The 144179-nt window shown below is 35.4% G+C and overlaps 1 protein-coding gene across 1 annotated transcript; it reads left to right on the top strand.

Annotated features, from left to right (window-relative positions):
• Positions 1 to 63671: 63671 nt before the first annotated feature.
• Positions 63672 to 64901, top strand: LOC131065585 (myb-related protein 330-like). The gene is made up of 3 exons (XM_058000147.2): positions 63672 to 63873; positions 63995 to 64124; positions 64247 to 64901. Exons 1-3 carry the CDS (start codon positions 63741 to 63743, stop codon positions 64899 to 64901), a joined length of 918 nt encoding a protein of 305 aa, XP_057856130.2. The 5' UTR covers positions 63672 to 63740.
• The last annotated feature ends 79278 nt before the right edge of the window (positions 64902 to 144179 follow it).

The raw sequence follows: 144179 nt of genomic DNA, 5'->3' as shown, positions 1-144179 counted from the left end.
CATACAATAATTATTATTAGAAATAGAATGTACCCTTACAAGGAGATGCTAAATATTAACTGAAATGCTTGAATGGAAATGTTGAAGTGAAATGATTATACCTTTGATTGATGATGTAGTTAGATCTTAAGATAATTCCCTTAAGTGTTTATGCAATAACATGATAAATCATCATAAAATCCATCATCAAAACACAATTGAAGAAAACTTGTTGTAACCTAATGCTCCTTGAACTTAGATCTTCTAATGAAGAATAATAATTTGTCTTCAATTGTAAAGACATGTTGATGAAATGAATTAGGAATGATGTCTTATATGGGATTCTCAAGGTATTTTCACTTTTATATAATCTTACTATGGTAATATCCAAACTTTAAGGACAAATATAGAAATATCAAGGCCAACACTTATTCTCCTAAAGTTTCAACCAAAAAGTGCCAAACTATAGCAACAGTTGTCATTGTCCTAACAAAATAGGCATAAATTTTAAAAGAAGTGAGATAATAGGTCCCTAATAGTGGACCTGAAATTTATATTATGATTGATGACATTTAACTAGAAGAAAATTTCATTAAAATGTAAAATGAGATAAAACCCAAATAGACTTAAAATTGTATCGAAGAAAGCATATAGTTAAAGTGAGAGCTCACATAGGAACATTTTGAAGTTTTAAAATATGATGGGACTCATATATTGAATTAAGGATTAATTCAAGGCATGAAATGCTCCAAAAAAGCTTAAAGGAACTAGAACGAAAATGAGTATTATGATAGTGTGAAATTGGTCTCAATAATTAAAGGAGTACAGCTTATGACACTAAAACTAGTAGGGATTACTCTACGATGTTGAATGCTTTATGGCTACTAATTCATTTGAAATATGGTTTACATCAAGTAGAATTTATTGTTAAATTAGGATTGATATGAATTTCAAATTGAAGCATATGGTTATTGTGTATAATCAAAATAATGAGGTTCTCTATTTAGAGGTGGATTTGGTTGTCTATTTCAAAAAACTTTATAGAAGCTAATCAAGTAACTAATAAAATATCATTGGACCATATTAATGATAATCTATTAAGAAATATTAGTGAGATTCCTTATATATATATATATATATATATATATATATATATATATATATATATATATATATATATATATATATATATATATATAATATATATATATATATATATATTTGTAGAGTATTTGAAAAATCTAGTTTATACAATAAGATTATAGTGCTTTAAGGATTTTGATAATTTATCTTGTAATTTATGAAATTATACTAGTTGAATCTTACAAAAAGTGTGATTTTGGAGGATGTTGTAATATCAAATTGCTAGCATATAATACATGAATAGATAATCACTTTGAAGTTTTACCTACTATAAAGTTAGTTTGGTCTACCAATAGGGTAGCAACATGTAGAAGTAGGAAGGGAATGTAACAAATGATAGTAGTGGACAGAAGGTTGTCAAGGGGTAATTTAAAGAGGTTGGTGAGACTAGCATACACTTTAAGGTATAAGACACTAACAGAGGTGAGGGTGATAGGAGAAAATACATTATAAATATGTTTTAACTTACCTTTTTGAGATCTAAAACTAATTAATGTGGAGTTAAAATAAAATTGAGAAATTTTAATATATGTAAATAAATATGAAATTTGTATATGCCCATAGAATATGTATTGATTAAATCCATGGAAAGGGAAACTTAGGGAATTAATGTTGATGGTTTTCAGTGTATTTAATAAAATATTAGAGTACCCTTGAGCTTATATAAAATGCACAAATAGGATAAGAATACACTAACATACACTTGAGACCCAACATTTCACTAGCAACCAAAGATAGGAGACCATCCTTAAATCTCCTTAGGCTAATATAATGGATGTTACCATATTATCTAGAATTAGGGTACAAAAGAGAAGTTTGTAAAGAAAAAATAATAATATTACCATAAAATAGATCTTAAATTTATATTAATAATATTTTATTGAATGAAAACCTAACATATACAATGAAATACGAGAAAAAAGTTTAGAAAAATAAGGGAGTGCTAACATTGGCTCTATGAAATACATCACCCTAGATAGAAGGTACAAAATATTTCACTCACAACTATTTCCAATGCTTAATCATCTTAGGCACGAGGTTAAAATTAATTTTCCCTTCTAAATCTTTTATTCCCAATCCCAATCTGTTGTTATGTCTAAGTCAAAGGATGTACTTCCCCTTCACTAGGGGCTTATTCTTAGGCTATATAATTTCCATTTGTCTCTGTCCTCTTATAAAGGCCCTAATATTAACCCTACTGATCTCATCTCAACCCCTACTATCACCATGGAGTTGACCAATGCCTTAAAAGATTGAAAAGGTTCCTCTAGCTCTCCTATGCTCACCTCTCCTCCCAAATAATGGGCTACCTAGGTCAATCCACAACATACCACCAAGATGAAAAATATTGAAACCTATGCCCAACCCTAAAAAGAAAAAAATTTCATATAGGAGTTCATCTCTGAGGATTCCTCTTCCTCCTAGACTACTAGTTCAGAAATGACTCCTAATAATTCCATCCCTAATGTTACTATGTTAGCCCCTAACCCTACCACACTTAATCTAGGCTCCCCTCCCCTCTCCCCTATTTTTTCCCTTAGTTCTTAGGATTTATCAGAGGTTGCAGGTAAAGTTAGTGAACTTCACATTGCATATAATTAAGAGATAAAATGACATCATCTGATGGATTTTATCCCAGCTCCACACTATAAAAAGAAAAATTAATAGACTAGAGGCTTTAGCTAAGGTGAAGGAAATGGCTTTTTGAGTTGTTGGGAAAGGAAAAGGACGATAGAGTTTGGATAGCTAATAATGACCTAATGTAGAGGCTTATGACATGGGAAAATTTGGATGAAGAGGTTAAAGCTCTTAATGTGAAGGTGGCTTCAGAGGAAGAAAAAGAGGAAATGATTAGGGTTATTAGTAACATCTATTGCAATAAGGAAATATTGAAAATAAAATTGGAATAAATTGTGGCCTATAGTAGGGAGATGTCTGACTAAAAATTTGACTTCTGTGTAGGTTATCTAGAAAGAGCTCAAGTGTAGGCATGCTAAGAAAAACAGATCCTTGGAGATGGCAATTGGTATTGCTATAGAGTTGAATCATGCCATTGTCAATACTAAAGTTGCATCCTCTATTATTACTCCTACCAAAGAAATGATAAAAAGGCTCTCCTTACATGAGAAAGTTAAAGAGATTAGCTAGGCTTGGCAATCTATTAAAAAACCTACTCTATAGACCACCAGTTCATGTCTTCGAGGGGTGGTTTCTTAGTGTTGTTTACGGATTTTTTTGTTTGTTTGTGTCTTTAGTTTTTGTTCTTCATCTTATTCTATTACCTTGCAATTTTTGTTGGTCTTAATGTTGGGTGTTCTCACAACTCATGAGATCCCTTTCATGTGTCGCCTGGCTATTATGTAAGGCTTTGGGCCCTCTCCTGCTTTATCAAATTAAAACTTTGGCTCTATGAGTATCACATGAGGATAATTGAAGCAGTCATCAGTTAGGAGGGACTTCAAAGAGATCAATACAACCTGGTTAGCAAGACTAAACACAACGAAAATGCAAGGACATGATGGAGGAAATGCATAAAAAATTGAATTATATCACGAAAAATGATTACAACCAATCGGTAACAACCGGGTTACAGAAACCGGCTCACAGGACTGCTAAAACATTCTCAAAATATAGAACAAGTCATAACCGGGACCTCAAATCTTAAGATCTATCTTCTATGTTGTGTCTAACTTCTTCGATTACATTTTAATGCTCTAATACAATGTTTTATATGATCCAAGGGGATCTAGATGGCCCAAAAGGGATCGAAACCTGAAGAACAAGACCTAACGTTTAAAACCAACAAGGTTGGCCTCCTCCAAATAAATTCTTCTAGAAAATCCAAAGGATGAAGTGTAGATCATGGGGAAATGTCAGCCACACACCAAGGAACATCAGAATCAACACTTAGGGATCTACAAGCTACGGAAAGGATCCAATAGATCACCAATGAAAATAGGTCCATGCAACTGGTAACAAAAAACTGTCTCAGAAACCGGTAGAGATAACTTGCCAGAAAATGCTCCAAATGCTCCATGGTTTGGGAATAAGGAAAATGATCAAGTCTTCAAGCAAAATCCAACTCCACGGGTTCTAGTGAGCCAAACCCAAGACACACAAAAATAAATCTTGAAACTGCAAACATAAAGCAAAACAAAAAGGAAATATTTTTGGTTAATGCAAGATTGCTATGAACTAGAGATGCTCCCACATCAGACATCTGGGGTTGTTGAAAAAATGAATGTCTCACTTTGCTAGGGTCAGATAAAAACCAAGGTGGTCTACCTCTACCTGATAAATCCAAGATGAATCTTCAACTAGTTTGTCCTTCCACATCACAAGACACTCCTTATACTAACTGATCTGGGTACTACGCTTAATCCTACTATCCAAAATGTCTTCAATCTGAACTAGTTCCTTCCAGGGTAAATTTTTCTCCAAGTCTACAATATTATCCTCACTGAATTTTGGGTCATGATACTAATGAATATTTGAAATGTTAAAAACGGATGAAATGCTCAAACTATCTGGTAACTCCACTTTGTATGCATTTCCAGAACTGAACTTTCTCAAAATCTTGCAAGGTCCAAACTTTCTCATCTGCAACTTGTTATAAGTTCCAATCAAGAATCTTTCTTTTCTCAGATACACCATCACTTCATCACCAACATCAAATTTATTATGTCTCCTCTTCTCATCTTCTTTCTCCTTATACTTTCTTTTCATGTCCTCTACATGTTTCTTAACTCGAATATGTAAGTGCTTCATGTGATCTACAAGTTCTTCTGCTTCTGAACTTCTCCGGTCTTCACTGCTAATATCTATTAGTACTGATATACCTCTAGGGTGTGCTCCAGCAACAATCTCAAAAGGTGTTCTTCCGATACTCCTATTTACTGAATTTTTGTAGGAAAAATCTTCTTGTGCAAGAATCAATTCCCAACTTTTGGTTTTGTCTCCAACTAAACATCTCAACAAATTTACCAAGCTTCGATTAACTACTTATGTATGTCCACCAGTTTGTGGGTGAAAAGTAGAATTGAAGTATAGATCTATCTTCATCTTCTTCCAAAGTGCTCTCCAAAAATAGCCAACAAACATAGTGTCTCTATCTGAAATTATTCTCTTAAGTAGTCCATGCAATTCACTACTTCCTTGAAAAATAGCTCTGCTACATGTAATGCATATGCTGTCTTCTTACAAGGTAGTAACTGAGCTATCTTCAAGAATCTACCCACTACCACAACTATAGAATCATTCCCTCTCTGTGTTTTAGGCAATCCAAGCATGAAATCCATGCTTATATCCTCCCAAGGTCTTACCGGTACTGTCAAAGTTTAATACAATCCCACATCCTGACCACTACCCTTTGCAACTTGACAAACTCTACAAATTTGCACATATTTCTTAACATCCTTTTGAATCTGGGGCCAAAAGTAATGCCCACTCACCAATGCTACTATTTTGTCAACACCAAAATATCCGGCCAATCCTCAACTATGTTTCTCCTTTATCATATTCTCCCTCATAGAACTCTTAGGTATGCACAATTGTATTTCTCTGAATAACATCCCATCCTAAATGAAGTAATCCAACCACTTGCTTCTATCTATTGTAACTGATTCTCCATATGCATCCCAAGGTTCTATAAAATCCAAGTCATTGTCATACACGGTCTTCAATTCATGAAATCCTAACACTATCACTCTCATCTCTATCAACAAATTCTTTCTCCTACTCAGTGCATCAACAACTTTGTTTGATTTCCCACTTCTATTCTTTAACACAAAGGTGTAACTCTACAAAAATTATACCCATCTCATATGTCTCTGGTTCAACTTACTATGACTGTTCAAATACTGTAAAGCTTGATGATCCATATATAACACAAACTCCTTAGGCAAAAGGTAATGTCTCCACTTCTTCAAGGCTTGAACTATGGCATAAAATTCTTGATCATACAATAAATATCTCCTCCAGTCATCATTCAATTTCTCACTGAAATAAGCTACTACTCTCCCTTCCTAACTCAAGACTCCTCCTATTGATGTTCCACTTGCATCACAATCCACTTGAAATACTTAATTGAAATCCGATAAAGCTAACACAAGCTGCTCAGTCACTTTCCATTTCAACAGTTCAAAAATTTGGTTTGCTCCAGTGGTCCACTTGAATTCCTTTCGATCTCCCCTCATTGTCTCAGTCATAGGGTTACAAATTGAACTGAAATTTTTGATGAACTTTCTGTAGAAACAAGCCAATCCATGAAATTATATTACCTCTCCAATGCTTTCCAGTGTAGGCCACTCAACAATTGCTTTTAATTTCTTAGGGTCCATCTTCAAACCATCCTCAAATATCACAAATCCTAAATAGACTAATTATTGCTCCATGAAAGTACACTTGTTAAGATTTATCAACAACTTTTCTTCCCTCAACCTCTACAAAACTTGTCTCAAATGCTAAAAATGCTCCTCTTTTTTCTTACTGAAAATTAGAATGTCATCCAAATATATAATAACAAACTTACCCAATAATTTCTTCAATATATCATTCATCAACCTCATGAATGTACTCGGTGCATTAGTTAACCCAAAAGGCATCACCAACCATTCATATAGTCCTTCATTTGTCTTGAATGTTGTCTTCTACTTATCTCCTTCTTTGATTTTGATCTGATGATATGCACTCTTCAAGTCTATCTTTGTAAAGTACTTCACTTTGCTCAAACAATCCATTATGTCATCCATCCTAGGCAAAGGAAACCAATATTTCACTATGATCTTGTTTATTGCTCTGGAATTGGTATACATCCTCCATTCTCCATTCTTCTTAGGTGATAATACTACTGGTACTACACAAGGGCTCATACTTTCTCTGATCAAACCTTTCTTCAACAACTCCTATACATGTCTATTCAACTCTTCATTCTCTGTTGATGTCATCTGGTGTGCAACCTTGTTAGGTAAACTAGCTTCGGGAACTAGGTCCATGCAATGACTAATACTTCTCACAGGTGGAAATCCATCAAGCACATTATCTGAAATGATGTCTTCATATTTTATCATCAAACGTTTTATCTCTTCCAGTTGTTTTTCTTCATGCTCCATATTCTCAGTCTTCTTAGGAACTAAGGAAAAACACATATTTTCATGTCGCAATCCATCTAAGAATTTCCTTCCATCCACCAAACACATTATAGCTTTCGTACAGACTTCACTCTTTAAAGGTTCCTCCAAGGGCAACAAGGTTTGCTTCATCCCATTGGCCACAATAGTGTATGTATTTTTCCTCCCATCATGTATTGCATGTCTATCAAACTGCCAAGGTCTACCCAACAAAAGGTGACAAATATCCATAGGCATAATATCACACAAGACTTCATCATGATAATTCCCTATTTTCAATTTCACCAAAAATTTCTCACTTACTAACAACTTATGTTCATCCTGAATCCATGCTATCTGATAAGGCCTAGGGTATTTCAATCTTTTCAAATTCAACTTGTTCACCATCTCTTCTGAAACAAGATTATTTGAACTACCACTATCAATAACAGCTTTACAACACTTACCAGATACCTTACATTTGGTCTTGAACAAATTATTCCTCTGCAAGGGCTCTTCATCTCTCCCGGTATGACACAAAACTCTCCTCATCATCAATAGTTCTCCATCTTCTAGTTTATTATCTAATCCAGTGGGCTTTCTTCCACCACTGTTGTTCTTCCAGTATTCTCTCTCTTCTTACACTCAAAAGAATGATGTCCTTTTCCTCCACACTTATAGCAAGTTCCTTGAAACACTCTCTTGTCTTGTCTTCAGTCATCTCTTCCAAAATTCTCATTCTAGTAGGCATTTAGTTCTCTCCTCTGGTACAAATTTCTATCATCTTTCTGGTATGAATTACCTTCTTTGCTCACTTCTTTGTTTGTTTTATGATCTGTACAGGTTCCTCTACCTCCAGTATATCCTCTTCCTCCTTGAAATATTCCTCTGGAAAACCTTCCACCTCTACCTCTCTGCCTCTGCTCATGTCTTTTGTTTAGCTTCTCTTCTGCTTTCAGGGCATACTGGTAAGCTTCTTGAACACTTTGTAATTTGATCAAACTGAGTTCATCTTGTATAGACACTTGCAATCCATTCAAATATCTTGCAACTTGTTCAACTTCATCATCAACATGTCTGGATCTGATGTTCAACTTGTAAAATGCTTCGGTGTACTCCTTCACACTAGGTTCTGTCTCAAATTCTGCAACTTTTGGAACAGATTCACTTGATAATCAGTCGGCATAAATTTTGATTTCAACTTAGCAACCATCCGATTCCATGTGTTGATCTTCTCTTTACCTCTTCTCTATCTATCATCCTTCAAATGCTCCCACCAAAGAGATGCATGACCTTTCAACGAGATACAAGCATATTTCAGCTTCCTTTCTTTTGCAGTGTTTTCAAAATTAAAATATTTCTCCATCTCCGAGATCCAGTCCATCAATTCATCTGAATCCAACTTTTCATCATATTCTGATGGGGTAAAATGAGGTTTAGTATTCACCCTACTTAAAACCAGGCTCAAAAACCTTTCCTCATTCGGATCAACCATCGATGGGTTTACTTTTTCTGTCGGGGCTTCTTCTCCTTCATCTTCACTTATATCTTCAATGTGTCAGCCTCTTCTCTGAGATTTCTCCGCGGCTTCCAACTAGGCTGCTATTCCTCGCAACATTTCCATCACAACAAGTTCTGCATTCCCATGAAGTCCACCACTCCCAGTTCCTCTTTGCACCATCTTTATGCCAGTCCTCTGTAGTTGTAGGTTGGATCCACAATCCACCACCCTACAACAACATTCTCAGGACAACGCAATCTCTAGAATGAAATCTCGCTCTGATACTGCTTGAAGCAGTCACCAGCTAGGAAGGACCTCAAAGAGATCAATCTAGACCAATCAGCAAGAGTAACCACAATGGAAATACAAGGACATGATGGAGGCAATACACAATAGATTAAATTATATCATGAAAATCCATTACATCCAATCGGTAATAACCCAGTTATAGAAATTGACTCACAAGCGTACTAAAACATGCTCAAAATACATAACATGGCACAATTGGGACCTCAAATCTTAAGATCTATCTTCTATGTTCTTTCTAACTTCTTTGATTACATTCTAATGCTCTATTACAATGATTTATATGATCCAAGGAGATCCAATCAACCCAAAAGGGATCAAAACCTGAATAACAAGACCTAACATGTAAAACCAACAAGGTCAGCCTCCGCCAATTAAATTCCTCTAGAAAATCCAAAGGATGAAGTGTAGATCATGGGGGAAGGTCGGACACATGCCAAGGAACATCAAAATCAATGCTCAGGGCTCTGCAAGCTACAGAAAGGACCCGGTAGATCACCAATACAAATAGGTCCAGGCAACCAGTAACAAAAAACTGTCGCGGAAACTAGTAGCGATAACTTGCTAGAAAATGATCCAAATGCTCCACTATTTGGGAATAAGGAATATGATCAAGTCTTCAAGAAAAATCAAACTCCACAGGTTTCGGTGAGCCAAATCCGGGACACATAGAAAGAAATGCTAAAACTGCAAACAGAAAGCAAAACATAAAGGAAATATTTTTGGTTGATGCAAGATTGCTATGAACCGGGTATGCTCTTGCATCAATAATATAACTTAGATTTAGGATAGCTTAAGTGTGTCAACCACAAAAGAAAAGAGATGAATATGGAACAAGGATAAAATAAGCATACACAAGGATAACCAATATATGCATACATTAGAGAAAATGGAAACCAACACAATATGAGGCACATTGTATAATATAGAAAAATTATAGAAATTAAAAAATTTAGATATAAAAATATATTTTAAAGGTTTATACAACTACAAGGAACCCTGTAAATGTTTATTTGGTCATTCTCTATATAACAATATTATGACATACTACCATAAGAAAACTAAAACTCCCTTCTTAGCCTTCTAAAATTCAACCTTAATGATTTAGAATTTTTTTTATTATATAAATTGGGAGAGGATTCAAAACCATATACAAAATGACCATTAATGCAATAGAGAGGAGTCTCACAGGGGGTGACACATTAGGAAAACTAAAATCCAAAACACAATAGAAAGACTAGCAACAACAATAAACATAGGGGGGACATGATTTATATTTTTCTCATCCTTGAAGTAATATTTCATTTTTTATCAATTATAATATACAATATCAAATACATGCATGTAAGAAAATTCTACCCAATAATAAAGAAAAAGTATCAAACCACTAATGAGAGTAAGAAAAATCATCCAATATATAAAATATGAGATTATTAATCACATCAATATATTGTTGGCAAATGCACACTCCAATGAGATATTGTAGGTGATTGAAGGTATTGTCATTGATGGCAACCTTACAATCATGTGATACCGACAGGAAGACACCGGCACTAGAACCGATAGACTCTACAACAGCACACAAAACACTGACATCGAAAAGGAAGAATATCGACACCTTGGCCAACAACAATTTTGTATTGATGTATTTTGTAATTAATTGTAAAATCTTTTGTAAGCCGACATGGTGGATTGTAATATGATTCATATATGTATGAGATCATTGTAGATCATTTAATTGTGAAAAAGGTATGATGCAAAATATGAATAGAAGGTAGCAGACCTAATATGCGAATTATTGGATACGGGTTTATGTATGTAGCAGAGCTTAAACCAGTACTAAATCTGGTATAGCAGATGCTAGTCTGAAGTAGTACAAGACATTGGATTTATATAATCCATTTTTGTAAGTCAGTGTGACTTCTTTTGTATTTGAGCAGTGAGCTCTAGGCACTTGGCCTTCCTACATGTGCAGGCCCCTATTGTAGCACTAATATTCTCTTATTGGCCAGTAAGTGAATATTGTGGGTCACAAATCCCATTGACGTTTTTCCCACACCGGTTTTCCTTGTTAAAATATTGTGTTATGGTGTTCTTTTCATGTTGTGGTTCTTGTTCTTATTTGCTACAATATTTTTGCTTTATTGGTACATAGTTTTAATATGTTTTTCATGTTATAAGATAAGAAAATTAATATACCGGTCAAATACTGATTCACGCCCCCCTCTCAGTATCTTTGGGAATCCTAACAATCGGTATCAAAGCTTGGTCCTCTATTTTCAAAAGCCTAACAACTTGAGGAAGATCTTGACACCGATAGAGATGGAAAACTTGAGAAAGCAATTGGAAACAACTGTTTCAGACTATGATGCAGAAAAGGTGAAGAATATCAAACTTGAGGATGATTTGAAGGTTGCTCAGGATGATTTGAGGACTTCAAGAAAATTACACTATAGCAAGGAATAAGAGAAGAGAACTTTGTGAGAAGATGAAGAAAGAGGAAGATGAAAAGGAAACTCTTAATGATCTGGTGAACCAACTGAGACAAGATAACTGTACAATGAAAAATGAGATGCAAGATATGACTATGATATTTTGTAAAGAAATTGAAGACAGAAAGAAGAATGAAGATGACTTGACTAGAAGACTAAATGATGCCAAAAATGAAAACACAAGACTTAGTCATGAAAATGATATGTTGAAGATAGATTTGATGCACACACAAAATGATAGAACTGAACTCATGAGACAGAAAGGAATCTTGGAGAATGAACTGACTGCTGCAAATCAACACAAAGAGAAATTCAAGAAAAGTTCAGAAGAACTTGTTGGTATGTTGAAGAATTAGAAACCTAATGGTGATACAAATGGCCTTGGCTTTGAAACTGGTGAAAGCTCTGGTACTGCAAACAATCATGATCATAGCAAATAGGCAAGACAACCTAATGCTTACAAATTCAATGGGAATTTCTTTAACTGTAACAAGTATGGTCATAGAGAAAATCAGTGTACATCTAGAAATTATTAGAACACTATTACACCCACCGGTCAATGTTCTAAATGCAACAAAGTTGGTCATAACTCAGAAAATTGTAGAATGAATGTAAGATGTTATGTTTGTGGAAGATTTGGACATCTATCTAATCAATGCAGAACACATACCAGCATAGGATATGGGAAAGCTATTCAGAAAAACAATGTGACTTGTTATGCTTGTAACAAAATTGGACATATTGCAAAATTCTGTAGAAGCAAGTCCCCACTAGGAGATTACAAAGGTCCTATTTTGAAAGGTAAAGAAAAGGTTGAAGAGGTAAAGAAAGAATTCTCAAAACAATGGATTAGAAAGTTAGATCAGAATGTTGATGGAAATACTCCTCCACCAGTAGAACAGAGTATCACTCCACTGGCAAGAGACTCTTCATCTAACTGAAGGAAAATCCTTGAGGGTTTAGCAACAAAATGAAACACATGCTATTATTCCCTCGGTTGATGGTGAGAAGCTGAAATTACTTCTATACCGGTAGATGAGTTAAGTTGTGACTTAACCGATGAGCAATAAATGTGGTAGTTGAAGAAAATGACATTATAAAGAAGGTGTTTTGGCTCCTTTTTCATTCACCAAGCATTTAAATCTTTGAGAGCGTGAAAATTGTTGAGCGAAGGTATCCTTAGCGAAAAAGTGAAGCAATTCATCAAAGCATTCATCCTTAAGGCAGATTGAGGTATTTATAACTATGGCTTCTTCATCCACTCCTGAATTTATTGCAAGCCCTACTATGATTGAGGTTGTTAAGCACCCTAGACTCGTTTTCAAACTGGTTCCTGAAATTGTGAAGAAAGATGATAGCATAGGTGCATTTTCTCAAATTCCTAAGGGAGTAGTATATGCTGAAGACCCTGGGATGTATATACATTTTCATATAGAGGAATTAGGTAATGATGAGATCAAAAATATGTATAGGACTGTGATTTGTGATGAATCTAGAAATATCAAGCCAAAACATAAGATAGTGGAAACCCTAGGTTTTACTGAAATCCTTAGTGTCCTAGATTTTCCCAAGGATACTATAAGGATTGTGCTAAGCAGAGTTCATGGTGAATTCAATTCATAAAATCACAAAGGAAGCCGTTAAGGCAGTAATAGGGTTACCTTCCACTAATAGCAGACCTGACACACAATGATAAACCTAACCGGTGCAACATTAGACAAAAGGTCCCTAAGGGTAAACGATGTAAAAGACATCAATGTTAGATTTATCAACATGATCTTAGGCTACAAAGCTACACATGCAAATAGGTTGAACTTAGTTTCTAGCCTATGTATTAAAAGTGCTTATGACATGGTTAATGATAATGCAAGAGTAGATGTATGTGAATGACTCAAAGATGAATTGATAGACAATCTAGGGAAGATTAAAGGAGATAAGAAAGGAACATTCATATTTGGAAATTTGCTTGTTTGTCTAATTTTGTACATAACTAAACAAGTACCCAGTATTGGTGCAAGAGATTTTGGCTTTGACATTCCGGTAGGAAAGAAACTATTGGATCTACTAAGTAACATGGGAGAAAACTGAGAGAAAAACTTAAATGAATATTTTCAAGCATTGAAGGATCGAATGAAAACTAGAATAAGACTATCATAGGCTATTGTGGACAAATATCAGAAAAAAATTTGTTTTGCAATCAAAAAAGATGAAATCTGGATGGAGGCAGTTGTCCCTAGAACTATCTGGGTAACTAAAATGGGCTATGAAACAGATGACAATATTATTGAAACTTATGCAAAAGCCTTCCTTGAAGGACCAAAGGAACCCACTGAGAAAGTTTTTGGAAATGCTGAAATAATTAAAAGTGGAATTCAGTCTAGAAAAAGGGTTAAGAAGGTGGAAGAAATGGTAAGGAAAGGAACCCGACAGGCAAAAGCAATTAAGGAAGATGTTTTGAAACAAACTGGTATAAAGGAAAGTGAGTTGGAAGGACTTCAACTGAAAGCTCATCTTTCATCGGTTGGAACCTCCTTTGAGAGTGATATGCCAACAGTATTTAAAAGGGTAGAAAGGAAAAGAAAACCCTCACCGGTACCCTCACCTACACCCAAGAAAACAAGGCAAAAGAAACAGGCAGTGCGGCCTCCAGTGAAAAAGAAGTTGACTCCTAAGAAGAAAAGGAAGGTAAAACAAGATATTGCTTCACTAGATAAACTCTTAAGTGAAATAACTGAAGATGGAAAATTGAAAAACATCAACAAAATATACAACACACTATCTGCAGATGACAAGGAAATCATAGAGAACAATGTAATCTTACACTTGGATATATATAAGAAATTTTTGATGGAAATTGTTGATGAAATACCAAATGATCTGTATAGGAGATTAGAAGCTAGAAGGTTAGCCATTGTTGAGATGGACAAGAAAATAAAGATTGAGAAATTACCTCCAGTACATCTAGTCAACTCAACTGATGAAATAGATAAACTAATAAGTGAAGCAAACCGGACAGTATTCTCCACTGCTTACCGACACGTAGCACTAATGACAGGTAGAGTGAATGAAGCCTCTAAGGAAACAATAGATGCATGGGATATATTCTTTGTAGAAAAAGAGAAACAGGAAGAGTTACTAAGACCTAAAACTATCAGAATATACCAAAAGGAGAAGGATAAGGGGAAAGGTAAGGTAGGTGGACCTCCAAGCCTGAAAATAACTGATAACTTAACCCCACCTCCTTTGGATACTCCACTAGTAGATACTACAGACAGTCAACCGGCTATTGAGAGTATGGAGACTCCATTAGAGGATACAAATCTTGAGTCTGAAGTTTTGTACACTGTAAATATAGATACATAAGAAGTAAATGTTGTGGTTGACAGAGAAACCACTGAGGATAAGAAGATAGATGTGACTACTGAGTCACCAGCTATAGATGCTGAGGTTGAGGTAAATGAAACTGTAAATATAAACATAGAAAAACCTACTCAGACAAAGAAATCGACAGAGGATACCACTGGTAAACCATTAGAGAAACCGGTAGATACAACAGAAAAACAATCAGGAGAACTGGCAATGGACAGTGCAGAGGTACAAAAACCAAAAGTGCATACAGAGACACAGATTGAGAAACCGGTTGTTGAGAGCTTAGAGAAACCTTCTAAGATACAGATTGAAAAACCGGAACAAAAGCAAGCTGAGACACAAGTTCAGACAGAGACAGTGCCACTGGCTAAAACTGAAAACCCCAAACCTTTGTTTGTAGAAATGCAAACACAGACTGACCTACTAGAGGTTGAACCAAGCAAGGTGATTACTACAACTGGTAGTATGGATATTGTAAGAACAATTGGACAGACATCTAGTACTTCCAAAGTAGAATTCTGACCTACAAATGTAACAGAGGTCTTATTGGATTCAATAAAGAAGATCACAGAGTGCAATGCACAAGCCTATAAGGCTATAGATGATACAATCCCTATTCGTAAATGGGTAGCACCTAAATGCATAGTGGATAATAAAGATTTTTTAGGTCAACTAGACACATTGTCTAAGTTTATCACCGGAAACATTTTGACAGTTGATCAAATAAATGAGTATACATTTAAAGAGAGATTGACTAAGGAAAAAAGAGAAATTCTTTGAGGAAATTGTGAAGAGAACAAGGAGAAAATGGACACCTTGTTACTGGATCTAGGAAAAACAATTTTGGATTTTAAGAAAATGTATAGGGAGACTTGTAAACAGACATCTTGACACAAGATATAGATTCTGAGATCAGCACAACTCAAACTGAAATAAACAATGTTGCTGACAATTTGATAGGAACATCCAATTCATTTTTGGAGATAGAAAAGAAAATTGGAGATCTAGAAGAGAAAATTGAGAAGTTAGAGAAGGACAAAGAAAAAGTTAAGGATAAGGCAAAGAGCTTGAAATGTAAACTTGGTCGAAAACTAGACTACCTCATTTCTTTGAGAAAAGAAATTTCTGAGGATCTGGTTTCTGGACTTAAGACACCAGAAGAGAAAATGTACATACTCACTGGTACAGTTCAGAGAACCCAAGAGGCATTACAAGAAAGCACAAGATTCAGTGACAGCCTAAAACTAATTTTGATAGATATATTCCAGATTGTAAACCACCGGTTACAAGAATCTAGGTAGGACTCCACTGACAGTGAATAACAACCTTTGTCATTGATGTCAAAGGGGGAGTAGTAGAGATGAGAAAAATAAAAAAGTAGAGATCATCTGCTTAGGGGGAGCACACATCTGGTACAATTTCTGGTATAGTTTTTGGCAAGAGTTTTGGACTTCAATTTTTGGATACATTCTTGAATTTTTCTCATGAGTGTTGCCTTCAATGCCAAAGGGGGAGATTGTTGGCAAATGCACACTCCAATGAGATATTGTAGGTGATTGAAGGTATTTTCATTGATGGAAACCTTACAATCATGTGATACTGACAGGAAGACACCGACACTGGCACCGACAGACTCTACACCGGCATACAGAACACCGACATCGAAAAGGAAGAATACCGGCACCCTGGCCGACAACAATTTTGTATTAATATATTTTGTAATTAATTGTAAAATATTTTGTAATCCAACATGGAGGATTGTAATATGACTCATATATGTATGAGATCATTGTAGATCATTTAAGTGTGAAAAAGGTATGATGCAAAATATGAATAGAAGGTAGCAGACCTAAAATGTGAATTATTGGATAAGGGTTTATGTATGTAGCAGAGCTTAAATCGGTACTTAATCTGACATAGTAGATGCTAATCTGAAGCAGTACAAGACATTGGATTTGTATAATCCATTTTTGTAAGTCAGTGTAACTTTTTTTGTATTTGAGCAGTGAGCTCTAGGCACTAGGCCTTCCTGCATGTGCAGGCCCCTATTGTAGCAGTAATATTCTCTTATTGGCGAGTAAGTGAATATTGTGGATCACAAATCCCATCGAGGTTTTTCCCACACTGGGTTTCCTCGTTAAAATATTGTGTTATGCTGTGCTTTTCATGTTGTGGTTCTTGTTCTTATTTGCTGCATTATTTTTGCTTTACCGGTACACAGTTTTAATATGTTTTTCATGTTATAAGATAAGAAAATTAATATTCCGGTGAGATGCTGATTCACCCCCCCCCCTCTTAGTATCTTTGGGAATCCTAACATATACATATTTTGAAAATATACAATCCTCACCGATGAATCTAACACTATAATACTAGTTGTCACCTAGTTTGAATTAACATAGAAAGAAATTTCTTGAAAATTATATGCTATGGAAAAATTTATGTAATGATAATTTTGATCTACACAAGAAACTAAACATTCATTCACTTATAATTAAAATTCTCATTTAGTGGTATTTTTAAATTATGGGCTTCATCACTCATGTTATTAATAGTATTAAAATATTATAATGTTATATCTTCTATAGCTATTTGTTCCCACAATACAAATGAGTCATTATCTTTGGAGTAAAAAATGTTATTTTCATCAAAGGTGAAGGCTTTGATTAACTTATAATTATAACAATATTTGGTATATTTGGTCAACAAAATATCTTATCATCACAATTATTGATGCAATCATCTATAACATCCATGATTCTAGTTTGCATCCACATTATCAACATAAGATATATGATTCTCATAGCACAATCATCATGTGAAAGAGTGCATTTCCTACACTAAAGATATATGATTTTATATGTAGTGACATGTCACCAATTTTATATTAATCAAGGAAAATTTCTTAGAATCAATAGCCAAATTTGTCTACACCACTACTCCTATTATATCATATGTACTTGGAATTAGGAAGCCTATAAGCTACATGCTAAATTCTATGATATCAGTTTGTTCAAGAAGATAATATATGAATTATAGATATCTTAACCATGTTTTGATTCATTAAAATAGTTGTAGATAATTCATTAAATAAATGATGGTCATAAAATATAATAACTTAAGATAGTCTATCAAATAATTATTCATAAGTTTGTTTTCTAGCTCGATTGTTGGAATGTACATGATAAATAATTTCAATATTTGACGTAGTTGGATATGAATGACCTATGCTGACAAAAATACCATGATATGTACTATTGCATACGCTATCTTGCTCAAATAATTCACTAATTTTACTACATTTATGAGTATCTTCCTCACAATAAATATCTTAAAGCTAATTAATTTCAACCTTGAATACACTAGAATAAATATTTGAGGGTGTTATTTCATCCAGATATCATTTTATGCTTCAATTTAAAACTTATCCCATCCATATATGTATTTAATATTTATTGGATTCATCTCCTTTGATATTAAACTTAACAAATCTCAAGAGATTCACAAAACATGCAAATACATGGAAGTATATAAAGCCTACTTTCATTAGGGATAATAGAAATAGAAGTATCTTCCTTTTTATTTAAATATAAAGTAGAGTCTTCCTTATTCATATTAATGATAAAAAAATATTAAGTAAGAAGAGATAGATCTGTTGGTATTTTGGTATGGTTTTGTCATTGATGTCAACACCTACTAAAACACTAGCACTTTGGAGATCCAACAACATTCACCGACAAGCAAGAAACTATTGCACAGTTACTGGTATTTGATACACCAGCAAGATATAATGATCACCAACACTTAGAATGGCATGGAAAACACTTGGTAATGTTGAAGACATCGTCTGGACATCTTGTCTTAGAGTTTTGTTCAATGGTATATTCATAGTTGCATATTTGTTATTACCAACAAATAGGTCTAGGGTTACACCAGCAGGTTTATCATTTCCACATCAACATGGCATGCTATGGAGATGATTAAATATTGTTGTAAATGCATTAAACCGACATGTTCAATCGGTTATTGCATCGGATATTATATTGTTTGCAAAATGTTTTTATTGTAATATCTTGTAGAGCCGACCTACTAAAATTGGTCTTAGGTTATGGTATAAATGTAAGATCTTATTTGTAAGATCAAATGTGGAATGTGAAAAAGGATTGTGTGAAGGTATATGCAAGATTAAGCAGAGCTATACACACAGACATCATCTAAAGATTGAAGGAGGGTTTTTGTGGAAGCATATCAGCATTACACCGGTACTGAATCCAGCATATGAAGATGCTATTTTGTGCAGTACATTCTTATTGGATTTAACCATCCAACTGTAGTTAGTGTGACTCCCATTTTATAATTGAGTAGTGAGCTCTAGGCTGTTGGCCTTTCTGCATGTGCAGACCCCATTTATGTACACTTACTATCTACAGTAGTATCATTTGATTGTAAGTAAGGTTTTCTACCATGGTTTTTCCCCTTACAGGGTTTCCACGTACAAATATTGGTGTTATGTGTTGTGGATGACTTTGTGTTAATGTTTCATGCACTAATCCTTTCCGGCATAGCAATTAACTGTTATAACTATCTACCAGCATACTTAACTGGTTTAACGGTATTAAGCATTAAGTTGGTTAAATTGTTTATGGTTTAAATTTATTTGACAACTGAGTCACCCCCCCCCCTCTCAGTTGTCTCCAGGACCTAACAATTGGTATCAGAGCCTAGTCCTCTTTTGCAGAAGTTTAATAGCTTGAGGAGATCCAATGTCTGCTAATTATTTCAGGAAGGAGAGTCATAAACATGATGGAACCAACTATGGCATATGGAAGATCAGAATGGAGACACATCTAAATTGCATTGGAAAAGACATCTGGGAAGTTACAAAGAATGGTTATACTGCTACTATACTAGGTCAGCCCAGTCCAACTAACTTGACAAAGATGAGAAAAATAATTGCAAAGCAAGAGAAGCACTTTTGAGCGCATTATCAGATCAACAAATTATGGGACTATCAGATAGGTCTACTGCTAAAGCTATTTTGGGATCATTTGGAAACATTGAATGAAGGAGATTCCATAGTCAAAATTGCAAAACTTGAAAGCTTTCGAGTCAGGTATGAACATTTGAAAATGGAAGAAGATGAAAGGATTTCTACTTTTATGGAAAGAGTAAATGAAATTATTTTGGGTATTAAATGTTGTGGAGGAACCTTAAGTGAGGATTAAATTGTTTCAAAAGGTCTAAGAGGATTGCCATCGTCATATAAAATGAAAGTCACTGCTATAAATGAGTTAAGAATAATGCCTAATACATCAGTTACTAGGGATACATTGATTGGGAAACTTTCAGCTTTTGAAATTGAAGAATTTGGTCATGTTGCTACTATAAAGACAGATTTGGCCTTTAAAGCATCAACATCATCTTCTCCATCATTTGACAAATCTGATTGGAAAGCCTTTTATGCAAGAGAACTTGAATAAAGTAGGAATGAAAATGAAGAACTTGAAGAACTTGAAGCACTATTTGCAAGGAAAATGCCTAAAGGTCCAGTTGGAAGTAAGTATGAAGGTAAAACACCCTTTAAATGTTTTAACTGCAATAAGATTGGTCATATGGCTTCAAGATGCCCTGATAGACATGCTAGACTAAGAGAAGAAGCTAGAAGAAAATACAAGCCTAACCCTGAATATCAGAGATACAGATTTAAGAAGAATAAAGACAAATCTTGTTACATTGCTGATGAAGGTGTGACTGATGATTCTGATGAGGATCCAATAGACAATGGATGGGTTTTTGTTGCTATAACAGAAGATCAACCGGTAGTAGAGGCCCTGACAGCTAAAGTTGAAGTAAAGGATGAATGGATCATTGATTCAGGATGCTCACATCATATGATAGGAGACAAAGGTAAATTCTTGAACTTTCAAGAATACAATGGAGGCTTAGTGAGATTTGGAGATGACAAAGCTTGTTCAATCAAAGGTAAGGGTTCAATATCTCTTGATGGTAGGCATAACACTGACAATGTCTACTATGTTGAAGGATTAAAGCATAATCTTTTGAGTGTTGGTCAATTAGTTGAGAAAGGATTTTAGTTACAATTTAAAAATGGAAAATGCAAAATCATGAACAGAACTGGTTTGGAAATTGCAACCAGTAATAAGACTAGAGGTAATATCTTTCATTTGAATAACAATGAAAAGACATGCTTAATTGCACATATAGATGAAAGTTGGTTATGGCATAAGAGACTCTGTCATGTAAACTTTGATTGCATGGTAAAGATTAGTACTACTAACACAGTTAGAGATTTACCTAAAATTATCAAACCTCATAATATAGTATGTAAGAAATGTCAATTTGGAAAACAAGTTAGAGCTAGTTTCAAAAGTATTCTAGAAAAATCAAATAATGCTCTTAATTTGATTCACACTGATTTATATGGTCCAGCTAGAACTAAAAGCTTACAAGGTGATAGATATTTCATGATAATCATCGATGAATATTCTAGAATGTGTTGGGTTACTTTTCTTAGAGAAAAATCAGAAGCACTTGGAAAGTTCAAACTATTCAAAGCATTGGTTGAAAATGAAACCAGTAAGAAAATCAAATGTTTAAGATTAGATCAAGGAGGTGAATTTACATCTAAGGAATTTAATACATTCTGTGAAGTGAATGGAATCAAAAGACAACTATCAGCACCTCAGACACCACAGTAGAATGGAGTTGTTGAAAGGAAAAATAGAACTATCTTGGATGCAGCAAAAAGTATGTTATCAGAAGCAAACCTACCACATGTGTATTGGAGAGAAGCAGTCAACACAGTGGTCTATACATTTAACAAAGTTCACATCAAAGGTGAAACCGGTAGGACCCCTCATGAACTATGGTTTGGTAATACTCCCACTCTTAAGTATTTCAGAATTTTTGGAAGTAAATGTTATATCAGAAGAGATGAGTATATTGGCAAATTTGATCCTAGAAGTGATGAAGGAATATTTCTTGGTTATTCATCTAAGAGAAAAGCATATAGATGTTTTAACAAGAGATTGCAGAAAATTGTTGGGAGTACAAATGTAAAGATTGATGAACAATTCAGAGGAACTTCAAGGTATATAGACTCTGAACCGGCAACATAAATTTTGACAAATGAACCTACTCTAAATCCACCGGTACAGAATGAAGATCTAGTTACCCTAGTATCATCTGAGGATTCCACAGTAATTGAGGAACAACAACAAACTAAGACACCCCGGTATGTAAGATTGAATCATTCTGAAGATCAGATAATTGGAAACAAGTTTAAAGGAGTTATGAGAAGAGGAAGATTGGCAAATGAAGAGGTATGTATTATTTCTAAAATTGAACCATCATCTATTAATGAGGCATGTGAAGATAAATTTTGGATTAAAGCTATGGAAGAAGAATTAGAAGAAATTGAGAAAAACAACACTTGGACATTAGTTCCTTGGCCTAAAGATAAAAATGTAATTGGAACCAAATGTGTATTTAGAAACAAACTTAATGAAGATGGTAAGGTTGTTAGAAATAAAGCAAGACTAGTGTGTAAGGGATATTCTCAGAAAGAAGGAGTTGATTAAAATGAAACCTTTGCACCGGTAGCTAGAATTGAGGTAGTCAGATTATTTTTGGCTTTTGCAGCACACAAGAACTACAAAGTTTATCAAATGGATATTAAATGTGCATTTTTGAATGGAGATCTTGAAGAGGAAGTATACATTGAACAACTTGATGGATTTTCTTTGATAGATGACAATGATATGGTTTGCAGGTTAAGAAAAGCTCTGTATGGACTAAAACAAGCTCCAAGAGCTTGGTATGCAAGAATGGATAAGTATCTTTTAAAGATTGGTTTTACTAAAGGAAATGCAGACAATAATTTATATTATAAAGTAACTAATGATGACATCTTGATTATAGAAGTATTTGTTGATGATATAATCTTTGGAGGAGAAGATGGATTATGTAAGGAATTTTCTATTAAAATGCAACAAGAATTTGAAATGTCTATGATTGGAGAAATAAAATTCTTTTTAGGATTGCAGATTTCATAGACTAATAAAGGTATATTCTTGAGTCAATCAAAATACTTAAAAGAGTTACTAAAGAAATTTGGGATGGAGAACTCTAAACCGGTAAGCACACCTATGACAACAAATGACAAATTATCACAAAGGAATGAATCTACACCTGTTAATCCAACTAGATACAAATCTATGATAGGAGGTTTACTGTATTTGACACAAACCAGACCTGATATTATGAATGCAATATGTATTGTTTCAATATTTCAAAGTAATCCTTGAGAAAATCATGAATCAGCAGTAAAAAGGATTTTTCGGTACTTACAAGGCACTATAAATCTTGGATTATGGTATCCTAGAGATGAAAACTTTGAATTATGTGCATACACAGATGCAAATTGGGCAGGAGATGTGGATGATAGAAAAAGCACCACCGGTGGAGCATTCTTTCTTGGAAACAGACTAGTTTCTTGGTTGAGTAAGAAACAAAGTTGTGCATCTTTATCAACAGCAAAATCAGAATATGTTGCAGCAGCAACTAACTGTACACAGGTACTATGGCTTAAGCAAATGTTGAAATACATAAAAGTAAAATGCAAGGAACCTATTACTATCTATTGTGATAACACTGCAGCAATTGATATATTTAAGAATCCGGTATTACATTCTAAAACCAAACATGTTTCTATCAAACTGAATTTTCTAAGGGAAAAAGTTGAAGCAAAGGAGATAAAACTGGTTTATGTGAATACTAAAGAGCAGATTGCAGATATTTTCACTAAACCTTTGCCTAAGGAGACTTTTGAATATCTCACAGATCAGCTTGGAGTCATACCACCACCGGTAGAGACTTAGACAGTTGATGATTGTGATCAACTGACAGAATTAACAGAGAAAGCTTTTATTCCGGTCTTTGATGAGGAAGCTACTTCTTAGGGGGAGTAGTTGGTATATTGAATTGATTGGTATTTTGTATATGAACTTGGTTTTATTGTAACTTTGGCATTTGATGTCAAAGGGGGAGAGATATACATGGAAAAACACATTATCTTTATTATGTTTTGGGGAGAGATTGGTATTGAAAAACTTTGGAAAACACATGTTGCTCCTAGGGGGAGAGATTGTTGTTTAGGAGAGATTATTACTTTCTGGTTTTAATCTTTTTGGAGATTGTTGGTTTTTGGTACTTGGCATTTTTATTTTGGCACTTTGATGGTTTTTCCATCTTGCGTTGCCATCAATGCCAAAGGGGGAGATTGTTGGTATTTTGGTATGGTTTTGTCATTGATGTCTACACCTACTAAAACACTAGCACTTTGGAGATCCAGTAGCATTCATCGACAAGCAAGTAACTATTGCATAGTTACTGGTATCTGATACACCTGCAAGATATAATGATCACCGACACTTGGTAATGTCGAAGACATCGTCTTAACATCTTGTCTTGGAGTTTTGTTCATTGGTATATTCATAGTTGCATATTTGTTGTTACCGGCAAATAGGTCTAGGGTTACACTGGCAGGTTTATCTTTTCCAAATCAACATGGCACACTATGGAGATGATTAATTATTGTTGTAAATGCATTAAGTTGACATGTTCAATCGGTTATTGCATCGGATATTATATTGTTTGTAAAATGTTTTTATTGTAATATCTTGTAGAGCCGACCTACTAAAATTGGTCTTAGGTTATGGTATAAATGTAAGATCTTATTTGTAAGATCAAACGTGGAATGCGAAAAAGGATTGTGTGAAGGTATATGCGAGATTAAGCAGAGCTATACATGCAGACATCATCTGAAGATTGAAGGAGGGTTCTTGTGGAAGCATATCAGCATTACACTGGTACTGAATCTAGCATATGAAGATGCTATTTTGTGCAATAAATTCTTATTGGATTTAACCATCCAACTATAGTCAGTGTGACTCCCATTTTGTGATTGAGCAGTGAGCTCTAGGCTGTTGGCCTTTTTGCATGTGCAGACCCCATTTATGTACACTTACTATCTGCAGCAGTATCATTTGATTGTGGGTAAGGTTTCCCATTGTGGTTTTTCCCCTTACAAGGTTTCCATGTACAAATATTGGTGTTATGTGTTGTGGATGACTTTGTGTTTATGTTTCATGTACTAATCCTTACCGGTATAGCAATTAACTGTTATAACTATCTATCGGCATACTTAACTAGTTTATCGGTATTAAGCATTAAGTTGGTTAAATTGTTTTTGGTTTAAATTTATTTGACAACTGATTCACCCACCCCCCCCCCTCTCAGTTGTCTCCGGGACCTAACAAGATCATTGCATGCATATTCTTTACTTAAATATAGTACATGACTCTCCTAAAAAGAAAAATGATTATAAGGAAAACTACCAAGCCATTCTCTTGCTCCTTCATATAATGACATGGGAAATAGTAGCATCCATAAGAATTAGAAAATTATTGCACATGTGCATACCTGTGAGATAAGTATTTCCAACCAAATCTCGACATTTGATTGTAGACTTCTCTTTTTATGGGATTCATAATATAAGTTAGCTAAGATATATATAATTGATTTTTAATGCTTAGAAGTTGGGTATGGAGAGGTATTCCTTTCTATTTATTATTTCTATAGTTTTGAACTTAAAATAAAGATTTAAATAGCTCCTTTGTACATAATGTTGAAGTTCATTGTGGTGGGTTATAATTTCACTGAAATCTAACTTGAGTATGCCATTTTTTAAATGATTAGATGGAGATAATATATAAGTAAGAGGATAACTAGGTAAGGATTTTCAATAGTAATGTTATTCTTCATCATTATCATTAGTGTTTATATGGTACATATGGAGAAATAGACCTAAGGTATTCATAATATCATAGAAGCATGCTATAAATTCATAAAATGTACTATTGAAATTTACTCTAATATAATTATAATTTCCATTTCATAAAATAAATTCTATTTCATTAAGAAAGGATAAGGGAGAAAGTTTACCTTGAACTTCCTATTAGATCAATTTTAAGTATTCTTTTAACACTAGATTAGGTTTCAAACTACTATAAAATTTATCTTTTAATAATTGATTGAAAACTTCTAAAGACAAATATCTTAAAGTAAGATTCATATACAAGGTAGAAAATTGTTAGGTCTTCTTTCACCAGTATAGTCTTCAATAGAATCAATCCATGATATGGATAAACTAGAGAAATACAATTTCTATTTTTAGGGTTTCAAAGTTATAACTCATCTCCTTTATATTTAAAAAATAAAATAAAAACAATTCAACGATACAGAGTGATGTGCGAGAGAAGGAGTGGGAATGGAGTGAGGGTTTTGGCTAAGGAGGCACAAGATTCTGCAGATGATGAAGGCGATGGGGAGGATGATCTCTTCCCCTTATGGGTTGGTTTCCTTCTTTGATGCTCTTCGGAGTGCTGCCTTGTTGCGGTCCTGGATGGCCTTGCCTGCTGCCGAGGAGATGTGACGGATCCTCTGTGTGGGGTTCTCTTTCCCCTTATCGATCCTAGCTTTTGGAATGTTGTGTCCCTTGTTCTTGCAGATGGAGCTTCCTGTGGCTGGCTTCCAGAGACTTCTTTCTACATGGAAGGCCTTCGGAGGGGGTCTGGCCCTTGCGGCTCATTTGTTGTTCTGTAGGCTCTTGGTCCTCTGTTTCACTATCAACAAAGTCTTTTTCTACTGATGCTTGCCTTTTTTCCTCCTTGTGTTGGTGCTAGTGGAAGTGCAAGGTGGTGCTTCACGTCCTTTGGTGATTCAGGAAGGTCTCCATTGTTTCTATGATGGGTGTTGTGTCTTTCTATACTCTATTCATTGGGGGTAAGGTTTTTGTTGATGCCTCTATTTCTTCCCCTTGGGGTGCGGTGGTGGTTCCTCTTATCTGGGACCTTGGCAGTATATCTCAGGTTTTCCCTTTAGGATGTCTTGTGCCTTGAGTTTTGGATCTAGCTCTTCTAAAGGGGATTTTATGCCTTGTTGTGGGTCTTTCTCCATCTGTCCCCTTGGTTTGGCTTTTGTCTCTCATATCTCACCCTGTTGGGTTGTTTTCTTCCATTCCTATTGAGGTGTCCACGTGTTTTATTGAGGTTGCGATGGTGGGGTTTGGTAACAATAGTTATCCTATTGAGGTGGATTTAGTGGTTGTGATGTCTGTTGGCAGGAGTAAGGGGAAGCTTATGGATTACCTTGGTTGTTGGTGGTCTATTTCTGGGTTTGACAGTTGGATGCCTTTCAGGTCTGTTGCTGGTGGTCTTGGAAGTTCATTTTCTGGTTGTTGAATCCTTGCTTTCAAGTTCTTTTTTGTCTTTCCCTATTAAGGTGGGGATTTTGGGGATGCTTGTTGGCTTGGATGTTGTTATGCTTTGGCCTCCATTTTAGCTTAATGTGGTTAAGGGAGCCACTTCAAAACCTTTTTTGTGGTTCTGGGAGCCTTTTCAAAACCTAGGCATGAGGTTAGGGAAGCCTTCCAAAATCCACTTTTAAGGTTGAGGGAGCCTGGAAAAACCCCACTCATTGTTTTTTTTTCTTCAGGGCTAGGTTCGATGCTGGTAATTTTCAAGGGCCTAGTCTAGCCAGTCTTTGTGTTTGGTTAGGATATGGTTTTGCTGAAGATGTCTTGATGATTTTGCTTCAAGTTAAGGGTGCGTGGGAAAACCTTGCTTGTTGGTTGAGAGTGCCAGACAAACCCTTGTTTTCTATCTTCATGATCTACTAGGTGTTTTAGATCCGTTGGATCTGTCAACTTGGTAATCTTGTTGGCTTATGTTTAGTGTTGGTTGTTGGGTGTCTTTGATATATTTACTTGTAGTGTCCTGTTGTTGGGTCCAGATCCCTGTGTTATCCAGAGGTTTTAGGTCCCTTCAAATCTATTGTATGGGATTTTTGGTCCTCTCAAAACTTGTTTATCCTCATAAAAAACTAATCATGACTAAGATAGGATAAATGAAATATATTATATAAAGATAATGAAAAAGTCAAGTACAAATTATTTTCTTTTCCTAATTTATAAAATATAAGATGTTTATCCTTTTTAGTATTTCATATGATAATTAAGGAGATTAAAAAAAATGCCTAACTAATTATAAACCTCACAATTTTACTTTATTAAAAATTTGTGTATATTTTCAATTGAATCCCCTTCTGACTTATACACACACATTTATGTCTCACATTAATTTCTAGATTCTTAGGTGGCTGATACACCATATAATATTTAGTATAGTTGATGACGCCAAGTCATGAATAAAGGGAAGATAAAAACTAAAAGCTACAAATAAAAGAAATTATGTACTTGAATATTTTAAGGTGGTGGTGTGAGTACAAATAGTATTATAGTGGTGTTGAACACTATATTTGATATAAAAAAAAAATATATATTTCCATAGGCGTGAAGACTAAAAGATTTTTCGGCCAATAAATTTTATCGAGCATTTCAAAAGAAGCTTCATCGAAAGAATGCTTTCATCGAAATAAAGTATGATGTGTAAAGCACTAAGGAAAAGTGTTTCGGCAAAAAGTCACCTTCGATAAATACAGCAAACCGCTCATCGATACTCCAAGTTTCATCGAAAAGTGAAAACAAAAAGCAAAAGGCAAAAAGTGATTTCGAAGAAATATAACTACCGAAGAAACTCATAAAGCATTCATCGAAATGCAAATCTCATCGATAACATAATGTCGAACAAGAACAGAGGTGTTTTATCGATAAAAAAGGATATCGAAGGAAAGAGACTTTCGAAGAGCTTGCATAAACTTTCACCGAAGAATGAAACTCATCGAAATATGGTTTCGATGAAACTTGTGCATGACTCATCGAAAGAAAGTTTATCGATGAAAAGATGGTTTCGATAAGTTTTGAAAACGGTTTTTCGACATGGGCTACTCACCGAAAAAGTAATATCGAGGGAAATGAGCTTTCGATGAAAGATCAAAATGCTCGGTTGAAGACAGGGGTTTCATCAAAAACTTGACTTATGATCATTTTGATCGAACTGTACTTCCCACGAAAGAGTTAAAGGCTCAAGTGAAGAGTGTCACATCTACAATTAAGTTTAAACATTTGAATAGCCGTTGTAGACGCAGAGACATTAACTGTGCACAATTTGCCCATGCGATTACAGCTGAATTAATCGAATCTTCATAAGAGCCAGATCGATGCCAAGAAACTGAAAATTGTGAGGAGCTTGCAAAATTCGTGAATGACAATCAGAAGAGCTAGACATTTCTCCAAGTAAGTGTAACTTCTCGTATTTTCTGAAATTATGGAAGCGTCTTCTTCTTCTTCTAAAAAGAGTAGGAAAGGAAAAGAATTAAACCCTGAAGAGAAGCCCAAAAGGCAGAAGAAGGAAGGGAGAGCTCTGACTCAGGATTTGCTAGACCAATGTCCCACATCTAGTGTAAGGTCTAAAAAGATCAAAAGTGAAGAAGAAGGATTGGACGATAGATTTGAAAATTTGGGAGACATATGGACCGAAATCAGGGGACATGAATTGTTCCTATTCAGTTACAAAAGAAGGGATGCTCCTGAACCCATTAGTAATCTGTGGAAGAGAAGCTTAGGGAAATTAGTAGTCCCGAATGTATTTGTGGATGTTGAACTGATGAAAGCTTTGGTAGATTGTTATAATCCGAGAACCAAAACCATATATGACTACCGAGGCAATCCCTTGGTGGTGATTAACAAACAAACTATTGATATGGTATTTGATTTAGACTGGGAAGTAGAAGAGAGAATCGATATGCAGAAACTGTCACAAGAATTCTTCAGCCTAGAAAACATTTACAGGACATGGAGATTACCTATTCACCAGCCGAAAGTGGGTGGGTCCTTTGTTCCATTCAGCAAAGATGACAAGGTGCCGTTTGATGTCAATCACTTCCATCCATATTTTAAGTATACATATTATGCTGCAGCCCAAGTATTAGGCTTAGAGGCTCATCCTCTCATGGATATAGGGGTCATGGTTCTGTGTGCTGACTTACAATCAAAAGACCCGAGATCATTTGATTATGCCACTTATGTTGCAGAAGCCTTAAATCACGGGTTGGAGAAGTTAAAAGGGGATCTTGTGAATGTCCATTTTTCATTGTACTCTTTGTTAATGCATATTATTCTTTATTGTGGACAAGAAATCAATTTCTGGTCAAATGATTTCTGCATCAGAGCTTATGATAAGAATGGTTTGAAGAAACCAGTTCAGTTGTGGGTTTCCGCATGGGATCAGAGATTCATGAACAGCCAGTACTGGCACTTTCAGGAATATTTTGTGAAACCCCTCAGTGCGGCCTTTGGGCAACATAGGGATTATACTCTGTCCCCTGAAATTAAAAGATTCCTCAGGCCAAAAGACTTCTCTCCAGAGTCCCAGATTGAGCACAATTGGGGTGATTGGTATTGTCACGATAATCATACAGAAATCAGGGTATTTGGGTATGAAGGAAAACCACACATGCTTCCAATTACAGTACCAAACAGGGTGGCTAGCTTGGAGATTGTAAGACAATTATCTATTGTCAGTGCCAAACATCTTACAGATTTCGGTAAACAGTCCATCGTTCCAGGTTTATTGGTTTTTTCTGATTTTATTGTTAAAAGTTCAAAAAGCTATCATTTACTTCAGAATAAGTTAGACTACTATGGCATGACTCTGGGTGAACCTAGAGAGAACTTTGATCCTGAAGGGTATATAAGAGCTGCCAGGGCGTCACAAAAACTCAAAGCTGGAATACATGTGGCCAAAATGCCAGATGACTTGATTAAAAATCTTGAAAGAGAGGAGGCCAGGGTTTTGAGAGAAAAGAGTGAATTGACTTGGGAGGCATTCAAATGGAAAAGGGCAAGGGGGATGGTGGATGGAGATTTACTTGGAAACCTCCAAGATCCTCTGGAAGTAGCTAAAAGGCTACTTCAACATGAAGTAGAGATCATGCATAGAGTGCCCCCACAATTCCTTCATTTTATCAACACTGAGAAGGATAGTCAACCATTGGCTCACATGTCACCAAAATCAACTGCTAGTAGTATCCCTGCTGATTCTCCTAGAGAAGATTATCCTCCTGGTTTTGAAGCAGAGGTGAATGTGGACACTGGTGAAATTAACATTAAAGATGTCGTCGATACAAGGATGACTGAACATGAAGATTTTGTTGCTGATGATGGATTCGCCTCTTCAAGGGAATTCCTTTCATTTTTATACCAGTATAAAGGGGCACATGTGAAACGAAGCATGGCTAGAAGGCCTGAAGAAGAATAGATGAAGAGACTACAGGATGAAATCGATATCCTCATGAAAGATATGACCCCTGAGAAAGGGAGAAAATTATTAAAAGAGGCCGGTGTGATCATCTTTTCTGGTTGGGATATAAATTCAGCACTTCTGTTTGATGGATTCTTGAAAAAGCAAGACCTGAATCAATAGGTATTGCCTCAAGAAATAGACAAATTATTCCTAGGCTCCGGATATGATCCTGATAAGAAGGCTCTCCTACAATGGGCGTTATATCCAAAGGGAAAGAGGCCTATTATTGTAGATATTGAAGAAACCTTTGGACATCTCATGGTTCATCAGGTTGGAAAGACTGACCCTAGGGTCACTGCCAAATTAAACTTGGATGTTGCTAGATTGAATTTGGACCAAACAGAATTTTTGGTCAGAGAGAACATCACCTATAAGGGGTTGTACGAAAAATCTAAAGAGGAGAATCAAAAGTTGCAAGCAAAAATATTGCAACTTGAGACAGGGACTCCCATAAGCGAATACACCTCATACCCCACAGGACGTAGCTTGGATGATGTTTCTGATGCCCTGTACTGGAAGTATCAAGCAGATAAGGCTACCAAACGGGCAAATAGTATCCAGCAAAAGATGGATAAAATGGTCAATGATATCATCGGACATCAATTCAACACCATGCTTTCGCATGTTGAACCATATTGGAAGGTGTACAATGGAACTATAAAAGCATTAAGGGAGCATGAGAGATTAAAAGCACGATTGCATGAAGTACTGAATAGTGCTGATACAATGACGCCAGAGGAGAAAACTAAAGGGATAGCGTACATGGAGAATCATGTTAAACTTGAAGATACGTTGAGAAAGGATCTTAAGGATTTGGATGATGGGAGACCTATTGGAATGCCCTCGGTCTATAAAGAAGGAGAAGTAATATCCCTGGAGGATTTGCGGAATGAGCTCATCAGCGTCAAAGATTGGGCTTTGTCAGAAATGGATCGAAGTAAAGACATGGCACCTACCATCAACCAGATGATATTCAAATACCTGTCGCAGGGAGAAGAATTGAAGAAACAGAGTGCTAAAATCAAAACCTTCAAAGATGATGATTATATTCATCATTTAGGAATTCTTAATCTCTTTTTGCTTAAATTTGTTAGAAACATTCAAACTAATGATTAGTAATTCGAAAAGACATGTCTTTTCATAAATAGCTTTCGTTCTCATATATATATGAGAATGGTCTTTGTAATATGTAACAAGATGAAATAGATAAGAGCAAGATAGCAATGTATGATAGCCTGTAAGTCTTCTGTTATACAAACCATAATGGAATACATGTTATGATCAATTGTTTTTTCTTTGCGTATGTGCTATGAATTATTTCACTTTGTTTTGGCAATCGTCTGTGATATTATCTAAGAGATAAGGTTATTCATATTCTCGAAATTAAAGTTATGCTTTATGTTATAATGTTGAAGTGAAAGTTTTGCTCACGAATTGTAATTGTTCCTCGCAAAACTTAATTGACCGGTCCCTTAAAGTTAGGGTTAAATTCATTCAATCAACATACGATATAAGCATTTGACTGGTTTCAACAGAAATAATAACTGACAGGTCCATAAAGGGATGGATTAAAAAACTGTCTCACAGGCTCGCACCATAAGTCCTAAAGAAAGTACAATGACTCTGTAGCCCAAACAGCAAAGAAGGCACTGGTTAATTATAGATTACACTCAGCATTATATTCATCATTTATTATTTTAAAGCAATAGAAGTAATTAGGAAACATAGATCGAATAGCTTCTACAACAACAATCTTGAACTCATCTGCTATATATCTCCACTCTAGGAACCTATGCCATTTTAAGATCAGGAGATATCAGATTAAGACAATAAATTTGCTATAAAAAGCACTGGTTATTGGAAACAGCTGGTGAATAGGCATACCCGCCTAGGTCTTGCAGAGCCTGAAATGAGAGAGTTAAAATCCGAATTGGTTTGCTCTATAAGTTGGCCAAGTCAATTGGAGGGTTTGATCATAGGAGTTGGCATTTCCTTAGAACCTATCCAATCTGTTGATTTGAGACCCAACAAGTGGTTTATTGATCTCTTTAGGAAACTAGGGGAAGAGCACCAGTAGCCGTCATAGCTAACTTTGCGTACCCACAAATCCTAAATGGTACATCGGATTTTGATTTTTTTTTTTAGTTGTCTTCGTATGCGACTTCACTGCTTATAGCTATTCATCTGGCTTCTGAGTAGTAACGATGCATGTTGTGGAATCAGTTATGTGCACAAAGGTCAAATAGTACACATTTCAAAGTGTCGCCCGATACCTAACTAAAGATGTTCCAGTAACCGTCAACTCAAAATCGCTAGTACTTGTTGACAAATGTCCCAATAGTGGTGCACAAATGTTCCAATAGTGGTACACAAATAGGACAAATGTTCCAATAGTTGTGCACAAATGGGTCAATTAATTACAAAAAATGATCGGCTATTGGTACAAAACAAATTTATTAATGGTAGTTTCACTATGACAGCTATTGGGAAGTCAAAATGACAATAAGATGACGGATATTGGAACTATGTTATCTATTGGTGCTCTTCCCCTAACTCAATATTAGATCTCATCAATCTTGAAAGACTTAATATATCTTTGTTTGTGCCTGCGATTTGTTTGTGCGTACAAATAATATTATAGCTGTAATAGAGCCACACCTTTCTTTGTGCCTGCCATTTGTTTTGCTGCCCTAAAGTCTATATAGTGGCGTGAGAAGATATCGGAGCGGCCATGAAAACTTCTGCCTGTGCACCTAGAACAGTTTCTGGATGCTGAAGTTTGCAGCCGGCGTGAAGATGCAGTGAAGACAATAAGTTATTTGCAAATGGCGGCATGTCTCTCTCTAATTGTAGTATAAAGGCATGTCTCTCTCGAATTGTAGTATAAAAGTCATTAAGGATGGCGTGAAGCAGAATGTGCAGGGATTGTTGGAACCATTAATTAGTAATGGGATTTCAATGGGACATGTGGGATTCATTGTGAGATACATACACCAGAAGCGTAATTTAAGTATATCTGCTAAATACAAACACTAAGGGGATTAGAGGAGAAGCGTAAGGTAGTCCAACATTGATCAAGTCCAAACGCTAAAGGAGAATAGTGTGGTGAAAGAAAATCGTTACGCATCCATACCATTGCTGAGCGTTCTTCATTGCTGGGCGTTCAATCTGCCAGTCATTCAACACAGTGGAGGGTTCATAAACAGTGCTTCATAAAAATGGGTTTTTCCTTAGCGCAGAAGGAGGCATTTATTTGAGTTTTTCAACAAGGAGAAACATGCAACAGATACATGTACCTCTTTCATGTACAAACATGAATTGGCAAGCTTCAAGGCGGCAGTTATTTGCAATTAAGACTTGAATAATTTTGGGTATTGTTTTATTATTCTACCAATCCTTACACGTCTTAATGCAATTTATTTTTCAAAAGATGAAAAAGAAAGGACTTGTCAGATGTTCTTTTGGGTTTTCCAAGTTTAAATACGGGTTGAGATACATAATTTAGTGTAAAGCCACAAGTTCTCAAATTGCCTTTTGAATTTTATTTTTATTTTTGTCATAGAAGCTTCATATTTTATCAAATACATTCTTTAAAACCATTTTTTTTTCAAAAAAAAATTCCTCACTAAATGAAGAAGGGAATGAATTGTCGATCAGAAGAATATGGGATATGGTAATAAAATTACATTAGTTTGTTTCTATTTGGGCCAAATGTTGAAACAAGCCTATTGCATAGAATGTTTGGTTGTAAGAGATTCTGACAATAAAAATGATAGATGAGGGTGCTAGTGTTCTATTGTTCCAAATCTATGATATCATGGAAATCTTAATTTCTCTGATTGCAACTTTTACAATGGGATATTTATGCAATCTATCATGATAGTTGAATATGAAAGAAAATTATATATGATGCCCCATGTTAATTATCACATTTCAATTTATTGATTGTACCTATTACTCCTCTACAAGAGATATTATAGTACTTCCTCTAAGGCTACTTTTGGAGGTTAAGGACTAACAAGGTCATTCTAGAGGTTGGTGGCACTAGAGGATAGATGAATTTCCATTATCTCAAGTTATCTTTTCACTTTGAGATTCTCTCTTGCTTGAGAAGCATTTTTGGTGTTTTGGTCTTGTTTTTCTCTTTTAGCTTTCTTATCTCATGCTGACAAATTTGAACAATGCAAATATTGTGAATATTAATTTTGGAGTCAGGTTTAGGATTTGGTGTTGAGCTCAATATGGATTTTTGTCTAGTGAGCTTCTACTATTATGATCAAGAATTGTCACCTTACATGGTCATCATATAATGATGGAGCACTATCATAGCTCAATAGGGATTGTTGTTGAGTAACTCAAGACTTTGTGATTCAAGAGTTTCAAGACTACAACTCATGAATTTAGCTTGTAGCTACACCCTTTTGAGGGTCAAGAGGGAAATTGATGGAGCTCAAGTTGATTCAAGATTTTTTTTCAAGAAAAGATCTAAAACATGTGTGTTCATATTATGGAATCAACAAGTTTTGTGATTTAGCCTTAAGGGGACGTCCCTTGGCAAGATGGAGTTTTTGTTTCAAGTGATACATTTTTAGGAATAATATGATGAGGGGTGAATATTTTCTTAACTATCTGTTAGTCCCCCCGCAATTTTTTTCCTTTTGAATGTTCATACTCGCGAGTTGCCTTTTGTGCCTTTTCTTTCGTCGGGTTGTTTGTTTTCCTTCGTACTTGAACAGTTGAACTCTTTCTAAAAAGTTCAATAGGTTCAAGGTTCAAAGCATGTTTATGCAGAAAGTAATTTGTGGTCTTTGTCGTCATGTGAGCAAGTGCGCTTTTGTTTTTCGTCTTGAAGTTTTGAACCCGTTGAACTTTTTGTTAAATGGTTCAAGCCTCAAAATGCCTTTTGAGAGTCGTGGCAATGTATCATTGTATAATGAGCGTGGGTCCATATGTTTTAAGTTGATTTGCAATCATGAACCTTGAACCAAATCTCAAGTGGTTCAAAAGGTTCAAGGTTCAAGTTTAATAGTCATTGTTGTTGCTCATTCTCGGTGTTGTTGTGTGCCACTCACTCACTGTTATATTTCTTAAATGAACTTGAACCGTTGAAATTTTTGTTAAATGGTTCAAAGTTCATGAGTTCATTTCAAAACTAACTCTAAGGCTTTTGGATGAAAATGAAAGCGACACGACAAGAAGGAATATTCCCTTTTCAGTAGTTTAAAATTCTAAATATGGAAAGTAATCATGAGTGCATCAGACTATTTGTGCGGAAGTGATAGATAATTAAGAAGGTGTCAGATTTTGGTCATTTCATTGTTAATTCACACGCTTGGGTAAATCGTGATGAAGTGTGTGTGGCTTTATAGATATTTTCCCATCTGATTAAAGGAAATGTATGAATTTATTTCCATAGTTGAGAAGGTTGCAGCTGCTATACTTGAGAAAATTGGAGGAGACGAAGGTAAAACTAGCTCTGATTTCCTGAGGAATTTTCAGTTTTCATGGTGGTAATGGGTAAGTTTAGATGATTCTTCCTAAGCTGTGTTTCTTTAAGTTCTAAAGATTTATCAGTATAGAAAGAAAAATCTCTAAATTCTTGGTGTAAGATTCTGCCTTGTTTTAGAATTTCTTGGTTATAAGTATAGATAGGCAGTATGAGGCCAATACTGTCGAAGCTTGGTCAGACCTCATGTCTAGTGAGTATTTTACCAGAGCTAGAAGACACCTCCTTGGTTCACAAATATTTAGGGGATTTCCTAGAAAGAGCTAAGAACCCCCAAACCGGTTCATTAATGGAGAAAATAGTGAAAAGCAGTCTTGTGGAAGTTGTTGTGTTCCCGCTTGTCGCACCGTGTCTGGATTTAGTGATGGCTTGCATGAACTAATATGACACAGAGAAAAGATGCATCAGAACTAGTATTGGTGAGTTGTTGGTCAATATCAACAGAGAAATAGTAATGGAGATAATGGGAATTTCAGACAGGGACGAATATGAGGACTGGACTATTGGGAACTTGTATGCCTACTTCTCAGAAAAGAAGAATAAGTACAGGAGTGTGGTTTCAAGGAATTGGCTCCTAAAAGTTCAAAAAGGAGGGTCATGGCTGCCAAAACCCCTAACTAGAGAGCACTTCATCACAAAAGTGCGAGATATTGTGATACTTCTGAACAGGGCGAAGGGAAACTCACATTCTTTCTATTGGGAAGATTGGATGTACTTTTTCAACCAAGTGGTGTTATCTGGTGACAGGTATCTCGATTGGTCTCAGGTAATTGCAGAGAGACTTCATGAAGGGTTGAGTAATTTTGTGAGAATGACAGGTTTTTATATGTCCTCTTATCTTTTCTACATACTAGCTTGTACAAGGCATTGGCCTGGTCTGCCTAATGAACCTTGGGTAGATGGGATAAGGGTGTATAATTTTTATCCCCTATTACAACAGAGACACATTGAGAAAGTTGATAGATGGAATGGAGTCTTTGCGAGAAGACTTGTTTCTAAGCTTCAAGGGAATGTGAACAAGAGGATGTTTGTTGAAGCAATGGAATTCATGAGAATTTATGGTAGCTTCTTTATTCAATTTCCCAGGTTTCCTTATCTACGGGTAGCAGGTTTTGAGGGCAAACCATTCAAGCTGCCTATGTATGCTTTTGACAGTTATGTACTAATAGTGGTAAGCAAGCAACTAGCTTACATTGATAAAATATTGGGAACAAAGGGCGAGTCTAGAGTTGTATTCCCTATTGAACTCAGATACTATAGCTACAAATCTATATCAGATGTCCTGAACTTGGAATTAGAATTCAAAAGGATGAACCTGAAGCCATATGTGGCAAGGTGAAAGTTCGATAGTAGGGGTTATGCAATGGAACACCTAAATGTAGATAGTCATTTTTATCGTGAACCTCATTTAGAGGATTACTAGGAGAACTATAGTGACGAGTATGAGGTAAGGAAGAGACTGTGGTCCAGGTTCACTTTGGAGCAAATAACTAACTCGAGGCTTCCAATTAATATATCGAGAGTATCAGAAGATACAGGGGAGGATCTTTTAGATCTTGAGTTTGACAAAGAGTTTCAAGGAAAATTGATTCCAAAAATTGATTGGAACAAAAAGGAGGATGACAATATCCAAGCTAGAACCTTCAACATTGTGAGGAGAACAAAAAGATGGTTGAGGAACCAAAAGTTTAAGGAGGGACCTCACATGTCCTCACATGAACTAAGAATCGATTCACACATTGTGACTCAATCTCCCATTTCTTCCACTAACGAAATTGCTAATGTTGCTGGTGTTCCAAGACTTATTGTTGAGAAAATTCAACCTAGGAGATCAAAGAGGTCACCATCTGTTCTCACGGTTGCTCAAGTAAATCGGTCCAAGAGTAAGAAGAAGAGTAAGGAGCCCTTATCGAAACAGATTGTTGTGGACCTAGACCCAAGTGAAGAAGTTGAGCAAACAATGGATTCACAGAATTTGGATGAACCTGAAATGCAAGAAATGGACACAAGCAAGAAAGAAGAAAGCCAACAGGACCCAATGAACACAATGGTTATTGTCACTTCACCAGACGTATAGACAACTCCACCACCTAAGGAACCTGGAAACGCACCAAGATGGTGGTAAGCTAATGTTGGTAAGAAATGAAGTGTGGTGCCGGTTACAATCCCAATGGAGGACATGGTTAGCAGATGTTTAGGAAACGCATCAAAGCCAAAGAAAATCAAAACACAGGCAATGCTTGATATAGATGAAGCAACAGGTCATTGGACGACTAAAAAAGCCAAACCAATCACAAGAAAGGATGCAGACAAAGATACTAAGGAGGATTTTACAGCTGAGAAGATAGATCTAGCAGTTGCTTCACGTGCTGTGGATGTTAGGCATTTGGAATCATCCACGAAGAGGATAATTTAAAGGAGGTGGAAGGATGAAAAAGAAAAAAGAGAATTGAAACAAGCTATTACTCTGATGGCTGAGTATATCAATGCCATCCATAGTCCAAATCCCCAACCTTTGTCATATATACCAATATCATTTGACCCCAAATCTTTGGCCAACCAGAAAATGCTAGACCAGGTTCAAAGGAACAAGGTAGTTACAAAAATGTTCAATGAATGGTTGGACCTGATAATACAATAGGGATCAGATTATATCGTTAATCTGGTGAAAGTTAATAAAGATGCAAAAACAGTGAGCAAGGAGCTAGAACTAGAAACAGTGGCTTGGGAGAAGGAAAGGATCAAATGGGTAGGAGTCCTTGCACAAATGAATGACATACAGAAATATGGGGTGATGAAATTCTTGGCTGAAAAAATGGTAGAGAACCTGGATGAAAATGTATTGTATGTGTCAAGGAAGAATGTGGAGTGGTGCAACTTAATCATCAAGCAAGGTCACAAAGAATCTACTAAATTTCTAAGAGGATTGATAGACTTGATTGATATGATCCAGAAGGATCTCAAATGTATTGACATCTAGCTCATAAAGGATGGCGCCAAGATAATTGAGGAAATTGTGGACATGAACAAGGTCTTTTAGGAGAGGATTTAGTTCATTCAGATGACAAAATATTTGACCACAGATGACTTCTCAAAGGTGGCAAGAATTGAATCAATGCTCATAGTCTGTTCTGACCATTTGGAGGTTCACAAGGCAGAAGTAGCACAGGTAAACATGGACAAAGATGTGTGGAAGCAAAGAATCCAACACATTGGTCTTCCTTACTTTCAGGTAATCCTTAACTTCTCGGTGGCGCACCTAGAATGGCGTGGTTTTGCGGCAAAGCAAGACAGATTTGTAACCTCCTCTGCCACAGTGGAAGCATAGTTGATCCGAAGATGAAGTGTCAGCCTCCCAGTGGTTGTTGATTTAGTTTTCTTCCTTGTTGTTTTAAATGGTTTCTTTCACTTTGATCAAAAGTAAATGTAATTTGATTATGTAAAAACTATGAGCTTGGAGGCTATTTAAGCTAAAAAGAATGTCTTTGTAAGGGTTCCGAAAACTGTGATTTTTAGGAGCAGTAGATAATATTTTGGTTCACATATGAATTGTTTGAAAATACAATTAGCTGATTATCGATGAAATGCTATGTTATGCAATCTTTGAATCTGTGTGTTTAAAGATTAGTAATCTTTCTTAAGAAAGCTGTTATGGGCATGATATAATCTTGTGATCAATTATCTCTTTATTTTTCTTCAGTTCATGGTTATCATTAGTTGTTAGAAGACTCACATGTATTGATTTTCTTGATCACCCTTGCCCTGTGAGGTATGAGAGAGTATCGATCAACCATCAGTATTGTTGAGGCTCTGTTGTATTTTGAAATCATACAGTGAGCATGTTTGTAAATAAGAGTCTATGAACTCTCTTTAAATATTCTTTCATAAAATTTTCTATGTTTACAGTTTTGAAGGCATTTATTTGTGTTGATGAATGAATGCTGAAGCCTTTCGATGCTTTCTGGTAAAAATTATTGGCATATCATTTGTATAGTCAATTCATTGCAAATCATACGAGGAGCTGCCCTCTAATGTAGAGGTTGAATTTTATTAATTCATCCAACTATTGGTAGTTTGTCTCCTTTTATAAAGGGCGAAACAGAGTTATATTTTTGCTTAAGGAAGATAATTGTTAATATTTCAAAATGGGGCAAATCTGCTAGGGAGACGGATCATAAGACCGGTCGCCTAGTTGCAAGACTGGACTTAAAGAGATATACTAGGTCCCAAAGAAGGGAGGGGATAGTTGACTCTATTTTTCAAGAGTTACAAAACCTAAATTTTCAACCCACTTTCTCACCTCAAAGAAGGGAAAGAATTAGGCCTCCTTTCCCATCACCATCATCTCCTGTGTCCTCAGTTTGTCAAGCTCTGACCTTGCATGGTATTGCTTTACCAAATATAATCAACCCAACTCCACTCAATATCATACTTCCAATGACAGTAAATAATCCTTGGGGGTCTGCTGTAGGTCCATTGAACTTAGGTTTGAATCTCAATCCCTTACCCAAACATGCTAGAGATCACTTGCCAAAATTTAGTGGAGATGGAAAAATAACTGTTGATAAGCATCTAAATGCATTCAATGTGGCTTGTGGGATAATAGCGGTTCAACACGAAGATGTTGTTGTGAGATTGTTTGTCCAGACACTAACTCGAGTAGTAGCAAATTGGTTTTATCACTTACCAAATAGTGTGATAACCACCTGCCAAGATCTGAAAACAAGGTTTGAGGCAAGGTTCAAAGTGCTTGAAGATGAACATTCTCTTCTCTCTCAATTGGCCCAGTTAAAGAAAGAAATTCCAGAATCTATGAGGGACTTTGTAGCGAAATTTGATAAGATTGTGCACAAAATTCCAGCTAATCTAAAGCCCTCGGATGATAACTTAAGTGTTTCTTTATCAATTTTATGCCTTCGGAAATATGTTTCCTAATTCGTAGGCAAAGAGCTGCAGATTTAAATGCTGCCAAAACACTTGTAGTTGAGTTGGAAGATGATTTGATCATGGTGGGTAAATGGAAAAGAGAAGTGCAGGCACCCATTGCCCAACCTTCAACTTCCTCTGACACTATAATCTAGTGACTAATGAATGATTTAATTACCCTTAAAAGACAATTGCCTAAAGCCAACACCTCATACCAATCTCCCTATCCAGATATACCTAGGAGGAATACCAACTAGTCTTTGGGCTATGGGAACAAGACTCTGCAATTATCACCTGCTCAACAAAGATTAGCAATCGAAGCACCTCCACCTAAAGGGAATATGTGTGTTTTTCATCTCACCGATGAACATGATGGTAGTTCCTATCCTGAGATGGTGCGTTACGCAAAATTGATGAATTCTAAAGATACCTCAAATGAGTGGGGTGAAGCAGAATCTTTAAAGCAACCTGGCAACTCTAAAATCCATTTCCTTGAATAAGAGTCTGATTCGGAAAGAGGAGGTGATATTTTGGTTACTTTAGAAGATTCTTCATGCATAGTGCTCATAAGAAATCAAAAAAATGTAAAACTTGAGGGTGTTTCTTCATCATCTGTTGTGGCTTTCAAAGGTAAGGGGATTGACTCAAAATTTTATAATAATGATCAAAAGTTGCAAGAACCCTCATTTTTAAGGCCTGTTGAAAAAGAAAGTTCGTTTGATATTATAGAATTTTGCAAATCTTCCCAAATTCAAATGACACCTGCCGAGTACCTTAAGCTAAATCCTAAAGAACTAGACAAGCTTGTACAGTTTGTAAAAGGGAATATTTTGAAATGGGCCAATGGAACACAACAGTCAGTAAATGCCATATTTCCCTCACATAGAAATGAATTGGTTCATCCTTCGGTTTGTGAAAAGTTACCTAAAATAATTTCTCTTCAAATAGATGATTCTATACCTTCCCTTGAGTCAAAACTAGAACCCTTTTACATATCATTATTTATTAATGGTCATAGGTTGAATAATTGTATTATAGATTTAGGTGCATCAGACAATATAATGCCCTCTACAGTAGCCAAAGCATTAGGGCTATCCTTGACCAAAACCTTTGGTAGATGCTATTCTATGGATTCAAAACAAATTCCTTTGCTAGGCCAAATTAAGGATGCTCAAGTAGTTCTTGCTTCTTACCCGAATAAAAGAATCAAGCTGACTATTCTGATAGCTGATATCCTGGCTAGTTATGGCATGCTGCTAAGTCGTACTTTTTGTAGGGATTTAGGTGGTGATATTAAAATGGATTGGTCTCAAGCTACAATCCCTATTGGAAAACAACGAGTCATTCTGCATCCTGAACCAAAGTCTAAGTTCACTATTTTCCCTTTTGATGGCCCAAGAGCTCAAATTGTGTACCATGATTGTTAATTTGGAAACAACATGATTTTGTCAGATAATGAGGTAGTGGGAGATCCATCACAACCCGAGGGAGAAGAAAACCTGTGGCTAATGGAGTTTGATGGTAGTTGTGTAGCATCAGGTTTAGGTGCAGGGGTAGTGTTAATCCCACCTTCTAGCAATCACATTCCTTTCTCTTTTAAATTAAAATTCAAGAATACCAACAATACGGCTGAGTATGAAGCGTTGTTGTTAGGTTTAGATGAAGCTAAGAGATTGGGGGTGAAACTCCTACGAGTTAAAGGAGATATTAAACTAATTGTAAAACAGGTTAGAGGGTTGTTTAATGTTAAAAATGAAAGATTGAAACACTATCGGAATAAGGTTTGGGATGAAATCAAAGATTTTGATGCCTTTTCCATTGAAGCAATACCCAAGGAATTGAATTCAAAAGAAGATTCATTAGCAGTCTCAGCTTCATTGCTTGTCCCACATCATGAATTTGTTGATGATATTTATAGGGTAGAGTTGATATATCAGCCTAGTGTCCTAGACAACTCTGATTTTTGGCAAGTGTTTGAGGGTGATAAACAAATCAATAATTTTATGCAAAGTGTGGACATGTTTTCTGCCATGTATTTTGAGGGTTCAGATGCAGAGTGCAAAGAATTTTTGCCAGAAGGAGCTAAGGAGTTGCCTGATGAAATCATGCAGTTGAAAGGAAACAAGACCCCTAAAGGGTTGGTTTCATTGGAGTGTCTGTTTGATCGTCATGACACCTACAAGAAGAATAAAGGTGACAAATCCCTGGAGGTTTAGGATATTGGAGGTTACGAAAAGATCAATATCGGTACTGAGAATGAACCTAAATATATCAATCTAGGAAAGTGTTGTACGCCTACAAAAAAGGAAAGGTTCATTAGTCTCATTTTGGAGTTCAAGGACGTGTTTATTTGGTGCTATGATGATCTTAAAAATTTCAAAGAGGGAAAATTCTAGCATCAGAGTCCTCTGAAACCTGGAGTAAGCCCTTTCTGGCAAAAGCTTAGAAGCTTAAATCCAAAAGTAGCTGAGGCTATATTTCAAGAAGTGGACAAGATGTTAAAAGCCAGAATTATTTATCCCATCCATCATTATAAATGGATAGCTAATATCATACCTATTAGAAAAAAAATGGAGAAATAAGGATCTGTGCAGATTTTAGGAATCTAAATCAGGCCAGCTTAAAAGATAACTATCCATTACCAGCCATGGACCACATTCTACAAATAGTTTTAGGATCAGAGATGATGTCCATGCTTGATGGATTTTTGGGATATAACTAGATTAGTGTTTAGGATGATGATCAACACAAAATGACCTTTATTACTCCCTGGGGTACATTTGCCTATAACCGAATGCCTTTCAGTTTGATTAATGTAGGAGCAATGTTTCAGCGTGCTATAGATTTATCCTTTGGTCACTTAAAGGATAATATTATTGTTCTATATCTAGATGACTTAATTCTATTCTCAAAATGAAGAAAACATCACCTGCGGGACCTGAGACAAGTGTTATAGAGGTGTCGTGTGCATGGGGTATCCTTGAACCTGAAGAAGTTAGTATTTGGAGTCACAGAGGGTAAGTTGCTCAGTCATATTGTTTCTAAGGAAGGGGTAAAAATAGATCCTGAGAGGGTAAGAGAAATTCAATAGCTAACTCTACCATCAAGTAGGAATGTCATTAGATCCTTCTTCGGATAGGTAAATTTTCTAAGGAGGTTCATCCTAGATTTTGAAGAGACTACCAAATAAATTGTTAATTTGATGAGTGAGAAATGGGTTTTTAAATGGAATGAGGAGGGGAAGAAGGTGTTTGAATCAATTAAGAGTGCTATTGGTCATGCGGCTGTTTTGATTAATCCTGATTTTAGCAAAGATTTTGTTATCTACTATTATGCTTTAGAGCATACTATGTTAGGAATTTTATTACAGAAGAATGAGGATAATTATGAAGTCCTGATATCATTCATGAGTGTACCACTGAAAAAGTATGAATTGAAGTATTCAATAATGGAAAAGAAAGCATATGTGGTTGTGAAGGCTATAAAGCAACTCAGGTATTATATTCTCCATTCCCATGCAATCATTTTTGTACCTCATTTAGCAATCAAGAGTATATTAACACAGCAAGACATAGGATTGAACAATAGAGCCTCTTGGGTGTCAAAAATTTAGGAGTTCAATTTAGACATTAGGCCCACATAGTTGGTAAGGGGACAGGGTTTGTGCAAGCTGATTACTGAGAGTAAGGAGGAAGTGATAGAGGAATTGCCTTTAGTCCTTTTTGTTGGTCTTCAAGATTCTTGGTTCGCAGACGTAGCTTATTATTTGACATATGGAGATTGCCCAGAACATCTTTCTACAAAAGAGAAGAGGAACTTGAGGCTAAAAGCTGCTAAGTATGTCATTTTTAATGATGTATTATATAAGAGGGGATTGGATGGGACCTTCTTGCGTTGTGTTGATAAATCGCTCCAAGAGTCCCTTTTGAAAACATTTCATGACGAAGCCTGTGGCGGTCATTTCTCTTCAACAGTGACTGCCTACAAGATCTTAAGGAGCTATTATTATTGGTTGGGAATGTTCAGGGACACATATGCATGGGTGGCCAAGAGTGAAAAATGTAAGTTGTTCACAAGAAAACCGCAGCTTGCAGCATTACCACTCCAACCTGTGGTTGTGGATGAACCCTTCAAGCAATGGGATCTGGATTTCATTGTTCCCTTGACACCTACCTCTAGTGCAAGACACACCCATATATTGATAGCTACAAACTTTTTCACTAAATGGGTTGAGGCCATTCCGATACAAAAGACATCCTCGGAGGTTGTTTGTAATTTTCAAAAAGAGAACATCCTAGTTTGATTTGGGTTTCCATTAAAAATTTTGGCTGACAATGCTACTAATTTCTCTTCTACCAAAATTTCTTTATTTTGCTATGATCATGGAATCTCCCTTGCTCACTCATCTGATTATTATCCTTAGGGAAACAGTCAGGCTGAGTCCAGTAATAAAAACATCATTAATATCATGAAAAAATTAGTGAGTGAAAACTATAAAGATTGGCATAAAAAACTGTATGAAGACCTTTGGGCTGACCGTACATCACCAAAGAGGGCAATTGGGATGTCTCCGTTTGAACTGGTCTATGGTACAGGTGCTCAGGTAGCACTTCCTTTGGAGCTGACAGTTACTAAGCTACAAACTATCATTGAAGATGCTTATTTTCAGAACTCTCTAGAAAAGCGTATTATGCACTTGATGAGAATTGATGAAGAAAGGGATAAACTAGTGGACCAAAAAATAGAGCACCAGATGAGGGTGAAGAAGATATTTGACAAGAGAGAAAGGCCATGGAAGTTCATGCTAGGTGATCAGGTACTGCTCTAGGATAGAAGAAGAGAGCCCAAAGGAGCGCATGCCAAGTTTGAATCACTCTGGAAAGGACCATTCTTGATTCATGAGGTAAAAAGACCAAATTCTTTCAAACTTTCATATTTGGATGGTATTGTTCTTCCTCTAACCTATAATGGTCAAGATTTGAAATTATATCAACTGTAAATGAGAGTCCCTAGTGGTTTTGTATATAGTGTTTGGTTGATTTGTAGTTGTGTGTCTTTTCTGTTTAGTTTATGTTTGAGTCTTTAACTAAAGTCTGCTTCCGAAACTAGAGATTCTGGAGTTCATTTCTAGTTCCTTCACAGTTTTAGTCCCCATTCAGAGCCAATGTTAGTCCCCCTGCAATTTTTTTCCTTTTGAATGTTCATACTCGTGGGTTGCCTTTTGTGCCTTTTCTTTCATCGGGTCATTTGTTTTCCTTCGTACTTGAACCGTTGAACTCTTTCTAAAAAGTTCAATAGGTTCAAGGTTCAAAGCGCGTTTATGTAGAAAGTAATATGTGGTCTTTGTCATCATGTGAGCAAGTGCACTTTTGTTTTTCGTCATGAAGTTTTGAACCCGTTGAACTTTTTGTTAAATGGTTCAAGGTTCAAAATGCCTTTTGAGAGTTGCGGCAATGTATCGTTGTTTAAGGAGCGTAGGTCCATATGTTTTAAGTTGATTTGCGGTCTTGAACCTTGAACCAAATCTCAAGCGGTTCAAAAGGTTCAAGGTTCACGTTTAATTGTCATTGTTGTCACTCGTTCCCGGTGTTGTTGTGTGCCTCTCACTCACTGTTATATTTCTTAAATGAACTTGAACCGTTGAACTTTTTGTTAAATGGTTCAAAGTTCATGAGTTCATTTCAAAACTAACTCTAAGGCTTTTGGATGAAAATGAAAGCGGCGTGACAAGAAGGAATATTCCCTTTTCAGTAGTTTAAAATTCTAAATATGGAAAGTAATCATGAGTGCATCGAACTATTTGTGTGGAAGTGATGGATAATTAAGAAGGTGTTAGATTTTGGTCATTTCACTATTAATTCACACAGTTGGGTAAATCATGATGAAGTGTGTGTGGCTTTATAGATATTTTCCCATCTGATTAAAGGAAATGTATGAATTTATTTCCATAGTTGAGAAGGTTGCAGCTGCTATACTTGAGCAAATTGGAAACGATGAAGGTAAAACCAGCTCTGATTTCCTGAGGAATTTCTAGTTTTCATGGTGGTAATGGGTAAGTTCAGATAATTCTTCCTAAGCTGTGTTTCTTTAAGTTCTAAATATTTATCAGTATAGAAAGAAAAATCTCTAAATTGTTGTAGTAGGATTCTGCCTTGTTTTAGAATTTCTTGGTTAGAAGTATAGATAGGCAGTATGAGGCCAATACTGCCAAAGCTTGGTCTGACCTCATGTCTAGTGAGTATTTTACCAGAGCTAGAAGACACCTCCTTGGTTCATGAAGATTTAGGGGATTTCCTAGAAAGAGCCAAGAACACCCAAACCGGTTCATTGATGGAGAAAATACTGAAAAGCGGTCTTGTGGAAGCTGCTACATTTCCACTTGTCACAGTGTGTCTCGATTTAGTGATGGCTTGCATGAACCGGTATAACACAGAGAACATATGCATCAAAACTAGTAATGGTGAGTTGTTGGTCAATATCAATAGAGAAATAGTAATGGCGACAATGGGAATTCCACATAAGGATGAATATGAGGACTGGACTATTGGAAACTCGTATGCCTACTTCTTGGAAAAGAAGAATAAGTACAGAGTGTGGTTGCAAGGAATTGTCTCCTAAAAGTTCAAAAAGGAGGGTCACGACTGCCAAAACCCTTCACTAGAGAGCACCTCATCAAAAAAGTGTGAGATATTATGATACTACTGAACAGGGTGAAGGGAAACTCAAATTCTTTCTGTTGGGGAAGATTGGATGTACTTTTTCATCCAAGTGGTGTTATCTGGTGATGGGTATCTCGATTGGTCTCAGGTAATTGCAGAGGGATTTCATGAAGGGTTGAGTAATTTTGTGGGAATGGCAGGTTTTTATATGTCTTCTTATCTTTTCTACATACTAGCTTATACAAGGGACTGGCCTGGTTTGCCTAATGAACCTTGGGTAGATGGGATGAGAGTGTATAATTTTTATCCCCTGTTACAATAGCAGAGACATGTTGAGCACATTGATAGATGGAATGGAGTCTTCGTGGGAAGACTTGTTTCTGAGCTTCAGGGGAATGTGAACAAGAGGATGTCTATTGAAGCAATGGAATTCATGAGCATATATTGTAGCTTCTTTATTCAATTTCCTAGGTTTTCTTATCTATAGGTAGGCAGTTTTGAGGGCCAACCATTCAAGCTACCTAGGTATGCTTTTGACAGTTATGTACTAATAGAGTTAAGCAGGCAGCTAGCTTACATTGATAAAAGATTGGGAACAAAGGGTGAGTCTGGAGTTGTATTCCCTATTGAACTCAGATACTATATCTGCAAATTTGTATCAGACGCCCTGAACTTGGAACTAGAATTCAAAAGGATGAACGTGCAACCATATGTGGCAAGGCGAAAGTTTGACAATAGGGATTATGAAATGGAACACCTGAATGTAGATAGTCATTTTTGTCATGAACCTCAGTTAGACGATTACTGGGAGAACTATAGTGATGTGTATGAGGTAAGGAAGAGATTGTGGTCTAGGTTCATTTTGCAGCAAATAACTACCTTGAGGCTTCCAGTTAATATATCTGGAGTACAGAAGATATAGGGGAGGATGTTTTAGATCCTGAGTTTGACACAAAAGTTCAAGGAAAATTGATTCCAGAAATTGATTGGAACAAAAAGGAGGATGACAGTATCCAAGCTAGAACCTTCAACATTGTGAGGAAAACAAAAAGATGGTTGAGGAACCAAAAGTTTAAGGAGGGACCTAAAATGTCCTCACATGAACTAAGAATTGATTCGAACATTGTGACTCAATCTCCCATTTATTCCACTAACAAAATTGCTAATGTTGCAGGTGTTCCAAGACCTATTGTTGAGAATTCAACCTAGGAGATCAAAGAGGTCACCATCCGGTCTCACGGTTGCTCGAGTAACTTGGTCTAGGAGTAAGAAAAAGAGTAAGGAGACCATATTGAAATAGATTGTTGTGGACCTAGACCCAAGTCAAGAAGTTGAGGAGACAATAGATTCATAGAATATGGATGAACCTAAAATGCAGGAAATAGACACGAGCAAGAAAGAAGAAAGCCAATAGGACCCCATGAACACCATGGTTATTGTCATTTCACCAGACGTATAGACAACTCCACCACCTAAGGAACCTGCAAATGCGCCAAGATGGTTGGAAGCTGTTGTTGGAAAGAAATGGAGTGTGGTGCCGGTTACAATCCCAATGGAGGACATGGTTAGTAGATGTTTTGGAAAGGCATCAAAGCCAAAGAAACTCAAAACACAGGCAATTCTTGATGTATATGAAGCAATAGGTCACTGGATGGTCGAAATACTATAGCCAAACCAATCCCAAGAAAGGATGCAGACAAAGCTACTAAGGAGGATTTTACAGTTGTGAAGATAGATCTGGGAGTTGCTTTACGTGTTGTGGATGTTAGGCATTTTGGAATCATCCACGAAGAGGATAATTTCAAGGATGTGGAAGGATGAAAAAGACAAAAGAGATTTGAAACAAGTTGTTACTCTGATGGTCGAGTATATCAATGCCATCCATAGTCCAAATCCCCAACCTTTGTCATAGATACTAGTATCATTAGACCCCAAATCTTCGGCCAACCAGAAAATGCTAGATCAGGTTCAAAGGAACAGGGTAGTTAAAGAAATGTTCAATAAATGGTTGGACTTGATAATACGACAGGGATCAAATTATATCGTTAATTTGGTGAAAGTTTATAAAGATGCAGAAATAGTGAGCAAGGAGCTAGAACTAGAAACGGTGGCTTGGGAAAAAGAAAGGATCAAATGGGTAGCAGTCTTTGCACAAATAAATGACATACAAAAATATGGGGTGATGAAATTGTTGGCTAAAAAATCGGTAGAGAACGTGGATGATAATTTATTGTATGTTTCAAGGAAGAATGTGGAGTGGCACAACTCAATCATCAAGAAAGGTCACAAAGAATCCATTAAATTGATACGATGCAAAGGATCTCAAATGTATTGACATCCAGCTCATAAAGGATGGCGCCAAGACAATTGAGGAAGTTGTGGACATGACCAAGGTCTTTTAGGCTAGGATTCAATTCATTCAAATGACTAAATCTTTGACCACAGATGTCTTCTCAAAGGTGGCAAGAATTGAATCAATGCTCATAGTCTATTCTGACCATTTGGATGTTCACAAGGAAAAAGTAGCACAAGTAAACATGGACAAAGAGGTGTGGAAGTAGAGAATCCAACACATCGGTCTTCCTTATTTTCAGGTCATCCAGAACTTCTCGGTGGTGCACCTGGACTGACGTGGTTCTGCGGCAAAGTAGGACAGGTCTGTAACCTCCTCTTCCATAGTGGAAGCATAGTTGATCCGAAGATGAAGTGTCAGCCTCGCAGTGGCTATCGATTTATTTTTCTGCCTTGTTGTTTTAAACGGTTTCTTTCACTTTGATCAAAAGTAAATATAATTTGATTATGTAAAAACTATAATCTTGGAGGCTATTTAAGCTAAAAAGCTTGTCTTTGTAAGGGTTCCGAAAACGGTGATTTTTAGGAACAACAGATCATATGAATTATTTGAAAATACAATAGTTGATTATCAATGAAATAATATGTTATGCAATCTTTGAGTCTGTGTGTTTAAAGATTAGTAATATTTCTTAAGAAAGTTGTTATGGGCATGATATAATTCCATGATCAGTTATCTCTGTATTTTTTTTCAGTTCATGGTTATCATTAGTTGTTAGAAGACTCGCATGTATTGATTTGCTTGATACCCCTTGCCCTGTGATGCTTGGGAGAGTATCGATCAACCATTAGTATTGTCGAGTCTCTGTTGTGTTTTGAATTCATACAGTGAGCATGTTTGTAAATCAGAGTCTGTGAACTCTCTTTAAATATCCTTTTAGAAAATTTTCTATGGTTATAGTTTTGAATGTGTTTATTTGTGTTGATGAATGAATGCTAAAGCCTTTCAATACTTTCTTATAAAAAGTATTACCATATCATTTGTATAGCAAATTCATTGCAAATCATACAAGGAGCTTCCCTCTAATGCAGAGGTTGAATTTTATTAATTCATCCAACTATTGGTAGTTTGTCTCCTTTTGTAAAGGGTGAAACAAAGTTATATTTTTGCTTAAGGAAGATAATTGTTAAGATTTCAAAAAGGGGCAAATCTGTTTACCAACACTATCATATTCCATTGTCCATAAATTTTGTATCTACTAATTTTGTTTCTATTTTTATAGTTTAGTTTCTCTAGTGTCTACATCTCTTTACATATTTTTGTGATCTTTCCAATATTAATATGAAAACATTTACCCTCCTCTTTCATCATTAACATAATTCTATTAACCACTACGCAGAAGCCAGTCCTTCACACATTGGGTTACACATGGCTAAAAGATAGGGGTTTACTAAAGTGTGGCTAGAGTCTGACTCGCTAAACACTATCAACTGCCTGAGTGGTCGCATGGATCCTAGCTGGACGATTGCCAGCCTGATCAAGGACTGCTGAAATATAATTAATGAACTGACAAATTTCAAAATCTCACAATATAATGGGAAGGCAATAAGGTGGTGGATCTACTGGCCAATCTGGCAGTGGGATACATGGAAACCAACTGGTGGAGTAGCAAGGATGCTTTCCTCAAAAATTTATGTGATCTGGCACATAATTATTATTGTGTTAATCAATGATCCCTCATCATGACATGAATGACTTGATAGGGAAACAACTCTTTCTAGTTTTCCCTAATAAAAAATCTAGAAACCTCCTCGGTGACTGGATTTCCTATCTCATTGTGTGGTTTTTTTGCTACTATTTAGATGTCCTTTGGGTGTGGCACATTTTCTACGATTGGTTGGAGATAGTGACCTATTTTTTGGCAACCAACAACATAATAGGAGAGGATAAGAATGGACAAGAGCCCTCTACTTGCAAGAAATAGAAAAAGAATAAATATGTCTGGCAAGAAGTCCTTGATGGTGGTCTTGTCCCCTACCTAGACTGGCTTCATGGTCCCTCTACTCTAATTACAGAGGCCTTTGTTAACGGATGGAAAAAAGGGAGTCTCAGGGCTTATGGTGCCAATTATCAGATTGATGAAACTTTGGTGGTGACGGTCACTGGTTTAGCTATGACTGGAAGAAGATTTTACAAGGATAGAAATACTCAAGAGGAGGACTTGTCGAGTTGCTTTGGAAAAGATAAGGAGCGCTCCATAGTCACCAAGATGGCTAATGGCGGCTATAATAGAAAAGACCTCATGGCCCCATGGGCTGACATGGCAGAGTTTATAATGAGGTATATCAACCTCGATGTCAGGTATGCAAGCATATTCTCCTACCATTTCGCTATCCTAAATCATTTTTGTCATGGTAAAATTATCTTTGTTCCCTACTATCCTACCTCCTCTCTTGAGAATAGCCTGGAAAAGCACCCGGAAAACCCTAACAACCCTGTTCTTCATGAGGGACTTATTGTCCTTATCATGGAACATGCTAAATCCCTTGAAAATTGTGCCCCTGCTTGCTAAAATTGGCCTATAGACGGAGGTCCAAGATGTCTCTGACTTGGAGATGGAACTAGACGATAGTGGGGTTCTTATTGATGGCCCTGAATATGAACCTGCGGTTGAAAAGGAAAGGATGGTCACTCTTGAGACGCTCAAAAGAAACAATCCCCCCAGATGGGCGGCTAGTAAATACAAAACCAATAGCAAGTTGATCTCCAAGGCTGAACCCCTCACCAAACAGAAAACGTTGGCGGTGAAGGATCATAGCCCAAAGATTATGGACCAAGGGATTAAACTGGACATCCCTATTAATGTCCAGACAGAAAAATAGGGGACTATAGTCAATGAATAGAGTTATGGAAATCAGAAGTATGGTAGCCACCAGAAGCCAGGAGAGCTACTAGAAGTGGGTTGAGCGTGAAGTTGACACCCTCAAAATGGGGGTTAAAGAAATAATTGACATTTTTGCTGCTTCCCCTAAACTCAGCAAGCTGGAGAAACTCATGATCATGACTCAAAAACTCTCTCAGAATGTTGAGGTAATGAAATGTAATCATGAACAAAGGATTGATAAGGTGGAATAATCCATGGCTGAGATTAAGAAAAATATCAAGAATCTGGTCGACATTAGTAAAGAAGCCATGAACAATAGCATTCAGGGGCTTGAAAAGATTAATGACATGGTTGTTGATTATAGATCCTATCACAGTGATCTGTTGAAAGATCTTGGAGGTGATGACATGGTTGTTGGAGATAGCAAAACCACTGGACCCAGTTCCAGAACCAAGAGCAAAAGTAGCAACAAGGGTACCTCCAGATTCATCATGGAGGAGCTTGAGGAAATCAACAGGATTTCCATCCAAAAGAACAAGGATTTGGTGCTCTTGTTTAACTGAGAGCTTTTTTTCTTTGGCTTGTTTGTCTGCGTTTCTTTTATTTTTGTTTTTGTTTGGGGTTGCTCCCTTATTTTGTTGTTGTTTCTTGTCGGTTTGGCTATTGGCCGGCTTTTGTAAAACTTTAGGTTTCGGGTCATTGCAAAACCCATTTATCCTTATCAAAAACATAATTCTATTATAACAAATAAACTATAATATAATTTATACCATATAATCAATACATTATAATAAAGAGAGTGGTCTAAATATACTTCAACACTTTTAACATTTGGTGTGCCTGGATTTAAAAAAAAAATAACAATAGAATAATTATTCATTCGAACTTCCTTATACACTCTCAACTAGAGATTTCCATATAGTAGCCTATCATTTGGATAATTATCATTTATGTTAAAAATCCACCAATAGATAAGAATAAGTAAGGTTATCCCACCACATGTAGCATATGCACTACATAATTTTGTAGATAGATAATCAAAATGGAGGATTTTCCATATAGATATTATTAATCCTACCACCACTAAACATTGTACATCACAATCCAAAATTTACTACCAAGTCCATGCAAAAAAACTTTATTACTTGTCATGTAAATGACTAGTTCAACTAGTAGAAAAATAAAATTAACCTTGTAAATGATGCCACAAATATGTTATATGACACAAAGTAATTAGTATACAAGACCACGATGTAGAAACTATTTGTGCTTTATATAAATCCAGGCTTATATAAATATGTCATGTGGTAATAAACATAACTTATACACCTGTTAATCTAGATAGATGTAGTAAAATAAATGTTGTGAACCTTATAAATCTTTAAATGATAATGGATTGATGAGAAGGAATTAATAGATAACACGCAAAACATAGAGAAAATGGACTCTTAGGGGGTTGAAGTAATATGAAATATTTCTGCACTACCATTTGGTTAACAACATGTAGCAAAAGTATGTATAAATGAAAAATTATGAGAGATTTTATGATGTGATTTAGGTTTGGGGTCAAGGGGATAGTGGAAGTAATGGGAATTTTAAGGTAGTGGAGACAAATCACGATGGTGTGAATAGGGAAAAAAAATATGCACATTTGTTTTAAGTTAGATGAATATGTACTATAAATATTCAATGCAAAGTTCAAATAAAAGTGCAAACACTTAACAAGAGAAAATAAATAAATAAAATCGATACCGATATTATATTAATGCATTAAACCTATGGCAAGCTAGAACATTTTATTAATAAGGATAAGGATTTTGAACGCATATAAGTCACAAATAAGGATCCCTTGAGGCTGGATGAAAGGCACCGTTAAGACATCAAGATACAAAAATATATAAGATATCATATGGAACAAATAATCATTAGAAAAAGATGAGCCACAAATGTGATTAGGCAATCCAATGAAAAATATTAGATTAGAAGATTTAATGTTGTGCACAAATTTGCATTGAAAAATTAAACACCAAGGCCTAGATATAAGACAAGTTCAATCTTATAAGGTTAATGCCTAATCTAGTATCCCCATATGCACAGACATGAAATCCTAGTGAATAATTTTCTAATTATTTTTTATCATAGGGTAAATTGGAGTATAGGAAACTATGAAAAATTCAAAACCATAAGGGGTACCTATAAAAACCATAAAATCTCACCAAAAATAAATGAACACTTGATGTAGGAGCATCCTTAGTTCATAGGAATCTTGCATCAACCAAAAACATTTTTTATTTCTATTTTCTTTCTATGTGTCTTGATTTTGGCTCATTAGATCATGTGGAGTTGGATTCTACTTGAAGACTTGATCATCTTTCTTATTTCCAAACCGCATCGCATTTGGATCTTTTTTTGGCAAGATATCGCTATTGGTTTCCTTGATAGTTTCCTATTACCGGTTGATAGTTCCTTGTTACCGGTTGCCTAGACCTATTTTGGTGATCTATCAGAATCCCTTTTGAAGCTTGCAGAGCCTTGGGCACTGATTCCGATGTTCCTTGGTGTGTGGCCAACCTTTTCCCGCAATCTACATTTCATCCTTTGGATTTTATGAAGGAAACTCTTGGCGGAGGCCGACCTTGTTGATTTTACATGTTAGGTCTTGTTCTTCAGATTTTGATCCCTTTTTGGGCCAACCAAATCCTTTGGATTATATATATATATATATAAAATTGTAATTTCACATTAACATGAATAAATCAAAGAATCAAGTAGCGAGACTATGCATAGAAGATAGATCTTAAGATTCAAGGTCCTGGTTGTGACCTATTCTGTATGTTCTAGCAGGCCTCTGAGCCAGTGATGTTGTAACTTGGTTGTTACTAGTTGGTTGTAATCAATTTTCATGAAATAAAATAATATGTTCTACATTGCCTCCATCATATCTTTTTGTTTTCATTGTGTTACTCTTGCTGACCAGTCCAAATTGATCTCTTTGAGGTCCCCCCTAACCGGTGATTTCTTCAACGCTACTAAAAAATAGATAAATATATTTTACTTAAATATTGAAGATTTTTTTATCTACATTAAAGCATAAATATTGTGAAAAAAAATTCAAAAATTTGTTTAAAAATAAGAAAACATATATAAATCTAAAAAAAATACTAATATGCATTGATTTGTAAATCATAGAGATAACAGACCTTGTATATCAAATAATAGTTGTACACTCACTATTAGTGTAAGACAATTTGATTCTATTAAGGAGAGGGTTCGTATAAGATACCCTTATAACATACTACAATAATCTCTAGTAGACTAATTCATAAAGCATATATATACCAACACATCTTTGATAAGAATACCATTAGTATTATATTTCCTATGCAATTCCACCTAGCAATGGAGAAACTTATCAATACACACAATAATGTATACAATAAAGTTCCTATTACTTATACAAAGAAGTTTGTACCCTCATAAAATCCCTAATTTTTATTAGTTGAATACATACAAAATATAATAGCACTTGGATATAGAAAATTGACTAAAAATTCCAACAACTAAAACATGATGCCTTAGTGTATACTTAGCTTTCAACATTTTAAATAATACTCCAAGATACATCATTGTAGAAATTAGTGACCAAGAGAGTTACATAAAAGCTAAATAGATGTCATGGTTAATATGATTTTTCTTATTTGATGAAAAAAATGGACAAAGAAGAAATTCACCATAAATCAATAACAAAGAAAAAACATAGGGCATAGATTATTTCTCTTTCATGAATGCAAACAAATTTAGTTTGCATGCTAGAAAGAGCATGAGACACCTATATGCATTCAAAATAGAATTTGATTTAGTTGAATACATCATGTCTACAATAGGTAACAATCCATTCCTTTAAAAAAATATTAAATAGCTTATCCTATTGGAGAGAGATAATATAATGGGAACTAAATTAGGAAAAAAATGTATGAAGGTGAGAAAAAAAATCAACTATCAAAGTTATAAATATAATTAAACTATAGATTTCTCATTCCATGAAATATCCTAAGCTTGTTGACACACACCTTAAGAAGACATAAAGGATGAAAATAAACATCAATGGCTATGAATAATGCCCTCTCATAGCAATCACCAATAGGTATGTTGATAAATATCACCAAGTCCTATAAAAATAAACATTTCCATGATTATCTTTCCTATAGCTATAGAAGAATTCCCCATAATGGAGATTTGTATATGGTTAGTATTATAGACATAGATCCCAAGAAATAACATAATGGACAGGAGCATCTACTAGGTTCCAACACAAATTGATCAAGCCAAGCAATTAACTAGTATAACACCTATAATCATCAAATTCAATTTAGATAATGAATTTCCTAGAAGACATAGCATATGGGTAAAAAATATATTGAAGGAAAGAATTAAGTTAAGCCATTAAGCTTAAGAATGAAATCAAGATCTACAACCATTATATATAAAACTTGATTAATATGCATTTCCAAATAATTTCTTATTAGGAAATTTTAGTTACTATGTGGTTATGGTGCACCATGTGGTAAGACATCTCTACCTTTATTTTTGTGCAAAATTGGCAATTTCCATGTTTTGTTTTTTTTCATATTTAAACTACTGGTTAGGGCCAGTCCCCTTAATTGATAAACCAAAACATACATCATTGGCAACCATGTCTCATATATCTGGATTGTTTATGGCATAATCCTTATCTCTATACTAAACTTTCCCATAGGCATATAGAGTTTCTGAGTTTCAAAATTACAGCAATTGCCCGCAGGCCCATAATAATTCCATAGTTAATTTTATCACCTAGTGTACTTCCACAATCTCCTTATCAAAGAAAACCTACTATATTCTATACTAAAACTACTATCTAGTATTTTCAAAACATTCTTCAAATTGATAGCATAAAACTGAAAGCATTTCAAAATCTTTCTTCTCCAACCTTCACTATAGTTTTTCTTCTTCATTTTCTCATGACCCTCTTCTTTTGGGTCGCTCCCTTCATTCTACATCTCTACGCATTCTTGCTCCAAAAAAAGTTCTATCCACTTGGGGTCTAAATTCATCACCACGTTCATCCAATTCAGAAGGAAGTTTAGACTCCTTATAGCTCTTTCCTGGTTTTCCTGATACTCCATTTCATCATCTAAAATAATTATTGGCAGTTTTTCAATTTCTTCCCCTTCTTTATCATAGTTCTTGGGCAGAGGTATCCAATTTTCTTCTATATTTCTTAGTGTTTCCTCCTTTCCCCCTAGGAATTAGGCTTTAAATAATGCCTTGGTGAGATTATTACCCATCTCCTTACTGAAACCTCTATCTAGTGCTAATGCCAGAAACATTGATAATATATTAGACTTAAAATGATACATGTGGTCTGTTGTTAGGAAGTCTTTGCCTAGAACTGATTTTATTGCATGAAGTACTAACGGATGCTCCTGTTTCATAATAGAATTTAGTCTTTTGTCAGTGATCACTCTTAAAAAATCCATCTGCCTTTTCTAGCTCTTAGGTGAATTGGGGTCTTCATCATATCTTCGTGTGTATTTTGTGGTAGGGTTGTTAATTTAGTCTTGTGTCCATTTTTGGAAACTTCATCTGCTTTCCTTGCCCTTTATCTTATTTGATATTGTTTTCAAATCCGTTTTACTATTTCATTGTCCTAGAAAGCCATTCTTTCCCTTGATTTTCCATGATTGATTGGTGTGTTATTCCCATGAAGCCAGTCTAAAGGTGACTATTTTTTGAACTTTTTGTCCTTTTTATGCTGAATTAGATCTAGGAATATCTACCTTTGAATATTTTTCTATATTTTTTCCATCTACCTCTCTGTATAATCAATTCTCACTTTTTATTCACATGTCTTGACGGTCTACCACATTTATGATTTTACTATTAACATATTAGTTATTTTGAATTCTTGCTTTCGCTTGGTTTAGGGTCCGATCACATTTATTAGTATCCAAGTCATTTATCCTCCCCCCTTTAAATTCATCATAGCAAGTGTAATGGTTATTATGGCTCTCATCGAGTTCTAATTCGAACTCCTCTTCTCTTAGCCACACAAATGCTAAAAAATATTGTCATTACCATAGCTTTGATCTTAGACTTCGGTTCGTGTTAGCCACATTTTTTGCTAGACTATTTGCTACCCCATTCCCTTCTCTGTATATGTGGGTCTCTCTAAAGTCCTCTATTTTTTATATAATTCCTCGAATTGAGTTTAACCATTTGGCCAGAATCTAGTTTGGGGCTCTATTATTACGGATGGCATTTATTATTTTTAGGGAGTCCCCTTCAAGATGGATTTTTTTTTGCTCCATTTTTAATTCCCAATCTCAAACCCAGTAAAGTTGCTCTTATTTCTACCGCATTATTAGATCTTGAACCATCCCTATAGGTTCTAATTCTTGGGCTATGATTACACCTTCTTCATTTATGACAATACATCCTATTCCTCCCATACTCGGATTTCCTTTAACCATCTCATGTTTTCTCTGTTGCCTTTTCCTTTCTTTCTCCCACCTGATTATTTATTTATAGGGATGAATAATCCCTTAATTCTCTTGCTCAAACACTCATCCCACAAACTACATGTAAAACCTTTTTCCATTTTTTCCTTTGTAGCTAGATTAACTAATTCAACTATCTAACCTTCTATTTTTTCTGATAAGAACCTCTACTGGAATTTCCCTATTCTGAGATATCCTTCTGTTTCTCTCCTTTCATATCTCCTATATCACCACTGAAGGACTTACTTGCATTTCCCATGTTATTAGTATGTACCTGTATAATGAAAAATGACTATCCATGAGAAGAATGGATGTATCAACCAACATACATAACTAAAATCAAACAATAAGATGACATCACCAAGCATTGTAAGAAACTATATTGGTAGAACCTTAGGGTTTCAACTACCAAATACAACATGTGGAAGGTAAGAATTTCCTTTTGTCTAAGTAGGCCACAACTAAGAACTATGGACTCATAAGAATAAAACATTAGGTCCCACAAGCTAACAACATTAGTTGACATATGAAATGACATAAATTTTTTATATACATCACTATGTAGATTCATGTTGTCCTTAAGAAAATCCATAAATGATTAGGTTAAGTTTCACTCACATTATATGGAGCTTTTACACTAAAATATTGTTTATTATTCACTATGAGATGGAAGTATATGTATCACCAACATAAATAGTGAAATCAAGTTATAAAGGAAATGCATTATTTGTAAAAGAGATATTGGTTAAGAAATATAAATAAAGTAAGAAATTAATTGATATGTGTCACAAATTAAGGAGAAACCATCTATGTAAGTAAACAAAGGGAGAGAACATGGTAGATAAGGAAAGACAAAAGAATACCAATCGATAAACCAAGATCCAAAAAGAAATCATGAGGAGATTGCCTACATATGCATTAGCTACTATGTATTATGGATACTATATGGATGATAGTGCCAACACTAAGGATTTAAAACATATACTTTAAGTTGTATATTAACTAGTAATAATAAGTCACTGAGTACTCAACTATACAAACTACATGGCGGGTTGTCATGGGAAATCTTAATGAGTTCAAGTGTGGATTTAAGTATGAATTTAGGCCAAGTAGGAGATTTAATCAATACTAGTTTAATGATCATATTTCCATACAAGCACAAATGAGATTTAAACTATGCTAGAACTAGGAAATCAAGTAATAATTAGAAACATGGAAAAAATTTTCCACACCATTCATGGATACTAAACTAAAAGAATAACTATTGGAATCTAGTAGAAATGATTGGATTGGTAAATGTTAAAGCATATGAGAAAAATGCACAGTAGGATTCATATAAACTAGGACCCGTGTATGATGATATAAACAATATTAAGCCTAAAGAATATAACCAAACCTTATCATACAAACAAAAAGACCCCAATGATAGATTTATTGGGTCAATCGCCATCATAAGGAAACAAAAGAAAATAGAAAACATAAAATCTTAAACATAGGCAATACTCATGAACAACACCCAATAAAAAACCAAACATGCAAAAAAGTTCCCAAAACATCAACACACCACTCAACTACCCCCACACAACATCTATCACCCAAAACTCCACCTAAACTGACCACCATAGCTCGCATCCAAGACCCCTACACTGAAAAAAAAGAAACCAGGGAGAATCTCGGCCATGCAAAAAGAATTCTACCAACATAATGTCTATTTTTTTGTTATAACATGAATCAATATTATTTTAATGCTATTTTTGAAACATAACCTTAAGTGGATTGTGCAAACACAAAAATACATGTTGCTAGATTGTCAATAGTATTCTATTTTATTTTGTGTTACTAGAGGAAACCTTATATCAAATGATACAATTTGGTATCATCTATTATTTTATTTATTTACTACTTTGAAGTTTTCTTCTTAAAAACAAGAAAATTTGAAGCCTATCTTCTAAAAATATTTTATAATTTATTGCTTATGGAATAAATAAAAGTGAATAACATCAGCTAGTTGATTTTTTTTTTTTGTTGAGATCATAAGCTAATTGAAACTATTTAAACCTATATTCTTGTTAAGTAAATCAAGTTATGGTTGGAACTCTTTACATAGCAACCATCGGGCAAAAGAAAGGGATCTCATTAGTAAGACTACCAAAAACTAATGACAAAAAATAAAAGGAAGGCTAGAAACTAAACAAAGAAACTGGGACCAAGAGAAGACCAAAAACACAAACGAATCAACTACTAGTTTCCCAAAAGACTTAGACCCTTCACAGCTTGCTACTCCTTGTTGACAATATCGATCTTGTCTAGAAATACAACTCCCCATTTATATTGTCCTCTTGGGAGGGAGTATCATCTAGAGGAACATTTACATTCACTTTTTTGGAGGACTTGGCCAATGAACTAGCAAGAGCATCTACCTTTATGAGCTCTCTTGCACTTAGATTCTTCCTCTCCAACTCTTCCTATGGAACCTGCATGGAGACTGTCATGTATTTAACCATATCCTTGTTGAATGCAACAATGTCCTCCATATTCTTCACTATTTTACTCTACTTATCCTATAGGTCAACTATAGTCCTCTCCAAAATATCTCTCCTAAAAAACAACACTGGCCTCAATGGAGTTCACCTCTTCCTCTAACTAAGATGGCCCACTTGTCAAAATTCTAAGTCAACCCCTTCACAAAGGCCCAAACCTTATCATCAACGACCTCAAGAGGCCAATCTATTGCTTTAGCCTTAGCCACACCCTCCAATTTGATGATCTCACCCTTCGCTTATTTAGACTTATGTTACCAAAGTATAGAATGAAACAAAAGCATGAGTTTAATGTTTGTTAAATGTATTTATCATTAAATACAATAATATATGATTGGTTGAAACATTTTACTTCGTTGTCAAGTTTTGTAAATGTTAGTCATACATAAAGATATGCATAAGATAGTCATACTCAAACCTAATATATTCAATAGTCAACTTTGAACATGAACATATATTCAAATAATGCAAGTCAAATACGATAAGACACCTCTCTATACCCCTCTATCTTTGTTTTGTATCCAATAAAATAATTCTTGAAAATTACATTATAATAAATTAATCACACAACATCCATTTTGAAAAATAACATTGATAACTCTTTCCAATCAAATATTGACGAATATTATTTTGAAACATAAATGTTAGATAAAAACCTATATACTATACATTAAAAAATATTAAATAGATTTGAAAAGGATAAGCATTATTTTGTAAAACTTTTTAAGTATTTATACCATCATCCATTCGATAGCACGTTTGGGTTCTTTTAATAATGATTGGTTTGTACGACCAAAACATCCATCATGGAAATTCGTGTTCGTGTGTGTATCAAACCTCATAAATGAATGTTACAGTGCTACATGATACGTGCCGTAGGCGTTTAATCTATCCGAAAATTGTTATTCTATTGAAGGGAGAATGTTGGAATTTAATTTATCTGAGCTGTTGTGCATTCCAGATAACGTATAACCGCAAGCAGCCAATCGAGAAGAGATCTACAAACGCGTTTCAAATTACTGCAAACCTTTTATATACAAGTCCTCGTGTTAGAAAGCACGAGTATTCGCCTTGCAAGATTTCTGCATCCAAAAAGTACAGAAAACAGAGATTTTTTTTGTGCGAAATTGTATAGATAACAAAAAATATATTCATGGGACGGACTCCTTCCAGTATGAAAGTTGATCTTAACAAGGGTCCATGGACAGCTGAAGAAGATCTCCGTTTAAAAGATTATATCCAGGCTCATGGTGAAGGCCGTTGGAGATCTCTTTCCAAAAAAGCAGGTTGTTTGTTTTTCTAAATTAGCAGTCATTCACTATCTTTGTAGAATTAGGGTTAGGGTTATGCTTAAATATTACAGTTTTGTTTCCATTATGAATTTGTTTGAGTGTTCATTCATTTCAGGCCTGCTTCGATCTGGCAAAAGCTGCAGATTGCGATGGATAAATTATCTTCGACCAGACATCAAACGAGGACATATTGCACCTGATGAAGAAGATTTAATTCTCAGGCTCCATCGACTTCTAGGAAACAGGTCAACTATACACCATTCAAAGTATTCCTTTTCTTCTTTCTTTTCCAGATGAAACAAGTTATTATACAATCATATTTTCTGGCTTAAGTGTCTGAAATCATATGGGTGTCAAATGGTTTCAGATGGTCTTTGATCGCGGGACGTTTACCAGGAAGGACTGATAATGATATAAAAAACTACTGGAACAGTCATCTAAGCAAAAAGCTCATCAGGCAGGGCATAGATCCTCGAACACACAGGCCCCTTTCTGAATCTGAGGACATATGGTGGATCCCTCAGGACACGTATGTGGATAAAAACGTTCTCCAGTACACTATAATACCGGAAAGTGCTGATCAAGAAATACATGACAAAGATTCAGATTTCATGATAGCAGGTCATAGGGTGGACCAGATTTGCTCTTCAATGGCTACACCAGCAATCTCTTGTATAGAAAGTGCACCAACCATTTTGCCAATCTCTAGTGAGGAGGTTCACTGTGTTGAAACGAGAGATTCCAATCGTTGTGAGACTACGAAACAATTAACACACAGCAGCTGGTTTCCTTATTCTCTTCCTGAAACTCCAATGGAAACAGCTTATGGAAATAGCAGTTCATATATGCACCCTTCATATCTGGAATCACTTATCAATGAAGAGTTTGGGATGCCAGAGCCTACTCTTGGATACAATTCTGTTACACAGCTGTGGCCACATCAGTCTGAACTTCCAAGTCCTGGCTCTGAATTGTGGTCTAAACTCCACTCTCCCAGTATGCATTGCCATCCTTCTTGTTAATTTGTACTAATCTTATGCTTGGTTACTCTAATAATGTATAGATTGTGTCAGTAGTTAAAAGTTGATTTCTGGGGGAAAAGTGATTGTAAAATTAAAAAAGTGAAACTTTTTATAAAGGTTAGTGATAAAATGTATTTCATATTACATTTAATAAATTCAGTCCAGTTGGCCTAAATGTTGATTTTTTTTATTTGGCTAAATAAGTATCTCATAACATTTTATAAATTCAGTTGGCTTAAATGTTAAATTTTTATTTGATTATTTTGTCTAAATAAGCATCTTATATGAGATATTATCATAAAAAGAACTTTTGAATTCTTCAAAATGTGTTTTATGTAACAATAATAAAGAAATTTTTGTTCATCTTTTGTTTCAATATCCCTTCCCTTCCCTTCCCTTCCCTTTAGGTATTAGGAGAGATTGGTCCAACCATAGAATTGGCATACTATTCATGTTTCGTTCTTCATTCAATTGAGTGAATTTAGGATGCCCTAACTCTATTTTTTCAAGTAATTTTCAACTATCAAAAACAGACATTCAATTGCTTTTTTTCTCAAATCCCACTTCTAGTTTTTTAAATGTAATGCTACAAGCAACTGAGCTAGCTAGTGTCTTACTCAAATAGGAGTTAGTTGTGCTAGTTATGATATAGTCCTTTTTATCTTTGTTTATTTAATGTACATTGCTTCTAACAATTTGATGGAATCCTAAGTTATTCTAGTGATTTTTGAGAGGGCCTATGAATTGGATTGGAAGAAGGTTATTTATGAATCTCATTTCTCAATATTTGATTATTTGAAAAAAGATTCTTAAAATTCCTCTTAAAAGATTTCTTCTTTAGTGAACTAAATCTTCATCTCTCTTCAAATTTTAAATTTATATCTTTTTCTCATACTCCTCGAAAATGGAATGGTTTAATAGATTATATTACAAAATTAACTTCATAAGAAGATTACCATGAACATATTTCTAACTTAAAATCACTAAATTTTAATAAGTCCTATCAAATTTTCTCTCTTATTCATTTAATGACCAAATAACATAGGAATAAGGGATTTTATTCATTCAATGATCATGTTGATTTGACTATTTTAAACTTTATATGCTTCAGTATATGTGTAAAATTTACTTGGTTTTTCCTCTTCTTGCTTTAGTAATGCCTAGCGCCACTTGGAAATATCAAAAGTAAAATATAATCTCTCACTTATTTTTTAATATTTTTATTTTTTATTTATTTTAAAATAATATATAATTTATCTAATCTTTAATATTTTTTATAAATATATAATTTTTTTATTTTATTTTATATTTTATATTTTGGATTTTATCATGTAACTATTAGAATAATATTAAAACTAGTAATTAGACATGGTAAATAAGTATTTGTTAGTAGGAGTTGTAAATGTGTTATTTATTTGTTAGATTGTTGTTAAGAAATTTCAATTAGGTGTTATGTGAGATTGAATCACTATTATAAGGAGTTATTGATCTTCTATGAAGCTATTTATTTTTATTATGTTTTGTTCAATATACACTAATTTATTCTTTTTAGTAATATATTATGTTATTTATTTTTCTAGTTTTATTATGGGATAAAAGTTACATTGGGTATGAATCTACTATCAGAATGCCCAAGAATATAAGATCATCTTGATAGCTACTTGTTGTAGAAAGAGTTGCATAACTTTAATTTGAAAAAAGCTTTTTATTTTACCATTCCTAATATTTAAGAAACCTAAACTTTGAAAACTTGCATTTGACAAGTAGTGGCATAACATTTGCTAATAGATATTGATATGTTGGATTTAATCAAAGCATATTTTAAAAGGTTCTTGAAGAATTATAGGCTCTTTGGCATACCTCTATTTGTGATGTTATAAAAGGACAGGTGTTTGATAATTTAAAATGGTTAGTAGTGTGTTGATGTGATAGTTTAGTGGATGTTGGTTGTAAGATAATGTTGGATATATTCTATGATGATTTTTTATTTTTATAATATCTATAGACATGGTATCTGTGTAAGAAAATTTAATTTTTATTTAGAGAGTGTACTATAAAAATATATGATTATACTAATATATCATTTTAAAATCTTCTTAATGAATCATATTATTTTAAATAAAATAATTTACCTTAAGCTTTAAAGTCATTTAACCTTGAGTGTGATCTCCATTAAGTCTATGAAAGTTATAAATTACATTTTTATTTAAAAATATAGAGATTTCTCTAGCTAGATGTAATTGTCATATGGGTGGAAGTGTATAATCAAATTGGAGTTCAATAAAAATTGAAACATGTTACCTAAGGAGTCTTGTACCTGAATAAACTTTATGAAAGTTTGTGACATATGAGAAACACACTCAAAGTATACACCACATGATGTGTATTACATTTTTCTTTTTTAAAATTATTATCCTTTGAAAACAAAAAAAAAAATTTAAATTCATAAGATTAAAGAGTATATGGAAGAATTTTAATAATACTTAAGTGTATTTTATGCAAAAAAAAAAAATCCTCTCCTCCTGTAATATCTACTACTCCTCTGCTTGGATATTTAGCAACTATCAAATCCTTGAAATTCAAAAGGCTGTTAGACGGTTCTTTTGGTCTGATGGCAAAGGTAATAATAAATTACATGTTGTTAACTGGAAGTGGTGCCATATTGAGAAATCTCTTGGTGGCCTTGGATTAAAAGATCTTAGGATCCAAGGTATTGCCCTTGTGACAAAATATTCAACTGGGCATATTTATCCAAATTATTCTAAATCTAGATAATGTCCAATAAAGACATATTTTTATTTTTGAAATCATTGATCAAAATCACATTAATTTGTAGGTTCCTTATAAACAAGAGAAAATTAATAGAAATATTTTTAAATTAATTGTTAAATTTCATTAAGAAGATGGAAGGAACTGAATATTTAATTAAGATTTGAAGATATTAAAATTTCATTGGATATTTAGACTAGCGAAATTGATTTCGCACGAAATTTTGGAAAATTCATAAAATGATCACGAATTTCTGGAAAGTGACTAAAAACCCCCTATATAGGTTGACTTGTTCATATTTAAACTCATAATAATCAATTTGCACATCACTTCTCTTAAAGTATACTGTGCATTACTAAACTCATCCGCCCTTTACATTCCAGATGTAATTATCTTTTCGAGAAACCAAACTCATCCACTTGCATATATTTCATTTGAAACCAAATTCTTATTTGACTCTAGCTTTCAACTGGAAATGAATATGTACTAATCTGTTCTCATTGACCAAAAACTACCGAAAAGCGATTTCAATAACTAACGTGCCGTCATGGATCATCGAATGCTTGCACATGGAAATCATGCCATAGAAGAGACTTCATGGAGCCACACGGTTCTTGGTAGGGAAGGCAAAATTAAAAAAATGGAACATATCACAATAATGCCTGCTACATCTTTCAATTGCCTAATGCTACCTTCTAAAAAATTCGATAGTTGTTTAATCCATTTTTCGCGCCCAGCAGTAATCTCGAAATCTCCAAAATGATCTCCAAACTCGCTGAATTGAAACTGCACCTTTCATAGTTCGTTGGAATGAATCTATCGGACAGCACAAATAACTGCTGTAAGGGAATGAATATATGTACTTCAGACTTGCTGGAATGACTCTTAGGTACGATGTGGTAAAAAACGAGTATTTTTTCCCTAGTAAAGCTCTGGTATGCGGATATGGCATCCTGTGGCCTCCCCTCTTGGACTTGCATCGCTGGATTTCAGAATATCGGTTTTCTAACTTGGAGGTCAAGATGTAGATTTACCCCTGTGCAAGGGAGTTGTTTGTGATGGCTTCCAATTCTTCTAAGGATAGGGATGCTGTTTCGGAAGAAAGAGTTTGGATGTGGGGCCATCATTCTATATTGGTTTGGGTCAGATTGCCTTATTTAACCCTACAGTTTTAGTGCACGAAGCTATCAACAATGCTTTTGGTCACTTTTCCAAGGTCAACATTGTCACTTCAAACTATTCACATTTCTTCTTTGTTCGTATCTTTGTGGACGTTGTGTGGGTGTCATTATTTAATCATGTTGGATATTACACTTTGCTTAAGTTTACTTAGGTACATGCATCATATTGTAGTTTGCATATAAGACACTTAGGAAGATGTGCATATATTGGGAGTGTGTATATGGGAGAATTTTCACTTTTATAGTGTGATATTGTTATTACTTATCATATCCACTTATTGTGGAGTGATAATTCCACCTTCGGTGGGTGATCCACTTCATGTGGAATAATTTACTATTTCTCCTACCTACCCTTGCATCTGATTGAGACACATGTCATCATTGTGTTCTCTCTTGTCTCTTAGCCTTGCCTTTATAAGCAGACTCATCTACATTGTATGTAATTCTTGATGATCTAGTTGATCAATATTTTCATCTTGATTAGAATATAGTTTATTCTTATCAATCTATTTTGTCTCTCTATTGTGCTATTCAGTGTGCCCTAGATCTTGGCTACTCTCAACAAATTCTCACATTGTATCAGAGCCTATAGGGCTTCATTAATTAGTAATTTTGGAGAGCTTTTGGAGGTTTCTATTTTCGGATCTGGGGAGCCGCACTTTTTGGGGGCATCCTATGGCAATTTTGACCTCATTGTTGCGTCTAGGAGGCCGTTTCCATGAATTTTGAGTATAAATTTGTCTATATTGGATGAAAATCAAATTAGGGACCTTGGAGAATATTTTTAACCTATTTGGCTATACGATATCGATTTTATTAAAAAATACTTATAAAATATTCTATTATGTGAAAAAATATATTTATCTTCAATTTTTATTTTGTAAATTTTTTGCAGTATTTCCAATTATTGTAAAAAGTTTTTTGTAGAGGAAAAAATATTTTTTTATTTTGGTGGGTCTCGTGACCACCCCCTACCCTCCCACCCATTGGTAACTAGACACTATATTCTACAGGCAATCAAAATTTTGTAGGGTCGTACTCGGCTTTCAGCCCCTGTGATACGCTCCTACCACTCCCACTACTGTACTTCCCGTGGGCCACTCCAGTCTCCTGCCACTGGCATGTTCTCCTCACAGGCCACCTTGCCCCTCTGCCTCTCTAGCATCCCCCACCACTCCAGTCTCCCACCAGCTGCTGCCTCGACCACAGCAGCCTTCGCCCTGACGCCACCAGTTCGAGCGTCACTCCTCCTTCGGCCCAAGCTGCTCCTTCGACAGGCCACTATACTTCATCATCTATGTTGTAGCCTTAGCCTCGACGCTATCTTTGCACCACCCCAGCCCATGAAGCGTCGACCACCCATCCTCTCACACATACATGTCAGCAAAAGAACAGACACGTAGGCAGCCGACACAGCTCCCACGCGACACACCTCTCTCTAGCAAGCGATAGTGTTTCATTGGTACATGTTGTAGCCAAATCATCCTGCCACACAGTCCTAGTCAGTGCACAACCAACCACCACCCCAGCGTACAGATGATCCAATGGCCCATCGAGTCATCAACACCTCATCAGTTTTGTACTGCCACGTCACTGCCCAGTTGGCAGTCCATATCAGCAGGCCATGTAGGCCATGTCACCTTGACATACAGACACCTGTTGTGCCACATTTGCATACCGTACTGCCACCTCATCGACCGCGTCATCTTTTCGTATGGACCGTACGAGACATGTCCGGTTGTGATTATGCCATGTCATCATGTTTGTACGGCATGGACAGCCGTGCAAGGGGTGTGAAGTTCTCGCAATGGCCAGACGAGCATCAAATTTAATCTTGTCAAATGTTAACATCAGCACTGCATCAACATTTGTTTTTTTTAATTTGGAGCCCCTTCTCATTTGACTTTTTGATTTTGCAGTTTGACTTCAAGAGGCCATATCTTTCTCATTTTAGCTCCTTTTTTTGTGCAATTTTTTTTTATTTGGACTAATTTTTTGTGCTCTTCAAAGTTGTGGAGGAATTTTCTGATTTTGATGGACAAGGTTTTCACAATTTGCAGTTTTTTATGACTGTACTTGTCTAATCCTCAATTTTGCAACTTCAGAAGCTTCATTTGGGGTCATACGACCTCCTTTTTAGGTTAGGTTTTTTTTTAAAGTGAATAATTTTTTTTCTAATTTCATAATATGCCATTAGTTTGCAATAATTTTGAGTATAAATTGTTTTTTCATTATTTGGTCATTTTTGGCCTATTTGGTACTTGTATTTTGCTTGGATCTCAGCTTAGATCACTTGTAGTATTTGTTAGGGTCTCTTATAGCCTATTTGAGGTAGTTGTAAAGTTGAAATCATAATTCTAGCTTGCCTTGTTTTGCAAGTGGGCCATTGTATACACACTATGTATAAAGTATCAAATCATCATTTTTTTGGGGGGGGGGTTGTTTTGTGCGATTGTTCCTCTCTCTATCTTGTGTTTTTTTTTTCATTTTGGTGCTATGGTTCTCTGAAAATTTCCACTTTTAACTCCTCATAATTATGCATCATGGGAGATTAAAGCATGGAGTAATCTAATGGAAAAATGACTCATTCATTATGTAAATGGAACTATAATAACACCACCTGATCTTAATGCTCAAGTTGAATGGTTCACTAAAAATTCTTTGACACTTTGAACATTGCGAAAGTATGTATCAGATGACCTCATTTTTCACATTGAGAAGTGTACAACAATTAAAGAGGTTTGGGATATTTATGAGAAGTTGTATGGTCAGGGTGATGAGATTAAGGGCTACAAGCTTGATAGTGAGCTCACAACATTGGATCCTAGGGATTTTGATACAATCCAAGATTATGTCACAAAAGCAAGTGAGCTAAGAGAAAAGCTTAAGGATTGTCACATTGACAAAAAGGATGCTCAATTGGTTTACAACTTGTTGGACAAGCTTCCATTAGATTATGCAACCTTTGTCTCTATCTTTCACACCCATTGATTGGCTCAAGGTGCTTCCTACACTCCACCATCGTTTGATGCATTCACGGAGATGTTGATACTTGAGCAATATAGGTTGACTAAGATGGGGATTCTCAAATCTTCAAAGTCACAAGCTTTGATGGCTAATAAAGAGAATTAAAGCAATCAAGGAAAAGGAAAGAACCAAAAGCAACCTAAGCCTAAGACGCAACAAGATGGAGCACAATCCTCCTCTCCACAACAAGGTGATTCTACATCCTCACCTAAGAGGAAATCATATAAGCACAATCTTTTTTGTGCATATTGCAAGAAGTCAGGACATGATGAGCAACATTATTACATGAAGGATATTGATGAATTGAAACATCTTCTTGAGAATAACAAAATCAGTTTGCCTTCTAGAATGTCTACTTCGACTTATTCTTCCAAAGAAAAGGATAAAGGGAATGATCACACTTTTGGGATAGATAAAGGAAAGGGACAAGCTCTTTGTGCTACTACAAGTCATGATTCAAGGAGATGGCTTCTAGATTCAAGGGCTTCTCATCATATGGCATCTTTGTAGTCTATGTTTTCTTCATTTGAGCCTTGCACGATGCCACAAATTTTGATGGGAAATCATACATACATGGATATGATTGGGAAAGGATCTATTGCCATTGGGGATAACTCCTTCAATGATGTGTTGTGTGTACCCCATTTGATAAACAATCTTCTTTCCATCTATCAAATCACACATGGGGCAACAAGGAAAACTGTGGAGTTCACACCTGATTCAAATATCATTAGAGACTTGGAGACTAGAGCTATCATTGCGTCTAGGGTGGTTGATCATGCATCTTGGTTGTACTCCTTTTCACATTTTGGTCATATTCATATGGTTGATTCTTCCTATGTTGATGATTCAGATTTTGAGGAGATCTTTGGGTACTTAAACTTGGGGATTCTCATATGTGACCCTGTTGTTGATCCTTGCATTTCATCTCCTCCTATTGATATCACACCACCTATTGCACTTGATGATACAGATAGTGCGACAGTTTTTCTTTCTTGTGATTCAGTGCAGCAGGATATATCTTTTCTTCTAGCTTCAGTTCATTGGGATGACTACTTGACAGACATTGCAGGTTTGTTTATGAAGTCCTACATTGCAGATTTGGGAGACATCGTTGATAATATTCATCTTCTCTTTGATGAAGATGATCCTTCTTCGATTTTTGCAAGGAAACACTCTGGCCCTCTTGTCCATTCTCTATATGATCATTGTTTCGAGGTTGACATGATTATGGATACTTATGTACAATATTTGGAGGAGGTCTCTTTATCCTTAGAGGATACAAGTGAGTCTTTGGATCTTGCTCTACATTCATCTCCACTAGATCTTGGAGTGTCTTTTTCAGTAGTGTGGATAAGTACACCACCTTTGGAGGGGATAACTTTCAACATTGACATGGGGACACTTGAATAGTTTATAGAGACTCCATTCATCATGAGTTTTTTTCCAACATCTTCCCTTCATGATTGGGGAGACTTCATGGATACACCTTTGGTTTTGTTTCTTCCCAAGGGGAGGAACGTTGTTCGACATTCGTGGAGCAGTTTCTTCATTTATCTTCAAGCTTCTCCTAAATTGAGGGGGGACTAGTTGGTCTCTCTTCTTCTCTCATATGGGGGGCACTTTTTCCTCACATGGGGTGTTGTCCTTCACATTCTTCTTTCAGAGTTCCTTTGTATATATTTTTCATCTCTCTTTTGGATGAGGGTTTTTTCCCATTGGGTTTTTCTCGCTTTCCCTTCTTTATAGGAGATTGCATTTGCATTTGTACATGGGTACCTAACATGGCCTTGTAGCTGAGAACCACCTTGCATTGCTTAGTTACATTGTAGACAAGTACATTCCCCTAAGTTGCACTTAAGGGGGGTTTTTGGTGTAATTATTTATTCATGTTAGATATAATTACACTTTACTTAAGTTTACTTAGGTACATGCACCACATTATATTTTGCATATGAGACATTTAGGGAGACGTGCATGCATTGGGAGTGTGTATGTAGGATAATTTCCACCTTTTATGGTGTGATATTGTTATTACTTATCATATCCACTTATTGTGGAGTGATAATTCCACCTTTGGTGGGTGATCCACCTCATATAGAATATTTTACTATTTCTCCTACCTAACCCTACCTACCCTTCCATCTCATTGAGCCACATGTTATCATTGTGTGCTCTCTTGTCTCTTAGCCTTGACTTTATAAGGAGGCTCATCTACATTGTATGTAATTCTTGATGATCTAGTTGATTAGTATTTTAATCTTGATTAGAATACAATTTACTCTTATCAATCTATTTTGTCTCTCTATTATGCTATTCATTGTGCCCTAGATCTTTGCTATTTTCAACAAATTCTCACACGTGACCTTGCGAATGTCCTCCCTAGATAGATTACATACAAGTTGAAGAATGACCTTGGACTTAGTATATCAACCATGAGGGCATCCTATTTTCTTATAGATGCTACTTTTTCTAGAGCATTTGACTTTAAGTTGTCCTCATGGGTATAAGCCAGTCTCACCACCCTCCGCACCACCTTCTAGTGTGTTTTAGGAGTTTTGACTCTAACTCAGAGGATTCGACTCATTTGAAGTCTCTCTTTACAGTTTTGACTTCTATGAGGGTTCCTATTAGGTTTAATGTTGATTCTCAAGCGACCTTAGATCCTATTGGTGGGCCTTCCCTAGTTCTTGACCTAGTTGCACTAGTATTATCTTCCATTTCTCTTGAGCCTCCTTTATTGGGGACTAGTACAATACTTGTTTGTTCCGAGTAAGGTTCTTTTATGATTGTCATCTCTATTTAGGCAATGTTCCCTATAATTTTCACCCATGGTCATGCTAGCTATGGTAGTTTTTTTCCTATTCTTTGTAGCCCAATGATCTAGAAAAATTTGTTTCATGGCTATTGCATAATGGAGAAAATCTTACAAATGTAGGATTTGAGTTGCAAGTTAACCCCTAGAATTTTAGAAGCTAGCTCTTTGTATGAATTTTAATAGAATTATAAATTTATGGAGTGAAAAGGGGAAGAGATTACTAAAAAATAAAACTAAACTTCTATATGTTTCACTACAATAGTAATTTGCATAGAGCTGTTTATCTTAAATAGAATAGGTCTATGAGAAAAGAACATGATCATGCAGAGTTTTAATGATTAAAACTATAAAATTCAAGGAATAGACAAAATTAAATTAAATTAAATATATTGTACAAATAACACATAACACTAGAGAAGAATAGATGGAATAGACATAGCCAAGACATGTATTTTTAAATAGTTAAGTTTCCTCATATGACATGTATGGAGGACCCATTAGCATGCTCATTAAGAGTTTGATTCAATACATCATAAAAGTACAATCTTCTACTTTGAAGTATTTGAAGTACAAGTTGTTTCTTTTCTTAATACTACCTAAGAATTATTCAACTTATTTTACAAAGGAAAGCATCACCTTAGATAAAGGAGCATTGCCCTTAAAATCAAATTATTCTTTAACAATCATTTTTTAGAACCAAGTAACAAATATTAAACATGATGATTATTTATAGCAAGATGCCAGACAAGGCATAAATCAATCTCATGAAAAGCACATGTTTCAATTTATTAGATAGGGTTAATCTCCTAAAATAGCTAAAAAATCTCATTACATTGATTTTAGCATGAATTTCTTGTGATTTGAAATTTTGAGACAAGGAATGGTCATCCTCAAGAATTTTGTATTTGAAGAATTAAATTAAGCACTTAACATAGTAATGGTATCTTTGTGAATTGCAAAGATGTTCTTTGACAAATTATTGACCATTGAGGTGAGTTGATGACACAATTGGAAATGGCAACCAGAATAATATCTCTAAAACATTTTATTGTAATGCTACATAGATATTTTGACATCATTGTATTGTTTTTTGAACCACTTCAAAAGATAATGGGGCCCACCATGAGAATCTATCTATTTTGCATGACCAATAATGCAACATGAAAGCCCACTAAACTAACAAGGCATACAACAAATGAGATCCTGCCATGTGTACATTATGGATCAATGGTTTTAAAAACTATTTTCATTGTGCATGCCTTAATGAGGGGAAAAATCCATGGTTGATCAAGCTTACAATATCAACCAATTTCTCAACAACCTAATCCACTATTTTGGTAAATTCTAAAATTATGGATGGGTCATTGACCCAAAGAAGCATCAAATAACATCCATAAAAAGTAAAATGTCATGAATTGAAAGAAAACTGAGTAGTATAAGTCTAGCATTTCATTTATAGACATTAATATATATTTAAATTATATATATATATATATATTTAAACTATGCCTGGTAAAATTTTTAACATGACCGGTGACGCTAGCACAACACACCCTTTGACTCCACGTGAATTCTTTTGACCTGGAGCTATGAACCAAAGAGGCTACAAATGAGGGACCTCATCCCCACACTTCACTTGTTCAAATCTGCGAGCACAATGACCTAGCGAAGGCACAAGGCCTTGCAAGCACAGTGGCCCAGCAGAGATTTGAACCTTGGTGGCCATTTCACAAAGGAAGTGTTTTAACCGCGACACTACATGTCTCAAGACATTTAAATTTTTTATGTATGTTTATATATAAAAATAAGAATTTTTTTATAAATTAAATTTATAATTTAATTATAATATTTTTTTTCTTACAAGGTAATATGTGTGTGTTTTTAAATTTGTATATTTTATTATTTTTTATTAAGGTAAACGAGTTTTACAAAGACCCGAAACCCAAAAGTTTTACAACAACCAGAAAATAAGCATCAAAGAATAGAACAACAAAATAGACTGAAACTAGAAGAAACAAAGACCTATTGAAAAGAATGCAACATATATGCATTCTTCTAAATAACTTTCACGTGAATAGCCTCCAACTCATCCATGATAAATCTGGAGCTGCATTGCTCCTGGTACAAGTACACGAACTCGTCGTAGTATGGGAACAAGAAATCTAACCACTTGCACCCTACACTTTCTTTTTCTGCTTGGAATCCAAAGGAATCACATTGGAAATGGGATCTACTCTATAGTTCGCATTCATATTATTGGCCTTTATCAAGCCTTCAAAATTATTATACATGGCAGCCTTTATGATCTCTACCAGATTTCTCAAACTTCCTTTCATTGCTTCCAAGCTAACCTCCAGATTACATATTCTTCTTTCATGATTCGATTGCATCTTGTCCACGTCCTCACTAACTTTCTAGGTCAACTGGAGGAGTTTCTCTATATTATTGGGTCTAGAGTTGTCTGTAAAAGTACCCACAATACCCTTTATACCCTCTTTTAACAATTCAATCTCCATGCTCATCTTCCAAAGACAATCCAACTGACTACTGGACACAAAGGAAATGCATTTATTCAAATTTGGGTCAATGAAAACCCTCCCCTATTTCCTAGGATCAATGTCTATGGGGATGTCAATTTCAATCTCTTGTTCACTATCTTTATTGGGCCCCTCCTTTCCATATTTGGGCTTCTTAGATTTGGGTGAAACAAAGTCAGTAGACTTGGTACCCAGATTTTTATATTTGCTAGCAGCCCACCTAGGGTGCTTGTTGTGCCTACTTCTACCTATCCCAGGGGTTATATTATGAATGGGACCCTCACCAATAGGCGGACAATACTCAGGTTCGTCAAGCATGTCTTGATCCTTCCGGTCCTGGCAAGCTTGCTATCTTCCCCTTCAAAATCCGTGTCAAAAACCACCTGTACCTCTGGGTTGGAAGACGAAACAAGGGTATTCAAAGCAAGGGATAGATTGACTTCACAGGCTTTGGAATAATCCATAATAAGAGGAATAAGGCCCTCATATTCTCTACATGTTTATTTGCATGTTTCTCTAGACTATGCATTAAGGAAGATAGAAAATAAAACAAAATGGAAATTTTTCTATTGTGCCTGAAATGATTCAAAATGATAAAGTGGTAGGAAAAAATGCTCGCAAACTAGCCATCAAGAGTGATGTATCTCATGACAACCTCTTCCACATCGGCCCAGGGAATCTCAAGATCCTTTCGATGGTAACCACCGTCAGCCATCTTCTGAACCCTATCCCTCTCCTTCTTATCGAAGAAAGTGGAGATAACTTCTTCAACAGATTTCCGTTCTCTATAAAACTTCCTTCCCTCCATCTGCATACTAGTAATTTTAGCGATAAAATCTTCATCAATCCTAAACTCAGTGCCATAGACCTTTAGGATACCATTATCCCTACCTCTCACAAAATCTTTAGTGGCACTTGGTGAATTCTCCTTCAACCTTTCCATATACGGCACTGGGCCCCCGTCTGCAATATCATTCCAAACCTCAATATTCCTTTTCCAGTTCTCAAAAGAGCTAGGTTCCATCCTATTCTTGTCGCCCTCATGAAATGCATAATTCTGGAAGTGGAAGAAATCACACCGAGAACACATAGCACCAAATCTAACCAAAAACAAGCGAAGCCTCTAGAATAGCTAGAATTAGGAGGCGTGAAAAACTTCCACCAAAAGATATTATCCCAATGGCGTTCTGTCATTATGAATTGGTAATGAGTGGCTGATTAATTTGACATCCTTTCTAGTCAGCTCACATAGGTTTCTCGGGAAAATTTCCATTTCCATCCACCATTTAACCTCCACATAGTCCACCCCTAGATTGGCCATATAATCAGTGGGGGCATTTCCTTCCCAATACATGTGAGATTCTTTAAAATCATCTAGATTGTCAATTATAAGATGACATTCTTCAATCAAATGCTTGATTGTTCAACTTGGCTCCTGGTGTCTATTAATGCATTTGATTGTGTTCATCGAATCGCTCTCTAGCCAAACACGATTGATCCCTTCTCTAACGGCCATTTGTAAACAAATGTAAGCTGCGTAAGCCTCAAAGTAGTGGTTTTTCTGGGTGCCCAAGGGGAGTTCCACCGCTGAGACAAGATTACCATTGTGATCCCCAGAAACTCTCCCACAACTAATCGGCCCAGGGTTACCCTTAGCTGCCCCATCAACATTAATTTTAATCCATCTGCTAGGCGGAGGGATACAAATAACATTACTTATGTGTTGTCTTATCTTGGCAGTCAGAATAGAGATATCTCAGTTTAAGTTCCATCTAGTAATGATTTTGAAATCCTGCTAAAAGATGTCAATCTAAGGGCCTCCTTTGCAACTAGGGAAGGAGGGTAATTTTTTTCCTTAATACTTTTCTAAATTCTATGAGCCACAACAATAGGTGAGGATTACTTTGATGAATACTAAGAGGGGGGGGTGAATTAGTATGCCCAAAAACTTAACCAAACTCTTAAGTAATTTTACTACAAACCGATATAGTAGTTTAAACAACAAACCGATTAAAACATAGATAAGACAAATAGAAAATAAAGCATTCACCCATAGAAGCACCCATAACACAAGATATTTTGACGTGGAAACCCAAATGGAAAAAACCATGGTGAGTAAAACTCACAAGTCAACTATCTGGAGAATAGTAACCAGAGTGGTTAAGGTCAGACCAGTTAAGGCCTTACAATGTTCTTCACCAAAACAGATCTTGTTAGGAATCCAGATCTCTGTTACGAGATAAGTCCTGTTAAAGACTACCTTGTTAGAGGATTTTAGATCCACACTTGTGAACCACCTTGTTAGAGGATTTACAATAGGCTTGACTGGGCCTACCCCATTAAGGGTTTCAGACTTTTCAAAGAGATTAGTAATCAGCAAGTGAATGATCTAGAAAGTAGCACAAAATGCTTGATTAGATCCTTGACTACTCTTTGTCAATGCATTGCAGCATTACTTCAGTATTCTATCCTTTGAATGTTCAATCTCGATCACATGATGCTTCTATAACAACTTCACTCTTCAACACACACATACACACTTGTTAAAAGCCTAGACATGATGTCCTTAAATAGGAAGCTGATTTCATGTCGGTCCAATGAGATTGGATTACAATTTCCTAGGTTGAAAGCATCTAGACACATTTGGTAACATGACACAGAAACTCCGTCAAAGTGTCGGTGTATGATAGCTCATCACACTATATAAGTATACCGGTTGAATCACCGCATTGGTGTCAGTGGATGATAACTCATCACACTTTATAATTTTACCAGTTTAACACATTATACCGATTACCGGTTAACAAACAAAGACTGATAAACTAGAACATAGTGTTCCAATCAAAAAAGTTAACTGCCGCTAGGGGTCCTCGTTCTGCTTGAGGTCTTCATATCGCTTGATATCTTCATACCACTTGTGGTCTTCGATCATGCTTTGACCAGTAAGCTTCTTCTTCAAAACATTGATAGTATTCTACAAATAAAGACTATACATTCAATGGCATATAATATTGGTGTGAACAATACAACACATACTACCGGTTGAGAATAACTCATACATAAAAGAAGTGTGTGTCCATCAATGACAATCACAAATAAACATGCCAACAACCACCTCAACTAAGTACAAACATTATCAAAATGCCAACAATCTCCCCCTTTGGCATTGATGGCAACACTTAGGAAAATTTTGACATCTAAGTGCTTCCAAAACAAAAACAGATGTCATAATCAAAATTACTCCCCCTAAGCATATACACTACTCCCTTTGCCAAAAATTATAACTCAATACCATTCCCCATAAAAAGTTTCATACTACTCCCCCTTTGCCAACAATGACAAAGTAATGCAAAATCATATTACATTAGCATGAAAACATAGTATAAGGTTATGATAATAAGGAATAAAAATTCTCAAAAATAAATTTGAAGTCTTTCAAGAATGCCTTCATGTCTATGGACCAGGTGTCTAGGAGTGAGGCCGCAATTTCACTCTATGTCTTCATCTGAAAGGCTAGCTCCTCCATGGCATCCATAGTACTCATCTCCTGAGTAACAATGATAGCTTCCATGTTCAGAAAGCACTTCCAAAGAATCTACAACTTCGATAGCAACCACATATGTAACTCCTGCAGATCATGATTCCACTTGTAGATCTCGGAGTCAATCTTGGCTATCTGTTGACTAAAAGTCTTTACTGTCTGCCCATACACAGTGAAGGAATCATAAGGAACTTTGAATGTCTCCACATACTTCTTCAGTTCTAATTGGAGTTGACCTTTCATTTTTCAGAGCATCCTCACAAAATAGGTGAGGTTGGCAAATTTTTCTTAGAATTTTATTACCTTCAACCATGGTTAGAATGATATCATCTCTCTGATGGATAACATCCTTCTCTTTCTTCTTTCTCAATTCCTCCACTCGATCTTAAGCTAGTTGAATGCTTCGGATTAGCTCATTTTCATTTTCTGACAGCAGATGTAACTGGTGTCGATGTCGATGGCACAACTTTCCTCTTCTTCTTCTTTGGTACAACACTAGGACTAACCCTCTCAGAGTAGGTATCGGTCCTCTTCTTCTTTGGATCAAGCGATGAAGCTAGTAGGGTAGAGGCATATCTTGTGAGTACATCATTTACCACTTCATAGCCCATAGGCTCAACTTCATCTTGTCTAGGCTCAATCGCTTTCGTTATGCAATGATCCACTTTGATTGTGAAACACATATCCTCTTCATACTTTCTAACCAGATCACCTGATACTCTTATTCTCTAGTTCATCTTCAATCTAAAATCATCAAAATACCTATTCAGAGTCTCCGGATAAGCAAATCCCACTGCTTGCAGACTCTCCTTGATTTGTATTGTGACTGGTAGGTCACTCGACCATTGAAAATCACCAACTCCCACAAAATACCCTTGAAAATAGAAAAACAAACCGACAAGCAATTGACCGAATTTGAACCTTAGAGACTTGTCCTCTTTGATGGACTTCAGATTCTCCATGAGTTATTTTTGCATGGAGGTACATAAGTCATATTCTGCATCTTCCTTGGTCATCCAATAAGTGGAATGCACCACATTTGTAGGAACAAAATTCATTCTACTAGCATAGAATACTCTATACTTGATCACCATGCACACATACTTCACCAAGTCATCTCTTATGGTGTTTACAGTCATTGCCCGTTGGTCGCTCACAGAACCAGTGAGCTCTGTCACTTTGACTTTTGTGATCTTGTGAAGAACAGGGATTTCTCCAACATTGCAGAAACTGGTCACTGCATGGATTGCCTCCAGTGTGATATCATGAGTTCATTCAAGATATATTTTGTCACCATGAACCCTTCTGAGAATGATTTTCATGTGATCATCTATGAATTCTTTGAGAAAATACACTTCATGGTGAAATTTCTTCTTCTCAATCACACTATATTCTGGTTTAATCTTCTTGTCTTTCCCACAGAACAAACTTAACTGGGAGTGAATCACTAGAGACCATATGTCTTCTAGTCTATAATCAATATAACAAAAATAATCCCCTTTGACAATGAATCTGGTAGGAATTTAAGATAGTGTATTATATTTCACCTTCTTCCTAAGAAACTCGGATGACTCTTCAGGTTTAGTAGAACTAGGAGAGTCTTTGGATGTAGAAGTCATGTCTAAATAATTTCAAATAATAAGAGTGAATCGATGAAATATACCTTTTCACTCTGAACTAGGGTTTATCGATGTCGAGAACAACACACTTCTCCAAGAGCTCACTTTACCGATTTGACTTCCACACTGATAGCTTGAAATGGCTGCAAAATCTTGTGGAAGATTTCTTTCTAGATTCTTTTGAATGCAAGATGAATCTGTTGCTCAAGCTACAAAAATTCTTCTTTGAAAACTAGGTAAGTAAAAATGATGACAAGAGTCACTTTTAAACATGCTCATACCTACCATAATAAATGTATCACTGATAGGGTACAAACCCTAACTTTACCACTGCATTTCTTCTATCGGTTGATAGGTAACCAATACCGATAAAAACACTTTACCAATATACACCGAGGGTCCGAAACATTATTACCGATATGTTCCTTCTTAAGATTTTAGAAACTTAATTTTTTGGTTCACGGATCTCCACACTAGGTGTGGAAACTGGTACATCTTGTGGCTTCTCTTCAGATATCTTCTTCCAAATTTTATCCATATCGGCCTGAATGGTTTCAGCATCAACCTTTCCTTCTGGGTCAACTGATATGTCTCCTGATGGATTCTTTTTCAGTCTACATGTTCTAGCAATATATCCCAGTTTGTGACAATGATAGGATAGCATACCAGGTGCTCTCCATGGTCTGGTGTTCACATTTCCATTCTTCCTCCTGCATATTGCAATAGTGTGACCACTACCATGACAGATCAAACAGGTTGCTCTCCAACTGTTAGCCACTCCATAATCATTTGACTGGTTGTCATAGGTTCTGTATTGGTTTGGGTTCCAGTTCATAGGAGGTTCTAGGACAACTCCTTTAGATCTTGGTGCATAACTTCCAGGGTTGTTCATAACTGATCTCCACTCAAAATATCTATGACCAAACTTGTTGCATGCATAACAATGACCATTAAATCTACCAGTTCAAGCATTGTGGTTGCACACATTGTTTTGCATGTAAGGAAAATTATTTTAAGTCTTACTCCTACACACATTGGCAGTATGTCCTTCCTTATGACAGTTAAAGCATACAGGTTTGAATTTTGTCTTACCTAGTCTTCGGTTGATCTTAGGTGTCGATTGCTCCTTTGGTGTACCAGTCTTGGTTCTAGAGGTTTCACCTTCCTCATATGCAGATAAACCAACTCCAGAGGTATCCTTTGATGGCTTCATTGATTCTAGCTTTTGGTCCAACTTCACAACACTCTGGTTGAACTTTGCAAGTATCTCCTTTGTCTCAACAAGCTCCTTTGAAAGAGCTTCATTGGTCTTCATTAGGGTTTCATTCTGAGAAATGGTTGCATTTAGTTCTTCTTTCATTTATTCTTTCTCTTCCTTACTCTCTTGCAGATAAGTGGTGATGGTACCAATCTCTTGTTTCAGCTTAGTGATCTTGTGCTCCTTGTCCTTCACTAGATCTTCCACTTTTCTTCTGTTTTCTAGCTCTTGACTCATCTTGATAGTCATTCCTTCGAGCTCCCTCCTTAGGTTAGTTTTGGACTCATTTAGTTTCTCCACTTTGTGGACTAGGGCATCCATGTCTACTTCATCAGAAGAGTTGTTCTCAGTAATTTCCATCATTTGCTCAACAAGCTCTCTTCTTTTTGCTAAAGAGGCTTTATACTTGATCTTAAGTTCATCCTAGGATCTCTCAGATTCAACCAAATGGTGAGTGAGTTCTCTCATGTTGTATTCCCCCATATCTCCTTTCAAGTGGTTAGACTTAGAGAAAGGTTGGCTCTGATACCAATTGATGAATACTAAGAGGGCAGGGTGAATTAGTATGCCCAAAACTTAACCAAACTCTTAAGTAATTTTACTGTAGACCGGTATAGTAGTTTAAACAACAAACCAATCAAAACACAAATAAGCCAAATAGAAAATAAAAAATTCACCCATAGAAGCACAATCACCATAACACAAGATATTTTGATGTGGAAACCCAAATGGGAAAAACCACGGTGAGTAAAACTCACAAGACAACTATCTGGAGAATAGTAACCAGATTGGTTAAGGTCAGACCGGTTAAGATCAAACTGGTTAAGGCCTTACAATGTTTGTCACCAGAATAGATCTTGTTAGGAATCCAGATCTCTGTTAGGAGATAAGTCTTGTTAAAGACTACCCTGTTAGAGGATTCCAGATCCACACCTATGAACCACCTTGTTAGAGGAATTACAATAGGCTTGACTGGGCCTACCTGGCTAAGGGTTTCAGACTTGTCGAAGAGATTAGTAATCAACAAGTGCATGATCTAGAAAGTAGCACATAATGCTTGATTAGATCCTTGACTGCTCTTTGTTAATGCATTCTAGCATTACTTCAGTCTTCTATCCTTTGCATGTTCAATCTCTATCACACGATGCTTCTATAACAACTTCACTCTTCAACACACACATACACACTTGTTAAACCCTAGACATGATATCCTTAAATAGGAAGCTGATTTCATGTCGGTCCAATGAGATTGGATTACAATTTCCTAGGTTCAAAGCATCTAGACACATTTGGTAACACGGCACAGAAACTCCATCAAAGTGTCAGTGGATGATAAGTCATCACACTATATAAGTTTACTAGTTGAATCACCACATCTGTGTCAGTGGATGATAACTCATCACACTTTACAGTTTTACCGGTTTAACACAATATACCGATTACCAATTAACAATCAAAGACTGGTAAACTGGAACATAGTATTTTGATCAAAAAGGTTAACTGCCGCTAGGGGTCCTCGTTCCGCTTGAGGTCTTCATACCTCTTGATGTCTTCATACCTCTCAAGGTCTTTGTTCATGCTTTGACCAGTAAGCTTCTTCTACAAAACATCAATAGTCTTCTACAAACAAAGACTATACATACAATGGCATATAATACCGGTGTGAACAATACAACACATACTACCGATTGAGAATAACTCGTACATAAAAGAAGTGTGTGTCCATCAATGACAATCACAACTAAACATGCCAACAACCACCTAAACTAAGTACAAACATTATCAAAATGCCAACATACCTATCCCTAAAGGTCCTATTATTTCTTTCCTTCCATAGACCCCAAGCAATATGAGGCATCATGCAACTCCAGAGCACCCTAAGAGAGGGATTCATCGAGGGGAAAACCCACTGGAACTAGTAATCCCTAATTTTACTTGGCCAAATCCACCATAAATCCCACAACTGAAAGAAAAAAGCCCAAACCTCAATAGCAAAGGATTGTATATTTTATTATTTTTGATAAAGATAAATGGGTTTTATAGAGACCCGAAACCCAAATCCATACAAAAAAGATTAAATAATAATGTTTGTTATAAATAATAATTTATTTGTATGTTTTATTTCTATAAATAATAATGTTTGTTATTTTTTTTGTTTTGTAATTTTAGGTTTTTAAATATATGTCAATTGTGTTTTACTTTTTATATATGCTCTTACTACATGATACTCCTTATTACCACTATAGAACGTCTATTGGTATAATAAAGACTTCTCATAATTAATTTAATAAATTTTATATTATAAATAATATGTATAAAATATAATTTATAAAATGAATTATAACTAACATACCTATCTTTATGCGGAGGCCAACGCTGCCTACATAGGACTATACATGGAGAGAAAGGAAGACTTTAGACGAGCCTGGTTGGAAAGTGTCTCGCTCAATATTGTGAAGTGCATCAGGGGTAGTACGGAGCTAAGCTAGACTATTTTAAACCTGATTAAGGATTGTCTTGAAATGATTGTCGGTCTGGAGGAGTTCAATATTTTGCACATTTTCTGGGAAGGAAATAAACCGATAGATCATGTTGCCAACTTGGCTATTGAAAATGTGGTGATTAGATGGTGGAGAGGAAGTGAAACCTTCCCAAAAAATTTGTGCGACCTAGCAAGAAATGATGCCGATATCTTCAACCTTACAAATGAATTTAATGATAAGAGATTATGATGGGATGGGCACCATTGGGAAGTTATTTCAAATTATTACCACTTTGCAAAGCTCTAGAAACTTTAGCTTGCCTTGTTTCTTGTTTTATTTTTTTTTGGTTTTGCACTTGGTTTGTAGTTGTTTAGATTGCCTACATAACAGGATGGGTGGTGACAAGAATAGGTATGAACCCATGACCTATGATAAGTGGCGGAAGAATAAGGAGGTATGGGAGGAAATCTCTAACGGTGGGATGGTTCCTTATCTGGAGAGATTATATGATAACTCTCCCTTGGTTACTGAAAGCTTTGTCAAAGGGTGGAAAAAGTATGTGTTGGTTGTTTTATGGGGTGGAATTTTGTGTTCATGAAACCCTGGTTGCCACTATTACTAGACTTTCTACTGAGGGCAAGAAATTTTATAGAGAGAGGAATTCTGGTGAGGAGGCCATTGCTGATTTTTTTGACAAGGAAAAGGAATGATGATGGGTGACTAAAATGATGGATGGTGGCTACAACAACAAAGACCTGAATTCTCTCTCAGCTGATATGGCATAATTCATCATGAGGTATATCACTCTTGATGGAAGATTTTCTAGTATTTTCTCATATCATTTTATATTTTTAAACCATTTTAGGCATGGTAAAATTATCTCCATCTCATTCTACTTGGTTTCATCAATGGAAAATAGTTTAGCCAAACATGTCGAGAACAAGGATAATCCATTGATTCATGAGGGGCTTATCATGTTAATCATGGAGTATTATAAAGCTCATGAAGTGAAACCTTCCCCCATGGCTAAAACCCACATTTCTTCCTCTAACCCTAAGGTGCAGTTTGTTTCTTATACAGAGATGGATGAGGAGGACAGTAGAAATTCCCTTGATTGGCGTGATATTAAGGATTGAAAGGAACGTGAGTATAGACTTGAGAAAGAAGGGGAGCCTATGGTGACCCTTGGAAATAACAGCAATAGGAAAATCAATCCTCCAAGGTGGACAACAAACAAGTTGAAGTCCAGCAGTAGGAAAATGCAAGACCTGGAGCCACCCATCAGGAAGAAAACAAAATTGACCAAGTCAAGCGGGTCCAAAGACAAGGACCATGAGATTATGTTAGAAATCCCCATCAATGTGGATAATGAGGAACAGGGGACCATGAATACAGAAAATGAAGGTGGTCAAAAGGGGGAGAAGGTGTTGGAAGACCTGATTTTGAAGGTCACTAGGGGCCAGGAGAGATGTTGGAGGTGGGTTGGCTGTTAGATGCAACAATAGTCCCAAAGACACCGAGAGGGGGGGTGAATCAGTGTCTAACCGGTTAATGGAATATTTAAATTATTTACAACTTTGCAACTTAAATTAATGTACCGGTAAACAAGCAATATTGCAGTAAAGAGAAATAATAGAGACAACATAAATGCACACCATAACACAAGATTCTTTGGCGAGGAAACCCAGTGTTGAAAAAACCTCGGTGGGATTTGTGACCCACAATATTTACTCACTGGCCAATATGAATAAATATTACTTACAATAGGGGCCTGCACATGCAGGAAGGCCAACAGCCTAGAGCTCACTACTCAATAGAAGAGTCTCACTGACTACAAAATGGATAATTAAATCCAATACAATGTACTACTCAAAATAGCTTCTACAATGCTTGATTCAGTACTAGTTTAAGCTCTATCATAAACCTTAACTAAAAACCTTGTCAATGAATGATATTCACTTACATAACCTATCTACCTTATTACAAAATCCTTTCACTATCTTCTACATAATATCCGTCTTTTCCATGCTATTACAAAAATGACTTATTAGATCTCATACATATATGAGTCTTTACAATACATCATGTCAGCTTACAAATAATTAATTACATTTACAATACAATTCACATAAACAAAACTTGTCTCATGTCAGCCTGAGTGTCGGTATACTTCATTGCCGGTATAATCTGGAAGCCGACGAATGTGCCTGTCGGTGCCTATAGATGATGTTTGTGTTGTTAGTGAATGTGTAGAAACCTGTTACCGGTTGGTTGCCATCAATGACAACATCAACCATTCTCATTGAGTGTAGAATGACAACATTGGTAAGGAAATTGGAACCTTGAAAGATGGGACTAAGGACTGTGTTGATACTTTCACGGATTCCCCTGGGCCTAGTAAAACTAAGAAGCTCATGAGCTTGACTCGAAAGTTGTCTCATGATGTCAAAACTATGAAGATCAACCATGAGCGCATAATTGATAAGCTGGAAGAGTATGTGGTTGACATTAAAGACAACTTGAATAATCTAGTGGAAATTAGTAAGGAGGTGATGAGTAACATCATTGAGGGTTTGAAAAAAATCAATGCCATGATTACAGACTAGAGAACCAGACCCATAGCCAATGATCCTCCCTTGGAGGAAAAATAGAAAAATAATGCTTTAGAGGGTGGTGAGAGTGTTGTTGGAGAGAAGACTATCTTAGTTCCCTATACTAGGACCAGGAGTCGGATCTAGGACCAGGGTATCTCCAGATTCATCATGGAGGATCTAGACAAAATCAACAAGAAGATTATTCAAAAGAATTTTGAACTGGTGCACTCTCTCAATTGAGTGCTTTTTTTTTGTTTTTTGGGGCTTTTCATGTTGTTTTTGGCTTTGGGTCTGTGTGGGGTTTGTCCCATGTTTCACTTCTATTTAATGTCTATTTGGCTGCTTGCCTTGGTCTATAAAACTTTGGGTTTTGGGTCTCTATAAAGTCCATTTATCTTTATAAAAAATATACCTATCTTTAGAAAAATACTGTAAAAAATGTCAAGCAATATCACTTTGGAAATTATTATTTTGACTATCAAAATAAAAAATAAATTATTTATTTCATATGTAAACATATTTGTTATTGTGAATAAGCTATATTACCTAACTAGTTCCCATTTATGTCCCATTGTCACTTATCTTAGTTTGCATATGGCACTTTTATCTTATTTACATTTTGTATCTCATCATATGATTATGACACTCATCATAATATCATATTGTCATACCTCTTTGCCATGCCTATATAAGAAAGACTATCATGTCCCTTTTTCAAAAACTGGATAAAATGATGACCACATAGGGAAATATCAAAATTTGAGAGTCCAAGTTGCTACTTTAAATCTGCCCAATAGATATAAAAAATTGGAGAGCAAGCTTGCCACTTGACTCATTCTAGAAATTTGTTGGGTGATATGGCTCAAATATATCACTTTACCATGCTAAGGACTTATTAGAGATCAAGGATTGGGATTTTTATCCAACACATGACAAGGATTTATCAAATATCAAGGATTCAAGTTTCCTTTCAGTGTATGCCAAGTGAGAAGGAAGGAAAAACTATGGACATCCAAAAAGAAAGTATATAAGGCCTATAAAGATGACATGTGATATAGCATATAGAATTAAATGTTTGATCTATTGGGTGGGACACATATAAAACTAGGAAATTATTTTAAATGTAAGCATCCATGTCATATTATTACATCTTTTGAACACATTATATTTAATTGATCTTTTGTGGATGAAACCAATAGGAAATTATGGTTGATGGATAGAAATCCATTAATTATTGAGGGCATTCTCTCTTAAATGATATTAAAATTTAATATTTTTGTGAGTGCACCATCCAATTAATATTTATATATATATTTTTTGTTATTATGATAAATTTTATAAATAACATTTGATTGTAGAGATTTAATCATAATCGATATCATTTTTTGTTGGATTTTGATTCATTATTTGCTTGTTCATTATTTATTAGCTAGTTTATCCATGATATTTGAGTATGATAAGTTGTTGTTTGGAAAGTGTTGAGTTGAGACTATTATCTATGTTTTAATTTTTGCGATGATTATTTTTTGTTGCAAATCTATTATATTCCATAAAATACTATGGGAATGAAATTTGCACTAGTCTCAAAGAACCTTTCTTGTCAACCTATGAGAATTTTGCGTTATAGTTTCATGTAAAGATGTGATAAGGAAATTAGTTAATTTCAAAGGAAAATAGGAAACTATGAGTGATAGAAATGAGGAATCCCACTTCAAGGAAATTATTAGGTCTAAAAAAAGTGATAGCTAGATCATTTCAGTTTTCCTTAATGGATTCAAAGGTAGAGATGCTAAGGACTTTGAAAAGTATGAATCAATAATAGGCTATTGGGAAATATACTCCAAATATAGAAGAATAAACTTTCATCACATCAAATTAACCCAACTTTGAAGACATTCAGAGGCAAATTTATAGAGAGATATGAGACAAAATTCCTATCAATGTAGGTTTTTTGTTTTCCTTATTTTAAGGGGTATTTATTTTTTCATACACATATTATTTAAGCTTGTTCAAGTTTATTAAGTGTGGTTAATAAGAGGACACATGGAAAAATATATCAGCTACATGTGTCACTCTCCCTACACATATGTAGTTGACCTACACACACTCTTTTGGCTTGTTGTTCCACCTCTTATAACCACTATTTTTTCTTTACTTAATTAGGTAATGGGGTAGTTGGGTTTCTCACTCTCTTTTGGCTTTATGGGATAATTTTTATTTATTGTTTATCTTCACTTAAGAAGGTTATGTCACATCTTTTGGCATTTACCAAGTAGGTAAAACCTCCCACCATTTATGTGTAGTAGGAGTTAATGCACCTCTTCGATGTATATGCCATTATTTTTCTATATATACAATAGTCTCTTCTCACCAAGTTACTAGTTCAATGATAGCTTGTTGAGAGTATCAAGAGTATTCTCAAATTTCTCTTATTTAGTCTCTATTTTATCTTTGACCAATAGTAGGTCATGGCTCAACCTTCATATCTTGTAGAATCTAACATGGTATCAAAGCTATCTTATTTGTTATAGTTAATTTTATTATTTAATTTATCTTCATATATTTTATACTAATAGATAGGTAATTTTGTGCTCAAAAAATTAGCATTCTCTTCTCCAACATCTTAATTTGAACTCGAGAATCATACTAGTTTTTAAAAAATAGGCATCTATTTAATTTGGTTTGCATATACACATTCCTATGAGATTTGGGTGATTGTGACATTTTAATAATATTTGAGGTGTTTTTTAGTATTTTTAGAGCACCCAAAAGGTTTGAAAAAGTCAAGATTTGATTTTATTTCACCAAAATCAGAGATTGGAGGACACAATAACAAAAATTAGACCTAAAAATTTTGAAAATTTTAATAGAGATATTTTCATTTTTTCTTCAGAAACCAAGCTCTTGCTCACTAGAAAAGAAAATAGTTTATGGGTTTTGTTCCCAAGGTTCAAGTAATATCTAGGTATCTATTATTTTTTACATCTACAGATGATAAATTTAGTACAAATTTAGTCAAAAGCAAGCATGAGTCATTCCTATAAGGAAAATTTTACATTTTTCTTCAAAAGTGTAGGACTTTTTCCCTGGGTGTCAAATTTTTGCAAACAAATGCTTGTGTAAATGATAGAAATGAGTAGTTTCTATTCACAAAGATTTTGTTAAGAAATTCTACCCTTTTATCAGATATGGAGAGTTCAAGATACTCCATATTTTACTTCAACAAGTGATAACTTCTATCTCAGTACTCCTTTTTAAAAAACAAAAAATGTGTTGTAAACGTATTGAAGAGTAATTAACACATCTACAAGGTTAATTTATCCAAAAAAATAATCAAAATTGTTTTGTATAAAAAACATAATTTTGGCCATTGTCTAGCCATTGTAATCTACTAAAAGCGTTGTAAACACACATATTATAAAATGTCAATATTATAAGATATAGGGGGTGACTTTTGAGGCTAGGAAAGGTAAGTGTCTTGAGTTTACGCTTTTTCTCACTTTTCTTTCTATTATGCAACATACATTTTTGGACTCATGGATGTACATATAGTTCCTATTTTAACACCATATAACTATTTTTAATGGAAATATAATATTACAATTCATCTCAAAAGACATGGATATAATAGATATAATGGGGCTCTAGAAACTAAGCCATAAAATGCTATAGATAAAATGATTTAATAAATGTGATGAAACCTTTGATAATATGTATTTTATTCTTTCTATACATTTTTTTCCTATTGAATCTACCACTACATCAAATGGAGTGTGAACTACTTTGAAAGCTCTCTTTGGTAAGTAAAATGAGTTAAGAGGTCATCAAGTGGAGAATGAACTCATAGGGTTGAGTCTTAAAAATTTTGACACATTACAAGCCTTATTCACAATTGTCAAAACTCTAAGATTACAATTGGAATAGTTTTAACTCAAGAAGGATGATGAACTAATAATCATGAGTATATTCTAATCTTGGTCCTAACTATTTACTATTTGTTTCTATATTCTATTCTACAAAATTTGTCATAGGTTACACCTATTAAATGTCTTATCTAGATGAATTTATTGTAGAACTTATCAGGGAGTAGAAAAAATTGGCTCTAATGGGTACAATAAAACCCTCAAAGTCACATGCCTTAGATATAAATAAATGATCTAGAAATGATGATAAGAAATAAAATAACTAAGGAGAGAAGAGGAAAGATTAGAAACCTACTTCTTCAAAAGCAGATAATTAGACCTCTTCATCAAAAGGTGAACAACTTAAGAAGGAAAAGGTAAAGTGTTCTTACTATGAGAGTGTTTGCAATAATGCATCAAACTGAGAGGGAGGAGGGGTGGATTAGTTTGCACAAAAATTTACTGCAACTTAAACCACAATCCAGATCTGATAATGAACAGTTAAATCATTAATCAATACCACATCAATAATACACATAACACCAAGATTTTTGATGTGGAAAACCAGGTTAAGGGAAAAACCACAGTAGGAACCTACCCATAATGAGATAATTCCCTGTTAGGAATAAATGTGAATATTACAATGGGGAATGCGCATGCATTCAGGCATACTTCCTAGAGCTCACTGCTCAAAATAAGAAACCTAGAAAGGCTACAACCTTAATGGAATGCTCACTGCCTTATAGAACGTATCACTGACTTACAAAAACATTCAGACTACAATCCAGTTTATATTTACAATCCTAAAATTGCACTCCTTGCAATTTCTGACTACATTTGGGTCTTCACCTTAGTGTTTGCGCCCCTTGGCCTAATCGAAGACATGATTATGCTTACACATGTCAAAAACACCATTAAGTTCAAAGGTGCACCACATTGCCACCTTGATCCTACCCCAAAATAGGGCAGGACCAAGACATGGCAACATGGTCCTCCCTAAAGGGGACCTAAATTGGAATCCTTGACCCATCTCAAATTTGAGTGTGAAACACCCCTCCATGTTGGCCTATGTCATAAAATTAGTCAGTTAATCCAATGGGCAAGTATATAAGAGGAATTTCCCCTCTCATTTGATTATCATGACAATCATTATCAAGCATTAGAGCATTCAAGATAAATTGAGTTTTTTTAGTCTTCCTTCAACATTTGGAGCAGCAATAGAGTCAAAATTTCAAGCATTGAAGAGGAGATCATCATTATAATTCATGAAGTCATAATTCCATGTGGAGGCAAGAAAAAATTCACAAGGAGGTATAAGAATTTCATTTTCAGTCAACTCAACATCCCCTCAAAGAGGAGGATTTCTACTTTCAGTCATTTCAATTACATTATTTCAACCACTTGGTTAATTCCAAAACCAGGTTTTCACCTAAAGGAAAACCCCTATTCCCAATGCATTTCCCTTTCCTTCTGTGTGCAGGAAGCAGGTGTGCAACTATACCTCTAGAATTAAGATTTATTTGTAGAGATGGAAAAACCCATTTCAATGCATGGAAAGTTTGGAGGACCAAGAGGGTGGTCGATCTCGTCAAGACACATGGTCCCTACTACTTTTAGTAGATCTTGGAGAGAAGCTTCGAATCATCTCAAACTTTTTAGATCCAGGTGCATGATGAAATCTTGAATCTGTAGCTCATTGTTTTCTCATATTTGTCTTCATTTGTAGTACTTATTCTTAATTCAACTAGTCAACTTACAAAAGAGGGTCAAACATATTCCATTTCAACCAATCTACTTAGTGTTCAGTCCTAATCTGATTAGTGACTGAATCTAGTGGATTTACCCCCTCTTTTGAATGTAAAGGCATCATCTCTCCCCCAAAGCAAAAATAGGTGATTTGGTGATTTCTCCTTCTACCTTGCAAATTCCCAAGTTACCTAATTTTCCCCTTTACATTTTGGTGAACTCAACATGTCTTATGCTTGCTTCTGATTTTCATTTTTAGATTTGATTCATATGCAATTAATTAATTCATATTTGCAATTATTTTTGAAAATTATAGCTTATGCACTTAATTGTTACATCACTTTCATAGCTAGTGTTCACCTTTACATTTTGGTGAAACTGACTCCTTACACCCTTAACACTGATTTTTGCTTTGAGATTTGAGTGTATGCAATTTCAAATTCAAAATTTCAATTACAAGCTTAATTTTCTTACAATTTTAAAACAATTAGAGGTTAAATTCACAGAAACCCTAATTTTAAGATTCAAAATTGATCTTGTGATTTGTCTATATTGGGTTGATTATTTTTTATTAAGGGAAAACAAGTTTTGATGGGCTTTTGAAACCCATTACAACATTAGATCAATAGATGGCCATTAAAGAACAATGAAAAAGCAAGAGAAAACAAACATAGAAAAGACAATTGACTAGCAAACAAAAAGCTAGCAACATAAAGACAACAAATAGGACCTATAGAAAAAAATTTAAAAAAATCCAAGTATAGGTAAAGTTCTTAAGTAGCTCGACATCTTCCAGCTCTAGTTGATCCATGTTCTCAGTAGTCCGCTTAATTTCCTCAATTTCCTTGCTTTGGCTTTTCTTTTTTCTGGTGCTCGCGCGAGTTCTTCTACCATGATCGGTTTCCTTATCTTTAGGGGTGTCTTCCTTCACCTCAATGGTGTCCCCAAAGGCCTTTTCCCCTTGATCACTATCAAGCTTGCTGATAAGAACCTTCATGCTTTCAGAGGCAGCCTTTAAGATCTAATGACTCTGCTCCCCAATCTTTTTGAATGTATTCTCAACCCCTTCCAGCCTTTTTTCAGTAGCCCTAGCTCTATTTTCCAAGATTTGGAAGCTATTATGTTGGGCATTAATGATATCCTCAACATTATAGATTGTTTTGGTAAGTTCACTTAACCAAGCAGGGAGGGAGCTAAATTTACTAGTGCCAATAGCTTCTAAAGTCTCAATTTTGTTGGCTTCCTAGGTTTGTTTATCTTTTATGCTTGTTATTTCCTTCTGAACCTTGAGGAAAACCTTGTTGAAGTTGTTCATTCCATTTTTTAAATATAGGTCAATATCTAGATGGGATCCATCCTGGGCCTTGTCTCCCGTAGGATCTAAGTTCACCTCCAGAACCACCTCCTTCAAATTTGCACTCTTAGCTTCCTTCATGGAAATGTCCTCCCCAGCCAGGCCCTTATCCTTAGACCCAATCGAGAAGGGAGAACAAATCTTAGCTCCCACATCCTCATTTCTCATAGTTTTCCCCTTATTCTTCTGGCTAGAGAGGATTTGGACCTCCTCGTTGCTAGTCTACATATCATATTTAGTCTCATCTTCCTCCTCATACCAGCTTTCATCATCCTCCCCCTTCTGCTTCCTTCTAGTCAAACCTTTACTCTAATCCTCTTGCCTTGTTTTTCTTCTTCGCTTGCTTGACCCACTGATATGGGGGTCATCCTCAACATCAGCCTTAGTGTCGTAACCTTCACCATCATCATCCTCTTAGTCATCCAATTCCTTGTTCGACTTAGAAACCTCTACAATGTTCATTTGAACCATAGTATTCTTGATGTGATTATACCAAATCACCATAAAACCCTCATGCATAGCAGGATTGGTTTTGGGATTGGAGATAGTGTCCTTTATCCCAGCATTTAGGGCACTAAACAAATAATAGGGGATGGAAATTTTCTCCTTATACTAGAAATGGTTGAGAATAACAAAATGATAGCTGTAAACCCTAGTAAATCTCCCATCTAAAGTAATAAATTCCATAATTGCAAACAAAACCCATCACCATATCATCTTAATTACCTTAGGGGAGTAGTAGGTGTGACTTCCCTTCACCAGTCTAGATTTCTCCTCCTCTTCCTTAAGGAATTTCTTCACTGCAGCATCTAACAGCTTCCTATCCCTATAGAATTTGATATCGTCCATCAGTAGACTCGTAGTCTTAGCGATCATGGTCTCATTCACTTTGACCTTCCTACTGCCAATGGTCAAGGTGCCCTTATTCCAACCCTTTTTGAAAATCCTTGTGATTTCCTGCAAATACCACTCTTCACTATGGACTTGATAAATTAGCAGGTAAGAAGCCTCTAGAAGCCAATAGATATATCTAATGCTTCCGCTCCAAAAGGAAAATAGAACCCACAAAGCATGCGAGATGATCTAGCAATTATTAATGTACTTCCTTCTCAGCTACATACAAAACTGTTTCATGATGCCACGACCTCCCGTATCATCTCGAGAAATGATTTCAAATCTAGCCTTGCTTACCATGATATCTTTTATAATTTAAGATGTCACGTGCCACTTGAGGGAGCTCCCCATCGCTATTCCAAATCTTGATTTTCCCACTTTGTACTGCCTCATTGGCGGCCTAGTCAGCACTCCTATTAACCTCTATGTAATCATGAGAAATGTAGCACTGACCAAAACCCTTAAGCATCTCCTTGGAAGAATCAATGATATTTTTAATCATCCACGAGGGTTGGTGTTTACCAAGGAGGCAATTGATATTGTTTTTAGAATCCCCCTCTAGCCATAATCATTTGACTCCCAGATTGTGTGCTAATTTGATAGCTTGGAGGGTTCCCATAGCTTCAACCAGATGATTAGTCTGGTTCCCCAAGGGAAAGGGCACCACCCCAATGCAAAAGCCAACACCATTTCGGATAACTCCACCATAGCCCGCAGGCCCTGGGTTCCCTTTAGCATCCCCATCGAAGTTAGCCTTAAACCAGTCATTAGGAGGAAAATACCAACTGCACATACTTCATTTGAGTTGATTGGTATTGATGTCCATGTAGGTTGGGATGTTCCAGCTATTTAGAATATCAAAATCCTCCTTACTATTGTAGTAATGATCTCCCCTAGATATCACATTCTCGACAAAATTGTATTTAATCTTAGCCCAAACCACCTCAGAGGGGTAAATATCATTCATCAAGATTCTATTATTCATTTCTTTCCAGATACCCCAGAGGATATGTGGAAAGGAAAACTTCCATAAATTTCTTATGGTCCATTTTTTTGTATTGCAATACCAACTCCTGAAACAACCTTGAATCTCCTCTAGGAACACCCTATTCAAACCCCAATTCTAGAAAAATATAGCCCAGATAGGTTGGACGTAAGGACAATGTATACAAATTTGGTTCATGGATTCCTCATCATTGAGACAAAGATGGCATCTATTGGGGATGCGGAAACCCATCTTTATCAAGTTATCTATGGTTAGAATATTATTTTACAAAAGTATCCATAAAAAAGTATTAATTTTAGGGGTCAAACCTAAATTCCAGGCCTTAGCCCAACAGGGGCTAGGGTCTTGAGACTGAGCCAACATAAGGACAACAGATGCCACAAAATAAATCCCTAAAGAGGTACCACTCCACACCAGGTGGTCCTCCCTTCTAGGATTTATAATTGCATGGTTGGTCACTATGTTTACTTTCTTTAGGTTGGGATCAACAGAGTTGAGGTCCACCCACTTTTGATCTCTCTAGTAGTCAACAAATTTAACACCAAACTTATCCTTGCATGTCTGGATGATCATCTAAGAAACACAATTATTATTGAGAGGAGCTCCTCCAATCCAAGGATCATCCCATAAATCCACCTTCCTGCCATTACCTATGGCCCAAAAGTTTCCCAAACTTACAATACCTTTAGCATGGATAACACTATTCCAAATAGTAGAGCCACTCAGTATGTGATCAGAGGCAAGAAAATCTTCCATGGTAGGGACCACACGTAAGTATTTAGCCTTCCAGATTTCATTCCACTTGCCATTTCCCTGATAGATTCTCGGGATTTGTTTGCCTAGAAGGGTCTTGTTCAGGGTTCTAATATTTCTTAATCCCAAACCCCCACCTTTTTGGGTTTGCAAATATTCTCCCAGGCAATGAGGGAAACTCTCTTCTTCTCCTCAACCTCAGACCAGAGGAAAGCTTTCTTAATTTTCTCAATAGCATCTACAAATTTTCCATGAATTTTGAATAGGCTTAAAGCATAAACCGAAAGACTCTAGAGAGAAGATTTTAAAAGCTGGATTTTACTAGCTTGCCTAAGAAGGGTCCCTTTCCAACTAGCCAACTTCCTACTGAACCTATCAACAAGACTGTTCCAAAACAAATCTATAGGTTTTGTGCCAAAAGGAAGACCTGGGTAAATAGATGGGGGCTTTCCAATTTGGCAACCAAGGATCTGGGCCATCCTATTATGTCTTTCCTCTGGGGTGTTGAAGAAGAAAACAAATCTTTTCTCCCAATTAATCACTTGACCCGAAGCAAAACTATAAATATTGAGAAGGTTCTTCATAGTAGAAGCTTCTTTGATTGATGAAGTTCCCATTAAGATGGTATCATCAATAAATTGTTGGTGGGAACAGGCTTTGAAACCAGAAGAGGGAGAGACTCCCAGCAGAAGACCTCGAGAAACAAATTTGCTAATAAATATACCGAGACATTCAGCCAAAATAATGAAGAGAATAGGGGAGATGGGATCCCCCTGCCTGATGCCCCTAGAAGTTTTAAAGAAGGGGGGAGGCACACCATTCACAATGACAGAGAAAGAAGTAGTCGATATAAGTTGGTCAATCAACCAAATAAACCTACCACAGAAGCCAAAAGCACCAAGCACCTTACCCAAGAAGCCCCAGTCCACACGATCATAGGCTTTAGACAAGTCCAACTTCATTAGGAAGCCTTGTTTCTTTGATTCTACCAGCGAGTGTATGTTTTCATGAATAGTAATGATAGAATCAAGGATTTGTCTACCAGGAATGAAGCCACTCTATTGGGGTGATATTATAGAAGGGAGAATCATTATCAGTCTGCCAGCAACCACCTTCAAGATAATTTTATAGAAATAATTGCATAAACTTATCAGTCGAAACTGATCCATGGAATCAACCCCAGGACATTTGGGGATCAAAACCAGAAAAGTAGCATTGAGTTCCTTTAAGATAATCCTAGCCCCAAAAAATTCTTGCACTCCTTTAACCACATCACAATTGAGAATGTTCCAAAAGACTTGAAAGAAGAATAGCGGGAACCCATCCGGACGCAGGGCTTTATTTCCATCAAAGGAGAAAAGTGGTTTCTTAACTTCCTGCTCGAAGGGAATGGCCACCAAATCCTTGTTCTGAACATTATTAATGATGGAAGGAATGGTTTCTAAGAGGGCCCTCTGAGAAAGATCATCCAGACCACTATCCACTGAGAGAAGAGATCTGGAAAAATTCTTGGCTTCATTCCCAATCTCATCATCCTTCCTTGTTTCAATTCCACCAATTCTCAACTTAGAGATCCTATTAGCAGCCTTATGTTTCATAGCAGTCATATGGAAGAACCTGGTATTTATGTCCCCAACTTTAAGCCAAAGAGATCTGGACCGTTGTTTCCAAAATTTTGCTTCTCTTCTGATAATCTTATGATACATAACAAGCACTTTATTTTCATCATTGATAGACAATTCATTATAACTATTGGTTTGGATTTTATCATGTATTTCCTTTAGCTCAAGCTAGGTTTTGGACTTGGCAACAAAAAGATCCCCAAAAACTTCCTTGTTCCATTTCTTTATATTATCTTTCACATTCCTTAATGTTTTCACTATTCTATACATCGTGGTACCTTTGACATCAATAGACCACCACTTCTCAATGGCCTTCTCAAGGTTAGGATGGTCCAACCACATCCTTTCAAATCTAAACCATAATTTTCTTTTAAAACTTATATTCTTTGCCACAAAATCCATAGGAAAGTGGTCAGAATCAATCTAATAAATAGCCAATTGGGAGCATAGATGATGGTTAAACCAGTCATTAGAGATAAGGGCCCTATCAAGTCTAACTTGAATAAGATCTTCCCTCACCCTTTGGTTGGTCTAGGTAAAATTGGCACCTTGGAGATTAATATCATGCAGACCTTGGTTATTAATAAAGCTCAACAGATCCATTCTCCTTTCTAACTGAGAGGGGACACATACAAACTTCTCTTTGTCACAGAGGGGTGTTGAAGTCCCCCATGACCATCCACGTTTCATCCTTAAAAAGAGACCAAATGGTCTCCAGCTTCTTCCCAAATTTATTTCTACCGAGTCTATTATTAGGGGCATAAATATTAGTCAGGAGCCAAGAGGTACCATCCCCTAAATGATGAAACCTAAAAAAGGCCAAATTGCTATCCTTTTTTTCAGGCACCCTAGTAACACACCTTAGATTCCAGAAATGGCAATGCCCCCAAAAGCACCATCCAAGCTACCTCCTAAAACTCCCCCATCCTTAAAAAGCTTAATCTTATCAACTTTCTCTTTAGTCATTTTAGTTTCTTGGATAAGAACAATGTCTGGTTTATACTCTCTAACTAAATTTGTCAAAACATCTTGTTTATGTGGACTATTAAATCCATGTATATTTCATGAAACCATTTTGATTTTCTTTTTAGGGAACATACCTCAAGGATGGTCATTTGAGTACCATTCGATATATTATTGCTTTCCTCTTGATCTCTGATCTAGCTTGCTGATTTTCTTCTAGGAGGAGAGGGGATAAAACCCGTATCAGATTTATTCTAATATCTTGTCTTGACTGGAGTAGCCCGAGGGGTGGATTTTGACCCCTTTTTTCCAGCTTTCTTTCATTCCAGAACTTTGTTATTTTGGATATCTTCCTCTTGGATGTTCTGGGTGATTGTCTTCTTCTTGACATCATCATCCTCATCCCACTTAACACTTATATTAAGCATTGAGATCATTGGGGACTACTGGAAGGTAGATTTCACCATATCCACCGATTGTTGTGATTTTGATGATGAGATCCCTCCAAGGATCAAACACCTCTGGGCTTCCTCATAGTCGGATCTAGGGCCATCTCTATTAGTGTTTTCTATAATTCAATTTGAATTCACTTCCTCCTTGGTCTGTAACACCACCTATATTCCTCCATCTTCCAGGTTATCACTTCTTTGTTCATCCTGATTGGTGTTTTGTCATTCTCTCTGATCTTTTCCTGTTTGATCCTCTTTCCCTTGTTCAACTATCTGGTTTTATAGGTTTTCCATGTTAATGTTCCCCTATTGCTCGAAGGTGTTAGGGATGATAACACTCTAGGCTTCTTCTACCATTTTTTCTTTTTCAGCAATCTTTGGTTGCTTAGCAGGATTTTTGGCTCTCCATTGTGTTGTCTTATCTTTCTTCTCTATCTCTTTGACGACCTATAGTGGGCATTTTCTAGTAGTATGCCCTGATTTTTAATAGTGAAAACATGCAAAAGGGACACTTTCATATTCCATAGGTTGGACCCACTTCCCTAATCTGGAGTTAATCTCGATAGATAAGGGCATATCTGTGCCTTGCATAACTCCCACACAAATCCTTGCAAAGGTAAGTCTTCTTTTAGCTGCTGTGATAGGATCCATAGATAAGATTTCCCCAAAGGAACTAGCGATTCCTTTAAAAACATCTTCAACCAAGAACTCCAGAGGACGGCCTGACAATCTGACCCAAACAGGAGCTTGTACAAAAAAGATTCATTTAGGTCCATTTTAGGAGACCACTTTTTCAGTGCAAGCATAGATTTTCCACTCAACCAAGTACAATCAAAAATTACCCTCAACATCTCTTCCTCACATGAAAAGTCCATCGACAGTGCACCTTTGGTCATGGTAGTAATCTCCACTTGACCTTTAAGTGCCCATTTACATTTACAAAATGCCCTGACAACATCAATATTCAGCCTTGGGCCCAAAAATTTTCCAACCAGAGTCAGTACCATAAGGTTAATGTTATGCTCAATCACTGGGTCTAGAACTTCAATAGAAAATCTACCCTTTCTCGGTTCTAAGATATTACGAACTGGATGGAGCGAGGACTTTCCATTCATTTTAACATCGAATAGAGACATCCACGATCAACCGATGTCCCTTCGAATAGGTCCCTACCTTGGGTCATCTCCAGCATGTGATTCTCAATTCCCCCAATCAGGATCAAGAGGCTTGTCACTAGCTTGTGGTTCCCCATCCACCAGGTCCTTTCCATTCGGCTTAGAGGAATAGGGGCAGTCCCAAGATTCATCCTTTCCACCCTCCCCCTAGTTCGCTTGTCCATTGTAGGGTTTTTAATTTTAAAATTGAACTTGTGGATTGTGTAGATCTTGAATTAATTTTCAAATTTGAGTCCTTGCTTCAATTTCAAAACTGACTTTCCCAACTTACAACACTCAAATTTTTCAAATTTAAATTTTTAAAATTAAGTTGTTTATGCAACAAACCCTAATTTTTAAATTTAAAGTAATCTTGTGCACTTTTCAATTTTCTTTTAAGCATTTAACTGACTCAATTAAATCTAAGGACTCTTGTTGTACTTCTAAATATCATAAAAGTAGGCCCTTAAGTGTACCCTTTTTCTTATTCTTTCAATTAATCATCTTCACAAACATCCTAAGTGTGTCCTATTTCGACCTTCATGAGTTGTTTTCACATATCTAGACATCTCCAATTCCCATATCATTCTCAAATTTGCATTAAAATCACAATATCTTACTCCCCTGAAAATTGGGCAAAAAGTTGTTCAGACCAAGTAGCTACCTACCTGGTCCTGACTTTTTCTCCTCAAATTTTGGGAGCCTATTTGGATTGTACTTTACTGCTCGATTTCAAAGATTTGTGAAATTTAATTGATTTTAGGTTGCCCTAAGGTCGAAAACAAATCTGAATTTCAACATTTCAATTCTCAATTTAAATTTAAAAATTAAGTGGTTGATTACATATACCCTAATTTTTAAAACTAAATTGATTTCTTCAATATTTCAACATTCAAAAATTTCAAAACTTTAAAATTAAGAGGTTAGCTTTGGACAGCCCTAATTTTAAATTTAAATTAAGAGGTTATTTTAGGAAAGCCCTAATTTTAAAATTTAAATTCCTAGGAGATTGCATTATTAATCTTTATTCTTTCAATCAGCTTCCTAGAATTTTGCATTCTAAAATTCAAAATTCAAAATTCCTCCCTTAGTGCATGAGTTTTACTACTATTAGTCCTACCTATAGTATCCTTGTAAGGAGAAGTTGTAGAATTAAGGCTGCCCAAGGTTTAGTTATCGAGGAAATAGAGCCTAATTTGGCTAGCTTTTTCAATGAGGATATTGGTGGTTCTTCCAATCCTACATCTATATTCCCGTTTATCCTCTTGATAATTCTCATAATGAGGAGGAGTCATTGACTAGGGTATCCATTGACAAATTGGCAAAGATGGACTATCAATTTGACAATATTCAACAATGGATGAGTCAAGAATACCTGGAAAGTTAAGCTCTCCCATTGATTGAAGGATTAAAAATAATGATTCAAAGTGATAAACATAGTGTTGATAACTTGCATGGTATTGCTTATATTGTGGATTCTAACATCATGCCTATGAAGATTTATGCTGAAAACCTAGGTTATACACAACCTCCTAGTCACGTTAATTATTCTATTCCTTTAACACCTCCTATGACTAGTGTGACTACCTTCACATCAAACATCATGGCTACCTCTACACAAAATGTCATACCTATGAATGTTAGTCGTGGGGGCAAATACATCTTCTTTCATTTCTCCTACCATGAGTGTTCCCCTTGTTACCCAATCAAACTCATCACCTATAAATGTTAGTCAAAGGGGCAACTCCTTCAATCACAATTCCTTCATTCCTCCTATGAGTTTTCCATGTGCTACCCATCCTTCTTCATTACCTACTTATCATAGTGTCCCACCTCCTTATTCTCAATCTCTTCCTTCATTTAACAATTTTACTCCTCCCTCTCAATCTAACATGTTGAATTTCAATCCTTCTACCAAAGCTACAATCAATAGTCTAGCCCAAACAATGTCTTCCTTTCAACAACAAATAGCTTTTATGAATCAATCTAAGTATAATGTGCCCATAGTTGATTTAGCAAGCCCATTGTGCAATGACATTGTTAGAGTTGTCCCTCCTAAACATGTAGAAGTCCCTCAATTGGAACTTTATAATGGAAAAGGTGATCCTTTAACTCACGTTAAAATATTCAAACTTTGTGTAGTGACTTTGCTCATGATCAAAGATTGTTAGTAAATTTTTTTACTAGAACATTAAGGGATAGAGATTTGAAATGGTATTTTTCTTTGCCTCCTTATTCTATTACTTCTTTTCAACATTTGTCTAATGCTTTTATTCAACAATTTCACAATAACATTGGTCCTAAAGTTACTTTGACTAATTTGATGCATTGAAAACAAGGTGTTAAAGAAAAAGTAACTGATTTTATTGGTAGATATAAGCATTTGTATTCTCAGATTTCTTTTCCTATGCCTGATCAAGATTAGTGTGATAACTGAAGAATTTATTTATATTTTTTAATTGCATCAATTGATATATGATGATATTGATGTGGTAGTTAAATTTTTTGATGGCTTTTCTTATCCTTCTATTGGTTCTATCACACTTCCTATTGATGTCAACACTAAATGCTTAGGTATTCAATTTTCTATCATTCCTACATCTGATCAATTTCATGTGAAGTTGGGACATCCTTGGCTCTCTTCCATGAAACAAATCGCTTCTATTGTTCATAAGTGTTTGAAATTTCCTCATAATGATAAAATCATAATTGTTAATCATAGCATGTATCAACCTGTAGTGAGGAATGGAGACGTTTGTCTTTATTATTTTTTGTCCAAACAATTCTAGCCTCTTCAACCTAGAAGTGATACTAGATCTTTAAATCATATCAAAATTGGAAAAGTGAAATGATTTTATCCTTGAGTAAACCTAGAAATCTAACACTTATCATTCCTCTTGATGATCATATACCCCTTCTTGAGGATAAGATTATTCTTCCTCCTAAGGAAATAAATAATTTTCTTCCCAAAGAGGCACCTATTCCTTCTCCTAAAGAGAAGAGTATCCTTTCTCCTAAGGAAAGTGATGTTCTTTCTGCTAAAGAAGAATCTATTCCTTCTTTTATGAATGAGTTCACTCTTCCTCCCAAAGGTAGAAAATATCTCCTCCTAAACATCAATCTATTCCTACTAAGGGTAGACCTATCCCTCCTCATTATGGATCTGGTCTCCTTCCTACACCTCCCATTCTTCCTTTATATGGTGTGGTTCCTCCTCCTTCATCTTATATAGAGAAATGACTAGCCTCTCCTATTGTCAAACCTAAAAGACATCAGCGCATTCATCCTTCCTGAAAACAAGACATGAAGCTTATATCCAATGAACCTAAACCTTCAGCCAAAACTAGATGAAGCCATTGTGCAAGAGAATGTTGATGGACACATCATGCTAGAGCTCGTGAACCTCTTTCCCAAACCATTTCTTCTCCTAAAACACCAACTATTGACATGATTTTATTTTCTCCTAAACAAGATGCTCAGCCTAATTCTCAAATACACAAAATTCTTAAAAAAAATGATGATTCAAGTTCTATTCCTATTAGAGCTCCTATTCTTATAAATCTTGATGAAGAAATAGGTGAAAATATTTTTAATGATGAAAATGTTGATCCTAATATTTCTGATGATAAATATGAATATATTGATGTTGACAATGATTTAGGTACAAATTTTTTAAAAGCATCAATCCTAGCTCCTAGCAACAAACAAGGTGACTCATCATTAGAGCATGGTCCTTGTTTTGAACTTGTGATAGGTCCATCTATTGTGCTCGATGTGGCTCCTCTTGCATGTTGTCCACCTTCCCGAAATAATAATCAGCAAGATCGGGGGAAGGATGACATGCTTGATTAGCTTCATTAGCACCAAAGATTCTCTCTCTCTCTCTCTCTCTCTCTCTCTCTCTCTCTCTCTCCTCTCTTTCTTATTTGTGGCATTCTTCTATTTGTTTCCCTATTCTTCTATTTATTGTCCCTAGTGGTGTCTACTTGAGGATGATACAAAGCATTGAGATCTCTTTTGGTCTCTTCCATGTTGACTCAAAAGACACATGTATTGTTCCTTTATTTCATGATGGTTTCCTTTGTTTGGGAGATGAGGACAATTCTATGCACATATATATATATATATATATATATACATTATATAGATGAGTTAACATAAAAAAGCATACTGACTCCAAAGTTACGTGAAACCACCTTGTGTTTTGTACTTTGTTCTCATTATCCTTTAATTTATCCTCTCTTGGGGGCTAAATTATTGTGATAGCATGCTTGTCTTTCTTGGGTGTATCCTACCTTAGAGAAATTGCTCCTGGAAAAGCATGTGTGATCTCTTTAACGTGGGGGCATACACTCTGCTCACGATTCTCTCTCTTGATACTTAAAGTTACCTAGTAAACTTTGTCTTTGCTTTGTAATTTTTTGTGTTTTTTCTTTTCATGACTCATGGTAAGAGAACCTTACTAGTTGTAGCCATGGTTCTCTCTCTCTCTCATGATCTCCTCTTTTACCTTATCATTGAAGTCGTAATATCCTAAATTTCATTGGGGGCTTGGTGTATCTTACCTCTTTGATGTGGTGAAAGCCTATCAATCTGAATTCCTTGTACTTTACGATGAGTATTTGCATAAGCTCATACTCTTGATAAAGTGGGCGCTAAATGTGGCATCCTAAAATTTCACCCTTGTAATTTCTAACCACATTTGGGTCTTTGCCTTAGTGTTTGTGCCCCTTGACCTGATCGAAGACCTGATTATGATCACACATGCCAAAAACACCATTCAGCTCAAAGGTGCACCACATTACCACCTTGATCCTCCCCAAAATAGGGCACGGCACCCTAGTTCTCACAAGAACCAGGGTGTGGATTCGTGGTCCTCCCTAAAGGGGACCTAAATTGGACCCCTTCACCCATCTCAAATTTGAGCAGGAAACACCCCTCCATGTCGACCTATGTTAGAATAATAGTCAATTAACAAAATGACCAAGTATATAAGAGGGATTTCCCCTCATTTTATCATCATGACAATCATTATCAAGCATCTGAGCATTCAATCATTCAAAAGAAATTGAGCATTTTCAGTCTTCCTTCAAGATTTGGATCAACAATAGAGTCAAGATTTCAAGCATTGAAGAGGAGATCATCATTCTAACTCATGAAGTCATAATTCCATGTGGGGGCAAGAAAAACTTCATAAAGAGGTATAAGCATTTCATTGTCAGTCAATTCAACTCCCCTGAAAGAGGAGGATTTCTACTTTCAGTCATTTCAATTACATTATTTCAACCACTTGGTTAATTCCAAAACTGGGGTTTTGCCTATAGGAAAACCCCTATATCCAAAGCATTTATGTTTCCTTATGTGTGTAGGAAGTAAGTGTACAGTTGGAACTCTGGAATTAAGCTTTATTTGCAAATATAGAAAAACCCTTTTCAATGCATAGAAATTTCGGAGGACCAAGAGGGTGGGCGACCTGGTCTGAACACCAAATCTCACTGAGAAGCTCCAAATTATCTCAAACTTCTCAGATCCAGGTGCATGATGAAATCCCAAATCTGTAGCTCACTATTTTCCCATATTTGTCTTCATTTCCAGCACTTAGTCATAATTCAACTAGTCAACTTACATAAGAGGGTAAAACATATTCCAATTCAATCAATCTACTTAGTATTCAGTCCTAATCTAATTAGTTATTGACTCTAGTGGATTTACCTCCTCTTTTGAAAGTAAAGGCATCATCTCTCCCCCAAAGAGAAAATAGGTGATTTGGTGATTTCTCCTTCTACCTTGCAAATTGCCAAGTCACCTAATTTTTCCCTTTACAAGTACAGTTCCCATTAAGCACAGAGTCTGCTCTGCAACACTTCTCTTCTTCACACTTCTGAAAGATCAAATCACTTGTTCGTGCATACAACTTTATCATTCACTTGCATGTACAACACATACACTTACAAACATACATCTTACTCAACCTATATTTCAAGGTCAGCCAAACCCTCAATGCAAATTACAAAATAATATCCTCACATGCTACAACAATACATCTGGACCAAAACAATGTTGGCTAAGACATATTTTTGACCCAAATCAATACCATTAATATGAAACACCTCCAATAATTACACCTCAATCATCCGCAACACTCTACAACAACCAAGAATATAGCATAACATGAAGAACATCACTATACAAGGAAAATATTCAATAACACACATAATAATCAATGCAGACCATCAATAAAAATATAACACAATCTAGAGACACTCACAAACAACGTGAATTGCATCACAACAACCACATCAACTCGTATGAGTAGAATCATCATCATCTCTCTATCGGAGCTCAAAAACACCAACATAACTTACTGTCACTGTGAAAGATTGCTTGTGGATATCGATATCATGAACCAAACTAACTGAGGACACAGGTTAACATCCAAAAGACATCCCACACATCTGCAACCAGAGATGTAGCAATTCTGGAGCAATATGGAACAAAAACTAGAATATTAAATAACATGAACAATTGCATAACATCCTCAATACCAGATCTCATAACTTGATAAAAACATCATGCAAACCTCTATACAGGGGAATGAACCATCTACAGACAACATACTAGAAACCCTTTAAACTGCATCAACTCATTTGCAATATATAGGCTAAACCAACTCATTCCATCAAACTGCAACACTGGAATACACAAAAAACTTTCTAACAATCTACTCATAAACAATCTCTACATATGTTGACATCAATGACACCACATAAATGGTAACATATCAGCCAACGTCTAACAATCTCCCACTTTGGCATTGATGGCAACATATGAATGTGAAAAATAATCAATTCAAAGAAAAAATCAACTTTCAACAATCTTCCTCAAAATCACAAGGATCAACTCCCCCTTTGACAAACAACTCAAATCTCAAAATTCTCTACTCTCTTATAGATTTTTTCACATGCTTCTCTCCCCCTTTGACATCAATGACAAAGGCTTAAGAATTAGGCTTCTCTCCCTAGAAATATGAACATCTAAACCACCAACACTGACGCTGACTACTCCCCCTGAGTAGTAGTGATACTCATCAATATAGAGCATTAAATACCTCTGTGAAGTTCACCGGACTAAAGAAAATCCATGCATCTTAGTTCTCATCAGGAGGGTAAATTACCCCAAAATTCTCTCTAAGACACTCAAAAGTATCTTTAGGCAAAGGCTTCATAAAGATATCTCCAATCTGTTCCTTTTTAGATACATACTCCAACCTGACTTCTTTCTCATTCACCTTCTCTCGCAAGAAATGAAATTTGAATTGTCACAATATATAGAAATAGGATCATCATAAATAACTCCTATAGATTTCAACATCTTCTTCATCCAAATTACCCGAGTACAATTGCTAGCAACAACAATGTATTCAACTTCTGCAGTAGATAAGGAAATAACATTCTGCTTCTTACTTGCCCAAGAAACCAACTTTTTTCCCAAAAAGAATGCGCCACCTATAGTACTCTTCTAGTCGTCAAAATCACCTGCCTAATAAGAATCAGTAAAGGTACTCAAAGTAATGTCATCATTCTTAGAATACCACAAACCAAAATCAATTATCCCTTTCAAATATTTGAATATCCTTTTTATAGCAGTAACATCATATTCCTTAGGATCATCTTGAAATATAGCAACATGACACACAACATTCATTATATCAGGTCTAGTCTAAGTCAAATACAACAAACCACCAATCATATATCGATATTTGATTTGATTATCATTTGGAGAGTTATCATCCTTTGTCATCTTACGTCTGGTCACCATAGGTGTACCAACAGGTTTAGAATTTTCAAGACTAAATTTCATCAACAATTCCTTCACATACTTAGACTAAGATATGAAAATACCTTTGTCCAATTGAGTAATTTGCAATCCTAGAAAGAATTTCATTTCACCAATCATAGACATCTCAAATTTATTCTGCATCTCTTCAGCAAATTTCTTGCATAGGCAATAATTTCCTCCAAAGATAATGTCATCAACAAAAACTTCAACAACCAAAATGTTATTATGACCAATCTTGAAAAAAAGATTACTGTCAGCAATACCTTTATTCAATCCAATTTTTATCAAATACTTATCCAATCTGGCATACCAGGCTCTATGGGCTTGCTTCAATCCATAAAATGCTTTCTTCAACTGGAAAACCATGTCCTTTTCATTTGTTAGCTGAAATCCATCTAGTTGCCCAATGTAGACTTTATCTTCTAATTCACCATTAAGAAAGGTTGGTTTTGCATCCATCTGATAAACCTTGAAATATTTGTGAGCAACATAGGCAAGAAATAATCTAATATCTTCAATTATGGTTACCGGAGCAAAAGTATCCTCATAGTCAATTCCTTCAGTTTGTGAATAACTCTTACAAACAAGTCTAGCTTTATTTCAGACAACTTCACCCTATTCATTCAACTTATTTCAAAATACCCATTTAATTCCAATTACATTTTTATCCTTAGGTATAGGAACAAGAATCCATGTATTATTTTTCTCAATCTGATTCAATTCTTCTTCCATAGATTTAATCCAATTTTAATCTTTGCATGCTTCATCAACATTCTTAGGCTCAATCTCAGAAATCAAACAAATTTCTTCAGCAAGTCTTCTTCTAGTCATCACACCTTTGTTCTTGTCACCAATAATCTAATTTTCTAAATGATTCAACCTCACATACCAGGGAGTTTTAGGGTTTCCTTGATTTTTAGGCTCTTGAGCTCTCTCATCTGCATTTGCATTTGCAACTTCTCCTTAATTCTCTGTCTTTTCCAGATCAACCTAAACTTGATTCCACACTGGCTTTCCTTTATCACCACTAACTTCTTCAATATCTAAGTCATATCTATAGGATCTAATTTGTCTCACATTTCCTTCATCAACCTTTACATTAGCACTTTCAACCATCTTTCTCAATCTTTTGTTATAACACCGGTAGGCTTTACTTTTAGTTGAATAACCAAGAATATTCCTTCATCACATCTAGCATCAAACTTTCCAAGATCTTCATCTCTTTTAATGTAACATTTACTTCCAAAAATTCTAAAATATCTAATAGTAGGAGCATGACCAAACCATAAACTCATAAGGAGTCTTACCAGTATCACCTTTGATATTTACTTGGTTAAGAGTGTAAATTATAGTACTTACAACTTATCTCCAAAATACATGTGTCACATTTCCCTTAATCATCATGGTTCTAGCAGATTCTTGTATTGTTCTTCCTCTCAAAAAAACCATTCTATTGTGGTATCCTAGGAGAAAATAACTATCTCTTAACTCCATTCTCTTCACAGTATACATTAAACTCATTGAAAAGTGAACTCTCCACCTCTATTAGATCTCAGACACTTCAACTTCAATCCAATCTTAGTTTCACCTCTAGCCTTGAAAATCTTGAAATTCTCCAACACTTCAGACTTCTCTCTTAAGAAGGTAACCCACATCATCCTTGAATAGTCATCAATCAGCAGCATGAAATACCTATCACCCTACAAGCTTCTCACTCTAGAAGGACCACATGGATCTGTATGTAGAAGATCCAACAATCTATTATAATTATACTATTTTTTCTTATAAGCAACTCTTGATTGCTTCCCTAATTGGTGTTCCTTACATACTGGATTAGAAGGCTTTATTAACTTTGGTAGATCTATTACTTCCTTAGTCGAACCTATCTTAATCATGTAATCAAAATTTACATGACACCTCCTTTTATGCCATAACCAACATTCATCAATCTGAGCAATCAGACAACTTTTACCACCAGCATTCAAGTGAAAGATATTACCTTTAGTCTTTGTCCCTGATGCAATCTCAGTTCTGGAGCTACTCAAGATCTCACATTTTCCATTCTTGAATTGAAGGTTATATCCTTTATCAACCATCTGACCAACTCTCAAAAGATTATTCTTTAAACCCTCAACATACAACACATCATTAGTATTATGCTTACCATCAAGAAAAATAGAACCTCTACCACAGACTATACAATTTTTTTATCACCAAATCTTACTATACCACCATCATACCTTTCCAAGTTCAAAATTTTTCTCTTATCACCTGTCATATGATGAGAGCAACCACTATCAATAGTTACAGCTTATAGAATCTATAGTTACAGAATCATCTTCCTTGATAGAAATGAACACAAATTCATCTCTTGAATTACCCTTATCTGACTCATCATCTATCACACCTTCATCAGCAACATAATAACACTTCTTCTAATATTAAGGCTTATATGGCTTAAATGACAATAGGATTTCTCTCTCTATTTGGACACCTTGATGCAAAATGTCTTATCTTATTACATGAAAAACACTTAAGAGGTAATTATCCTTCATACATACCAGCGCCTTTAAGCAATCTTATGGAAATAAGTGCTTTAAGATCCTCAATATCTCTTTCTTCATCTTCCATCTCTTCCATCTCTTTCTCATATCTAGATACACTTGTAGAACTTTCTCCTAAATCATATCTCTGGTTCCTAGAGATAGTAGTTTTGAAGGCAAATTCAGTCTTAGGAAGAGGGTCTCAAAACTCACTCAGCTCAAAAGAAGAAAGCTTACCAGCCAACATATCTGTTGTCACATTTGTCATAGTCTGGATCTCATCAATCAAAGTAGATTTATGCTTGTAAGAAGGAGGCAAGGATCTCAAAACTTTAGCAACAATCTCAGATTCTTGTAATACTCTACCAACACATCTAATTCCACACACAAGCTCATTCACTTTTTGCATAAAAGAAGTAATATCCTCATCTTCACCCATCTTCATTTTCTCATACTTTCCTTTCAATCTCTATAACTTAGAAACTTTCACATGACTGATGCCTTCACGCAAGGTGTCCAACTTTACCCAAATCTCATGAGCGGTTTTAAGATACATCATATTAGCCATTTCAGAATCTAACAAGGCACTCAACAATTCTTGCCTAGCTCTAATATTGTATTATGCTTCCTTTAGCTCATCTAGAGTAGAGGGACCATTTTGAGGGACATTATAGACATTCTTTGTGATCTTCCAATACTCTTCGCCAATGCATCTCAAATGAACTTGCATCCGGCTCTTCCAGAGAGTGTAGATCATTCCATCAAATCTCAGACTATCCTTCTTGAAAGAAAAGGTTTCCATATCGGATCTCCTCAAGCAGTCAATCTTCTTTCAAAGGATCTAACTCTGATACCAATTGTTGGCAACAGTGTATCAAACAGAGAGGGGGGATGAATCAGTTTGCACAAAAACTTACTGAAACTTAAACCATAATCCAGATCTCATAATGAACAGTTAAAGAATTAATCAACACCACATCAATAACACACATAACACTAATATTTTGATGTTAAAAACCCGGCTTACATGAACTGTGAAAATAAAATCTCTATATGCTTGAGTACGTTTCTAGTTAAGAACATAGTCTGCTCTACAACACTTCTCATCTTCACACTTTCAAAAGATCAGATCACTTGTTCTCATAGGAAACTTGATCATTCACTCGCATATAGAACACAAACACTCGCAGACATACATCTTACATGATTATTACATATATTTATATAAACTGTTAATCTATATTTCAAGGTCGACAAAACCCTCAATACAAATTACAAAATAATATCCTCACACACTACAACAATACATCCAAACCAAAATGATGTCGACTAAGACATAGTCTGGAACCAAATCAATACCGCAAATATGGAACACCTCCAAGAATTATGCCTCAATCATTCACAACATGCTACAACCACCAAGAATATTAAATAACATGAAGAACATCACCGGACAAGGAAATTCTTCAATAACACCCACAATAATCAATGCAGACCACCAATAATCATAGAACGTGATCTAGAGACATTCACAAGAAATGTGAGTTGAATAACAACAACCACAACAACTTGCATTACTAGAATCATCATCATCTCTCTATCAAAGCTCAATAACACCAACATAACTAACTGTCAACTTGAAAGATTTCTTGTGGATATCCAAATAATGAACCAAACTAATTGAGGACACACATCAATTTCCAAAACACATCCCACGCATCTGCAACCAAAGATATAGAAATTTCAGAGCAATACAGAGCACAAACCAAAATGTCTAATAACATGAGCAACTACATAACATCCCCAATACTGGATCTCATAACTGAATCAAAATATAATGCGGACCTCTGTAAATGGAAAAGAGTAGAGGGAAAGAAACTAGTTTTTGTTGGTTTACATCAATTTTTTTAGATAATTGATTTGGGTGCTTTCGACCACATGGCTTCTTTAGAAGATGATTTGACCTCCTTATAGCCATGTTCTATGCCTACTACATGATAACACTTCTATCAAAGTTCATGAAAGAGGGTATGTTGATGTGGATGAAGGAACATTTAAGGATGAAATTTTTATTCCATCTTTATTAGCTAATATCATATATATATATATATATATATATATATATATATATATATATATATATATATATATATATATATATATATATATATATATATATATATATATATATATATATATCATATCACTCACACTGGTTCTAGAAAATAGGTTGAGTTCAGAATAGATACAATGGAAATCAATGAAATGCATAATGGGTTTATAGTTTCTATAAGAAATTAAGATTATCAATTTATACTGTGTGTGTGTGTGTTTATTTTATCCAAACTCTCCTTTTATTGTCTTACTCATTTATATGAGGTGATTTGTTTGTGACTTGGTAAAACCATTCCAATAGCCATCTTTCAACATGGCTAGACATGTGATGTCTTAACATTTATTGATGATTTTTTTAGATACACATGGGTTAACTTTCTCAAATAGAAGTTAGAGGTGTTTGTGAATTTTTTATATATAGAAGATTCTATTGAGAAACCATATAGAAATTTCCTCAAGATTATAAGAATAAATGATCTGAGCAAATCTAGTAACAATTACTTTGAACAATTTTTTATTTAAAAGGGTATCAATATTTAACACATAGTTACATATAGTCCTCAAAAAAATGGTTTCTTAAAGAATAATAGTAGGTCCTTAAAGGAGATGGAAAAATCTATGATTCAATCAAAATATTTGACACCTCAATATTGGTATAGGCTATCAACTATGTGTATTACTTCTAAAATCAAGTTCCTTACAAAGGTGTGAAGGGGGTAACCATCTTCAATTTTTGTACCACTTGAAACATGGGGGTACTAACAAAAGGATAATTTCACTAGATCTCAACCAAGTTTCTAAACTCTAGGTGGTGGGTCCACATGATTTTATATCTAAAAGGGTAGGGGCCTTTGTGCACATCCTCTTCCCAATTTAAGAGAAGGGCATTATGATCAGATCAAGTCCTTCAAATGGAAATGAGGGAGATATTAGCAAGAATGTCCCAACTATTGGAGATGAGAAACCTATCTATCTTGAATTGTATAAGATGGTCCCCCTATTGCATGTTAGACCAGGTGAAAAGAGAGCCCTACAACTTGATGTCCATCAATCCAATAATAGAGATAAAATCAAATGAAATCTCCCATGTTATCAGAAAAATATTTTGCTCCTCCTTGATTTTTAGAAAGAAACAAATGGGAGTTGAAATCCCCTCCCAACATAGAAATATCAATAGGATAGTGTAAGACAATAGAAGCTAGAGAGTTCCATAAGGAAGATCTAGGAGATCTCACAGTAGGAGCATACACATTTAGGAGACTCTCCTCTTGGCCAAATCTTAAATTATACATCTTAACAATGAGAGTATTTCTTGAGACATCATTTTTTGTTCCTAAGAGACTACCATGGTTCCATAAGGTGGCTAAACCTCCCATTGCTCCTTCTACAACACTGATGTACATAATTTAGCAGTAGGTAAAATTCTTTTGATAATATTTTGGAAAGTTTCCTCCTTCATTTTAGTCTCCTAAATCAATAAAATATCCACTTTTTTCCTCTAAAAGAGTTCATTTTAAAATATGTTGTTTAGCAAAGCTATTCAAGCCCCTAATATTCCATGAAAAAATCTTCATTAAAAGGTAAAGAGAGATCAGCCCATCCATGAGTTGACAATGTAACCTCACCACACATGAAGACCACCAATCATGTTTATTTCTTTTTCTTCCTTGGGTTTGAGATGCTATCGAAAAATTTTAGCCATCCACTTGTGATTTCCTTAGCCACATCCTTATTTCTAGAGTCTCTTTGTGTAGGTCTACATAGTTTTCCATCTCCTCCCAAATCTTATTTATTTTCTTCTTAATTTTTTTTATACTTGCGTCCATTCCATCTCAAAATCCTCTTCATCTAGGCTTTTCTTTATTTTATTTTGATGTGGGGTTCATGAGAATCCTAACAAGGCCAAACTATACTTGAGAAATTTAAGACTCTAATCCACATTAAATTTTTACCTTGTTGTCAGTCTCAACATGAGGGGCATGAGGGATCTTTTTTTCTTTATTTCTATTCAAAATATCATCTTCCTTATTAGGAAGGACAACACTATTTGTATCCTTAGATTGATCCTCCATGTGGTCAATTGTAGCCTTCTCCTTCAAGCCATCTTAGATGGGTTTTATCAAATCAATCTTCTAACCTAAATCCTTAGCATTTTAAATATATTTTGCACATATCTCCTTATGAGGTAAGCATAGCCTCTTATCTAGGTTGTTTTGTAAAGAGTCATCTTTTAGCTTTTTATCCATGCCATTTTTAAGAGAATCCTTTTTTTTTCTATACATAGTTCCTCTTACATTCTATAAAGCATCAAGTCTATCACTACTTAATTTTCCTTCAAGGAAGGGGCCTTTGCATTGTTATTCTTTTAATTGCATGAAATTTCTGCAATCCATAATACATTACAAATTTGGCTTCCAGATTTGACTGCATGAACAATTTTTTTCTATGAATGTTTTAGATCATGCTCCATGCTCCATCATCGATATGAGAAAGCTTGAAAAGAGAACATTTTCTCTTTTCAAGATTTCTGATCCTGATGATGCATCATGGAGCGTGATTGAAAATGTTGATGGAAAAAACTCGTTCACACAGTCAAATATAAAAGCTAAATATGAAACCATTATTATTATCATTCTATATTTGTTCCTTTTTATTTACATCAATAGGTGGTTCATTAGATGTCACCAAGTTATCCTTCATTACCTTTTATGTTGAAACATCCTAATCAACTACATTCTTAAGCTTATTCCTTATTTGTTCCTTTTTAGTCACATCACTAGGAAAGATAACAGAGGGTGGATGGTTGTCCTCAAGAGATTTAGATTCCAAATCTATCTAATCAACAATTTTTTTAAGGGACCAAGTCTGCCTAAGGGGTTATTTTTTGCATTCATTACTCAAGTGGCCATACATCTTACATAACTAACAATAGTCCTTAGCATTTTTATGTTCAACAGGTTGATGCCATTAGCAAAACTTAGGGTTCAACATGATATAGGTAGAAAAGATGAAGTTTAAAACCACATTCAAATATATTATAGTAAAGATCATTCAATATTTTTGTTCTGTGACTCTTTTGGCAACCAAAACGTTCCCAAAGAAGTAAGAAATTCATTTGAAAATCTCAAAGTTCCAATATTCTATGGGAAGTTGAGGAAGATCAAACTAGGTAGGGGCCATTTACCCATGTTTCACAAAAGGGTCAAACCCCAATATCCATTTGTAGAGAGACGAAAAAACTTGAAAATTATTGCCATAGATCTATAGACCTTAAGTAAAAACTTTAATAAGGTATTCATCATTAACAAATCTAAAAAGGAAGAACCCATCAGCCATAGCACTAATTATGATACGACCCTCTAGTTTCCAATGACCATCAATCCATTTTTGGATCTAATTAATATTAGGTCCAAAGTTAAGGAACTTATCAACTAAGGAGAGCCTTAACTTGGCAATTGCTACATTCATCAGCTCATCTTAGATGTCCACCTGAAGGAAATTCCTCTTGCATGAAGCTTCAAGCTCTACCAATAAAATACCTTAATCCATCTAATCAAATTTCAAACCTAACAAATTGTCCACAAAGGTGGTAGGCCCTTTCTCTAAGAAAAAGGATCCTAGATTATATGAAGGGGAAGTAGAGGAAAGGACAACAAATTTCTGGCCAAAGTTAGTACAGAAGAAACCTGTTTTAAGGAAAGATGTGATGGGGAAGCCTCTAGCGACCCTCTAGTTTTCATTCCATTTGAGAACCTACACATAAACAACACCAGACACCAAGAAGCAATTGTTAGATATTGTTTCTGCTAAGATATGTTGTTGTCATTGATGTCAACATATTCCTGTGTTTTGGGTATTGTGGAGAGCTGTTTGGTGATCTAGTGATTGCAGTGAGTTTATCTTGTTAGTTTATCTATTTAGGATGCTGAATCAACTAGAGATACTTCATTCTTTATTTATTCCATGTGGTGATTTGATCGAGTTGTGGATTTTGGTATGAATATTAGTTTTTCAGTGTTCAGTGTTGCAGCGTTCTGCTAATTGATTTGTTGTTCTCCGGTATGATCTGATCTTAAGCTATGGATTTGGGAGAGTGTTTTAGATGTTCATGTGTATCTTCATTTCAGATGGTTCATGATTTGGTGCTCCATGAGTAATCTTTCTTGTCTGAATTGTTTTTGTTAAGTGTTCTTGAGTGTTAACGTGTTGATCGATGAAGATTTGAATAAGTGGTGTTGGTGCAGCTATTGTGGATGGTTCTAATGTGCTTGTTAGTATTTCTTGATTGTGTCCTATTTGTTTTGGTGGTACATGTGATAGTTCTGATACTTAATGTAAGTACAGATCCAATAGCCAACAAGATGAGAGGGGGGGGTGAATCATACAAACTTAATCTTCCATAAAAACATCAGATTCAACCTCGGTAACATATACTTTAGTAATATAGCCAAAACTGCTAAACATGCAAACTCAAAAGCATATAAACAACATAAACCTCATAACACCAGATTTAACGTAGAAACCCAAACAGGGAAAAACCACTATGGGATTTCGGACCCACTAAGAAATATACTCTTCTAGAGTATGCTCAGTTAAAAGTAAATCCTGTTAAAGATTACAAACACATTGCTAGATGTGACCTGGTTAAGGGATTTCCCTCAGATCTGTTAGGATATTCACCTTGTTAGAAGTGACCTTGTTAAAGGATTTCAAACACTCAATCAGAATGTCACCTTGCTAGAGGGTTTTACAAATAAGATTGTTAAGTCCACTCAGTTAAGAGACTTTCTGTCACTTTCACAAAATAATAGTAATAAAAATCTATCTGCAACTTCACATCTAAAATGCTAAAGCAGATTCTTATTTGCTCAATACAATCTAGACATAGAACTAATCTTGTCCATCTATTGGGCTTCTATACTCTGTTATTCAAACAAGTCTTCAAGCTTCTGTGCTCGGTAATCACTATGTAGCATCCCTATGCATACATTTGCCCGCATGCATTGTTTATCAATAGTTCCCTATTTATAAACAATTTACCAACCGCTTAATCTCTTTGATCACATTTTCCATGATCAATCATAGCCATCAGATCTTCAATCTTGTCCAAGTTTGATGTATCCTTCGATCTGAAAAGCATTTTACCCTGCCTAGGAACTTGCATACATTTCTTGGAACTTGTGCTAGGGTAATGCGGTTCAATCTGCATTGTAGATCTTCATGCCAATTTTCCTTTGTGATAGATTCATTAAAAAACTTCATGCATGGCATACCAATCATTTAATCAGTTCCAGCTCATCGGCTTCCTTCATTAAATAATGCATGTAACCATTTAATGTATTCTGTTACAGCTCGGTTACAACTCAGTAACAACTTGGTGAATACTAAACTTTACTTGGTAGACATTCTGCCTTCATTAACTGATAGCGATAACCTTAGGGTTTACCAACTAGGTTCCTTAGGGTTTATTGACTAGGCTCTCTGCTCGGTAACATAGTATAGTATTAACCTTACAATTTACAACATATTTATGATGTTAAAACAATCTAAACATCATGATCTCATCATTGTCTGACTCGGTAATAGTTGCCCATTGAATACCTTATTCATCCCCTTATTCATCATATTCTTTCTATGTCTTTTACCGACATCTTTATACTCATCAAATCATACTTCTCAAGATATGGCAACATCATATTGAATTAGAAAATCAATTTCTTGACATCAATGACAAAATAATAATATTAAGACAGTAAACATCCTTAATCAGTTATATCCATAATCATCAACAACCCTCTCAATATCCTTATTGAAATGCCAACAATCTCCCATTGTCTGTTATAATGCCAAATGCCAACAATCTCCCCCTTTGGCATTGATGGAAAAACCAATTGATTTGACCTAATTGATTTGGATTGCTGTGAGTTGTTTGTGAGATTCTGAAATGCTCTCTTCCTGTCATCAAAATTCTCCCCCATACATTAGACTTCTCCTATTTTCTCCAGTCTTCTCCCCCTTTTTCTTTAATCTTCTTCAGTCTTCTCCCCCTTTGACAACAATGGCAAAAAAAATTAAAGAACTAAAACATAATTTCTTCCTGTATGAAGTGAATTCTTGCTGTAATGTGTCAACTTAGTCTCGGTCAGAGCATTTTGTCTTCAATTCCTATTTCCTGTATTGTATCCTGAATTGTTTCCTGAACACCTTTAGAAAACATCCTAAAGTGTGTAAATCAACATCAACTCTTAAAAGATATTTGATAGAGTCATCAAATTGATGCTTTCACTGAACTTGGCCATTGAGTAGAAGATAGGGGTAGGACCCCTAACTTACTTCTGAGATAGTCAAAAGTGTCCCTTGGTAGTGGCTTGGTGAAGATATCTACCATTTGTTCCTTTGTGCTAACATAATCCAACACCACTTTCTTCTCTTGAGCTTCTTCTCTAAGATAATGATATTTGATAGAGATGTACTCTGTCTTAGAGTGCATAACAGGATTCTTCAAAATGTTAATGGCACTAGTATTGTCATAGAATATAGTTATTGGCTTGGTAACTTTCTCATTTATACCTTCCAACAGTTGTTTGATCTATGCTAAGTTGGTACAATTCAATGCTTCAGCAATGTATTCAGCTTTTGTTGTTGACTAGTCTTTCTCCTATAAAGAAAGCTCCTCCACTTGTGCTTTTTCTATCATCAATGTTGCCTGCCCAATCAGCATCAGTATAAACTTTTAAATCAAAATCATTTCCTTTTTGATATACTAAGCCATAATCCTTGATGCCTTTCAAGTATCTAAAAATTCTTTTGATTGTTGTCATGTGTGTTTCCTTAGGATCTGCAGAGAATCTTGCAACTATACCTACTGCATGTGCTATGTCTAGCTTGCTGTGAACAACATATTGTAGCTTTCCAATCATGGATTGGTAAAGTGTCTCATCAATAGATGCAGATTCATCATTCTTTGATAGTTTACAGTTGGTAGTCATAGGAGTACTTACTGGTTTTGAATCCTCCATTCCAAATTTCTTCAAGATTTCCTTTATGTACTTGGATTGAGTAATGAAAATCTCATTTTTCATTTGCAGTATCTGTAAACCTATAAAATACTTTATCTCACTGATTAATGACATCTCAAATTCTTTACTCATTTCATTTCCAAAGTTCTTGCATAAAGAGCCATTTCCACAAAATATAATATCATCAACAAATATGGCTGAGATCAGTATTCCATTTTCATCATTCTTCATGTACATATTATTGTTCTCACTTGTCCTTGTAAAACTAATCTTAATCAAATAAGAGTGCAATCTTTCATACCATGCTATAGGTGCTTGTTTCAGACCATATAATGCTTTGTTCAATTTACATACCTGATCTTTACTCTTGTCTTCAACAAATCCTTTAGGTTGTTCAATAAAAACTTCTTCTTCTAATATTCCATTCAGAAATGCAGATTTGACATCCATTTGATATACCTTGAAGTTTTTGAAAGCAACATATGCCAACAATGTTCTTACTCCTTCAAGTCTAGCCATAGGTGCAAAAGTTTCACCATAATAAATTCCTTCTTCTTGACCATAACCTTTGCATACTAGTCTTTCTTTATTTCAAATGACCTCTCCTTTTTCATTTAGCTTGTTTCTGAAAATCCACTTTGTACCGATTAGATTTTTTTCCTTCGGTCTTGGGATTAGTGTCCATGTGTCATTCTTCTTGATTTGATCAATCTCTTATGTCATAACATTTATCTAATCTTCACTGTTAAATGCCTCTTTCACTAGTCTCAGTTCAAATACAGATATTAAACATGTGTTGTGTCTTAGTTTGTTCCTTGTCATCACTGGATCATCCTTATCTCCTATAATCTGACTTGGTGCATGATGTCTTCTGACATACTTGGCTAATACAAGCTTGGTAGACTCTATATGATCTTCTTCATCACTCGGTAACTAAATATTCTCTTCATTTTCTTCAACAGTTTTCTCAATAGGACTTGTCAGTTGAACATAGACAAATTCATCATAATTTTCTGGTTCTTTGGAATTTCCTTCATCATTTCTTTCTGCAAATTCATCAATTTTCACATTTGCACTTTCTACTATTTTGTTAGATTATTTGATCAGACATTTAAATACTTTGCTTCTAGAAGAATAACCTAGAAATGTTCCTTCTTCACTTTTTTGATCAAACTTGCCATTTCTATCATCTTTGTGTACATATCATCTACTTCCAAATATTTTAAAATAACTTACATTAGGCTTCTTGTCATACCAGATTTCATATGGTGTCTTCAAAGTACCTTTCTTCAGTTGTACTCAGTTCAGGGTGTAAACTGCTGTGCTTATTGCTTCCCTCCAAAATGTTTGTGGCACTTTCTTTTCAATCATCAGGGTTCTGGCACAATCCACAATAGATCTGTTTCTTCTCTCAACAATTCCATTTTGTTGTGGAGTTCTCGGTGCAGAGACATGTCTTTTAATACCATGATCATTGTAGAATAAGTTGAACTCATTAGATGTGAACTCTCCTCCTCTATCTGATCTAAGACATTTCAGTTGTCTTCCTGTTTCATTTTCAACTCTTGCCTTGTACCATTTAAACATTTAAAAAGCTTCTGATTTTTCCTTTAAAAACATTACCGACATCATCCTTGAATAGTCATCCACAAATAATATGAAATATTTATCACCATAATAACTTTGAACTTTCATAGGACCACAAAGATCAGTATGCACAAGATCTAAAATTCCCTTAGAAATGTAAGACTTACTTGTAAAGCTTGATCTTGTCATTTTACCCATCTGACATCCTCGACACATAGCATTCTCAGGTTTTTCAAGACTCGGTAGACCTCTTACTCGGTGCTTCTTACTTATTTTGATCAGATTATCAAAATTTACATGACAAAACCTTTTATGCCATAACCAAGTATCATCTATCTTTGCATACAGACATTTATTCTGAGTTGATTCAAGGTGAAATGTGTTACCTTTTGTTTGTGTCCCGGTAGCAGCTAACTTTCCATGCTTGTCATGAACTTTGACAATTCCTTTCTGAAATTGTATTCAATAACCTATATTGTTTAGCTATGCTATGTACACTCAACAAATTGTATTTCAAACCTTCAACCCAATAAACATCATTGCATCTTGCATTGTCAAGAAGTGTTATAGATCCTTTACCTCTTACTGGACATGGTGCATCATTACCAAATCTTACATAGCCTCCATCATAATCTTCTAACATAACAAACTTGTGTTTATCACCTGTCATATGATGTGAGCATCCACTATCTATGATCCAAGAATCATTAGTATTTATGTGAGACATTAGGGCTTTTTCTTCATACCTTTCTTCATCTGATCCATCTTTGATAGCCACATAAACTACTTCCTTTGAATCAGTTTCATCTGATTTATCATCATCGGATTCCTCATCAGCTATTAAGCATGTCTTTCTATCTCTTCTTCTGAAGTCTCGGTGTCCTCTATAATGATTATCTTTCTATCTATCATCTTTGTAACCTCTCTTTTCAGTAGAATCTTTGTCAGGACAATTAGAAGCCATATGTCCTATCTTATCACAATTGAAACATTTCAAAGGTAGTTTTCCTTTATACTTACCTTTGCCTCTCGGTAACCTTCTGGCTAATAGTGCTTCAAACTCTTCCTACTTTATGATTTCCTCATACAGTTTGTGTACTTCTTCCATGTTCTTATGAAATCTTTCACTTGCTCCACTATGATCTCCTTCAGAGTACTTATACTTTCTTTCATTGTAATCATTAGATTCATCAAGATGAAAAGAACTAAATTCAGATTCAACTTTATTTACCAAAGATCCATTGTTATCAAAGTTACTTAACTCAAATGCATGTAGCTTACCAATAGTAGCATCTAAAGAAACTGGCATATTAGGTACAGACCTCAATTCATTGATTGTGGAGACTCGGATTGCATAAGCTAGTAGAAGGGTTCTTAACAACTTACTTGTTATATCCTTTTCTTCAATAGTTCCATTTGCTCCTTTGATTTGATTGACAATCTCCTTTAGTCTTGTACTGTACTGGGTTATGTTCTCACCTTCATTCATCCTTATAGATTCAAGTTTTCCTCTTAGACTGTCTACTTTTTCTCTTTGAACATGTTCATCTCCTCCATCCATTGATATGAGCTTGTCCCACATAGCCTTTGCATCATTGCAGCCTTCTAGATCATTAAACTTAGAATCGGTCAATGCAGATGTTATTTCAATCATTGCTTGGATATGTTCTTGCTTTGCCTTTATTTCTTCCATAGTTAATGGATAGGTGCTTGATGTGATGAAATCATTCTCCAGATAATATACAACATATTCTCCAATTCCTGATAGGTGCAACTTCATCCTTTTCTGCCATGTAGAGAAAATTGACTTGTTCAGCTTCGGTGCATCCCTCTTATACATCTTTGGATCTTTGCATCAAGTACCTTTAAACTTTTTCTTCTAGAGTCCAAAGCTCTGATACCAATTGATAGTTATGATACTTAATGTAAGTACAGATCCAATAGCCAACAAGATGAGAGGGGGGGGGGGGTGAATCATACAAGCTTAATCTTCCATAAAAACATTAGATTCAACCTCGGTAACATATACTTCAATAATATAACCAAAACTGCTAAACATGCAAACTCAAAAGCATATAAACATCATAAGCCTCATAACACCAGATTTAACATGGAAACCCAAACAGGGAAAAACCACTGTGGGATTTCAAACCCACTAAGAAATATACTCTTCTAGAGTATGCTCAGTTAAAAGCAAATCCTATTAAAGATTACAAACACATTGCTAGATGTGACCTGGTTAAGGGATTTCCCTTAGATCTGTTAGGATCTTCACCTTGTTAGAAGTGACCTTTTTAAAGGATTTCAAACACTCAATCAAAATGTCACCTTGCTAGAGGGTTTTATAAATAAGACTGTTAAGTCCACTCGATTAAGATATTTTCTGTCACTTTCACAAAATAACAGTAATAAAAATCTATTTGCAACTTCACATCTAAAATGCTAAAGCAGATTCTTATTTGCTTAATACAATCTAGACATAGAACTAATCTTGTCCATCTGTTGGGCTTCTATACTCTGCTATTCAAACAGGTCTTCAAGCTTCTGTGCTCGGTAATCACTATGTAGCATCCCTGTGCATACATTTGCCCGCATGCATTGTTTATCAATACTTCCCTATTTATAAACAATTCGCCAACCGCTTAATCTCTTTGATCATATTTCCCATGATCAATCATAGCCATTAGATCTTCAATCTTGTCCAGGTTCAATGTATCCTTTGATCTGAAAAATGTTTTACCCTACCTAGGAACTTGCATACATTTCTTGGAACTTGTGCTAGGGTAATGCGGTTCAATCTGTGTTGTAGATCTTCATGCCAATTTTCCTTTTCCATAGATTCATTAACAAACTTCATGCACGGCATACCAATCATTTAATCAGTTCCAGCTCATCAACTTCCTTCATTAAATAACGCATGTAACCATTTAATGTATTCTGTTACAGCTCGGTTACAACTCGGTAACAACTCGGTGAATACTAAACTTTACTCCGTAGACATTCTACCTTCATTAACCGATAGCGATAACCTTAGGGTTTACCGACTAGGTTCCTTAGGGTTTACTGACTAGGTTCTTTGCTCGGTAACATAGTATAGTTTTAACCTTACAATTTACAACATATGTATGATGTTAAAACAATCTAAACATCATGATCTCATCATTGTCTGACTCGGTAATAGTTGCCCATTGAATACCTTATTCATCCCCTTATTCATCATATTCTTTCTGTGTCTTTTACTAACATCTTTATACTCATCAAACCATACTTCTCAAGATATGGCAACATCATACTGAATTAGAAAATCAATTTATTGACATCAATGACAAAATAATAATATTAAGACAGTAAACATCCTTAATCAATTATATCCATAATCATCAACAACCTTCTCAATATCCTTATTGAAATGCCAACAATCTCCCATTGTCTGTTATAATGCCAAATGCCAACAATCTCCCATTGTCTGTTATAATCCCAAATGCCAACAAAGCGTTGATCATTGTGTGTGTTCTTAAAGATCTTTTGTCTTTGGTGATATTCTTTGTGTTATGCAATATTTTCAGTGGTGTAGTGTGTTGCATGTTTAGGGGTTTGATTTGGGTCCACGCTATGTCATCTATAGAATTTTATTGGTTCGATGGTTTATTTATGTATCGTGTGATGTAATTTTGTAAATAGGTATTGAGGGTTTGAGCTGACCGTGTAGTCAAGGTAGATGAAATGTATAAATAGCTATTAGATTCATGTAATTCATGAATGGGGTGTTGTCTCTGCATTATCAGGGAGTGGTTTATGTGTGCATAAGCGAATTTATCCTTTGGTATGATGTATTGAGATGAGATTGTTGCAGGGTAGACAAATGAGCTTAACTGGAACTATGATTAGGCATTAGAAGATGTTATTCTTTCAATTCATCTTAACTAGATTGTAGTCTGAATATTATTGTAAGGTAGTGAACCTTCCTTGAGGGTTTGAGACTTCTGGGTCATTGCATTTTGAGCAGTGAGATCTAGGCATTATGCCCGAATGCATGTGTATTACCCATTGTAATATTTACACATACTACTGCAAAGTATCATTTTGTTGTGGGTAGGTTCCTACTGTGGTTTTTCCCTTAACTGAGTTTTACATGTCAAAATAATGGCATTGTGTGTGTTGTTGTTATTGTTTTCATCTTTATTCTTGTTGTAGCTTATTGAAATCTAAGATTGTGCTTAAATTGTATAATCTTGTGAAAACTGATTCACCCCCCGCCTCTTAGTTTTCCTTCATTGTTATTTCCAACAATTGGTATCAAATCTAGATCCTACAGAAGAAGCTCGACCACTCGAGGAGATCCTAGATGGTAACCTATGTGTTAAAGAAGGAAAGTCCAAGATTTTATGGAAATAACTACACTGCATGGAAGGACCGGATGGAAGTTCAGTTGAAATATCTTGGAGAAGAGTATTGGAAGATTACAAAGAATACCTGAAATGTTCCTCAAAATGGACTAGGTACTGCTACTAAGATGAAGGATGTTGAACATAACATAAGAGCTAAGGAAGCATTGTTGAGTTCCTTGACTGATTCAGAGATGACTAATGTGATAGGTTTGTAGACTGCACATGAGATTTGGGAGAAGTTAGAGACACTGTATAAAGGAGATAAAAATATCAAGGTTGCTAAATTATAGAGTTTGAAAGGAAAATATGAGATGTTGAAGATGGGAGAAGATGAGAACATATCTACCTTTATGGCTAAGGTGAATGAACTTGTCCTAGGTATCATATGTGCTGGTGGAACCCTTGAAGAAGATGAGATTTTTGCTAAGGTTCTAAGATCTTTTCCTCCTACTTACAAGCCTAAAGTAGCTTCTATTGATGATATTCAAAGTGTGACTACTTTGACAAGGGACATGCTAGTTGGTAAGCTTACTTCCTTTGAGTTGAGTGAGTTTGGAGAATCACATGGAAAATCTGAGATACATTTAGATCCTTTGTATTCAGAAAGAAAAAGTATGATCCAAGAGAAATTTCATGTTGGGTTTTCAGATATGAAAGAGAAAAGAGAGAGATGGAAGAGTAAGAAAGAGAGTTGGATGAGATTGAAGTCCTTATTAATAGAATATTTCCTAAGGGAGCCAGTAAGTATGATCAAAAGTTACCTTTGAAATGTTTCACTTGTAATAAGATAAGGACATTTTGCTTCTAGGTGTCCCGAGAGAATGTTTAGAGGTATGATAAGCATGAAAATTTTGAAAGGAATGATAGATCTAACAAGTATGATAGATATGAGAAGCATGATAGATCTAACAAGTATGATAGATATGAGAAGCATGATAAGAATGATAAGTCCTATAAGCCTAACTGAAAGTTAAGATATCAGAAGAGATGTTATTATGCTATTGATGAAGGTGTGATAGATGAAGAGTCTGAGAATTGGAATTCAGAAGATGAGTTTGTATTTATTGCTATCAAGGAAGATGATTCGGTACCAGTGAATTCTACAAGCTGCATTGTTGAGGAGAAATCTTTGGCTGCTAAGTTTAAAGAGAAATATGAATGGGTATTTAACAACGGTTGTTCACATCATATGGCAGGTGATAAAAGAATTTGTGAATATTGAAAGGTATGATGGTGGTATAGTGAGATTTGGAGATGATAAATCTTGTGTGGTCCCTGGTAGAGGTTCAATATTTTTTTATGGTAAGAATAATATTGATGATTTCTTGTATGTTTAAGGTTTGAAGCATAATTTTTTTGTGTTGGATAGATGGTTGACAAGTGATATGATTTGCAATTCAAGAATGGTAAATGCAAGATTCTAAATGCCTCTAGTATAGAGATTGCATCAAAGACTGAGACTAAAGGTACTATATTTCACTTTAATGTTGGTGAGAAAAGCTATTTGATTTCTTAGAGAGATGACAGTTGGTTGTGGCATAGAAGGATGTGTCATGTTAATTTTGATTGTATGATAAGGAGAAGCTCTACTCAAGCTATTTGAGATTTGCCTAAAGATGTGAAGCCATAAATCTGGTATGTAAAGAATGTCAGTTAGGAAAGCTTGATAAAATTATAAAGCATTGAGAGGGGGGTGAATTAGTGATAGCAAAAACAATAACACTTTAATTGCAGACCGATAAAAACATTTAACCAGTTTACTAATGACTTTGCATGTAATCCAAAGTGTTATAAAATCATTCACAACAAGTAAAACATTCACCATAACACAAATATTTATACATGGAAAAACCAACTGGGAAAAACCACAGTGAGATGGAACTCACAAGTTAACTATCTACAGAATAGGTAACTGACCGGTTATGGTCTACAAAGTTCTCTATTAGAAGAAGATCCTGTTAAAGATCCCAGGCCCTGTTAGGAGCTATACCTGGTTAAAGGTAACCTTAGTGGAGGATTTAGATCTAAGTTAATGAAGCACCTTGTTAGAGGATTTCTACAATGAAGCTTGTTAGAGCTTACCCGGTTAGGGGATTTAACTATTGTAGTGATTAGAAACGAACAGGTGATATGATCTAAGAATAGAACATTCTTCTTGTTTAGATCCAGCTCTGTTCACACATTACTACATCACCGACATACTCAACAACTCCTTCAACAAATTGCATCAACTCCAACTCATAACATCAATCGTATCTTCTATATCAAATAACTCATCACAATGTCTTTTTGTAGACATTAGATTTCATGTCAACTCCTGAACCTTGACACAATTTCCTAGGGTCGGTGAATCTAAACAATCTTCCTTAATACAACACAAATCTCCACCATAGTGTCAGTCGGTGGTAACACATCACAACCGATGATAACTCATCACACAATCTGGGAAACCAGTTGAAACATCGATACCAGTTGAGTGTTGACCGCATCAAACTCACAGACTAATTATCTCCTTGCACCTACTTGACTCTCTCCACTGCATCTCAAAACTGGTAATCAGTGGATCTGACCAAAACTGATTGTCTTAACTCCATAGATCGTTTGTCTACATATACCAGTTTAGACTTCTTCATTCATATGATACCGGTTAACAATATAATGACTTAATAGTATACTGGTTTAACCTTAACTAAGATTACTATGACAATCAAAACATATATGTGCCATCAATGACAACACATAAAGTCATCAGACACAAAAATCATCAAATCATCATCACGCCAACATTCTCCCCCTTTGGCATTGATGGCAACACTTAGGAAAATTTTGACAACTAAGTGTTCTTAAAAAATGTACAGACTCCTCATTAATAGTACATACAAAATTTTGACTCTTAAATGAATTCTACTCCCTCTTTGACAATAGTGCCAAATAGAAAAGTAAATTACATACATTACATCAAAATTTGTCATCAAAAACTATATATATATATATAGATATAAGAGTTTTGAAGTCTTTACAATGCAATTCTCAAGAAAATATCACTAAAATGAATCTTCAACTGTTCAAGGTCATTATCCCATGTTTCTAATAGTGTCTCAATGATCTCAACATGTGTCAAAATCTATGCAAAAAATTCTTCCATAGCATCAATAGTGCTCATCTCTGGGGTAGCCAAAATTGCTTCAAAATCCTTGTATGGTCTTTGTAAGATTTCAACCTCTGGAATTACCCGATTCTTCAGCTCCTTCAAGGATCTTATCCGCTTCACTTGTTCAAAATCATAAACTTCTATAGGTGATGTAAGGCATAAATAGATTTACCAAATTCAAAGCCGAATCCTGTATCAGTAGGTACGCATCACTTATCCTCTCAAGTTCCTTTTCTGTATCTTCTCTCTTTTTCTTCAAATCAGAACAAAATAATAAAACTTTAGATATAGTGGCCAAAATATTACCACCATTTTCTATACCGGTTCTTAACAGATCTATGTTCACTATTAAGCAACCTTACATTTATTAATTTTTGAAATCAATTGCTCTCCCCTTTTCTTCCTGTAATCGTTTTCTACAAAGGCATGAGTTGCCTATTCAAGTGATTTTAGTTGTTCACTAGCATAAATAACTAACTGTCTAAGCCTAGGAATAGGGGTGGATAGATTACCTGTATCAGTCTCCGGTAGGAGAATTTTAAAAATGTCAACAATAGTTTGAATGGTCTTTGCTTCTCATTTCTTCTCTTTCAATCGATTATATTGAGATAGGTAATTGATTACCTCTTTTACCAGTTCTTGTTTCTGAACTTCATCAAAGGAATCAAAATATTCTTTTACATTACTAAATTTCTTTCTCTTCAATGTTTTCAGAGTCCTCTCAAAATGACTCATTGACTTGAAAGATGAAATATCAATACGCATATTTGGTTTAAGGATTTCCCCTATTGATTTAAATTTCTTACCGGTTACCTTTAGCTTCTTCTTCTCTTCCTCAGAATCAGTATCCTTGGATTCTTCTTATAGGATGAGATGTGTGCCTCTCTTTCTAGTGGTAGTTGGCTTCTTTGTATACACCTTAGGTATCAGTTCCTTCTTGATTTGAACACTCCTTGTTACTCTAGTACCAGTTGACACAGAAGTTGCTTGCTCATCTTTCTTCTTTTTCCCTTTCACACTACTAGGTTGTGCTGGGGAAATCCTTTCTTGATAAGTACCAAGTCTCTTTTTCTTTGTGTCCTTTGGAGATTGCAAAAGGTTGTCGGCATAACCGATCAACAAGTCATAATTGACTTCATAGCCCATTTTCTCAATTTCTTCTTCTCTTGGTTCAACAACCTCCATAAGGTAGAAATCGATGGTCATGGTGAAACAAATGTCTTTTTCAAAGTGTTTCACCACTTCATCTGATAACCTTAGTCTCATCCTCATCTTCTTCTAGAATTCATTGAAATACCAATTCATAGCAACTACAAATGTGTTCTTTATAGCCTTGATGCTATTCTTAATCTAGGCTAAAACATGTGAATCATTAGACCATTGAATATCACCAATACCTAGAATAAAAGTCTGGAAATAGAAAAAAAAATGGGTTAAAAGTTGTCCAAACTTAAACTTCTGATTGTTTTCCTTCTTGTTCGATTCTAGATTTAGCATTAGCTGACTTTGCATAGCCTCGCATAGATCATAATCTGCATTTTCCGTAATTATCTGGTAAGCAATGTGTACAACAGTCGATGGCACACTGTTCATTCCACTAGATTGAAATGTCTAGTAACCAATAATCATTGTAGCATATCTGACTACTTCATCTTGAATGTTGCTAATAGACATGGCATGACCGTCAGAATGTGGTCTTTGTCAGTTTAATGATAGTATTCTATGAGATTTTCCTCAATTTAGGAACTTCGTTAGTTTGGCAGAAACCGGTCACAACACGAATGGACTCCTTTGTAATAGTGTGTGACCTATGTAAATACATGTTGCTTGCATGAACAAAACTGAGGATAATCTTGACATGTTCTTCCTCAAAATCCTCCAAAAAATAGACTGCATTGTGAAAACCCTTTTCATAAACCCTAATGTGTTTAGGTTTGATCTTCCCATTATTTTTGCATAAAGATTTCAATTGGGAATAGATTGCCAAAGATCCTAAATCTTCTATCTTGCAATCTATATAACTAGATAAATCACCGTTAATCAAAACTCCCTGGGGTACCTGTGATAATACGTTGTACAACTCTATCTTATTTCACTCCATTGATTCAGTAGCTTTGACAGTGATAAAAAGACTCCTTGACGGTGCAAAAGATGATGATGCCATTTAAAATAATTTTGATTCGAGAGAGAAGATCAACCAAATACATTATTTCCCTCACGCTGCTAGGGTTTTCGGTTGCTCTCTGTCTTGCACACCTGATTCGCCTTTCTTAGGTTTGAATTTGATTCAACTTCTTAGTCTATAGCACAAATCCAGTCACAATCTACTAAGAATGCTTTCTTTCGCTCTGCAAGTGCTCTCAAAATGCTCTTCGAATGCAAATAGGGTAAAAATGACTTAGTGAAATTACATTTTATTAACTTTACCAACTGCATTTAATTACACTACCGATAGGGTGACAAACCCTAATTATCTCTTAACATACTCGCCTTTATTAGTAGGTATACTAACCGGTAGATAATCCTTTAGAAAACCAGTTGATAATAATATAAAAAATTCTCATATCCCAATTCAAAATGCAGAATTTACTTACTATACATTCTTCAAGGGGTCTGGAAATAGATTTCTAGATATGCTCCCCCTAGGCTTATTGAAAATCTCAGTTTGTCAATGAAGTACTCTCCACACTAGGTGAAGTATTTGATTCTTCTAATTGGTTGCCCTCCCTTTTCTTCTTCCAAATTCTATTCATCTTCGCTATAGTTTCTTCAACATCAACCTTCTGCTTTCCTTTTTGATCTACATTGTGACTTACCAGTTGGTTCTTCTTTGTTCTGCAAAGCTTGGCAATATGTCCCAAATTGTGACAATGATAGAAGGCCATCCCAGATTCTCTACAAGGTCCTGCATTACCTCTTCCACTTCTTGTTTTGCATTTCTTAGCCACATGTCCAAAGTTGTTGCAAATTGAGAAAGTCACATTGAATCTCTTTTCCATCTCATAAGGACTAGACCGGTTAACATAGGGTCTTTGCCAATTTGTGTTCCTCTAGTCAGTGATATTCCTTCCCTAGTCACCAATAGGTCTTGGATTCATGTGAGGTGCAAGATTGTTTTATCCATATTTGCAGTCAACTGATCTATGCCCATAAATGTTGCATGTATAACAATAACCTTCAAATCTTCTAGGCATATACCTAGTATTAGGTCCATAACCACTATTACTATCAGATCTACTTCTACAAACATTAACAATATTTCTTGGTTTATGCCAGTTAAAGAAAACAGGTTTGTAAGCTTTCTTACCAGTAGGCTTCTTAGCCTTAGGAGCAGTTTTACCTTCATGCATGTCACTCTTGGTACTGGAAGATTCTCCCTTCTCAAATGTATTGTATCCTAACCCAAATGTATCACCTTTCATCCTTTGAGATTAGATCTGTTCATCTATCATAGAGGAGTTGTTGTTGAATTTATCAAGCTTCTCACTAGCTTCTATAAGCTCTTTAATAAGATATTCATTCCTTTTCATTAGGGTCTCTCTAAGAGACAATGCTATTTCAAGATTTGATTGTAACACTTCTTTTTCTTCTTTCTCCTCATGGTAATGTTCATGCAAAGTTGCCTTCTCTTGCTTGATCTTAAGGATTTCATGATCTTTCTCTTTGATCAGGTCTTTAGCTGCTCTCCTATCTTCAAGTTCTTGACTCATATGGGTTGTAAGAACTTTGAGTTCTCTCCTCGGGTTAAGATTCTCACCATTTAGTTTCTCCACTTCTTCAACCATTGCATCAATGTTCGCCTCATCAGAAGAGCTGTTGTGAGAGATCTCCAATAATTGCCTAGTGAGTTCTTTCATCTTTGCTTGTGAAGCCTTGAATTTGCCTCTCAGGGTTTCAAGCTCATCCCTAGTTTCAACAAGTTCTCTAGCCATCTCTCTATAACTCGTATCCCCACTATTGTATTTAGGGTTTCCTTTCAAGTGGTTAAGACTTAAGGAACTTAGGCTCTGCAACCAATTGATAAACTTATAAAGCACTGAGAGGGGGGATGAATCAATGATAGAAAAAACAATAACACTTTAATTGCAGACCTGTAAAAACATTTAACCAGTTTACTAATTAATTTGCATGTAATCTAAAGTCTTATAAAAGCATTCACAATAAGTAAAACATTCACCATAACAAAAATATTTATACGTGGAAAACCCAACTGGGAAAAACCACGGTCAGATGGAACTCACAAGTTCACTATCTGCAGAATAGGTAACTGACCGATTAAGTTCTACAAAGTGCTCTATTAGGATCAAATCCTGTCAAAGATCCCAAGCCCTGTTAGGAGCTATACCTAGTTAAAGGTAACCTCAGTGGAGGATTTAGATCCAAGTTAATAAATCACCTTGTTAGAGGATTTCTACAATGAAGCTTGTTGGAGCTTACCCGATTAGGGGATTTAACTATTGTAGTGATTAGAAAATAATAGGTGGTATGATCTAAGAATAGCACATTCTGCTTGTTTAGATCATGTTCTACTCACACATTACTGCATCACCGACATACTCAACAACTCCTTCAAAAAATCATATCAACTCCAACTCATAATATCACTCGTATCTTCTATATCAAATAACTTATCACAATGTCTTTTTATAAACATTAGATTTCATGTCGGCTCTTGAACCTTGACACAATTTCATAGGTTCAGTGAATCTAGACAATCTTCCTTAACATGAAACAAATCTCTGCCATAGTGTCAGTTGGTGGTAATGCATCACAACTAGTGATAACTCATCACACAATCTAGGAAACCAGTTGAAAAACTGATACCAGTTGAGCATTGACTACATCAAACTCACATACCAATTGTCTCCATGTGCCTCCTTGACTCTCTCCGCTACATCTCAAAATTGGTAATCAATGGATCTGAGCAAAACTGATTGTCTTAACTGCATAGACCAATTGTCTACATATATCGGTTTAGACTTCTTCATACATATGATACCGGTTAAAAATAAAATGACTTAATAGTATACTGATTTAACCTTAACTAAGATGACTATGACAATCGAAACATATGTGTGCTCTCAATGACAACACATAAAGTCATCAGATACAAAAATCATCAAATCATCATCATGCCAATATTATCCCCCTTTGGCATTGATGGCAACACTTAGGAAAATTTTGACAACTAAGTGTGCTTACAAAAATGTACATACTCCCCCTTAATAGTACATACAAAATTGTGACTCTTAAACTAATTCTACTCCCCCTTTGACAACAATGCCAAACAGAAAAGTAAATTACATACATTACATCAAAATTTGTCATCAAAAACTACATATATATAGATATAAGAGTTTAAAAGTCTTTACAATGCGATTCTCAAGAAAATATTAGTGAAATGAAACTTTAACTATTCAAGGTCATTATCCCATGTTTCTAATAGTGTCTCAGTGATCTCAACATGTGTCAAAATCTGTGTAGCAAATTCTTCCATAGCATCAACAGTGCTCATCTCTTGTTCCTGATCAATAATCAACTTCCATTTATTTTCAAGAATTAAACTTAAAGAATCAAAGATTTCCTTATGAATCGCATGTGGTAACCGATTATATTGAGATAGGTAATTGATTACCTCTTTTACCACTTCTTGTTTCTAAACTTCATCAAAGGAATCAAAATATTATTTTACATTACTAAATTTCTTTCTCTTCAATATTTTCAAAGTCCTCTCAATATGACTCACTGAATTGAAAGATGAAATATCAATACACATATTTGGTTTAGCGATTTCTTCTATTGATTTAGATTTCTTATCAGTTGCCTTTAGCTTCTTCTTCTCTTCCTCAGAATCAATGTCCTCAGATTCTTCTTGTAGGATGAGATGTATGCCTCTCTTTCTAGTGGCAGATGGCTTCTTTGTATACACCTTAGGTACCAGTTCCTTCTTGATTTGAATTCTCCTTGTTACTCTAGTACTAGTTGATACAGAAGTTGCTTGCTCATCTTTCTTCTTTTTCTCTTACACACTACTGGGTTGTGTTGGTGCAATCCTTTCTTGATAAGTACCAAGTCTCTTCTTCTTTTTTTCCTTAGGAGATGCCAAAAGGTTGTTGGCATAACCGATCAACAAGTCATAACTGACTTCATAGCCCATTTGCTTGATTTATTCTTATCTCAATTCAACAACCTCCATAAGGTAGAATTTCGGTGGTCACGGTGAAACAGGTGTCTTTTTCAAAGTGTTTCACAACTTCATCCGATTACCTTAGTCTCATGCTCATCTTCTTCTGGAATTCATTGAAATACTTGTTCATAGCAATTGGAAATGTGTTCTTTATAGCCTTTATGCTATTCCTAATCTGGGCTGAGACAGGTGTATAATTAAACAATTGAATATCACCAATACCTGGAATAAAATTCTGGAAATAGAAATAAACCGATCAAAATTTGTCCAAACTTAAACTTCTGATTATTTTCCTTCTTGACTGATTCTAGATTCAGCATTAGCTGACTTTGCATAGCCTTGCACAGATCATAATCTGAATTTTCCTTAATCATCCGGCAGGCGGCGTGTACAATAGCCGATGGCACACTGTTCATTCTACTAGAATGAAATATCTGGTAACTGATAATAATTGTAGCATATCTGACTGATTCATCTTGAATGTTTCTAATAGACATGGGACGACCGTCACAAAGTGATCTTCATCAATTTAATGACAGTATTCTGCAAGATTTTCCTTAATTTAGGAACTTCGCCAGTTTGGCAGAAATCGGTCACAACATGAATAGCCTCCTTTGTAATAGTGTGTGACCTATCTAAATACATGTTCCCTCCATGAACACGACTAAGGATAATCCTAACATTTTCTTCTTCAAAATCCTCCAAAAAATAGACTACATTGTGAAAACCCTTTTCATAAACCCTAATGTGTTCGGGTTTGATCTCCCCATTCTTATGGCATAAAGATTTCAACTGGGAATAGATTTCCAAAGATCCTAAATCTTCTATCTTACAATCTATGTAACTCGATATATCACCCTTAATTAAAACTCCCTGGGGTACCTGTGATAATGCGTTGTAGGACTCTATCTTGTTTGACTCCATTGATTTGGTAGCTTCGGCAGTGATAAAAAGACTCCTTAATGGTGCAGAAGATGATGATGCCATTTCAAATAATTTTGATTTGAGAGAGAAGATCGACCAAATACCTTATTTCCCTCATGTTGCTAGGGTTTCTGGTTTCTCTCTCTCTTGTACAACCAATTCACCTTTCTTAGTTGTAAATTTGATTCAACTTCTTAATCCGTAGCACAAATCCATTCACAATCTACTAGAATGTTTTGTTTCACTCTGCAAGTGCTCTCAAAATGCTCTTTGAATGCAAATAAGGTAAAAATGACTTAGTGAAATTGCATTTTATTAACTTTACCAACTGTATTTAATTACACTATCGATAGGGTGACAAACCCTAATTACCTCTTAACAAACTCACCTTTACCAATAGGTATACTAACCGCTTGATAATCCTTTAGAAAACTGATAGATAATAATATAAAAAAAATTGATATCCCAATTCAAAATGCAGATTTTACTTACTACGCATTCTTCATGGGGTCGGGAAATAGATTTACTGATATGCTCCCCCTAGGCTTATTGAAAAACTCAGTTTGCCGGTGAAGGATTCTCCATAGTAGGTGAAGTATTTGATTCTTCTGATCTGCTTCTACAAACATTAGCAGTATGTCCTTGTTTATGACAGTTAAAGCAAACAGATTTGTAAGGTTTCTTACCGACAGGCTTCTTAGGCTTAGGAGCAGTCTTACCTTCATGCATGTCACTCTTGGTATCGAAAGATTCTCCCTTATAAGATGTATTGTATCCTAACCCAAATGTATCACCTTTCATCCTTTAAGATTGGATCTATTCATCCAGCATAGAGGAGCTCTTGTTGAATTTATCAAGCTTCTCATTGGCTTCTGTAAGCTATTTAGTAAGATCTTCATTCCTTTTCATCAGGGTCTCTCTAAGAGACATTGCTATTTCAAGATCTAACTGTTACGCTTCTTTTTCTTCTTTCTCCTCATGCCAATGTTCATGCAAAGTTGCCTTCTCCTGCTTTATCCTAAGGATTTCATGATCTTTTTCTTTGACCAGGTCTTCAGCTGCCCTCCTAGATTCAAGTTCATGACTCATACGGATTGTAAGGGCTTCAAGTTCTCTCCTCAAGTTAAGTTTCTCACCATTTAGTTTCTCCACTTCTTCAACCAGTGCATCAATTTTTGCCTCATCAGAAGAGATATTATCAGAGATCTCCAATAATTGCAAAGTCAGTTGTTTCCTCTTTGCTTGTGAAGCCTTGAATTTGCCTCTCATGGTTTCAAGCTCATCCCTAGTTTCAGCAAGTTCTGTAGCCATCTCTCTATAACCCATATCCCCCATTATGGCTTTAAGGTTTCCTTTCAAGTGGTTAAGCCTTAAGGAACTTAGGCTCTGATACCAATTGATAAACTTATAAAGCACTAAGAGGGGGGTGAATCAAGAATAGCAAACACAATAACGCTTTAATTGCAAACCGGTAAAAACATTTAACTAGTTTACAATGACTTTTCATGTAATCCAAAGTGTTATAAAAGAACTCAGAACAAGTAAAACATTCACCATAACACAAATATTTGTATGTAGAAAACCCAGCTGGGAAAAACCACGGTGAGATGGAACTCACAAGTTAACTATCTGTAGAATAGGTAACTAGTCAGTTAATGTCTACAAAGTGCTTTGTTAGGATCACATCCTATTAAAGATACCAAGCCCTGTTAGGAGTTATACCTGGTTAAAGGTAACCTTAGTGGAGGATTTAGATCCAAGTTAATGAATCACATTGTTAGAGTATTTCTACAATGAAGCTTGTTAAAGCTTACTCGGTTAGGGGATTTAACTATTGTAGTGATTAGAAAACAACAGATGGTATGATCTAAGAATAAAACAATCTTCTTGTTTAGATCCTACTCTACTCACACATTACTGCATCACCAACATACTCAACAAATCCTTCATCAAATTGCATCAACTCCAACTCATAACATCACGTGTATCTTCTATATCAAATAACTCATCATAATGTCTTTTTATAGACATTAGATTTCATGTTGGCTCCTAAACCTTGACATAATTTCCTGGGTTCAGTGGTTCTAGACAATCTTCCTTAACATGACACAAATCTCCACTATAGTGTCGGTTGGTGGTAACACATCACAACCGGTGATAACTTATCACACAATTTGGGAAACTGGTTAAAACATCGATACTGGTTGAGTGTTGGCTGCATCAAACTCATAGATCGATTGTCTCCATGCACCTCCTTGACTCTCTCTATTGCATCTCAAAACTGGTAATCAGTGGATCTAACCAAAACCGATTTTCTTAACTACATAGATCAGTTGTCTACATATACCGATTTAGACTTCTTCATACATATGATATCAGTTAACAATACAATGACTTAATAGTATACCAGTTTAACCTTAACTAAGATGACTATGATAATCAAAACATATGTGTGCCATCAATGACAACATATAAAGTCATTAATCATCAACTCATCATCATGCCAACAAAGCTAACAAGAACTACATTCAAGAGTAAGTTTTATTCATCTAATGGATTGTTAGATCTTGTGTATACTTATTTGTGTGGTCCTCCAAGAGTGAGAAGTGTGTGGGGTGATAGATATTTCATGTTGTTGATGGATGATTATTCTAGGATGATGTGGGTTACCTTTCTAAGTGAGAAATCAAAAGTGTTGGAGAAATTCAAGATATTCAAAGCTAAGGTGGAGACTAAGATAGGATTGAAGATGAAGTGCCTAAGATCTAATAGAGTAGGAGAGTTTACATATGGTGAGTTTGATTCATTCTATGAGAGGAATGGAATTAGAAGATGGTTATCTCCTCCTAGAACCCCTTAGCAGAATGGAGTTGTTGAAAGGAAGGATGAAACCATTTTGGATGTTGGTAGGACTATGCTAATTGAAGGAAATATTGCATAAACCTAATGGAGAGAAGTTGTTAGCATTGTTGTTTACACATTCAACCGGGTTCAAATAAAAGGTAATTCTGGTAAGACTCCTTATGAGTTATGGTTTGGTCATATTCCTATAGTTATATATTTCAGAATTTTTGGAAGTAAATGTTATATCAAGAGAGATGAGGATATAGAAAAGTTTGATGCAAGATGTGATGAAGGAATATTTTTGGGTTATTATACAAAGAGAAAATCTTACCGATGTTTCAATAAGAGGTTGAAGAAGATAGTGGAAAGTGCAAATGTGAAAGTGGATGAATGTAATGGAAAGAAAATCAAAGCATGCAGATATGAATCTGATGATCAAGATGTTATTTTAAAACCTGTGCAGACTAAGATCTAAAAGAAGAATACTCTAGTAGAGACAATTAATTTGGATATTGCTGTTGCTGGTGAAGAAGCTCAAGATGCCGACTGTCACAACAATCAGAAGAATCTGAGGTATGTAAGATTGAATTTTTCATAATTATTGATAATAAAAACAAAGGTGTGATGAGTAGGAGAAGGATTATTGTTGAAGAGATATGTTTGATTTCAAATACTGAACCAAAAGATGTTGCAGAAGCATGTAAAGATGAAAATTGGATAAAAGCTATGGAATAAGAGTTGAATCAGATTGAGAAGAATAACACTTGGGAGCTTGTTCTGAGACCAAAAGACAAGAATGTGATTGGTACTAAATGGGTGCTCCAAAATAAACTAAATGAAGTCAGTAAAGTGGTTAAAAACAAAGAAAGATTGGTATGTAAAGGGTGTTCTCATATGGAAGGAATTTTTTATGAGGAGACTTTTTGTCCAGTAGCTAGAATTGAAGCTGTTAGATTATTGCTTGCATATGTTGCTTACAAAAATTTTAAGGTATATCAGATGGATGTTAAGTCAGTCTTTTTGAATGGTGATTTTGAAGAGGAAGACTACATTTTGCAACCAGATGGATTTTCATTATCTGATGAAGTGGACATGGTATGTAAATTGAAGAAAGTACTCTATGGACTTAAGCAAGGCCCTAGAGCCTGGTATGCTAGATTGGATAGGTATTTGATGAAATTGGGATTATGTAAAGGTACTGTTGATAGTAATTTATATTTTAAGGTTGATAATGATAACATTTTGATTGTTCAAGTCTTTGTTGATGATATTATTTTCCAAGGAGATGATGACATGATTATGAAGTTTGCTGATGATATGCAAAAGGAATTTGAGATGAAATTCTTCTTAGGATTGTAGATTACACAAATTGACAAAGACATTTTAATTTCTCAATCAAAGTAGGTGAAGAAATTGTTGAAGAAGTTTGGGTTAGATGATTATAATCCTGTTGGAACTCCTATGGTGTCTGGATGCAATTTTTCTAAGAATGTTGAATCTCAAAAGGTTAATCAGACTGTATAGATCTATCATTGGTGGATTGTTCTATTTGACTCAGACTAGACCAGATATTATGCATGTCGTTTGTCTTTGTGCTAGATTTCAAGATGATCCAAAAGAGACTCATGTTATTGCTGTGAAGAGGATTTTTTTATAGTTGAAGGGGATAGTTGACTATGGTTTATGATATTGGAAGAATGATGATTTCATGTTATGTTCTTATACTAATGTTGACTGGGCAAGTGATGTTGATGACCGGAAGAGCACTATCAGTGGAGCTTTCTTTCTAGGAAAGAAATCTATTTCATTATCCAGTAAGAAACAAGATGCTATATCTCTATCTACTGCAAGAAGTTGAATACATTGCTGCTACTAGCAATTGTACTTGGGTAGTTTGGATGAAGCAAAGAAGAATATAAAAAAATGCCTTATCTTTGAATCTTTGTGTACATGATCTTAGCGGGAGTTTGCTAGTGATTGCTGATGTTGATTTATTTCTTTGCATTGATTGTTTTCACATTCATATGTTGCCATCAATACTAAAGGGGGAGATTGTTGGATATTGCTGCTACTAGCATATGTTGTTGTCATTGATGTCAACATATTCTGTTGTTTTGGGTGTTACAAAGAGCTATTTAGTGATCTGAGGATTGTAGTGAGTTGATCTTGTTGGTTTATCTATTTAGGATGCTGAATCAACTAGAGATACTTCATTATTTATTGATTCCATAGCGTCATATGGCAATTTGATCGAGTTGTGGATTCTAGTATGAAGATTAATTTTTAGTGTTGAGTGTTATAGTATTCTAGTAACTGATTTGTTGTGCTCCGATGTCATCTGATCTTAATCTATAGATTTGTGAGAGTGTTTTGGATGTTCATGTGTATCTTCATTTCAGATGGTTCATGATTTGGTGCTCCGCAAGTTATCTTTCTAGTCTGAATTGTTGTTGTTAAGTGTTCTTGAGTGTTAGCATGTTGATTGATGAAGTTTTGAATAAGTGGTGTTGGTGCAGCTATTGCGGATGGTTCTAATGTGCTCGTTGGTGTTTCTTGATTGTGTCATATTTGTTTTGGTGGTCCGCATTGATTGTTGTGCACATTCTTGAATATCTTTTGGGTCCGGTGATATTCTTCATGTTATGCACTATTTTTTGGTGGTGTAGCATGTTGCGATTGATCTTGGCGAGATTTCTGGTGGTGTTGCATGTTCGAGGATTTTATTTGGGTCCATGCTATGTTGTCTATGACATTGTATTGGTCTGGTGGTTTATTTATGTATCATGTGATGTAATTTTCTAATTAGGTATTAAGGGTTTGAGGCGACCTTGTAGTCAAGGTTGATGAATTGTATAAATAGGTGTTAAATTCATGTAATTCATGAATGGGGTGTTGTGTCTATATTATTAGAGTGTGGTGTATGTGTGCATAAGAGAATTTATCCTTTGATGTGATATATTGAGCAATTATTGTTGCATGGTAGACAAATGAGCTTAACTAGAACTGTCACC

This window comes from Cryptomeria japonica, chromosome 7 (assembly GCF_030272615.1).
Source record: "Cryptomeria japonica chromosome 7, Sugi_1.0, whole genome shotgun sequence".
Taxonomy (NCBI): Eukaryota; Viridiplantae; Streptophyta; class Pinopsida; order Cupressales; family Cupressaceae; genus Cryptomeria; species Cryptomeria japonica.
This window is presented reverse-complemented; position numbering and strand designations above follow the sequence as displayed.

Coding starts and splice junctions, on each gene's coding strand:
- LOC131065585 (XM_058000147.2), top strand. CDS start 63,741: ATGGGACGGACTCCTTCCAGTATGAAAGTTGATCTTAACAAGGGTCCA. Junction 63,874..63,994: donor ATCTCTTTCCAAAAAAGCAG/GTTGTTTGTTTT, acceptor CATTCATTTCAG/GCCTGCTTCGATCTGGCAAA. Junction 64,125..64,246: donor CATCGACTTCTAGGAAACAG/GTCAACTATACA, acceptor AAATGGTTTCAG/ATGGTCTTTGATCGCGGGAC.